This window comes from Bos indicus, chromosome 8, assembly GCF_029378745.1.
Source record: "Bos indicus isolate NIAB-ARS_2022 breed Sahiwal x Tharparkar chromosome 8, NIAB-ARS_B.indTharparkar_mat_pri_1.0, whole genome shotgun sequence".
NCBI lineage: Eukaryota > Metazoa > Chordata > Mammalia > Artiodactyla > Bovidae > Bos > Bos indicus.
This window is the reverse complement of record NC_091767.1, coordinates 68189788-68333966: the sequence shown is the minus strand read 5'-3', so window position 1 is coordinate 68333966 and position 144179 is coordinate 68189788.

The window sequence follows — 144179 nt, the reverse complement described above, 5'->3', positions numbered from 1 at the left end:
ATGTATTTCCTCCCAGTTCTGGAAGTCCAAGATCCAGGATCAGCAGTCTGGTTTCCTCTGGGACCTGTCTTCTTAACTTGTGGACAGCCATTTCTCCTTCCACTGTCCCCACACGGTCTTCCCTCTGTATGTGTGTGCCCTAATCTCTTCTTCTACCAAGAGCATCGATTTTATTGGCCCACCAGAGCTTCCCCAATGGCTCAGCAGGTAAAGAATCCACCTGTAATGCAGGAGACACCAGAGACTCAGGTTTGATCCCTGGGTTGGGAAGATCTCCTGGAGAAGGAAATGGAATGCATGCACGCATGCGAAGTCACTTCAGTCGTGTCCGACTCTAAGCAACCCTATGGACAGCAGCCCACCAGGCTCCTCTGTCCACAGGATTCTCTAGGCAAGAATACTGGAGTGGGTTGCATCCCAGTATTCTTGCTTGAAAAATTCCATGGGCAGAAGAGCTTGGCAGGCTACAACCCAGTGGGTCTCAAAGAGTTGGACATGACTACAAATGACCTCGTTTTAACTCCGTTATCTTTTTAAAGACCTCATCTCTCAATATAGTCACATCTTTAGGGACTGGGGTTAAGACTTCAACATAAGAATCTAGCGGGGACACAGTGCAGCCTGTAACTACTGAATCTGCATAACCACCCAGCTCCTCTGATGTTGTTCTCCCTAATATATTAAAGAGCAAACAAAGCATCTGAAATGCCAAGTGCCCCACCCTGCATCCCACAGTTGGTCAGTGGTAGAAAACAGGTCTGAATCAACTCAGCTTGCCTGAGAAGTCCAAGCTCTTTTTAACATACAATGTTAGGTGTGTTACATACCTGGTGGCTCAGTGGTAAAGAATCTGCCTGCCAATGCCAGAGACCTGGGTTCAATCCCTGGGTCAGGAAGATCCCCTGGAGGAGGAAATGGCAACCCACTCCAATATTCTTGCCTGGGAAATCCCATGGACAGAGGAGCCTGGTGGGCTATGGTCCATGGGGTCACAGAGTCGGACCCGACCGAACGACAACAGCAACAAACCCTGTGCTCTCAGGGCTCTTGCCTTGTCAGAAGTCTGAACTCTTAGTAAGAATCTCTGACTGTTGAACTCTGGTGTCTCTTCTCATCATTTCTGGGAATGTTCCCTGTGTTCAGTCGTGTCCACCTCTTCACGACTCCATGGACTGTAGCCCACCAGGCTCCTCTGTCAATGGGATTCTCCAGGCAAGAATACTGTAGGAGTGGGTTGCCATTTCCCCCTCCAGGGGATCTTCTGGACTCAGGGATCGAACCCGGTCTTCTTCTTTGCAGGCAGATTCTTTATCACTAGCGCCACCTGGGAGGCCAAGCTAATTTTTCACCCATAAAATATTCGGGAGTGTCAGTTACTTCACGCAGGGTGGTTATACAAACTCAGATCATGGTTATAAAATGCTTCATTCAATGTCTGGTTGTTAGGAGTTCTGATAATCAACCATGATTTGCTCTCCTAATACTGGGCTTCCTCCTCTTTTTACTAGTTTGTATGTTCAGCTGATCACACAGAGAAAGAGAGAGACAGACAGAAACAGAGAGACATGCACAGAGAAATATAGAGAGGCAAAGACAGAAAGAGACACACAGAGACAAAAAGAGAGAGAGAGAGAGCGAGAGGGACACCCAGAGAGACACAGAGAGACAGAAAGACAGAAACAGAGACACGCAGAGACACCCAGAGAGACAGAGACAGAGAGAGACACAGGGACACAAAGACAGAGGGGCAGAAACAGAGAGACAGAGTGACACACAGAAACACAGAGACAGACAGAAGCTCAGATACACGAAGAAACAAAGAAGGAGACACCCAGAGAGAGACAGAGAGACAGAGACAGAAAGAGACACTCAGAGAGAGACAGAGAGAGAAAGAGATGCAGGGAGACAGAGAAAGGATGAGGAAAGAATGAGGAGGAGCGAAGGAAAGCCCCCAGGACTGCACTGCCTGCTAGGTCTCTAAGAGCCAATCCGATTGAAGAGAGAGGAATAAAGCCAAGCTGCTAGGGGCTCAGAGTCATTTTCTGGTTGTTAAGCCAAAGGTTTCTCCCTCAAATAATACATTTCACTTGGTATTAAGCACAAATATCAGGAATGGCCCAGTAGTCCAATTTCTGCTCCACTTTTGATGTCACCTCTGACCCACCAATGCTAACAGCTAATATTTGCATTTCCAAAATCACTTTTAAAAGCCAATGAGTGATTTATTTGCAGAGTTAACTTGCAACGTGAAGAACTGGGTTTCATGGACATCTCCACTTTTTACATCAATCCTATTTTCCAGCTGGGAAACCCAGAGCCCTAGGGTTGCCACATGCCTTGCAAATATGGGCATCTCACTGAGGATCCCTGAAATCAGGAGGAGAGGGGGAAGGGAGTGAAGCCGGTTGTCGGGCTCAGGGAGAGTGCACTGAATGGGTCTAAAAGTGGTTCTTGGGTAGTTTCCCACATCTTTTTGCTGCAACTGGGTCATAAGTTCCTTGAGGGCAGGCACCCTGCTGGGGACATCTGCACACCCGGTGGCACTTTTGTGTCATCACACAGAGCACATGACTGCATGTGCGAGTTCGTACTTGCCAGGCTGATCAGAAAGCAGGCAGCCATGGGAGGAACCGAGAGACATCCTCAGCTTGGAGGCTGTGCCTGGGGTCCAGGTGGGCGGTCCGTCAGAGCCCTGTATCTTGAGAATGCTCATCCTTGCTGACCCTGTAACTTGGTCATCACTGCTACATAGAGCAGCGAACAATGGGATGAAGGAACCTAACCTGCTTCCTTCCCCCAGTCAGCTCCCTGCCACATGAGCACTTCCAAGGAGCCCCAGGGAGCTGGTTACAGTTGATTTTTATTTCTTTTAATTTTATGAGCGAGAACCCCTGGGTTGATCAACATGAGAGAAAATGATAATTTGCAAAGCTTCTTTCCCTCCGTGCACTTTTTTGCCAGTTGTTTATGAGAGGAGACAGTGTCTTCCTGGCAAGGTGCATTTTCCATTCAGCATGTCTTCTTCTGTTATTAATTTTGCTTTATTTATTTGTTAACCTCTCTCCTTTAGGGTTTTGTTCTTGGCTCTGAGATTGTGCTCTTCCTTGTCTCTCTATGGATTTGATCTCACTGTAAGTCATTGATTTTAGGGTGGGCTTATATCTGCTGGTAAATGGTGCCTTGCATTTATTTGTTCAGGCTCTGGCTGGAGTCACAAGCCTGACTCTCAAGCCCTCGTTTGTTGCAGATGGTGGTTTGTGTGTCTTCCTTTCCCACCCCAAGCCTGAAGCCTCCTCAATGCCTTGTTCTGTTGACAGTCATGTGTTCTGGAAGGGTGATGCCCTGGTGCCTTGCAGGAGGCCTCCACCTCCTCAGCATCTCCTTAGGAACAGTGCTCCCCTTTCCTTCTGTCCTCATCATCCACCAAGGAAGAGAGAACAAGGGAAATGGGCTTTAGAATCAAGCAAACTTGAGACCCAACTCTGGCCCCAAGGCACCTTCCTGGCCAGACTCTGTGCATTCCTTTGCAAAATAGGACATGCTCTTTGCATGTTGTCATGGAGAAAGAACCAGGGAACATGGCAGACTTTACTAGAACATTGCGTAACATGTCTCAGAAATGTCACTTTTTTGCTCCCAAGCTTAGCATCCCATCCTTGCATCCTCTTTCTTCTCTTTCAGCATTCAGACAGATGATCTCTTTTTTCTTTCCTTGCTTCCACTTGTGACCCAAAATATGGACCAGCTCACAGCAAAAGCACACACCTCGGATGCAGTGCTAAGAATGGCACAACTCAACATGTAGGGAGGACACAGTGTCACCAACTCAATACTGGAGCATCTGAATCCGAAAGATGCCCCCAGAGCACCACAGAACCTTATTCCCATCCCCCTCCTCTCTAATTAAATCCATTTTTGTTAAGCAGTAGCTTTTGAGATGAATCAGAAACACCACTCCTTATTCCATAGTATTGTTTTCGTTTTAATTACTGGTACTGCAACAGTATTTTTCCTGCCTTTTTTCTTTGCATGTTTGTGTTATTTCAGTTACATTGTGGTGTAAATGAGTTTTTGAGTGGGAGCCAGGGAACCTAACCATCATTCTCAATATGGTTTTTCTGGGAAAATATAATATCCACCAAACACCCTCTGAAACATGACACAGGCTGCTTTTGAGTTGAAGCGTGTCTATTTGGCTTTTGTTTTCGCAAAACAACTTCATATTATTTGCTATGTTCCCTTGAACTGATGTATTAGGCTGGCACGGCATTCTTCTGTCCCCCAGAGAGGTTAAGTCAGCTGAAATAGGTCACACAGCAGAGCAGGGCCTGGGTCTTCAGTCTCTTGACTCTTAAGCTATTTGACCAGGGTAGATTAGTCCCACTGGGAAGGACTGTGCACTGTGCACACGAGTACACGCCTGGATTCAGGAGGAGACGGCCGCCTGTGTCTGATTCTAAGCGTGTCTCCTCCCCCAGGTTATCACCACTCCTCTGTTCCATCCACATTTCCTCTTTGGGGGATGTATGCCTGTTGGTCATGCCAAGGGGACCCCAGAGGCTGAAGCCTGTATCTGGTGGACAGAGGTGATTAAACCTACCTCTCCTGCCAGGTCACATTAATGCACATGCCAATGGTCTTGGTTCATTTCTTCCACAAATATTTGCCAAGGGTTTGTCACATTATTTTGCTAGGTGCTGAACAGATGCAACAGGGGGTGAACACAGAAGAGATCCCTCTGGTTTTGCAGAGTTTTAAGTCTGATGAGGAAGACACTTATACAAAACAGCCATAGAAAATGTGGTAAGTGTTTTCACAGGGGAAGACCTGGCTGGTAGTTCAGGAGACCTGAGTTCAATCCCTGGGTGGAGAAGATGCCCTGGAGGAGGGCATGGAAACAAACCCATTCCGGTATTCTTGCCTGGAGAAGCCCATGGACAGAGGAGCCTGGCAGGCTGCAGTCCATGGAGTCGCAAGGAGTTGGACATGACTGAACGACTAAGCACAAGCATACAGTAAAGTTTGGCCACCTGATACACAGAGCTCACTCACTGTAAAGGACCCTGAGGCTGGAAAAGATTGAGAGCAGGAAGAGAAGGGGGCGACAGTGAGTGAAATGGTTGGATAGCGTTACTGAATCAACGGACATGAGTTTGAGTAAACTCCGGGAGGTAGTGAAGGACCCGGAAGCCTGGTGTGTTGCAAAGCCTGGTGTGTTGCAAAGCCTGGTGTGTTGCAGTCCATGAGGTTGCAAAGAGTTGGACACAACTTAGCAACTGAACAGTAACAACAAGGTTAAAGTTGGAATCACTCCTTTTGATTCCATCATAGTTTTCATCTTAAAAATATTAATCAGGAAGACTTTATTTGTCCAGCATGGTGCTAGGCCCTACATTCAGTGAATAAGGTATTGAAGTGGTCACAATTGAGTAAGAAGGACAGTTAACTTTTACTATGTAGCAAACTATGCCAAAACTTTCTGGCTTCAAACAATGAGCATTTGTTATTTTTCACAGTTCTGTGGATTGGCTAGGGGGTTCTTCTGCTCTGGCTTGGCTTGACTCATCTCTGTGGTCAGCTGGGAGTTTGGATGGGACTGCATGATGGAGAATGAGCTCACTCATGTATCAGGCAGGCTGGCTGGTGTAGGGAACTCAGCCAGGCAGCTTGTTGCTGATCTTCATGGACTTCTCAACCCCTAGTATGATAGACTCTTCATAGGGTCATCTCAGTGTCCTGAGGAACAGGAGACACTGCAAACTCCAATATACAAGCATTTTTTAAAACCTCTGCTTACAGAACATCGTGATTGACACATTTGCCAAATCATGTTCCTCGTCCAAGCCCAGAGTCAGGAAGAGTTTGGACCACACTAGGGTGGGTGTGCGTGGAGTATGTGAACATATTGGGGGCAATCCCTCTGTGATCCAGTACTTCTGTAATCTACCTCAAACATATAAATAAAAGCATTAGTATGCTGTGATAAGTGTAAGGGAAATAAACAAAGCCCATTGTTATCAGAGGTAGGAGCAACTAGAACAGGGGAAATTTCTAAGCAGAGGCAGATTTCTGTCTAGTGGAAAAGAGTTTGGTAAAGAGAGAAGAGGAAACGTTGTTGTTGTTTAGTCGCTCAATCCTGTCAAACTGTGACCCCAAGAACTGCAGCATGCCAGGCTTCCCCGTCCTTCACGACTGAGCAACTATGCATACACACAAACATCCTTAAGAAAAAAATGCCTAATAGTCCAAATCAAACATGAGAAAAGACTATGAAGCATTCATAAATTATATATATGTTTTTCTCTTTCTAACTTACTTCACTCTGTATGACAGACTCTAGGTCCATCCACGTCTCTACAAACGACCCCGTTTCATTCCTTTAGCGACTGAACTGAACTGAACTGAACTGAATACTGCGCCACATTTTCTTTACCATTTATCTGTCGCTGAACATTAGGTTGCTTCCATGGCCTGGCTATTGTTAATAGTGCTGCAGTGAACACTGGGGTGCATGTGTCCTCTAGGGTTTCCTCAGGGTATATGCCCAGTAGTGGGATTAATACATCTTTGTGGGATCTAGAGAAATGGCACAGATGAACCCATTTCCAAGGCAAGAACCGAGGCGCAGACATAGAGAACGGACATGTGGACACGCGGGGAAAGGAGAGGGACTAGCTAGGAGGCTAGACACACTGACACGTGTAAAATATAAAGCTAGCATAGCTGCTACAGAGAAGCTGCTGTGTAGTGCAGGGAGCTCAGCTCCATGCTCTGTGGTGACCGAGAGGTGGCGGAATAAGGGGGTGCAGGGGGAAGGAGATCCAAGAGGGAAAGGCTATATGTGTGCATATAGCTGATTTACTTCATTGTTCAGGAGAAACTAACACAACATTGTAAACCAACTTTACTCCCCCCCCCAAAAAAATTGAAGCATTCACATAAAAGGAAATGCAAATATCCCTAAGTATGAAAATATGTTAAATCCTACATATGAAGAGAGAAAACCAAATGAGTTATAAGATGCCTATTGAACTGACAAAAGATAGAAAGCTTGATGACACATATATTGGGTAGGTTTTGAGTAAAGGGAATTCCTAATCATTACAGGTGGGAACTTAATTCATACACTCTCTACCAAAATTCCCTGTGTATGCCCTCTGATTCTTCAGTTCCACTTTTAGGAATTTATCCTGCAACTTCATGTGTTCCTGCATTTGCACTTGCACTTTGGCCTTCATTTGCATATTTTAAAATGTATTTTGCATGTATTAAGGAAAAATACTTGCATCACTTGAATGTCCGTTGATAGATAGGGGTCTAGTTAATAACGGTGATCATCATATAGTGGAATGGTCTGGGTACGTTTAGAGGGATGTGGAAATGCTCAGGGAATGACAAGAGATGAAATACTGAAATACTTCATGAAATACTGAAATATAGTGGGTATAGTATGCCCACCATATGTACGAGGGAACACTATAGCTAATACCTTATGTATTACACACTTTAAAATATGTTGAGAAGATGGACCTCATGTGAATTGTTCTTACCAAAAATTACACAGAAGAACACAAGGAAATTTTTGGAGGTGAAGGATAACTTTAGTGTCTTGGTTATGGTGATGGTATCGTGGGTGTAGGTATATGTCCAAACTCATCAAGCGATGTACATAAAATGGATCTAATTTTGCCTATCAATTATATTTCAATACAGCTAAAAATAGAAAAATTTCCTAATGACATGTTATAAGTTGAAAAAATTAACAGATGACCTTAAGTAAAACAGAAATAGCCATCTAAAACAAAATATAGACCGTACCAGTGGAAAAAAGGAGAAAGTGTATGTACACACTGCAAGAGAGAGAACCTCATTCCTCTTCCTGTGCATGTGTGCATGCTAAGTCACCTTAGTTGTTTGTGTCCAACTCTTTGTGACCCTATGGACCACAGCCCACCAGACTCCTCTGTCCAAGAGATTCTCCATGCAAGAATACTGGAGTGGGTCACCATGCCCTCTTCCAGGGCATCTCCCCTACCCAGGTATCGAATTTATGTCTCTTATGTCTCCTGCCTTGACAGGCAGGTTCTTTACCACCAGCAACACCTGGGAAGCCCATTCCTCTTCCTACAAGCACTGATCTCATCAAAGGGGCCCTATCCTCATTACTTCATCTAACCATAACCACCTCCCAAATACCCCATCTCCAAATGCCATCACACTGGGGGCTTAGGCTTCAGTGCATAAATTTTGGAGGAACACAGACACTCAGTCCATAGGAACATATAATCCTCATAATTACTGTATGAAGCAGCTAGTATTACCAGAATATTTTAGATGAGGAAAATGAGGTGCAGAAAGGCTAATTAAATTGGTCAAGGTCATAGAGCTGGTGTAGCAGCAAAACTGGGACTTGACTATAAGTGAGTTAGCCCACAGGGTTTTGCTCAAACACAGGTTCTCTGCACCACAGCACGTCTCTGCCTGTGTTCTCCCTGACTCACTGCACTTCACCGAACGGATAACTCAGACCCTTCTGGACCACCTGGTAATAGGTCTGGCTAGAGGCAGGGTCTGGTTTCAATAGCAGGAAACTCTAGAACATGGCATTTTTTGGTTCATTTTAATTGCCAACTTGGGGGTCTTGTTGTTAATTCTTGAGAACCAGGAAAATACCTTTTCAAATCTGCGATACATCTTTGTGATGGAGAGGGCATGGCTGGATGTTAAACTCAAAGAACTGTCTCTCTCCGCTTGAGGCAGAAGAGTAAGTCAGCTAGACAAGATTTAGCAAATTCGATTATGCATCCTTCTCTGCTCAGAGATCCTAAATATTCCTTTGCAGGTATTATGAAGTCCACTCTCTTCATCTGGCTTCACCCTACTTTTCCCAAGTACTTCCTGCTTCAGTCCAGTGAGAAGCTCTCAGCCCAGCCCAGCAACTCCACTCAGTCACTTCAAAAATCACCATTTACCTGCTCCTACTTTAAGAATGTAAACTTCCAGTGAGATAATGGATGTGAAACGATTCATGTGGCACCCATTTACTACATTGAAAACAGAAACCACTAACCCAAGTAGAGTGCAGATTCAGTTTACAAAGAATTTTAAATTCCCCCTCATAGCATCCCTCTGAATTAGGAATTACCTGTTCTGGTTCACCATTGAGAATATTGAGACTGGTGTTTCATGGCCTAAGCTGCTTAGCACATTGCCGGGCTGTTGTTAGATCCAGGGCTTGAACAACTCCACATCCTGTGCTCTTTCTCTCTCTCTCTCTCTCTTTTTTTTTAACACATAAGGAAGCATTTATCTGAGGTTTAACATGAAGTCATACAAATAAACTTTGTATAAACACAAAAATGCATTGAGTCACGGCACAGCTAGCAAAAGGCAAAGTAAAAACAAATAAAATTTATTGGTGGCTGTATATAACTGGGAATAGTTGTGTCTTGTACACTGGAAAACCTTTTTCAAAGTTTATCTTGGATCAACAGAAGACCAGTCTCCAAAGGTGTTTTGCAAGATAGGCTGGGGATGGGTGGGCAGTAGTGGATCATGTTCAACTCTGTGAATGTCCCGTTGAATACTCCTGGCTCCTTGGATCTAGATCTAGGTTGGGGAACTTTTGGTGGTGGCGGTTTAGTGGCTAAGTTGTGTGTGACTCTTCCGACCCCATGGACTGTCAGGGGGTCTGCCAGCCTCCTTTGTCCATGGGATTTCCCAGGTAGAATACTGGAGTGCATTGCCATTTCCTTCTCCACGGGGTCTTCCTGACCCAGGGATCAAACTCAGGTGTCCTACATTGCAGGTGGATTCTTTACCAACTGAGCCACCAGGGAAGCCCCTGGGGAATTTTATTTCTACTAATTAACACAGTGAGAAAAAAGCAGGAGGAAGTTGAGGTGCGGGGGTTGGCATCTCTCAAGTTCACAATACAAAGAGGATAAAAGCTTGTCAGACACTTAATCACTGTTTCTAAACAGTTGCCAAACACCTACACCATTAGACTAGGTTTCCTCGGGTCTGACAAGCACAATAAGTGCCACGGCAAACATTCCTTGGACTAATCACTTTACATGGATTAGTTCAATTCATCCTCACGACAATCCCATGAAGCAGGTGTTCATATTAGCTACACTTCACCCAGGGAGAAAAGCTCCCTGCTTTTATCCTTGTCATCGTCCTTTAATCACCCAGGGTCTACCTTTGTGAAAAGAAAGCTGGTTGTGCACATCTGCTCAGATTCAACTCGAGAACAGTGAATTGGGTAATGAAGAGTAATGCAGAGATCACTTCTATTCTGCTTTGGGATGTGGTCCTTCAGTTCAGTTCCTCAGTAGTGTCTGACTCTTTGCGACCCTATGGACTGCAGCACGCTAGGCCTCTCTGTCCATCACCAACCCCCAGAGCTTGCTCAAACTCATGTCCATCGAGCTGGTGAGGCCATCCAACCATCTCATCCTCTGTCGTCCCCTTCTCCTCCTGCCTTCAATCTTTCCCAGCATCAGGGTCTTTTCTAATGAGTCAGTTCTTTGCATCAGGTGGTCCTTGGCCTTGCTCTATGTGACATCTGGGGAATTTCCAGAGCAGTTCCTGGAAGCCGAATGATGAGGCCACCTTGTGATGTTCTGATATCTAAGGGTAAGGGGTCACTAGACTTCTTCCATGGAAGCTTCCCTGCTGAGGATGGTCCCAATTACCTCCAAGTGCCAGCTTCTTCGGGTTTCTTTGGTGACTCAGCTGGTAAAAAACCTGTCTGAGGATCCCCTGGAGATGGGAATGGCAACCCACTCCAGTACTCTTCCCTGGAAAATCCCATGGACAGAGGAGCCTGGTGGGCTATAATCCATGGGGTTGCAAAGAGTCAGACACAACTGAGCGACTTTCACCAACTTCTTTTTTCTCTTCCCTCCCACTTCCCCTTATTCTTATTAATGTTGATAACTATCCAGAAAGCAGAGATTCCTCTGTGTCAGGCTTTGGTTGCACATGAGCCGTGACTTAATCTTCAAAACCACACTCTGTGAGATTTGCGGGTGTCCCAGAGTCGCCTCCCTCCTGCCAGTGCTTGAGAGCTAAATTGTTCCATTTTCAGAAATCCAGGGAGACTGTTGTTAAACAGAGCTGTTCCTAAAAATAAAATGATATAAACTTACAATTAAATAAATTACATTAAAAACAAAGGTAATAAACACACTAAAGTAATTAAACATTTATCAGCACATCCCTGGAAGTACCGTTCTCCCCAACAATAGTGCTGAAGATGACTGAGGTTTGGAAGGAAGCAGCAAAATCTAGAGACAGACATGAGGGGTGGGACACCTCAGAGATATTAGCTCAAGCTGGGTTGCTTTTTTCCCAGAACGAAGCTACATTTTGGCTCCTACAGCTTATGCACTGGAGACGGGGGCATTAAGGGGGGTTCCTTGGTGGCTCAGATTGTAAAGAATCTGCCTGCAGTACAGGAGACTGGGGTTCTATCCCTGGGTTGGGAGAAGGGGATAGCAACCCACTCCAGTATTCCTGCCTGGAGAATTCCATGGACAGAGGAACCTGGTGGGCTAAAACCAATGGGGTCACAAAGTGTTGGACATGACTGAGGGACTAAGACTTGCACTTTCACTGAGCAAGTTTGTAGAAACTACTGCCTGATGGGAGAAAACCCATGACAACAATGAAAGGGGAGCGTGGCCACAGAGGGTCTACGTTCTGTACCTGATGCTATAAAAAATGTGGCTAGATTTGAAAATGTACCTGATGCTATCAACTTCCATGCCAAGAGAGAGCAATGGTCTGGTTCTGTTTAGCATAAGCATCCACTCATTTCCTCTGCTGCCTTTTCCTGGGTAGTAAAATCCCAGAAAGGTATGGGACCATAGAGCCTCATTCCCAGAGAGGAAACTCACCCATGAGGATGAAGGTGCCACACCCCAACTCTCCTATAAAGGACATGAACAAGTGATGACTGTCTTCAGAGGCCATAGACAACAAAGAGTTGGTGCTTCTTCACAGAAAGGCTCACGATCCATAAATATATCCACTGGAATGCAGGACAAAACATAATGTATAAAAGATTGAATAGAAGATATATTATGCTAGTGCATGGCAATCCTGTCGGCAGGAATTTATAGCTTCGATATATTCCCCATTAAAAGTGGTTCAGCTAGCTGGTAGAGAAGCTCAATTCATCTTGCATCTGTTGCAAACCATCAATATTATGGTTTACTCATTTAAACTGGAAATGGGACCAAATATTTGGGCTATTTATAATAAAAAAATATGAAAATCTTTGTATTGGTCTTCATCACCTAACTCCTTCACTTTAATCAGAAGTCTGTTTACATAGGGTTCAGAGAACATTCCTCATCTGTGATGATGCTAGGCTATGAGAGGCAGGAATGAGGAGGAAAATGACCGAATGTCCCTTTTCTCAGAGACAGGCGCAAGCCCTCCCTTATTGAGGCCATCTGCCCACAGGAAAGGCAAAGCGGCACATGCAAAAGTCTGTGCATGGCATGTAAAAAGGGAAGGGGGAGGCTGGAAAGTTGGAAACAGGTAAGAGTATGAAGGTTGCTTGGAGCTTCCCAGATGGTGCTACTGGTAAAGAACCCACCTACCAATGCAGGAGACATAAGAGACAGAGGTTCAGTCCATGGGTCGGAAAGATCCCCTGGAGGAGAGCATGGCAACCCACTCCAGTATTCTTGCCTGGAGAATCGCATGGACAGAGAAGTCTGGCAGGCCACCGTCTGTGGGGTTGAGAGAAGCCTGGCAGGCCACCATCTGTGGGGTCGCAAAGAGTCAGACATATCTGAAGTGACTTAGCACAGAAAGCACAGGATAAGAATCTGAAAAGCCATGGACTTCCCGGTAGTCCAGTGGTTGAGAGTTCGCCTTCCAGTGTTGGGGGAGCAGGTTCTATCCCTGGTTGGGGAGCTAAGATCCCACATGCCTTTTGGCTAAAGAACCAAAACATAAAACAGAAGCAATATTGCAAAAAATTCAATAAAAACTTTTAAAATGATCTACATCAAAAAAAAAAAATCTTAAAAAAAAAAAAAAAAACGAGTATGGACAGCCAGCAAGCATCTAAGGGCAGCCAGTGATGCCTGTGGATGTATCACATGCTGGCTTGTGTTCCCAGGGAAAATGCCAGCCCCAGGCTCTCTGTCAGTGGAGTTGACCTCACTGTCGCGAGGTGTGGTCATTGTATTGCCAGAATGCCCATGGTTTACACTGTGGATCCTCAGAGGAGGCCCTACTCTCCCCTAGGAATAATTTCTAAATGTGTCTGATGGATTTGCTTATGACAAGGCACCCGAAGCTGCAAGGCCAGAGACAGCCCACATAAACAGCGGGGATCACCCCTGGTGATTTCCTCACAATATCTCTCCTCCTTGCTCACACCACCTGCAGCTCTCCATTTCCTCCTCCCCTGCTGTCCCACCTCCAGCCTCAGCCTCAGTCTCTAATATCTGTCTTAGGCTCACCTCCCTGGTTTTGAGTCTCTTTGATGTATCCCATTTGACTCCTGTTCTCAGCTTGAGGGTCCTGACTCTGGGCACTTGGATTCCTGCACACCTACAGTTCCCAGAGAGAATCCTACTCAGCTTGTCTGGGCTTTACGATGGCCCTGAGAGTCCCAGGCCCTGGGAGGGGATGAAAATAAAGGCTAATCTTTTTACTCACTTACGGCTTGGCTTTAATTCCCCAGTGGAAACGCTGCCCTGCCTTGCTCTTTCATCATTCTCCATGTTATTCTGTGTCAAGTCAGTGGGCCTTCTTTCACGGGCGCTGCCCAGGCCCCTCAGTGTCTGTTCATCCAGGGAGATCCCAGACAGGCACTACACCAAGGACCTCTTGTCAGACAAATGTTGGCAGAAGACCACTTTGAGACCTCGAGCTCCACACTGTGGCCTTGGGGTTCCTGCAGCACCAAGGAGGTGGGGGAGGGTCACCCTGGCTCAGCCATCTCCCTCCCCCAGACACTCAGAGTGTCATTCTGCCCTTTCCATGTGTGCCTGGGGCTTTCTGGGCTATTTTTAAAAACCTTTAGCACTTCCTGTCTCTACCACTCATTTGGGCGGTTAATCATGACAGTCTAGAAATGTCACCTCTGGACAGTGTGGTGTGTGTGTGGAGAAGTGTTGCAGTCAAGTGAAGGCACAGGACCGTCAGAGGGCCTGGGTGGAGGGACTCAGGCCATAGGACCAGCACCTGGGACAGCAGGAGGAGCCCGGACTGGCCTGCTCACCCAGCGCCATGACCCGGGATGCACCGTGCGGCGTGGCTGGGAGCGGGGTGTTGTGGCCGGGCAGCTGCGTTTCAGCACCGACTTGGCCAGCATCAGCGTTGGACAAGTGCCACGACTCCTCTGAATATCCCTCTCCACACCTTCAACACAGGGTAGCTGTGCTTTCAGAGCAGAAGCCATTTATCAGCTCTCATGTTCCCTGGGAGGGAGCAGGATTCAAAGCACGCCTTTGATTTTTTTCTGTTTACACTGTCTGTTCCTTGGCTGGTGAGATGAGGATAAAGATTGCTGATTCCTGCTCCTGTGTGACCGACCTTCCTCTTCTGAGTTTAGCTTTCTCAGAAGAGGAGCCCACTTTCATTTCTTAAAAAAAAAATATGTGTTTGTTTATTTTTGGCTGTGCTGGGTCTTTGTTGCTGCATGGGCATTTCTCTAGCTGCAGTGAAGGTGGGGGCTACTCTCCAGTTGTGGTATTCAGGCTTCTCATTGCGGTAGCTTCTTTTGTTGCCGAGCATGAGTTCTAGGGCATGCGGGCTTCAATAGTTTTGGCTCCCGGGCTGTACAGTTCAATCATTGTGATGCATAGCCTTAGTTGCTCTGAGACATCTGGGATCTTGCTGAGTCATGGATAGAACCTATGTCCTTGCATTGGCAGGCAGATTCTTTACCACTGAGCCAACAGGGAAGCCCCACTTTCATTTTTTTTAAACTAATTTATTTTTTATTGAAGGATAATTGCTTTACAGAATTTTGCTGTTTTCTGTCAAACCTCAACATGAATCAGCCATAGGTATACATATATCCCCTCCTTTTGAACCTCCCTCCCGTCTCACTCCCTATCCCATCCCTCTAGGTTGGTACAGAGTCCCTGTTTGCATTTCCTGAGCCATACAGCAAATTCTCATTGGATATCTATTTTACATATGGTAATGTAAGTTTCCATGTTGCTCTTTCCATACATCTCACCCTCTCTTCCCTCTCCCCATGTCCATAAGTCTATTCTCTATGTCTGTTTCTCAACTGTTGCCCTGTAAATAAATTCTTCAGTACCATTTTTCTAGATTCTGTATATGTGTTAGAATACTTAGTTAACTCTGAATAATAGATTCTAGGTTCATCCACCTCATTAGAACTGACTCAAATGTGTTCCTTTTTATGACTAAGTAATATTCCACTGTGTATATGTACCACAACTTCTTTATCCATTTATCTGTTGATGGACATCTAGGTTGCTTCCATGTTCTAGCTATTGTAAATAGTGCTGTGATGAACAATGGGATACATGTGTCTTTTTCAATTTTGTATTCCTCAGGGTATATGCCTAGGAGTGGGATTGCTGGGTCATACGGTGGTTTTATTCCTAGTTTTTTAATGAATCTCCATACTGTCTTCCATAGTGGCTGTATCAATTTACATTCCCACCAACAGTGCAAGAGTGTTCCCTTTTCTCCACACCCTCTCCAGCATTTATTGTTTGTAGACTTTTTGATGATGGCCTTTCTGACCATCGTGAGGTGATATCTCATTGTAGTTTTGATTTGCATTTCTCTAATAATGAGTGATGTTGAGTATCTTTTCATGTGTTTGCTAGTCATCAGTACGTCTTCTTTGGAGAAATATCTGTTTAGGTCTTTTTCCTACTTTTTGTTTGTTTTTCTGGCATTGAGTTGTATGAGCTGCTTGTATATTTTGGAAATTAATCCTTTATCAGTTGTTTCATTTGCTATTATTTTCTCCCAGTCTGAGGGTTGTCTTTTCACCTTGTTTATAGTTTCCTTTGTTGTGCAAAAGCTTTTAAGTTTAATCAGGTCCCACTTGTTTACTTTTGTTTTTATTTCTGTTACTCTAGGAGGTGGGTCATGAGGATCTTGCTTTGATTTATGTCATCAAGTGTTCTGCCTGTTTTCCTCAAAAAGTTTTATAGTTTCTGGTCTTACATTTAGGCTTTAATCCGCTTTGAGTTTATCTTTGTGTATGGTGTTAGGAAGTGTTCTAACTTAGTTCTTTCACATGTAGCTATCCAGTTTTCCCAGCACTTTATTGAAGAGACTGTCTTTGCCCCATTATATACTCTTACCTCCTTTGTCAAAAATAAGGTACCCATAGGTGCATGGGTTTATTTCTGGGCTTTCTATCTTGTTCCATTGGTCTATATTTCTGTTTTTGTGCCAGTACCATACTGTCTTGATGACTGCAGCTTTATGGTATAACCGGAAGTCAGGATGGTTGATTACTCCAGCTCCATTCTTATTTCTCAAGACTGTTTTGGCTATTCGGGATCTTTTGTGTTTCCATATGAATTGTGAAATTTTTTGTTCTAGTTCTGTGAAAGATGTCATTGGTAATTTGATAGGGATTGCATTTGGTAGTATAGTCATTTTCACAATATTGATTCTTCCTACTCAGGAACATGGAATATCTCTCCATTTGTTTATGTCATCTTTGATTTCTTTCATCAGTGTCTTATAATTTTCTATGTGCAGTTCTTTTGTCTCCTCCGGTAAGTTTATTCCTAGATATTTAATTCTTTTTGTTGCAATGGTGAATGGGATTGATTCCTTAATTTCTCTTTCTGACTTTTCATTGTTAGTATATAGAAATGCAAGTGATTTCTGTGTATTGATTTTGTATCCTGCAACTTTGCTTAATTCACTGATTAGCTCTAGTAATTTTCTGATACTATCTTTAGGGTTTTCTGTGTACAGTATCATGTCATCTGCAAATGTGAGAGCTTTACTTCTTTTCTGATCTGGATTCCTTTCTTTTTCTTCTCTGATTGCTGTAGATAGGACTTCCAGAACTATCTTGAATAATAGTGGCAGAAGTGGACAACTTTGTCTTGTTCCTGATCTTAGCGGGAACGCTTTCAGTTTTTCACCATTGACAGTAATGTTTGCTGTAGGTTTATCATATGTGGCCTTTAATATGTTGAAGTAGGTTCCTTCTATGCTCATTTTTTGAAGAGTTTTAATAATAAATAGGTGCTGAATTTTGTTGAAGACTTTTTCTGCATCTATTGAGATGATCATATGGTTTTCATCTTTCAGTTTGTTAATATGGTGTATTTTATATATATATATATATATATATATATATATATATATATATATATGAATCCTTGCATCCCTGAAAGAGACCCAACTTGATCATAGTGTATGAGCTTTTTGATGTGTTGCTGAATTCTGTTTGCTAAAATTTTGTTGAGGATTTTTGCCTCTATGCTCATGAGTGATATTGGCCTATAGTTTTTGTGTGTGAGTTGTCTTTATCTGGTTTTGGTATTAGGGTGATGGTGGCCTCATCGAATGAGTTTGGAAGTGTTCCTGCCTCTGCAATTTTTTGAAAGAGTTTTAGAAGGATAGGCATTAGCTCTTCTCTACATGTTTGATAGAATTCTCTTGTGAAGCCATCTGGTCCTGGGCTTTTGTATTTTGGGAGATTTTTGACAACAGCTTCAATTTCAGTGCTTGTAATTGGGTTGGTCATAATTTCTATTTCTTTCTGGTTCAGTCTTGGGATATTGAACTTTTCTAAGAATCTGACCATTTCTTCCAGGTTATCTATTTTATTGCCATATAGTTGTTCATAATAGTATCTTATAATCCTCTTTATTTCTGCATTGTCTGTTATAACCTCTCCTTTTTCATTTCTAATTTTGTTGATTTGATTCTTCTCTCTTTTTTTCTTGATGCGTCTGGCTAAATGTTTGTCAATTTTGTTTATCTTCTCAAAGAACCAGCTTTTAGTTTTATTAATCTTTACTATTGTTTCTTTCACTTCTTTTTCATTTATCTCTGCTCGAATATTTATGATTTCTTTCCTTCTATTAATTTTGGGTTTTTCTTCTTCTTCTTTTTCCAGTTGCTTTAGGTGTAAAGTTAGGTAGTCTATTTGATGTTTTTCTTGTTTCTTGAGGTAGGATTGTGTTGCTATAAACTTCCCTTTTAGAACTGCTTTTGCTGCCTCCCATATGTTTTGAGTTGTGTTTTCATTGTCATTTGTTTCTATAAATTTTTTTATTTCCCTTTTGATTTATTCAGTAACTTGTTGGTTATTTAGAAACATGTTGTTTAATCTCCATGTGTTTGTGTTTCTTACAGTTTTTTTCTTGTAATTGATATCTACTCTCATAGCATTGTGGTCAGAGAAGATGCTTGATACAATTTCAATTTTCTTAAATTTACTGAGTTTTGATTTGTGACCTAAGACATGGCCTATCCTGGAGAATGTTCCATGTGCACTTGAAAAGAAGGCGTATTCTTCTGCATTTGGATGCAATGTCCTGAAGATACCAATGAGATCCATCTCATCTAATGTATCATTTAAGACCTGTGTTTCCTTATTAATTTTCTGTTTTGATGATCTGTCCATTGGTGTGAGTGGGGTGTTAAAGTCTCCTACTATAACCGTGTTACTGTCAATTTCTCCTTTTATGTTTGTTAGTGTTTGTCTTATGTATTGAAGCGCTCCTATGTTCGGTGCATAGATATTTACAATTGTTATGTCTTCCTCTTGGATTGGTCCCTTGATCACTATGTAGTGTCCTTCCTTATCTCTTGTAATATTCTTTATTTTAAGGTCTATTTTATCTGATATGAGGGTTCCTACTCCAGCTTTCTTTTGCTTCCCATTTGCATGGAATATATTTTTCCATCCTCTCACTTTCAGTCTATATGTTTCTTGAGGTCCAAAGTGGGTTTCTTGTAGACAGCATATGCTGCTGCTGCTAAGTCACTTCAGTATTGTCCGACTCTGTGTGACCCCATAGATGGCAGCCCACCAGGCTCCCCCATCCCTGGGATTCTCCAGGCAAGAACACTGGAGTGGGTTGCCATTTCCTTCTCCAATGCATGAAAGTGAAAAGTGAAAGGGAAGTCACTTAGTCGTGTCCGATTCTTCATGACCCCATGGACTGCAGCCTACCAGGCTCCTCTGTCCATGGGATTTGCCAGGCAAGAGTACTGGAGTGGGGTGCCATCGCCAGGGTATATATGGGTCTTATTTTTGTATCCATTCAGCCAGTCTGTGTCTTTTGGTTGGAGCATTTAATCCATTTACATTTAAAGTAATTATTGATATATAAGTTCCTATTGCCATTTTCTAATTGCTTGGGGTTGATTTTGTAGATTTTTTTTTCTATTGTATTTCTTGACTATATAATATAAGTCCATTTAACATTTGTTGTAAAGCTGCTTTGGTGGTATTGAATTCTCTTAACTTTTGCTTGTCTGAAAAGCTTTTGATTACTCCATCAATTTTGAATGAGATCCTTTCTGGGTACAGTAATCTTGGTTGTAGATTGTTCCCTTTCAGTACTTTAAATATATCCTGCCATTCCCTTGTGGCCTGCAGAATTTCTGCTGAATGATCAGCTGTTAAGTGTATGGAGTTTCCCTTGTATGTTACTTGTTGCTCCTCCCTTGCTGCTTTTGATATTCTTTCTTTGTGTTTAGTCTTTGTTAGTTTGATTAGTATGTGTCTTGGCATGTTTCTCCTTGGGTTTATCCTATATGGGGCTTTTTGTGCCTCTTGGACTTGACTGGCTATTTCCTTTTCCATGCCATTTCAACTAAGTTCCTTTTCAACTATAATCTCTTCAAAAATTTTCTCATACCCTTTCTTTTTCTCTTCTTTTTCTGGGACCCCTATAATTCGAATGTTGATGCATTTGACATGGTCCCAGAGTCCTCTGCAACTGTCCTCGGCTCTTTTTATTCTTTTTGCTTTATCTGCTCTTCAGAAGTTATTTCCACCATTTTATCTTTCAGCTCACTGATTCCTTCTTCTGCTTCAGATATTCTGCTATTGATTCCTTCTAAAGTATTTTTAATTTCAGTAATTGTGTTTTTTGTCTCTGTATGCTTATTCTTTAATTCTTTTAGGTCTTTGTTAACTGATTCTTGCATTTTCTCCATTTTGTTTTCAAGGTTTTTGATCATCTTTACTAGAATTATTCTGAATTCTTTTTCAGGTAATTTTCCTATTTCCTCTTCATTTATTTGGACTTCTGTGTGTCTAGTTTGTTTCTTCATTTGTACCATATTTCTCTGCCTTTTCATTTTTTTTTAAGCTATTGTGTTTGAGATCTCTTTTTCCTAGGCTTCAAGGAAAGTTGAATTATTTCCTTGAAGAAGGTTGAATTCTTTCTTCCTATTGGTTTCTGCCCTCCTAAGGTTGGTTCAGTGGTTAGTGTGAGTTTTGTATACGGTGAGATTTGTGCTGAGTTTTTGTTTGTTGGTTTGTTTTTCCTCTGATGGGCAAGGCTGAGTGAGGTAGTAGTCCTGTCTGCTGATGATTGGGTTTGTATTTTTGTTTTATTTGTTGTTTCAATGAGGCGTCCTGCACAGGGTGCTACTGGTGGTTGGGTGATGCTGGGTCTTGTATTCAAGTGGTTTCCTTTGTGTGAGTTCTCACTATTTGATGCTCTCTAGGGTTAGTTCTCTGGTAGTCTAGGGTCTTGGAGTCAGTGCTTCCACTCCAAAGGCTCAGGGTTTGATCTCTGGTCAGGAACAAAGATTCCACAAGTGGTTTGTTATGGCATTAATGGAGAGTAAAACAAATATCCCAAAATGAGAAACCAAAGATGAACCACAGACAAATGGCAGTTACAAAGTCAGGCAAATAATAATTAGAATAATGGAATATACACATATATATACACACCCATGAGCAAAGTAAAAACAGTCCAACAAAAATAAAGTACAGTAGATCGATCCAGTGAACAAGGAAATCAAAAATTATATTTACCAGTTAAGAACAAAACTAACTTAAGCACAAACTGGAAAAAAACTAAAGCAAGGTACCAAGTGGGGAATAGAGCAATGAAAACAAAACTAGCAAATATGTTAGAGGAAAGCAAAGAAGAAAAAGAAAGAAAGAATAGATATGCAAAGTTAAATAGAGATAGATAAAGAATATTTATATACATTAAAGATTAACTGCAAGGGAAAAGTAACAGTAGGAAAGGCAAACAAAGGAATAAATATAGAAAATATGATAGGTTTAAAAATTAATAATTAAAATTATAAAAAAGAGAAAAGAAAAAAATGGAAGAAGAAAGAGAAAAGGAAAAGAAAAGCAAAAGTTCCAGAACTGCAAAAGCCCAACACAGAGGCAGAGGTTTATAACAACAATAAAAAGTGTGACTGAATATATACATATACATATACACCCATAAGCAAAATCAAAACAGTCCAACAAAAATAAAGTACAACAGATTGACCCAGTGAACAAAGGAAACCAAAAATTGTATTTACCAGAACAAAACTAACTCAAGCACAAACTGGAAAACAAAACTAAAGCAAAGTGTCAATTGAGGAATAAAGCAATGAAAATAAAACTAACAAATATGTTGAGAGGAAAGGAGAGAAAGAAAAGAAAGAAAGAATAGATATGCAAAGTTAAGTAGAGGTAGATAAAGAAGATTTATACATGTTAAAGATTAACTGCAAGGGGAAAAGAACAGTAGGAAAAACAAAGAAATAAATGTAAAAAAAATAATAGGTTTAAACAATTAAAAATTAAAATTAAACAGAGAAAATTTTTTAAAAAGGGGAAACTCCACAGAACTGCAAAAGCCCAACGTAGAGGCAGAGGTTTATAACAACAATAAAAATGTGACTGATACCAAGAATAAAAAAATAAGCTCAAAAGCTTAATTGGATTTCATAGTGCCAGTTTGACAACTACAACAGAGGGGGAAAAAAGGGGAAAAAAATAAAAAAGTCTAAAGAATCTAGAGAACAAGTCAAAACATAAGAAAAATAAATGTTTTTCTTGAGTTACTGCTGTCAGTCCTTTCCCTCCTTGGGAGTCACAGTCCACCTCACCTCCCCAGGATGCCCTCCCACACTGTGCTGATCTACACCCCCGTATTCTTGCCTGGAGAATCCCCCTCCCTGACAGAGAAGGCTGGCAGGCCATAGTCTACAGGCTCACAAAGAGCTGGACAGGACTGAAGCGACTCTGTGCGCATAGATGCAAGACTTTTTTTGCCTGTGACAGCTCTGCCCCAGTGAGAGTTAAGTGTGAAGGTGGCGTAGCTTCTTGGCTTGCTGGGACCCTGGCGGAGCCAAGTGTGCAGGGACAAGGACTGCCTCCACTGCAGGAGTTATGGCCCTATTTGAGTCTTTTTTCAAGCCTCTTGCAGCTGGTGATCAGAAGGCCTCTTTGGCCAGTCTTTCTCTGTAGCTCTGTTCAGGCACTTAGAGGGCTCCCTTGCCTGGGTCCTTTCTGTTGTTTGGGGTGTCAGTCACATAGAGGGGCCCTCTTGCCTGGGGTCCTACTCTGTAGATTGGCACGTCAGGCACTTAAAGGTGTACTCTGGGTGGGGTCCTACTCTATAGTTCAGCACATCAGTCACCTAAAGGAGCACCCTGGGTGGAGTCCTATTCTGTAGTTCAGTGCGTCAGGCATTTGATGGGCCAGCCTCCCTATTGTTCAGCTGACCATGCTGGCATATGGGGAGAGAGAGGCTATGGTGATGGCTCCACCCACTATGCATAACTCAGCTGTATCTCTTTGCTTCCGTGGTGGCCTGGCTTTCCTCCACCATCATTTCCCACCACGATCTCCTCCCTCACATCCCCTCAATCCATCTCTCTGCAGTCAACAGCAGCGCTTGCCCTGGGATTGCTCCACAATCCCTAAACTCCAGCTCCGAGCTGCTGCACCTTCCAGGGTACCAGCGTTCCTGTCTGGGATATGTATGGCTGTGGCAAGGACTGATTCTCATTTTATTTAGGCTGCCACAGATCAGCTATTTCACTCTCAGCCTTAAATGTTTCTCCTCTGACTCAGACAATTGCCCCAATGTAGGGATCAGACCCCTTCTTCAGTTCCCCCACCCGCTGAGGGCAGGTCCAGTCCTACTAACACTCCTGGTTTCCCCCCTAGTTCCGTCATCCTACTGAGTTTTGCATGGTTCTATATATTCTTTTGGAGAAGGTAATGGCAACCCACTCCAGTACTGTTGCCTGGAAAATCCCATGGATGGAGAAGCCTGGTAGGTGGCAGTCCATGGGGTTGCTAGGAGTCAGACACGACTGAATGACTTCACTTTCACTTTTCACTTTCATGTTTTGGAGAAGGAAATGGCAACCCACTCCAGTGTTTTTGCTTGGAGAATCCCAGGGATGGGGGAGCCTGGTGGGCTTCTGTCTATGGGGTCGCACAGAGTCGGACACAACTGAAATGACTTAGCAGCAGCAGCAGCGTATATTCTTTTCCACTGGTCAGGTACTCCTGTCTGCTTTCAGCTGGTTGTTCTGCGTGCATTTCTGTGTCTGAAGGTGTATTCCTGATGTATCCCTGGAGAGAGATGTACTCCACATCCACCTACTACTCCTCAGCCATCTTGTTCTCCCTATTCTGCAACTTTTGACTCTTGAGAGTCCCTTGGACTGCAAGGAGTCCCAACCAGTCCATTCTGAAGGAGATCAGCCCTGGGATTTCTTTGGAAGGACTGATGCTAAAGCTGAAACTCCAGTACTTTGGCCACCTCATGCGAAGAGCTGACTCATTGGAAAAGACTCTGATGCTGGGAGGGATTGCGGACAGGAGGAGAAGGAGACGACAGAGGATGAGATGGCTGGATGGCATCACTGACTCGATGGACGTGAGTCTGAGTGAACTCTGGGAGTTGGTGATGGACAGGGAGGCCTGGCATGCTGCGATTCATGGGGTTGCAAAGAGTCGGACACGACTGAGTGACTGAAATGAACTGAGATGGAAAAGTGTCATACCCTTAAAGAGAGCCTTGAGAATGGGCTGTCCTGTATATTTCAGGCTATAGACAACATTCTTAACTGAAAGCAATAGAGTACAAAAGTTAAACAAAAGAAACAGATCTAATATGGAGTCAGATTTGTTCTTTCCTGTTACAATAAGGCTGACATTCTTTTTTTTGTTGTTGTTGCCTTAAATATATACAATTTTTATTTGTCAATTATACCTCAACAAAACTGGAAAATATGAAAATTAAAAATAATTTTTTAAAGTTTTCATTAGCAGAGAAGTGGTAATGTTAGGAAAAATATTTAGAATGTACAATAAAAGAAAATCTACATCTTGCAAAGGTAATGAAAGGAATTTAACATAGCTTTTTAAAATTAATTTCTTTTTTTTTTCTCTAATTTTATTTTATTTTTAAACTTTACATAATTGTATTAGTTTTGCCAAATATCAAAATGAATCTGCCACAGGTATACATGTGTTCCCCATCCCGAACCCTCCTCCCTCCTCCCTCCCCATACCATCCCTCTGGGCCGTCCCAGTGCAGCAGCCCCAAGCATCCAGCATCATGCATCGAACCTGGACTGGCAACTCGTTTCCTACATGATATTTTACATGTTTCATTGCCATTCTCCCAAATCTTCCCACCCTCTCCCTCTCCCACAGAGTCCATAAGACTGTTCTATACATCAGTGTCTCTTTTGCTGTCTCGTACACCGGGTTATTGTTACCATCTTTCTAAATTCCATATATATGCGTTAGTATACTGTATTTATGTTTTTCCTTCTGGCTTACTTCACTCTGTATAATAGGCTCCAGTTTCATCCACCTCATTAGAACTGATTCAAATGTATTCTTTTTAATGGCTGAGTAATACTCCATTGTGTATATGTACCACAGCTTTCTTATCCATTCATCTGCTGATGGACATCTAGGTTGCTTCCATGTCTTGGCTATTATAAACAGTGCTGCGATGAACATTGGGGTACACGTGTCTCTTTCCCTTTCATGTCCGGGACTTATCTCATGCCTGTTTGGTACGTCATGCTTTTCGGCTTGTAGCTTATGGGCCAGCACTGAATGAAGATCTGACTTTTCCAGCAACTTATTATACTGCAGGATGATCTCCTCGAACGCCTGCCTCTACAGCCGGTCCCGGCGCCTCAGCTCCTCCGAGATGTGGCGCTTCCAACGCGGGAAGACGGCAGTGCGGAGGCCCGACGACATGTCGCCTGCTGCCCCGGCGCCTCAGCGCCGCTGATCCGAGCGCAGACTGGCGGCCGCGGCCCGCACCATGAGGGAACCAGCGGGCGCGGGAAGGCCAGCGGCCCCTGCAATCAGCTCCACGCAGAGGCCGCCCCCGAAGCCATCCCTAAGGCTGACATTCTAATCTGTCATGACTCCTCTCCAGCATGTTCAGAGCCTAAGTCAGTATGAAGCTCAGTACATACCAACCTGGCAAGTGAATGAAACAATTCCTTCATAAGTAGTGTCCGTTATTCAAGCATACAGACTTCAGGGTCCTGTGGTAGTCCCCACTTCCAAAAGGTAGGTGATCCCTGGAGTACCTGTTATCTGAGTTTACGTAGATACCATTCTCTCTCTCTTTTATTTATTTATTTATTTATTTTTGCCTAAATCTGCTTTCTTTACAGGATACACAATTTATTTATTTAGGCTGTGCTGACCTTCATTGTGGGGCACAGGTTTAGCTGCCCCACAGCATGTTCCTTAACCAGGGATTGAACCCACATCCCCTGCATTGGAAAGTGAATTCTTAACCACTGGACCACCAGAGAAGTCCCTACAATTTATTATTTTATACATAATAAATAAGTAGCTTTTACTGAGTGATCATTTCATGCCAGACATTTTCCGGATGATAAAACTGAAACCCAGAGAGGGTATGCCATCAACCTAGAAAGAGGAAGACTTTTCTCAAACCCAGACGAGTAGACCTCAATGTTAACAGTCCTGCTGTCCCACCTACCAAGTCCTGAAGACTCTGAGGTTCAGAGAGATTATTCAAGATGCCCAAAAGGGGCTTCCCAGTGGCTCAGTGGTAAAGAATCCACTTGCAATGCAGGAGACGCAGGAGACTCAGGTTCAACCCATGGGTCAGGAAGATTCCTTGGAGGAAGGAACAGCAATCCACTCCAGTATTCTTGTATTCTTGCCTGAAAAATCCCATGGACAGAGGAGCCTGGCAGGCTACAGTCCCCAGGGTCACAAAGAGCTGGACACAACAGAACATGCGTGCAGCACGTGTGCAAGATCTACAAAGTGATGAATGGTATAGACAGGCTTTGAACTCCAAAGCTTGCCAGTGCCTGGATACAGCCGGCTCCTTCCACCTCGGCCTGTGTCCATCTTGGTCCACAGTACAGGTCTCTCACTTCTGCCTGCCCTGGCACATACCCTGAGGCCTGCTGGGGCTCCTGGCCCCTCTCCTTGGAGACTGTAAGACTCTGCTTTTCTGTACACCAGGACAAAGGAAAGAAGAATGGGTTTTAATTTTTTTAAAACCAACATCTCCCACCCTCCAGCAGTCCCCATACCCTCCTCCTACATGGATGGAAATGAACTAGAAACGCAGTTTCTGGAGACTACAAGCTGCACATTTGTCCCCATAAACTGATTATCAGCACTTTGATCCAGTCAGAGATTAAGTATTTACTGACTTTCTCTTCTGTACCTTCCTTCAAGAAAACCTGCAGTGTAGTCCAATCCCCAGGCTTGGCCAATCTGGGGGCAGTCAAGCAGCTGATGGAGCTGGAGATGCAGGAAACGAAGATGAATAGACTTGTCTACTCTAGCCATGGGGGCTGAGCCGGCAAGGAGGGGTGGGTGCCAAGTCTCCTCACAGCGGCGGGCAGGGGTCTTCAGGGTCGGGTTATCAGCTTTAATAGTCTACAGCTTGTGCAACAAGCCTAGATCAGTGTGCACATGCGTGTGCATCTGAGTACTGACAGTAGAGGTCAGGTCTCACCTCCGAGCGAACGTATCTGTAAACTCAGGGACATATTAAGGGTGGCCGGATCTGTGTACCTGCAAATGTGCAAATATGAGGCATGTGGTTGGATGAATTTGGACTTTACCTCTTCACCTGTCACTGCGGCTATAAAATGCTTGCACGCTGAGCCTTCTGCTGCCTTGAGGAAGCTGGGGTGCGGGATGAGGGTCTGGGGTAGAATCTCTTGGGGGTGGGGGCACAATGTGTAGAGAGGGGCTCAGCCTTGGAGCTCCCTATGTTCTCCTGTTTATTCATCTGTTTTCAGCTCTGCTCCATTGCAAATCACAAAGTGAAAGTGTTAGTCATTCAGTCATATCTGACTCTTTGTGAGCCCATGGACTGTAGCCCATCATCAGGCTCCTCTGTCCATGGAATTCTCCAGCAAGAATACTGGAGTGGGTAGCCATGTCCTTCTCCAGGGGATCTTCTTCACCCAGGAATCAAACCTGTGTCTCCTGCATTGCAAGCAGATTCTTTAACATCTGAGCCACCAGGGAAGCCCAAGGCTCAAAGAATATTTCAGAGGAAATACCTCTCTTCAGGGCATACAGCACATCTACCCTGATCTGACCATTCTCTGACTGTCCATTACAGTTCTTACTGTTCACAGAATGCCACTGGGTTCTGACCCTAGATATGGAAGCTCAGTCATGCTCCCTGCCTTGCTCCTGCCATTTCCCACTACTGGAACTGTTCCTATCCTCAAGGCCATCTCGCAAAAGGAGAAGGGGGCTGCAGAGGATGAGATGGTTAGATAGCATCACTGACTCAATGGGTGAGTTTGAGCAAACTCCAGGAGACAGTGAAGGACAGTGATGCCATCCAGCCATCTCATCCTCTGTTGTCCCCTTCTCCTCCTGCCCCAATCCCTCCCAGCATCAGGGTCTTTTCCAATGAGTCAACTCTTCGCATGAGGTGGCCAAAGAATTAGAGTTTCAGCCTGAGCACCAGTCCTTCCAATGAACACCCAGGACTGATCTCCTTTAGGATGGACTGGTTGGATCTACTTACCATCCAAGGGACTCGCAAGAGTCTTCTCCAGCACCACAGTTCAAAAGCATTAATTGTTTAGTGTTCAGCTTTCTTCACAGTCCAACTCTCACATCCATACATGACCACTGGAGCCCCAGGTTAGCTGAAGTTATCTGGGTGCCCAGCAGCTGGGACTGGGAGGGGTCTGGGAGCCTGAGAGAGTCATGCCCACCTTCACCTTGTAGGACAGGAAAGCAATGGCAAGGCACCATGGCGGGGCAGGGTGGGGGCGGGGAGGGGGAGGAAAACAGCTTCATCTTTAAAGTCAGGCAGATGCTGCTGGAGCTCCTTTTGTGAAATACTGGATGGCTCCCAAAGATCTCAATGCTAACTGGTCATCAGCTGTAACATAGACCAGTGATTTAATAACGGTTTCTTCACTACATGGTCGAGTGGAGAGAAAAAAGATTACAAGGTGGAAAAGCATCCTGTCGAACCATAATGATATGTATTCTCCGTGAATTCCACACGTCTCAGTTTCCTTGCCTGTGAAATGGGGCAATGATATCTCAAATGGGTCTGATGAGAGTTAACCAAGAGATTGCAAAAAAATTTGCCTATACATAGAATGGAAGTGAAAAGCTCAACACGGTGTGCTGTGATGGTGTGGGGTCCACCACAGCCACCTCACCACTTCACGGCACCAGGAGCCCTTCTCGGGGGCAGCCCTCTACTCTCCATGGATGCCCCCTTCCCCACTTTCCTAATGCATAAGAGTCTAGAGAAGGAAATTTGAGGAAGGACAATAGTGGTCTCTTAGCAGAGAAGGGTGGGTGCTGGAAAGTGAAGACACCACTTCTATCTCTTAAAACTCCACATGCTGGATTCCCAGGTGCCCTCAGCTATCTTCCCTTCCCCTGTCCCAGAGGGAGTGTGCAATGACAGTAACACCACAAGTTCCTGAAGAGACACCTGAGCCAGCACCTCATCTAACAGAACGTGACACTGGGACCAGGAAGGAGAGCATCTTGATCATGGTCAGACAGGGATGGTCAGGGCAAAGACCCTCTGACCTTTCAGGCAAAGACCTGACCTCCCATCCAGCACCTTCTCCACTGGGCTGGACCTCTGTCCTCTCCCAGCATGAGACTTGGGTTGAACTGATAGTAATGAGATGTCAAGTGAGTTCTCCCATTGTCCAGGAAACCGTGGCTCAAACCCAGAGCTGAGTGTAAAAGGCACTAAGTCCTTGATTCTGAGTACAGAGAACCCCTAGTGGGCCAGCAGAATCCCCAAAGTTGAGGATGCCATCACCCCCACTTTCCCCATGAATTTAAGGGGAGGACCAGCCTGAAGGAAGCTGGTTTTGGGTGGGGAGGGGAACACTTTCTTGCCTCCAAACCAAGAGAGGAAGCTCCAAGAGTGTCAGTCTTAAGACTGGGGTCTCTGCAAGAGGGGAAGATGGGCATTTTGTTTCCAGTTGGTGCTCTGCCTGTCCAATAGGCTGGCTTATTGCCCCCATGTCATTGTCCTGAAGAGGCAGAAATAGAATGAGAGAGGGACAGTGAAGAGCCAGCACTCTTCCTTTTGATAAGGACAAAGGATTCTTTGCGATTACCCACCTCAGTGCATGTGGTTGGGGATGGGGACCCTGTGGCAGGAAGAAAAAGTCTGATGCTCACCACACAGAGGGCAGCAAAGCCAGGCAGCGATTGCCAGGGAAGCAACGGCAACTGTGGAAAGAGGCCTGGTGCCTATGTAGGTCACCAGGCAAAGGTGCGTCTCCCTTGCAGCTCCCCCTTCTCCTGCCTCACTCTAAAGGAGAGGACAGGTGCCCGAGCCACACCACGTACTCCAGGGCTGCCAGACAAAATACAGCACTCCCAGTTCTGTTAGCATTTCAGATGAACAGCAAATATTTTTCAGGATAAGTATGTCCCAAATATTGCATGGGAAATACTTAGACAGCAGAACAGGAAAGAATAGAGATCTCTTCAAGAAAATTAGAGATACCAAGGGAAAATTTCATGCAAAGATGGGCTCAATAAACGACAGAAATGGTATGGACCTAACAGAAGCAGAAGATATTAAGAAGAGGTGGCAAGAATACACAGAAGGACTGTACAAAAAAATATTCATGACCCAGAAAATCATGATGGTGTGATCACTCACCTAGAGCCAGACATCCTGGAATATGAAGTCAAGTGGGCCTTAGAAAGCATCACTATGAACAAAGCTAGTGGAGGTGATGGAATTCCAGTTGAGCTATTTCAAATCTTAAAAGATGATGCTGTGAAAGTGCTGCACTCAATATGGCAGCAAATTTGGAAAACTCAGCAGTAGCCACAGGACTGGAAAAGGTCAGTTTTCATTCCAATCCCAAAGAAAGGCAATGCCAAAGAATACTCAAAATACTCTTTCACTTACATCAAGAGGCTCTTTAGTTCTTCTTCACTTTCTACCATAAGGGTGGTATCATCTGCATATCTGAGGTTATTGATATTTCTCCCAGCCATCTTGATTCCAGCTTGTGCTTCATCCAGTCCAGTGTTTCTTATGATGTATTCTGCATATAAGTTAAATAAGCAGGGTGACAATATACAGCCTTGACGTACTCCTTTTCCTATTTGGAACCAGTTTGTTGTTCCATGTCCAATTCAAACTGTTGCTTCCTGACCTGCATATAGGTTTCTCAAGAGGCAGGTCAGGTGGTCTGGTATTCCCATCTCTCAAAATTTTCCACAGTTTATTGTGATCCACATATTCAAAGGCTTTGGCATAGTCAATAAAGCAGAAATAGATGTTTTTCTGTAACTCTCTTGCTTTTTCAATGATCCAGTGGATGTTGGCAATTTGATCTCTGGTTCCTCTGCCTTTTCTAAAACCAGCTTGAACATCAGGAAGTTCACAGTTCACATATTGCTGAAGCCTGGCTTGGAGAATTTTGAGCATTACTTTACTAGCATGTGAGATGAGTGCAATTGTTGGACTGCAAGGAGATCCAACGAGTCCATCCTAAAGGAAATCAGTCCTGGGTGTTCATTCAGTTCAGTTCAGTCGCTCAGTCGTGTCCAACTCTTTGCAGTCCCATGAACCACAGCACACCAGTCCTCCCTGTCCACCACAAATTCCCGGAGTCCACTCAAACCCATGTCCAGTGAGTTGATGATGCCATCCAACCATCTTATCCTCTGTCGTCCCCTTTTTCTCCTGCCCTCAATCTTTCCTAGCATCAGGGTCTTTTCAAGTGAGTCAGCTCTTCACATCAGGTGGCCAAAGTATTGGAGTTTCAGCTTCAACATCAGTCCTTCCAATGTACACCCAGGGCTGATCTCCTTTAAGATGGACTGGTTGGACCTCCTTGAAGTCCAAGGGACTCTCAAGAGTCTTCTACAACACCACAGTTGAAAAGCATCAAGTCTTCTGTGCTCAGCTTTCTTTATAGTCTGACTCTCACACCCATACATGACCACGGGAAAAACCATAGCCTGACTAGACGGACCTGTGTTGACAAAGTAATGTCTCTGCTTTTTAATATGCTGTCTAGGTTGGTCATAACTTTTCTTCCAAGGAGTGTCTTTTAATTTCATGGCTGTAATCACCATCTTCAGTGATTTTGGAGCCCCCAAAAATAAAGTCAGCCACTGTGTCCACTGTTTCCCCGTCTATTTGCCATGAAGTGATGAGACTGGATGCCATGATCTTAGTTTTCTGAATGTTGAGCTTTAAGCCAAAATTTTCACTCTCCTCTTTCATTTTTATCAAGAGGCTCTTTAGTTCTTCTTCACGTTCTGCCGTAAGTTTATTGGAAGGACTGATGTTGAAGCTGAAACTTCAATACTTTGGCCACCTGATGTGAAGAGATGACTCATTTGAAAAAACCCTGATATTGGGAAAGATTGAAGACAGGAGGAAAAGGAAATGACAGAGGATGAGATGGTTAGACGGCATCACTGACTCAATGCAGGGAGTTTGAGTAAACTCCAGGAGTTGGTGGTGGACATGGAGGCCTGGTGTGCTGCAGTTCATGGGGTTCCAAAGAGTTGGACACGACTGAGCGACTGAACTGAATACTTAGACTTAAAAATGTATTTACATATTTTCATTCAACATTCAAGATGAATATTCATCTGAAATTCAAATTGAAGCCTATATTTTTCATTTGTTAAATCTGGTGACACAACGCTTTCTATCCCCCACATACCTGCACAGGTACACACACACACACACACACACACCCCTGGCTTTTATAGCCACAGGAGGGAAGCTTTGATCTGAGTTGGAGACTAGGTTTTAAAATGAGCAGGACTAAGACTGAAGGACCAGGATGAAACTGTTGTAATTAATGAAAGTGGCTGGCAAGTGATACAACTGGGTCAAGATGCCATTAAGGAAGCAGCCGCCCAGTGAGAATGCTGGGGGTCTGAGTGAGCTCAGCTGGGGGGCCTTTATTAGAAAGAGCTACTTCCCTAGTTACCCTCCAAAGTGGGGACTGGCTCCCCTCTCCCGGGGTCGATGCTGCTCCTCTCCATACTCATGGCTTTCCTCTGCAGTGCTCTCTCCTCTTCGGATCTGGGGTCTCTCTGTTGTCCTGCCATTCCCGGTTCCCAGAGTCGATGTCCCTTTGAAGGACTGGGGTCTCTATCGGTGGAGAGATAGAGATCCCCAGATCACTGGAGGGAGCAGGAAGGCTCACCCTAGGCCAACCAACAAAAAGGCAAAGTTGCCGGTGGCAGAACATTCTTCCCTGGGAGCAGTCACAGGCTTGGTGGTTTGAACTGAGGATGGTGGCAGGAGAAGTAACAGGTAGCGTCTTGGGGCTCTGATTCAGTCTGGGAGCCACAGTGGGGTTCCAGCTGCAAGGGAATGCCCAGTGCCCAGGGCTGGATCAGATCCTCAAGTTCCCCTGCTCCCCCTGCACAGCTGACATGACCCACACTTACCTTAGAACAGGGGCTGATGCTGCAGAAGAGGGACTGGAGGCTGCTAAAGGCACAGGTGCTTGTCTTGACCATCGTGCTCATGATAAACCTTACTCAAGGTTTAGATAGGAGAAACATGACACTCACATGTGTCTCCTGATCCTAGACCGGAGAATTCAGCTGAGCCTCTTCTTTCTCTTCTCCTCACTCTCCCCTTTGCCTGTTGGTGTCAACCTCTATTTAACACCTGGGCCAGCTCTTCAGCCGGCCCTGCACTCTCTCCACACCCTCACTGACACCACCCCACAGCGTCCTGGTCCCATTACCATCTATGTCCTCCTTGTTCTGCTGGGCTGGCTCTGTCATTGCCGCTGATGCTCTGTTCACCGGTGCCCGAAGAACTGCCCTCTCTACTGGTGCTCCTGTTGGTGTCCCTCCCCATTTCTTCTCACCTTTTTGCCCCAACACATAGGTGCACATTCGTATCTCTGCTTGGCCCTTGGACTTGGAACCACTTCTCAGCCATTCCTTTTGCTGTGCCCTTGGTCACATCAGTGGGACACCAGATGCTGGTGGAATTGACATATAGAAGGACACCCCCTGGGAGGGCAGTAGCCCAGAGCTGGACAGGGAGTTGCTGAGGGGACTGCAGGCTGGCTCCTCCTGGGCTGGAGTGGGTGTGAGCCCAGGGACCAGGGCTGGTAAGGATCTCAGCAGGAAGAGGGATTCCCACACAGAGAGGAGAAGGCGTCTGGGAGGGGCTATGGGTGGCAGTGCATAGCCAGGAAGATTGCAACAGAGGAATAACTGGGTACATATGGAGGATGGAGGGAGCCAGAGAAAGAGGAATAAGCAGAGGGAGGAGAGGGAGAAAACCCAGCTAGAAGAACTTCATTTTCAGAAAGCAGAGGCAATTTAGTCTGGGGCATTTTGAAGGGAGAACATTCTGGAAATGACTCCAGACTGGGCTTGAATGCATGCAGCGCTACTATCAAGCCTGCATGCCTGACTGACTTCCACATCCGGAGCCATCTCAGGGGGCAAGTGCTGTTCGCCTAGCTCTCCATGCCCCAAACCCATCCAGACGGCAGCATATGGACTTCCTGGTGTTCCCTGCCTGATGTTCCGGATGAGGAAGCGCAGAGAATTCTGCTCAGTCCAGCTCTTCCTCATTACTTGTTTTCCCTGGGCCAGTTCTGGGGCTTGAGGCAGATCACCTGCAGGTGCCCTCCCTTCCCCTATTGTGGATTTTGGGCAGGACCAGCAGCACAGTCTGGCAGCCTCGGTGGGCGGAGCAATGAAGGGGCGGGGGGAAGGCAGATGCCAGATCATGAAGGAGAAATTCTCTGTGTGTGTCTGGTGGGGGGCGGGGCACTTGTGGGTGCCGGGGGATGGTGGATTGGCATGATTAATGTGGTGATGCTAATTATCCACCTGCCGACTGCATCCTTTTCCAATGGCGACTGCAGAGCCGACAAAGTGCAACATTCCAAGGAATTACTGAGTTGTTCCTGCTCTGGGGCCGTTTCTCCTCCCAGTCATGGAGTGTCTATAAAAAGTATGTCCATCTCCTCCATTCCCAGCAGTTCAGCTGTCTCCCAGTGCTGGGGACTGAATCCCACTAGGATTCCTTCTAGACTCTTGTGTGGATGTCCATTTTTGGATCAGGAGTCTGTATTGATGGTATAATTATGTATATATAATCACAGGCTTCTTTGGTGGCTCAGATGGTAAAGAATCTGCCTGCCAATGCAGGAGATGCAGGAGACAGGTTCAATCCCTGGTCAGGAAGATCCCCTCGAGAAGGCAATGGCAACCCAACCAGTATTCTTGCCTGGAGAAATCTATGGACAGAGGAGCCTGGTGGGCTACAGTACATGGGGTCACAAAGGGTTGGACACGATTGTGTGACTAAGACTTCATATATATATACTTATACAATGATGATGGTGGTGGTGGTGGTGGTGGTGGGAGTGATGATGAGATCCCATTTGATGAGAACTACTGGGGACTAAGGCTTCCCTGGTGGCTGAGATGGTAAAGCATCTGTCTGCAATGAAGGAGACCCAGGTTCAATCCCTGGGTTAGGAAGATCCCCTGGAGAAGGAAATGGCAGCCCACTCTAGTATTCTTGCCTGGAAAATCCCATGGACGAAGGAGCCTGGTAGGCTACTGTCCATGGGGTCACAAAGAGCCCAGCCTGCCAGGCTCCTCTGTCCATGGGATTTCCCAGGCAAGAATACTGGAGTAGATTGCCATTTTCTTCTCTAGGGCATCTTCCCAATCCAGGGTTCGAACCCAAGTCTCCAGTGTTTCCTGCATTGGCAGGTAGGTTCTTTACCACTTAGCGACCTGGGATGCCTATGAGGGGAGGCAGCTAAATAAAATATCTACATCTTGAACATCCTGGATGGGGCAGAGCATCAGAGACAAACACAAGACACCCTGGTCCTTGTGAGGTTGTAGAGTTGTTGGATTTCTTGCTAACCAAGGTTGTAACATTTCCTCTTGTTTAAATCGGTTGAGGTGTATGACTGTGTTTTGTTGGTAGTGAACTGATCTATAACTAGCTGCTTGATCTCTTTCAAAGAGTCGTCACCCAAGTCCTGGGGAATCCTCAGTGCTCTCTCAGGGCCTGACTTGGGAGGAAGTGGATGGGGAAGGACTGAGCCACCCGCCTGGGATCCTACTATACAGTGTTCACGCATGGAAGCCCCCAACCCATGTCAGACTTTAAAGAGTTCTGCTGCTCAAACAAAGAAACAGCTTGGAAACCAGTGTAGTGGTTCATCCTGGCTTCTCTTGGGAGGCTGAAAAAACAACAAAATCTGTGATTTCCTGAATACAGGTGTCTGTGCCTTCTTGAAAGAGAAATGGCAGACAGGTTTTCTCATGGGAAGGTGCACAGGACTGTTAGCACTCCCAGACTGCAGGGAACTACCCCAGAGGAAATACTCTCCATCTTTCACCAGGATTTGACTCATTACCATCTTCCCAAGGCCACTCAATTTTTCCTTCTTTCTCACCTCCATTCCCTCATCTTAAGCAGGCAGCCCAAGCAAGTCCCTAGGAGTGTGCAGGAGGTATGTGCAGACCCAACCTCTCACCTGGTACTCAGCAATGATGTTGGAGGTTCTCTAGGACCCTGTCTTAAAAACCCCATGCATCTACATCTCTACAAATGGCCCAGTTTTGTTCTCTTTTATGGCTGACTAGTATTCCATTATATATATGTACCACATCTTCTTTATCCATTCCTCTGTCAATGACATTTAGGTTGCTTCCATGTCTTCTATTGTAAACAGTGCTGCGATGAACATTGGGGTGCACTTCCGTGTGTAAAACAGATAGTGGCAACCTGCTGTATAACACAGAGAGCTCAACTCAGTGCTCTGTGATGACCTAGAGGGGCGGGCTGGGAAGGTGGAAGGGAGGTCCAAGAGAGAGGAGATATATGTATACATATAGCTGACTTACCTCATTGTACAGCAGAAACTGGCACAACACTGTAAAGCAGCTAAACCCCAATTAAAAATGAGAAAATCCCCGTGCATTGTAGCACTTGGTGGGTGAGATGACTGGGCAGCTGGGGAGAGTACAGTCAGGTTGCTTCCCCATGGAGAGACCTGTGATCTGTTAGGGATGTGTCAGGCATTCTCCTACAGCCGAGGTAGCTTCCCAGTCTCCTGCTTTACGCGGGAGAGAAGAGGAACTGGAATGTTCTCTGGGGCCTTTTAGTTCAACTTCCCAAAACTTGAATGAGAAAACAGGATCAAAGAGGAAACATTTTTCCAACCACTAGTATAGCCACCCTACACCCTTGCTGGGCAGAACTCACTCTTCCAGACTCAAACCCCCACTGTTGGCTTCCTCATCTCTGTTCTTTCCACATCTGTGAAATGGGTGCTTTGATACTTCCTTAGAAGACTTGCTGTGAAGATGAACTGAGATACATGCCCAGTTCAAAATCCTGTGCTTTGCTGGGTTGGGAAGATCCCTGGAAGAGGGCATGGCAACCCACTCCAGCATTCTCGCCTGGAGAATCCCATGGACAGAGGAACCTGGTGGGCTACAGTTTCAGGTAGCACAAAGTCAGACACAACTGAAGCGATTTAACACACACATATATGCTGCATATTTGACAGTTGCAAAGAGTAAATCTTAAAAATTCTCATAATAAAAAAATAAAATTTGGGGACTGTGTGATGATGGATAGCAACTAAGCTTATGTGGTAATCATTTCATAATATATTCATATTTCATTATGTTGTACACCTAAAACTAATACACTGTTATCTGTCAATTAAATCACTTTAGATAAATAATAAAAAGAATTTCCTTTCTAAAGAAAAAAGCTTGGGACAGGGAAGTTCTGTCTCCAACTTGTCCTGTCCCTCATCTAGACCACTGGACAACCACTGTGTCATTATTAAGTGACTGCTATGTACTCAGGCAGTATTATGGGAACTGTCTAGCAACAGATAAAAAGAAGCAAAGACTTGCATGAGAGGAAGATGGGTGTATACTATCATATCCAGGGTCTGGGGGCATGTGCTGGAGTAGACACAGGTCAATTGCAATAGAGGCAGGCAGAAAGAAGCCTGACATCTGCCCCCTAGATTTTTCTCTTGGGAAGAACAGGGTGAGGGAGTTCAACCTCACCGCTAAGCCTAGCATTCACTGAGAAGTTTGCGTCTAGTTATTGGCCAAGCAAGCAAACTTCTCTGGAGCATCTTTACCAAAGGAGGAAACTTAGAAACACTTTTCTGGGAAGGATGAAGCATAGATAACCAACCTGCAGGCAAATAGGCTCCAATACCCTCCTGAGTTGCCTGCAGGATATAGGGCTCTAGTCACAGAGGGGCTCAGACCTGGACCTCAGAGCTAGGATTAGATGAGGCGCAAGGTACTTGGAGTCTTAAGAATCTGCAGAGACAAGGCAGTGTATTAGAACAGGAACTGGGTACAAGGATTGATGCAGGCATTGATGATCAGGTCTAGGGCATGGTGGGGATGCTGTCAGGTACCAGGAAGGACTTGTCTTTCAGCACTGGAACCTGGCTTTCTCCCAGTAGTGAGAGTGAATGGATGTTCTATGTAAGGTGGAAAAAAGGTGAAAGTCTTAGTCACTCGGTCGTGTCTGACTTTTTGCGACCCCATGGATTATAGCCCGCTAGGCTCCTCTGTCCATGGAATTTCCCAGGTGAGAATTCTGGAGTGGGTTGTCATTCCTCCTCCAGGGGATCTTCCTATCCAGGGATCCAACCTGCATCTCCTGCATTGGCAGGTGGATTCTTTACTGCTGCACAACCTGGGAATCCCAAGGCATGAGGAGGGAGATAAATTAAGAGTTTGGGATTAACAGATACATACTACTTAGTTACCATAAAATTGTTTTCTATGTCTGTGCGTCTGTTTGCCTTGTGATGTTAAGTCTCCTAACCAATAACTTGTGTACGTTTTGTTCCTTTTTTTCCCGACCTCCCATAAATTTTCTTAACTTTCAAAAGTCCATTCAGGCATCACTTCCAGTCATGAGCCTTCCTTGTCTCTCTCAGTAGAGAGTGGCACCCCTGAAAAGTCTTAGTCACTCAGTAGCCCATGGACATGACATAAACTGTGTCCTCTCTGTCTCATGCTCAAGCTGAGGCGTGTCTGTGTGTGACCCCATGGCTGTAGCCCATCTCTGTCCCTGGAATTCTCTAGGCAAAGCTCTCCACTATCAGAGAAACTTACAGCATGGATTATCTCTTTTGTCCTTTGACTGTTTCTCTGCCAGGCTGTGCTATTTATCTCTGCACCTGGGGCCTCACAGTGCCTGGAACTGGGAGGCCCTTAGCCAAAAGCAGATGAGTGAATACATGAGTTCCCTGGGCATGGTTGCATTCTGATGGCTCTGCTTGTCCTTGGAGGGTAAATAGGGAGGAGGATTCCCAGGCCTCTCCCTCAAGGAGAGTCCTAAGTACCAGGCATGCCATCCTTTCCCTGTGCTCCATGTACCGCTACCCTTGGGGAGAAGGCATGGGGAACCTCACGCTGATTCCTCGGCCAGCTCACTCAGAGCACACGCCTCCATCCAGGCTCTGCTTGGGGAAAAGAATGGCTTCTGGTCCCCACCACTGCAGCAGAGGAATGGGGAGGCAGGTCATACAACTCCACAAAGAAAAAAGGTCGGCTTGTTGCTTCCAGATAAGAATTAATAGGTGCAACCCATAATCCTGTCTTGAAGGAGACGAAGGGAGAAAGAAGCAAGGGAGACTCTAATGGTCAGCCCCCTCATCTTGCTGCCTGAGTGCCTCTTCGGTGTTTGAAGTTCAGTGCATAGAGAATGAGCAGGACCGGAGTCTCAGGAGTCAGTGCTCTGGGGGCCTCCAGGTCTAGACTAGCCTACTTGCATATGGATGACCTCGCAGGAAGCACCAACTCACTCTTGCCAGCCAGTACAGGCCCAGCAGATGTTCTCAGCCTTTCTCTCATCTCACTCACTGGGCAGGCTGCCACTTGGGGTATTTTGCATGTTCTGATACCTCTATCCAGAGGAAGCAGAAAGACAGCATTTCAGATCTGGAGGAAAAATACTAGAATGCTGAAGTGCAATCTCCATTTTCATAGATGAAGAACCAGAGGCCAAGAGAGGGGATGTGCTTGTCCTCTGGCGGTCACACAAGGAAGGATTGTCGGGTGGTGGGAGTGGGGTGAGGGAGAGGGACCAGGCATACAACTGAAGCACTCTCCTCCCCATTTCCACAGCCTGAAAGGGACCCCTTCCTGCTCACTACATCCCTGCCAGTGGGTTTGCCCCTCTCTGGGAATGTAGCCAAGACTCTCACCCAGCTCAGTGAAGAGTACCTGAGGCAAGTGTGCTGTGATTCTCACTTAATTAGAGGCTGATTCTGTGGCCCTTTTCCATGAAGGCTTTCCATCTCCCTCCAGCCCAGCAATCAGCCCTCTTGTGCCCAGCATAGGGCTGGCCATGGGGGAAGTGCTCAGTAGGTGAGCATAGATTATGTAGTTTCTGTTGATAATGATAGCTATTGTCACCATTTTTTTGTTATTTACTATAAGCCTTTCCTTTGCGTGGACTTCCCTGGTAGCGCAGACCGTAAAGAATCTGCCTGCAATGCAGGAGATCCCAGTTTGATCCCTGGGTTGGAAGATCCCCTGGAGAAGGGAACGGCTACCCACTCCAGTATTCTGACCTGGAGACTTCCATGGACAGAGGAGCCTGGCAAGCTGCAGTCCATTGGTTCGCAGAGTCAGACAGGACTGAGAGATTTTCACTTCACTTTCCTCTGCATACATCATTTCATTTATTCTTCCCAGCAAATCACAACAGACTCCCACTCTTATATCACAGGGATTACAAAAGTACTTACCTCAGCCAACGTGAAGACCAGAGGAGTTAATTCATGCTGAGTGCTTACACAGTGCCTGACACCTCTCAGATGCTTAGTAAATACCTCTCATCTATTCATCCATTCAACAAAGGCTTAATGTGTACTACCATATGCAAGACACTATCCTAATCTTTGGGGATACGTTAGTAAACACCACAAACTAAAATTGATACCCTCATTGAGATTAATTCAAACAGAGAGAGACAGACAATGAACAAATAATTAAGTTTAAACACATTAAATGGCAATAATGGCCATGAACAGAGGCAAAGTCAAGAAGACAGAGAGGAGTCCCAGGGTCTGGGGTTTAGGAAGGGTCTGGCCGAGAAGGTAACACAGATTGGGGCTATATTTTCCATATGTCTACCTGGGGAAAAGTATTTCCAGGGAGAAGGTACAGCAAATGCAAAGCCTTGAGCCTGGGGTGGTTGTTGTTCTGTCACCCAGTCATGTCCAGCTCTTTGCAACCCCACGGACTGCAGCACACCAGGCTTCCCTGTCTTTCCCCATCTGCTGGAGTTTGTTCAGACTCGTGTTCATTGAGTCGAGGATGCCATCCAACCATCTCATCCTCTGTTGCCCCTTCTTCTTCTCTCAATCTTGCCTAGCATCAGGATCTTTTCCAATGAGACGGCTCTTTGTGTCAGGTGGCCAAAGTATTGGAGCTTCAGCATCAGTCCTTCCAATGAATATTTAGAGTTGACTTTCTTTAAGATTGACTGGTTTGATCTCCTTGCTGTCCAAGGGACTCTCAAGAGTCTTTTCTAGAACCACAGTTTGAAAGCATCAAAAGTGCCTGGTAATTTCCAGGAGCAGCAAGGAAGTTGGTAGATCCCCTCCTCCAGGGGATCTTCCTGACCCAGGGACTGAACTTGAGTCTCTTATGTCTTCTGCATTGGCAGATAGGTTCTTTACCACTAGCACCACCTGGGAAGACCATTGAGCTGGGAGAAGATCCCAATTAGTCCACGTGCCTGACTTTGCCCTGAAACACCATAATCTTAAGACACACTTATTCCACGGAATGTCAGGGGGTGGAGAGAATACCTTTCTGATGCCTGGAGTCTCTCGACTTCTGAGGCCACCAGAGATGCCCCTCTGGTGGACCCAGCATGGATGGGTCCACCCTCGTACGACTGATGGTTTCCTCTTCCAGGAGTCTGAACACTGTAAAGGAATGTCCAGTGGAGTCACCTCCTCAAAGGCCAAGCTCGTGTTCCATGGGATTCTTGGTATGAGTTGAAAGGGAGAGATGCACTCGCATCCGCTTTTCCTAGGAACCTCTGCACCAGCCTCCTGCTGAGGCCTGTTAGTCCCCCCATCACTGCTGCAACCTGGGCCTTGAGCCTGGACCACACCAAGATTCAGATCTCACCAATACGCACTGCATGAGATGTTGCTATTACTCTTTACTGCCTTGGCCTAAGGGGATTAATTTAGGCAGCTGAGGGCAGGTGCTGTGAGGACGGAAGTGGAGAAGCTCCAGAGCAAGGCTAGTGGGGAGAAACTTGACTAAATCCAAGGCTTAGGGCTTACAGGAAACAGGAGCAGCCTGGCCCAATGCTGGGGGGTCTTTGGAGGAAGGACATGTCCTAGGCTCCAGGGAAGGAATATCACAGAAGCTGCCAACAATCACATTTGCACAAACAAATTGTCAGGTCTGACTCCGTGTGTGTGTGTATGTGGAGAGTGGGTTCATGGGTGGGAATGTGTGTGAGTATATGACTGTGTGTGCATGAATGGGTGTGAATGAGTGAGTGTGCACGTGTTTGGAGAACATGGGTGGGAAGACAGGCCAGTCTCCCTACCAGCGCCTTACCAGTGGATCTAGACAATGCTCTTTAGGGATGGATGGGCGGGATATCTGCTATCTCTTCAATCATTTTAAAGATTTGCAGGGGCTTCTCTGGTGGCTCAGTGGTAAAGAACCCACCTGCCAAAGCAGGAGACATAAGAGATGTAAGAGTTTGATCCCTGGGTTGGGAAGATCCCCTGGAGAAGGAAATGGCAACCCACTCCAGTATTGCCTGGGAGAGTCCGTGGACAGAGAAGCCTGGTGGACTACTGTCCATGGGGACACAAACAGTTGGATACAACTTAGTTACTAAACAACAACAAAATGCTGGCAGCCTCACCTCCCTTCCTCAGCCACTTCACTCCACACACCCTGGCAGAGGACTCCTCTGGCCCCAACAATGAAATAAAGACACCACAGAAGGTAAAAGCCTTGTGCAGGGAGATTAAAGCTGCCCTCCTAGCCCAGACCACCCCTCCCTACACCTCACCTCCTGCCAGCCCCTCCCTCCAGGGTCCCTGTCTTTATTCTGATCACTCGCCTTTTCTTCAAAGGCCTCCTTTCTGGAAGAGGGATTGCACACACTTTGTCTCAAACATGCTATATTTTTTTGTTAACAGCAGCACTGCACCAAAAGAAATCAAAAGAGGGGCAAGAAGAAAAGTGAAAAGAAGCCACCTCCCAAATGAATAATGGAGCCCTCAGAAGAGGAGAGGGCATGGAGCTCCTGTTCAGACCCCTCCCTGGTGTCTCTGGACACTGGCTGGATGAACCAGTGAGATTCTCTCTCCATCAGGAAGCCCAACCTTGTCCCCCTGTTATTTCACTGATGCTGTCTCATCTTCTCTGTCATCTAATTGTCAGTTTTTTGTAAGTCTGTTTTGGGATTGCAGAGGGGATAGTGATTAAGAAAGGAAAAGGCATTGCACCCAACCATACTGTCAGACCTGGGTCCCCAGCCTTCAAACCCTGCTGTCTTCACACTCTTGATCCAGTAGAAATTGCATTTTGTTGTTCAGACTAACCTGTCAGATCTTGTTATACTGCTGGGCATGCATTGTTTTCTCCCATCTCTCCTCTGAATTCCCTTAAGTCCTAGAGGCTGAAAGTGGTGTGTCTGGGATGCAGAGTAAAGGCACCAGAAGGGGTGATTTCCAGTTCTTATGCGATGCAGAGCCTGAGCGACTAGGGTTCGTGGGATGTCTGGCTGAAGGAGGACAGGTGACTTGGGCTCTGGAATGGGTCTTTGGAACCATAAGAGGGGGCAGGCTGGAAGGCAGTTGACTTTCCAGTCAGCCCACTGGTCAAGTATGTTAAAGTGAGTCTTATGGTTCCTGTAGCATCTGGATCGTACCAGATCCCCAGAACTGTTGGCTGAGTGAGATGATCAGTGAGGGCAGTGGGAGCAAGCCATCAATCTCCTCTCTTTGGTTGAGCACCTACTGCCTCTAAGGCAGTGTGGAGCTATAGAGACAAGTAGGACAGGCCTGTGCTCTCAGGGCACCATGTTGAAGTCAGGCAGGTGTAATTGGCAGCAGGAAATATGACAAGAAGGGGTTATGGATTCAGTAGAGGGATGGATCCTGGAGTGCAAATAAGGAGAGCCCCAGGGAGGTGGTGTGACTGTATTTGATGTTGAAGCTTGTGGAATTTGAAGGTGTGTGGGTAGGAGGGGAGATTTTTGAAGACAAGTATGAAAACACCAGAGAAGGAACAGGATGAGGAAGATACAAAGTATGGAAGAAGCGGTGAATAGAGAGCTCTGTTTAGAGTGAGGTCCATGAAGAGGAGCCATGGAACCACAAGGCTGGTTACTAGCGCAGATGACACAGATGAATATTACCCAGATGAATGCCCTTCTGGGCATAGGGAATCTATGGGCATTTAGTACTCTGAATTAAGGATACTTGATTTGTTTGTATTCAATATATATATTGTATGCATTCAATACATTGTATGTATTCAGTACATCATCTGTTTCTATTCAACACTTTTGTATTGAAGACTTCCCTGGTGGCTCAGACGGTAAAGCATCTGCCTACAATGCGGGAGACCCGGGTTCAATCCCTGGGCTGGGAAGATCTCCTGGAGAAGGAAATGGCAACCCACTCCAGTATTCTTGCCTGGAAAATCCCATGGATGGAGAAGCCTGTTAGGCTACAGTCTATGAGGTCACAAAGAGTCGGACACGACTGAGTGACTTCACTTTCATTCAATACTAGGGTGTTCAAAACATAGAAGATGGTAAGAGGGAGATACTGAATCCCATGTGAACCCTGTCTCCCCAAGACCCTCATCCTCTCTCAAATGGGAACCTCTTTCACATTTCTTATATGCCTTAGAGAAACTTTGTGGATCTACAAGAACTTATAGACATCTGACAATTTTTCATATTTTGTAAATAAGTGGATAGAACGGGTAGGTTGCTGTGCCTTCCTCCAGGGGATCTTCTCAACTCAGGGATCAAAACCAGGTCTCCCACATTGCAAGCAGATTCTTTACCATATGAGCCACCAGGGAAGCCCAAGAACAGTGGAGTGGGTAGCCTATCCCTTCTCCAGTGGATCTTCCTGACCCAGGAATCGAACTGGGGTCTCCTGCATTTCAGGCAGATTATTTACCAACTGAGCTATCAGGGAAGCCCTGATAGTATGCTAATCATCTTGCTCTGTACCTTGGCTTTAAAATTTTTTTTAAATTAATTTTTATTGAACTAGTGTTGCTTTACAATGTTGTATTAGTTTCTTCTGGACTGAAAAATGAATCAGCCATACATGTACATATATCTTCTCCCTTTTGGACTTCCTTCCCATTCAGGTCACCACAGTGCATTAAGTAGAGTTCCCTATGCCATACATTAGGTTCTCATTGCTGCTGCTACTGCTGCTGCTAAGTCGCTTAGTCATGTCTGACTCTGTGCAACACCATAGATGGCAGCCCACTAGGTTCCCCCGTCCCTGGGATTCTCCAGGCAATAACACTGGAGTGGGTTGCCATTTCCTTCTGCAATGCATTAAAGTGAAAAGTGAAAGTTAAGTCTCTCAGTCATGTCTGACTTTTCGCTACCTCATGGACTGCAGCCTACCAGCCTCCTCTGTCCATGGGATTTTCCAGGCAAGAGTACATCGCCTTCTCCGAGGTTCTCATTAATTAATCTATTTTATACATAGTAGTATATATATATGTGCTGACTTCCCTGGTGGCTCAGACAGTAAAAATGTCTGCCTACAATGCAGGAGACCTGGGTTCAATCCCTGGGTCAGAAAGATCTCCTGGAGAAGGAAATGGCAACCCACTCCAGTATTCCTGCCTGGAAAATCCCATGGACGGAGGAGCCTGGTAGGCTACAGTCCATGAGGTCACAAAGAGTTGGACATGACTGAGAGACTTCACTTCACTTCACTTCATTTCAGTGTATATATGCTAATCCCAGTCTCAATTCCACCTACCCTTGCTTCTCCCCCTGGCATCCATATTTTGTTCTCTATGTCTGTATCTCTATTTCTGCTTTGCAAGTAGGATCATCTCTACCATTTTTCTAGATTCCACATATATACTTAAATACACAGTATTTGTTTTTCTTTTTCTGAGTTACTTCACTCTGTATGACACTCTAAATCCATCCATGTCTCTAAAAATGACCCAATTTCATCCCTTTTTATGGCTGAGTAATAGTCCATTGTATGTAAATACCACATCTTCTTTATTCATTTTTTGTTGATGGACAGCATCTTTGAGTTTATTTTTCATATTAGTATTAGAAAGCTGCCTTATTCTTTTCAATGGCTGCCTATCTTCCACTGTAAATATATGCTATTATTTAATTAACCAGTGGCCCTCTGATTAACATTTATATTTCTTTCCCTATTGCAAAAGATCTGTAATGAATACCTTCTACATACATGTTGACTTTACATGAGCATGGTTATCTGTAGAAAGGTCTTAGTAAATGTATCATTGGTTCAAAGGATATATACATTTTGACTTCAACAAATATATAAAATTGCCCTTCAAAATGTTGTACCAAGGTATACAATGACTCACAATGAGTGGAAATAGATGGTTTCTTATAGTCTTGGCAAAAAGTATTGTTCAATGTTCTATTTATTGGCAGTATGATATGTAAAACAGGATATGTTATTGAGATTCATTCCATCATATTGACATGGAGGCTGACATCTTTTTAAATGTCTGAAGCCATTTGTACTTTTTTCTGTGAATTGATTGCTCATGACCTTTGTTCATTTTTAAATTGACTTTTTGGTCTTTTTCTTACATCCCTATAAGAATTCTTTAGATATTTGTTAGGATAAATATTGAAAATATTTTGTAGTTTTTCTTTAATTTTTATTTGAATTTTTATGATACTTTTATTGTTGAGAAAATAATGGAAATTTCTATAGTAAACTTTATCTTGATAAATGATAAAGGTAATGATGTCTCAAAAATAGACTCTCAAAATTAAAATTATTTTTTTTGGTGGGCATTTATCCTGTTCCTTTATCTGTTGGGTATTCCTCTGTCTCTTCATCCAGCAATCCCACTGCTGGGCATACACACTGAGGAAACCAGAATTGAAAGAGACACGTGTACCCCAGTGTTCATTGCAGCACTGTTTATAATAGCCAGGACATGGAAGCAACCTAGATGTCCATCAGCAGATGAATGGATAAGAAAGCTGTGGTACATATACGCAATGGAGTATTACTCAGCCATTAAAAAGAATACATTTGAACCAGTACTAATGAGGTGGATGAAAATGGAGCCTATTATACAGAGTGAAGTAAGCCAGAAAGAAAAACACCAGTACAGTATACTAACACATATATATGGAATTTAGAAAGATGGTAACAATAACCCTGTATACGAGGCAGCAAAAGAGACACTGATGTATAGAACAGTCTTTTGGACTCTGTGGGAGAGGGAGAGGGTAGGATGATATGGGAGAATGGCATTGAAATACGTATAATATCATATATGAAAGGAGTCGCTAGTCCAGGTTCGATGCATGATACTGGATGCTTGGGGCTGGTGCACTGGAACGACCCAGAGGGATGGTATGGGGAGGGAGGAGGGAGGAGGGTTCAGGATGGGGAACACATGTAAACCTGTGGCAGATTCATTTTGATGTTTGGCAAAACCAATACAATATTGTAAAGTTTAAAAATAAAATAAAATTTAAAAAATTAAAATTATTAATACAAAAAAACTCATGTTTTCTTCTAGTACATTAGTGTTTTCATGTTATATATTTAAGGAGTCAATTAACTATACAGTAGAAGGTACACATTCTAATTTCAAATTTCTCTTGATAGCTATCCTATTGGCACAATTTATTGAATATCATGCTTTTTCCACTGATACACAAAACCGTATTTATCACCCACTAAATTTTATGTAGTAAATTTTTATATACTATATTTTTCTGTAGTATTTGTTGTATTTCTGGGTAATCCACTCCATTTCATTGACATACTTACTCTTGATTCAGTATCATACTCTATTAATTACTATATCCTTGGGCTTCCCTGATAGCTCAGTTGGTAAAGAATCTGCCTGAAATACAGGAGACCCTGGTTCAATTCCTGGGTTGGGAAGATCCCCTGGAGAGGGGATAGGCTACCCACTCCAGTATTCTGGCCTAGAGAATTCCATGAACTGTATAGTCCATGGGGTCGCAGAGTCGGACACGACTGAGCAACTTTATTTATATTTGTAATATGTTCTAGTATCTGACAAAGTTCAGTTCAGTCTCTCAGCCGTGTTCGAATCTTTGAGACCCCATGAACTGCAGCACACCAGGCCTCCCTGTCCATCACCAACTCCCAGAGTCCACCCAAACCCATGTCCATTGAGTCGGTGATGCCATCCAACCATCTCATCCTCTGTCGTCCCCTTCTCCTCCTGCCCTCAATCCCTCCCAGCATCAGGGTCTTCTCAAATGAATCAGCTCTTTGCATCAGGTGGTCAAAGTATTGGAGTTTCAGCTTCAACATCAGTCCTTCCAATGAACACCCAGGACTGATCTCCTTTAGGATGGACTGGTTGGATTTCCTTGCAATCATGTACATATAATTTGATTAAAAGATATATATATATATATATATATGTATTTAAACAAACTTTTTTCTTTGGTAATTAATCTGTTCAAGTTGTCAATCTCTACTATGGTCAATTTTGGTAATTTACATTTTCCTAGAAAATTAGGTATTTTTTTCAGATTTTCAAATATATACGATTGAGCAAAATTATATAAGTTTTTTCATTTCTTGTGTATGAGTTTTTCATAAAAGTAACTTTATGGAATATTTTAAATGATTAATTAGGGACATGTTTTGTGCAAAAAAGAAGAAAAGCTAGAATATGGGGTATTTGGGGATCAAAAAGTCTGTGATTACAAAATGAAAGACATTGGATAGATCAGTGATACCACTTTGGGCAGGTTTGTGGGAGTCCATCAGGTTGAAGAAAGAGAGTAAGGGGCAATGGTCTGTTTTGCTATTTTAGGAAAATTCACATTGCCTTCAGGTTACCTCATTCTCCTTCTGTAGATGATCAGGGAGTTAAATAAGGAAGTATTACTCCTTATTTTGAGAGTTACTTATCCCTATGCCCAGTCGAGATTCTACCCAGTCCTTTATGGCTTTGGCCTAGTTATCCAGTCCTTCAAACTCACTCCCAGGTATGAATATAAGAAATCCTATTCATAGGCTCTTTTTTTCTCCCCACTGTTGCCCAGTGACTCCAAGATTACTAGGTATATCCGTATCAAAGAGCTTCCATTCTGCTTCCAGCAAGGGAAGAGAAATGTGAAATGGCAGAGAATTCTCTTGTTCTTAGAATATACTTAGAATATACTCACTGTGAATTTTCTGAGCGGGGAGGCATTTCCTTCCCTGGCAGATTCATCTTCTCATGCCATCAGGGAAAACGCACAGAATGTTGTCCTGAATTCAAGCATTTTGCCTGTGAGCTCCCAGGCAGACAGGACCAGGCTTTCTACCTCTGTGGCTTGGCATAGTGAATTGAATATAATTGTGTATGTTCTAATGTTTGGGCAGTCCTATGTGTAAATATAATTTTTGTGTGGTGAGGAGTACATGCCGAAGACAGAAAGTGACAGTTTCCAGGGAAATGAAACCTTCTCTTACCTATACATCATGAGTACATGATTATAATAAATAGTCTTAATAATAGCAATTGAGCCCTTATTACATGCCAGACATTATCCAAGGTGCTTTACCACTTACTGTTAGGTGTCCCTGACGTGAAAACATATGAAGACTGTGAAGAGATCATTCATCTAGGAAGAGATGACAATTAGAGATCAGAAGAGTTTTAGGAAACTGGGGGTGGTTCCCAGACTGAAGCACTCTGGAGAAGGGCATGAGAGGCTGAAAAGGCATCATTCGCAACACTAGGTACTGTATCTATTCAGGGTCCTTAGTTTCCTTCATCCTTAGAGACTAAAGCAAGCAATGTTTCTAAAGCACTCAAGGGGCTTGGGTAGGCATTGGGTTAAAGTCCAAACATTGCAAATAACACAATGGGTATAAGACTTCTCCAGATTCAGTTGGTGGCTAGAAAATAAGAGTTGTCACCACTCCCACCATATAGGTATATACTAGAAATATACAGGAGAAAGTATAATGTATCTCAAGCCAGGGTTTCCCCTCAGATTTCATAATGGTTCCCCCAGTTCTATCCTTTGAGATTGCTATATGGTGGAAACTTTTTTGATTCCTTATCCTTTCTCTCCTCATTGAGGTGGTCATGCCCTCACTCAACTCTTACAAGCATTTGGCAAATGACCTCTGTTCTAGTGCCTACCCCAAGCTAGGCACAGAGTAGAGAGTAAAAGTTTGTTCAAGAAATGAATTAAATGATTTCACAAATAATTCTACATCTTTACACAGCTCTACCTGCAGGACTATCTCAGTGGTTTGGGCCACATCTTCAACACGGAGCCCATTCGCAGAAATGTGATAAGTTCATAAAGGGTTAGCATTGCCTCTGTCTGTCCTACTTTCCTAGGATATGTCGGAGATCTCTGATAAAAACAGATGTGCCTGGCAGCTTCACCTCGTGCTTTATTAGGGAAGCTGCTATGTGAATCGGCTTGCAGATCAGGGAGTTTATTTTATGCATGTCCAGGAGCTCTAGTCAGTTGCCTGGAATCCTTAATCAGGCTACAGGGAGAGAGATGGAGTGAGCGAGGCACACCCTGAGCAGGTGATTCCAATTTGTAAATTAGATGAGCAACGTGGGTTTAATTGTTTCAACATTCTCCGTCAGATATTTCCTTTTCTTCTAAGCTCTGGACACACCTCCCTGGCTTTTGTTTTACAGCTGATGAAAACTCTCTTTTAAATATGTTACGCCCCAAAAGACAAGAGCTGAGATGCTACAAACCTCAGAATTTATGACCTTCCTACAAGCCACTGGACTCATGTAGACCACCCAGTAGATTTACAGTTTCTATTAGGTTATTATGCCGAGGTTGTGTATGTATGTGTGGGGTCTTATCATGGTTTCTCTGTGGCTCCTCACACGGCAAAGAGATCTCTGACTTTCTGTACTCACTGACCCAGCTCTCCCTTCACTGGAGGAGTGGAGGAAGGCATCTCAATCATGACTTTCTCTAGAACACAACGACCAGTGACAAACAACCAGTGGGAAGATGGATGAGGCAAAGTAACCGGGCTCGGGCACACACTGATTATGAGAGCTGTTCCCATAGGCATTCAACGGGGCAAGGTGCTTGTCAAAATCAGTGAGCAGAGCTAGAGTGATGGGGACATTTAAAGAGCAGTGTGTGCATCGGGATGATCATGAACACAACATACTGAGCAGCGGTACACTTGCATATGTCTTGGGGTATAGTTCAGTTCAGTTCAGTCCCTCAGTCATGTCTGACTCTTTTCCACCCCATGGGTCACAGCAGGCCAGGCCTCCCAGTCCATCACTAACTCCTGGAGCTTATTCAAACTCATCTCCATTGAGTTGGTGATGCCATCCAGACATCTCATCATCGGTCATCCTCTTCTCCTCCTGCCTTCAATCTTTCCCAGCATCATGGTCTTTTCCAATGAGTCAGTTCTTCACATCAGGTGGTCAAAGTATTGGAGTTTCAGCTTCAACATCAGTCCTTCTAATGAACACCCAGGACTGATCTCCTTTAGGATGGACTAGTTGGATCTCCTTGCAGTCCAAGGGACTCTCAAGAGTCTTCTCCAACATCACAGTTCAAAAGCATCAATTCTTCAGTGCTCAGCTTTCTTTATAGTCCAACTCTCACATCCATGCATGACCACTGGAAAAACCATAGCCTTGACTAGCAGACCTTTGTTGGCAAAGTAATGCCTCTGCTTTTTAATATGCTGTCTAAGTTGGTCATAGCTTTTCTTCCAAAGAGCAAGCATCTTTTATTTCATGACTGCACTCACCATCTGCAGTGATTTTGGAGCCTCCCCAAAATAAAGTCAGCCACTGTTTTCACTGTTTCCCCATCTACTTGCCATGAAGTGATGGGACCGGCTTATTTAAGCAGCAGTTAGAACTGGACATGGAACAACAGACTGGTTCCAAATAGGAAAAGGAGTCTGTCAAGGCTGTATATTGTCATCCTGCTTATTTAACTTCTATGCAGAGTACATCATGAGAAACGCTGGGCTGGAATAAGCACAAGCTGGAATCAAGATTGCTGGGAGAAATATCAATAAACTCAGAAGTGCAGATGACACCACCCTTATGGCAGAAAGTGAAGAGGAACTAACAGGCCTCTTGATGAAAGTGAAAGACGAGAGTGAAAAAGTTGGCTTAAAGCTCAACATTCAGAAAACTAAGATCATGGCATCTGGTTCCATCACTTCATGGGAAATAGATGGGGAAACAGTGGGAACAGTGTCAGACTTTATTTTTCTGGGCTCCAAAATCACTGCAGATGGTGATTGCAGCCATGAAATTAAAAGACGTTTACTCCTTGGAAGGATATGACCAACCTAGATAGCATATTAAAAAGCAGAGACATTACTTTGACAACAAAGGTCCATCTAGTCAAGGCTATGGTTTTTCCAGTGGTCATGTATGGATGTGAGAGTTGGACTGTGAAGAAAGCTGAGCACTGAAGAATTGATGCTTTTGAACTGTGATGTTGGAGAAGGCTCTTGAGAGTCCACTGGAGATCCAACCAGTCCATCCTAAAGGAGATCAGTTCTGGGTGTTCATTGGAAGGACTGATGCTAAAGCTGAAACTCCAGTACTTTGGCCACCTCATGCGAAGAGTTCTCATTGGAAAAGACTCTGATGCTGGGAGGGATTAGGGGCAGGAGGAGAAGAGGACGACAGAGGATGAGATGGCTGGATGTTATCACCGACTCAATGGACATGAGTTTGAGTGAACTCCAGGGGTTGGTGATGGACAGGGAGGCTTGGCGTGCTGCAATTCCTGGGGTCACAAAGAGTAGGACACGACTGAGCGACTGAACTGAACTGAACTGATGGGACCGGATGCCATGATCTTAGTTTTCTAAATGTTGAACTTTAAGCCATCTTTTTCACTCTCCTCTTTCACTTTCATCAAGAGGCTCTTTAGTTCTTCTTCACTTTCTGCCATAAGGGTGGTGTCATCTGCATATCTGAGGTGATTGATATTTCTTCCGGCAATCTTGATTCTCGCTTGTGCTTCTTCCAGCCCAGTGTTTCTCATGATGTACTCTGCTGCTGCTGCTAAGTCGCTTCAGTCGTGTCCAACTCTGTGTGACCCCGTAGACGGCAGCCCACCAGGCTCCCCCATCCCTGGGATTCTCCAGGCAAGAACACTGGAGTGGGCTGCCACCTCCTTCTCCAATGCATGAAAGTGAAAAGGGAAAGTGAAGTCGCTCAGTCATGTCCGACTCTTTGAGACCCCTTGGACTGCAGCCTATCAGCCTCCTCTGTGCATGGGATTTTCCAGGCAAGAGTACTTGAGTGGGGTGCCATCGCCTTCTCCTGATGTACTTTGGATGTAAATTAAATAAACAGGGTGACAATATACAGCCTTGACGTACACCTTTTCCTATTTGTAACCAGTCTGTTGTTCCATGTCCAGTTCTAACTCTTTCTTCCTGACCTACATACATGTTTCTCAAGAGGCAGGTCAGGTGGTCTGGTATTCCCATCTGTTTCAGAATTTTCCACAGTTTATTGTGATCCACACAGTCAAAGGCTTTGGCATAGTCAATAAAGCAGAAATAGATGTTTTTTCTGGAACTCTTTTGCTTTTCCATGATTCAGCAGATGTTGGCAATTTGATCTCTGGTTCCTCTTCCTTTTCTAAAACCAACCTGAACATCTGGAAGTTCACAATTTACGTATTGCTGAAGCCTGGCTTGGAGAATTTTGAGCATTACTTTACTAGCGTGTGAGATGAGTGCAATTGTGCAGTAGTTTGAGCATCCTTAGGCATTGCCTTTCTTTGGGGTTGGAATGAAAACTGACCTTTTCCAGTCCTGTGGCCACTGCTGAGTTTTCCAAATTTGCTGCTATAATGAGTGCAGCACTTTCACAGCATCATCTTTTAGGATTTGAAATAGCTCAACTGGAATTCCATCACCTCCACTAGCATTGTTCATAGTGATGCCTCCTAAGGCCCACTTGACTTCATATTCCACAATGTTTGACTCTAGGTCAGTGATCACATCTTTGTGATTATTTGGGTCATAAAGATTTTTTTTGTACAGTTCTTCTGTGTATTCTTGTCACCTCTTCTTAATATCTTCTGCTTCTGTTAGGTCCAAACCATTTCTGTCCTTTATTGAGCCCATCTTTGCATAAAATGTTCCCTTGGTATCTCTAATTGTCTTGAAGAGATCTCTAGTCTTTGCCATTCTGTTGTTTTCCTCTATTTCTTTGCACTGATCACTGAGGAAGGCTTTATTATCTCTTCTTGCTGTTCTTTGGAACTCTGCATTCAAATGGGTGTATCTTTCCTTTTTCCTTTGCTTTTAACTTCTCTTCTTTTCACAGCAATTTGTAAGGCCTCCTCAGACAGCCATTTTTCTCTTTTGCATTTGTTTTCCATGGGGATGGTCTTGATCTCTGTCTCCTGTACAATGTCATGAACCTTGTCCATAGTTCTTCAGGCACTCTGTCTATCAGATCTAGTCCCTTAAATCTATTTCTCACTTCCACTGAATAGTCATAAGGGATTTGATTTAGGTCATACCTGAATGGTCTAGTGGTTCTCCCTACTTTCTTCAATATAAGTCTGCATTTCACAATAAGGAGTTGATGATCTGAGCCACAGTCAGCTCCCGGTCTTATTTTTGCTGACTGTATAGAACTTCTCCATCTTTGGCTGCAAAGTATATGATCAATCTGATTTCGATGTTGGCTATCTGATGACATCCATGTGTAGAGTCTTCTCTTGTGTTGTTGGAAGAGGGTGTTTGCTAGACCAGTGCGTTCTCTTGGCAGAACTCTATTAGTCTTTGCCCTGCTTAATTCTGTATTCCAAGGCCAAATTTGCCTGTTACTCCAGGTATTTCTTGACTTCCTACTTTTGCATTCCAGTCCCCTATAGTGAAAAGGACATCTTTTTTGGGTTTTAGTTCTAAAAGGTCTTGTAGGTCTTCATAGACCCATTCAAATTCAGCATTACTGGTCAGGGCATAGACTTGAATTACCGTGATATTGAATGGTTTGCCTTGGAAATGAACAGAATCATTCTGTCATTTTTGAGATTGCATCCAAGTACTTCATTTCAGACTCTTTTGTTGACTATGATGGCTACTCTTATTCTTCTAAGGGATTCTTGCCCACAGTAGTAGATATAATAGTCATCTGAGTTAAATTCACCTATTCCATGTTAGTTCTCTGATTCCTAAAATGTCGACATTCACTCCAGCTGTCTCCTATTTGACCACTTCCAATTTCCCTTGATTCATGGACCTAACATTCCAGGTTCCTATTCAATATTGCTCTTTACAATATCGGACCTGGCTTCTGTCACCAGTCCCATGCACACCTGGGTGTTGTTTCTGCTTTAGCTCCGTCTCTTTCTAGAGTTATTTCTCCACTGATCTCCAGCAGCATATTGGGCACCTACCGACCTGGGGAGTTCATCTTTCAATGTTCTATCTTTTTCCCTTTTCATACTGTTCATGGGGTTCTCCAGGCAAGAATACTGAGGTGGTTTGCCATTCCCTTCTCCAGTGGACCACGTTTTGTCAGAAATCTCCACCATGATCCATCCATCTTGGGTGGCCCTACATGGCATGGCTTAGTTTCATTGAGTTAGACAAGGCTGTGGTCCATGTGAATAGATTGGTTAGTTTTCTGTGATTGTGATTTCAGTCTGTCTGCCCTCTGGTGCTAGTAACTTAATTGTGGGTGAAAATTTCCAAGATGGGAATGCAAGTATATGTTATCCTTATTATGTATGGAGGCTCGGAGGAAGCAGGAGGCTGGAAAAACAAAGACCCATCTCTGCCTAAATAAACAAGAGGTCTCTGAAAGGACTCTCAGAATCTTATTAGTAGAAATCTGAAAAGGGATGTGAAGAGGTGTCTTTGTCTAGTCTTCTTGCTCTAAGGAGATTATTGGTAAAAGGGCTGAAGCCCAACAGAAATCAATAAAGAAAAGCTTCAAACGTGGGCACTAATGACCCAACAGCCAAGGTTCTTGCTCATACTGGTAGAAGGAGTGAGTAACACTTTCTGAGAAACTCTGCCCAATGGACAGAGACCCCTGGTTTTACTCTCTTTATGTTCTCCTTCTTCTCAAAGTTAGAACAGCTGCAGGAAAACACCTTGGTAAATCCTCACAATGTCAGGCTGCAAACCAAAGGTCTGGATGTGGGAAGCACAGATGTCAGCCTCTCCCAAGCTTAGAAACTCTCTGTGGTGAAAATTCTATCATTCATTATTAGGTAAATGACTTGTTCTCTGGGGATAGTTCCCTTGATTATTTTGAGAAAATTTTATATTCAGTAGGCACATTGCTCCATGTAGCACCCATGTTTTCTTTCACGTGCTGTGCTGTGCTTAGTTGCTCAGTCATGTCAAACTCTTTGCGACCCCATGGACTGTAGCCCTCCAGGCTCCTCTGTCCATGGGGATTATCCAGGCAAGAATACAGGAGTGGGTTGCCCGCCCTCCTCCAGGGGATCTTCCCAACCCAGGGATCCAACCCAAGTCTCCTGCAGTTCAGGTGGATTCTTTACCATCTGAGCCATCATGGAAGCCCAAGACTACTGGAGTGGGTAGCCTATCCCTTCTCCAGGGGAGCTCCCTGACCCAGGAATCAAACTGGAGTCTCCAGCATTGCAGGCAGATTCTTTACCTGCTGAGCTACTAGGGAAGCCTATTCTTTTATATATATAATCACACACCCCAGTGTTTCAGTGGTAAAGAATCCACCTGCCAATGCAGGAAACAGAAGAGATGTGGGCTCTGTCCCAGAGTTGGGAAGATCCCCTGGAGGAGGGCATGGAAACCCACTGCAGTATTCTTGCCTGGAGAATCCCATGGACAGAGGAGCCTTGTGGGCTATAGTTCATAGGGTTGCAAAGAGTCAGACACAACTGAAGTGACTGAGCACACACACATGTCTGACTTTCCAAGATGGTGCCCCAGTTTTATGCCTGTCAGTCTGGAATCCTCTCCAAGGCAGCACTACCTTTCACTCTTAAAATTATTTCCATTTAGATGCTAATTATATGGTCCCCCCACCTACAGAGAGATGAAGGGGAAAATGAGGGTGAGTGATGTAGTTCTTTAACAAAACTCTCCTGGAGAAAGATTCAGCCTTGGGATCTAGCAGTGATGATCAGTATCACCTTGGGCTAAAGATGTAGTAACAACTTTCTTTTAAAAATAAAGATGACTGAATTACAACCCAGTTGACTGCCTGAGGCCCTCAAACCCTTCTTCCTTTCCCTGGGCCAGGTGTACCCACCCCAGAGGTGGCCAGTGTGGGTCTGGAGAGCACTGGCTGAGGACTCCCTGGGCATGTGATGTGCCAACAGCACTCACCAGCACGCTTTTCCAGGCCAAGGCAGACCCTACCAGGTGGCCATGCATAGCAGCCATGGCTATTACCACCATGCACCTCTGTTGCCCTCCATCTCCTGCTAGGACACATCAGGAACCAAATGAAAGGCAAGGTGAAATGAGACCAACAGTTAGATGATTTGTATGTGGCTCTGAATCTTTGTGACCCTATGGACTATAGCGTGCCAGGCTCCTCTGTCCATGGGATTCTCTGGGCAAGAATACTGGAGTGGGTTGCCATTTCTTCTTCCAGGGGAACTTTATGACCCAGGGACTGAACTCGAGTCTCCTGCATCTCCTGTATTGGAGGTGGATTCTTTACTGCTGAGCCACTTCGGAAGCCCTCTAGGTTATTTGGTCTCCTGCTGTTAGGGAAAGTCATTTACCTCCTAAAGACCTCAGCTTCCTTCTCATCAATAAAATGGGATAATGTTACTAGTCCAGGTAATTTTGCCAGTTGTTTGTAATGTTCATGAAATTTTCTTGTTCAGTAGTCATGTACCTTTAAGAGTTAAGGGCTTGTTGTGGCTGGGTTTCTACTAGGAGGCTTGGCAAATCCTGCTATGGTCTTGGGTGGTTGCTAATCACCTCCTTCCCTGCTTCAGGTCAGCTTGGGAAAAGTATTCTATCAACAACCTCCCATGGGGCTGGGGCGGTCCTCTGCTTAGAAGTTGGGCTGACACCAGGCAGATTGGGAAAAGCCTGAAGCTCAAGCCTCTAGCCTCAGTCTCAAAGCAGACCTGAGCAACACCAGCGTTTACTTTACTTGCTTTTATTTTCTGTTGTTTTATGTTTTAGGCTAGTATTTATTGTCCATGTCCACACACCAGACTGTGCTAAGAACTTGGCATGGCTTAGTGCATGCCTTCCTCCTGTTTTTATCCCTAATTTACAGATGAAGGGCCACACCTCTAATGAGTGAAGCCAGGGTTCCAGCCCAGGTCCATCTGCTTAGCAAACTGGCCTGCTTTTGAGGCCAGATAGTATTTTCAGGGGCATTTCTGGAGCATGGGCTCCCTTCCTGGTTTTTTATGAACTTGCTGCCCTTTCAAGCCCTGCGTCTCATCATTATGGGTAATTTTCCCCACATGGTCCGGGGGTCACCAGAGACACACACACAAGTGGAAGATTCGGTTGCTGGTCCCAGGGTCTAAATTCAGCTTGGAAAACCAGAAATGTAGCCTAAGGCAGTGCTAAACTGAAGCAATTTAGCACGCACGAGGAAGATGCTGAAGGTCCTAGTGATGGTGATGGGTCCTCACTCTCCTGCCTAGAACACTGCAGGCTGACCTTTCATCTGTGTAAGCTTAACTGTTTACTGTAGTAAACTTCAGTTTAGCCTACCACCATGTATATAGTCATGATTGTTCCATGAGTCCCTTACTCCCCCACCTGTCTGTCAAATCTTTCTCATCCTTCAGATGTGAGTGACCCAACGCCCACCTCTCTGGGAGGCCAGTCCAAAGTGTGCTTGTCAGCTCTATCAGCATGGTGAATTTTCTTTTAGATTACAGTCATTTGTGTCACCATGTAGAAGGAAAGCCCTTATTAGAAGGAATCTGTGTCATATATATATATATATATATATATATATATATATATACACATCTTAACATTTTAGTTATTTTGAGGGTTATTCTTTGCCAAGTACTGGGATGAAGGTTTTACATGCATATCTCACCTAATCCACACAGCAACACTCAAATCCAGGTTGTTAGAATCTCCTTTCCAGTGATGAAGAAACTGAGGCACAGTGGTTGACATAAGCCAGGGGTCACAGAGCTGGGGCCATCTGTACAGCTCCACAGGTTGCTACAGTACACAGTTAAGCTCACACAGATGAAATGTCAGCCTTCAGTGTTCCAGGCAGGAGAGTGAGGACCCATCACCATCACTAGGTGGTGATCTAGTAGATCAGCATCTTCCTCGTGCGCGCTAAATTGCTTCAGTCGTGTCCGACTGTTTGAGACCCTATGGGCCATACCCCCAGGCTCCTCTTTCTGTGCATGAGATTCTTCTGAAAAGACTACTGGAGTTTGTTGCCATGCCCTCCTCCAGGTAATCTTCCCAACCCAGGGATCAAACCCGCATCTCTTATGTCTCCTGCATTGGCAGGCAGGTTCTTTACTACTAGCGCCATCTGGGAAGCCCACATCTCCTTCAAAATATCTAGGGAGTCACTAACCACCTTTGGTTGAATCACCTAGAGGTGATCCCTATAATTATTTCAACCCTGGGAGAAAGCCTGTTCAAAAGACCAAGACTCTGATCCATTCAGTTTGAGACAGAAAAGTAGGGGCTATTTTGAAATTCAAAGGAATTCTAGGGAAAGAGGAACTTTCTCAAACCCTGAAAATTCAGGTATTAAGTCAGACTGAGTCCTGATTTGTCTTAACCTCTCCCACCATATTCTTTTACTTTTTAAAATTTGTATGGGGCTATGGTTGCTTTACAATGTTGTGTTAGTTTCTGCTGTATAGCAAAGTGAATCAATTATATACATATCCCCTCTTTTTTGGATTTCCTTTCCATTTGGGTCACCATAGAGCACTGAATCGAGTTCCTGTACCCTACAGTCAGTTCTCATTGGTTATCTAACTTATATATAGTAGTGTATATATATCAATCCCAGTCTCCCAATTTATCCCATCCCCTTTGCCCCTTGGTATCCATAAGTTTGTTCTCTACATCTGTATCTCTATTTCTGTTTTGCAAATAAGTTCATCTGTACCATAATTCTTGCTTCTTCTCTACATACCAATTCCAGTCTCACCATTCACAGCCCGGGTTCGGCTTCCAGCAGGTCTGTGTCTTGCAGCCTCCTTGATTTCAGAGATGCTCTTCTTCCTCCTTCCCGCTCTTCACCATATCTTGGCTTTCCTTCAAGCCTCACTGCAGAGCTCCATTTCCTTTAAGTAGTGAAACTGACTCTGCTCCCCATGATTACCCCCACCTCATCGCTCCTCTCTTGGTGCTTGGCATCCGGAACTGTAACTTTCTCCTTTGTTAACCTGGGAGTTCTGCAAGGTGGATTGTGCCCACGTGTTTTGCTCAGGGTCTGGCAGCCGCTGGGTGCTGAGTCCATATCTGAAAGTGTATGGTTTCCTCCAAGGCCCCCACCCCACTGATTCCCCCAGGAGTACCCGCACTGCTATGGTACAAAGAGTTTTACTTCTCTTGGAAATACCTGCTTTTTTCAAGAAGAAAACGAGGGAGAGAGACCAAAGTGACACAGAAGTTGTATTACAAAAACAAATCTAATGGCGGCATTTTGGAAAATAATACAGGAAGGGAATGGGTTGGGAGTTTGAAGGGCTCTGGAGTGACAGGCGGCCCACTGGATGAAGGATCCCTGCTCTGAACCTCTGACCCTTCATGGACCAGGCCCATGGCAAACCCACCTCCGTCCTGTATGCCCGTCTCCCGTTCTGCAGATGAGGACATGGAGCTTCACTGTGCAGAGAGCTGAGGCTCGTCCTGTGGGCACGGCGTGGGTCTCAGGCTCCTCCTCCCACACTCTCCCTGGGAGCCCATTTTTGCCCAGCTGGGACTCCTGCCTGTACTCTGCGTCCAGCCCTCCAGCCTCCTGCCTGCTTGCTTTGTCGTTGTTGTTTAGTCACTCAGTTGTGTCCTACTATTTGGTGATCCCATGGATTGTATCCCTCAAGTCTCCTCTGTCCATGGTATTTCCCAGGCAAGAATACTTGAGTGGGTTGCCATTTCCTTCTCCAGGGGATCTTCCTGACCAAGGGATCAAATCCACATCTCTTGCATTGGCAGGCAGATTCTTTACCATCAAGCCACCTGGGAAGCCTGCCTGCTTGCCCCCTTTTTGTTTATCCTTCCTTCCTCTTGCTCTCTCCCTGTCCTCTGAGGTTTAATTTCCATTTTGGGGGTAGGGATGGGGAAGAGTTTAGTGAAGAAAGTGGGCCTGAATAAGGGGTATCTCCTTACTTGTGAGCCCAGCTTCACCCCCTGAAACTCCGACTGCCACTGTCTTGCTGCTGTACCTCCAGGGCTGCCTGCTCCCCTGGGAGCCAGTGTGTCTCCTGCTGATGGCTGATTAGGTGGCGTGAGCCAACCCTGCACCACTGAGCCACTCCTTAAATCAGATGCTCACTTAGCACAATCACCTTATTATGAGATGTTTAGTGCTATTGTAGTTTTACATACACTTTTACAATTGATTTTAGGTAGAGAATAATTCAATTGTTGTGGGGTTGAGCTTGCATGCATATTCCATTTTTAGAAAATCAATTGCCAGCCATGGAGGCATTTATGAAGCCGGAGCTCTAATAAAAAAAACCCACAGTTCGTTCAGCAAGGTGGGAGGTTATGGAGGAGCAGAAGAGAGAGATTGGAGAAAGCACTAGAAAAGGAGTCCCCCTATTCCCCTTCTGTTTATATCCCTGGGGTCTGATGCAAGGTTCCTAAGTATGGGAAAGAATATTACAGTTTTCATATGTCCCCATTTTACAGATGAGGCCAGGGAGGCTGAGCAAGTGGTGCTCAACTCTGCCAGGAAGTTATTTTCTCAAAATACATGGAGGCTGACCCTTCCTGGATGAATTTCCTGGTTCCTATTACTAGTATTTCTCTGGCAGGGATCTGCCTGGTGACAAGACCATGTTGACTTGCTACAGTAATAGATTTTAGAGCTGAGGACTAAGCCACACTCAGCATGATCTTTCCTTTCCTCTCAGCACTTGCTCATGTTTTTGATGGGAGCTAAGTTGTATCCCACCTGGCTAGGCTCCATCACCACCACATCAGTCCGTGCCCTATACAGGCAGCTGTCATTGACTCTCTTGGCCCATTTTTCCAATATCAGCCCCTGAGAAATGTTACCCACTGATTTTTACCTAGCACTGCTATTTCTTTGCAGGGCTCATCCCCCCGTCTGTCTCAGCCTGCCTTTCTGAGACCTCCTCCAGTTCCTCCCCTTCTCCTACTATCCCCACCATTTACATTTTACCCACTTCAGGGAACTAAGAAGTTTTACATACTATCCTAACTTTCAGATGCATGGTAACTGGGGCAACCTTCTAATTTAAGTGGCTGTGAGGTTTCTGGAGGGCTTCCCAAGTGGTGCTAGTGGTAAAGAATCAGCCTGCCAGTGCAGGAGAAACAAGACATGTAGTTTTGATCCCTGGGTTGGGAAGATCCCCTGGAGAAGAGAATGGCAACCCACTGCAGTATTCTTGTCTGGACAATTCCATGGACAGAGGAGCCGGGTGGGTCGCAAAGAGTTGGAGACAACCGAGGCGACTTAGCACACACATGCATGAGGTTTCTGGAAGGCCAAGGACATGATAACAACAGCACATTGTGATACCAGAAGAAAGGGTACATTTTCTTTTAGGATCTTATCATCCAACCAAACAAAACTTCTTTCATGACCTCAGATGGAACCTACTGGTTCTTGTCATGATTCTACAAATGCAGATCGTGAGTGTTTGCAAGGGTTTTTGGGGAGGAGGAATGAAAGGGGTGGTGGAAAACACCCCTGATACTGTAGGAAAACAACTTCAAAGCTATGGCAGGGTAGCAGCAAAATCTTGTGGTTACAGTTGGCTGCAAGGGATGGTAGACTCTATGGGGTTCTAGGATTATAGAAGACTGATCACTTTTAGTCCCATTCCTTCAGGGATCAAAGGGATAAATGTACATAAAGAGGATAGATTGGATGGAATAGTGTATATTAAGTGCTCAGTTCTGTCCAACTCTTTGTGATCCCATGGACTGTAGCCTGCCAGGCTCCTCTGTCCCTGGAATTCTCCAGGCAAGAATACTGGAGTAGACATTGATGGAGTAGATGTCATCCCAAAGTGGGTCTCACATGATAGATTATTGTTATGGATTGAATTGTATTCCCCCAAAAGATATATTGAAATCCTCATCTCTAGTGCCTCAGAAAATAAACTTATTTGGAAATAGGGCCATTGCAGAAATAATTTGTTAAGATGAAGTTATAGTGGAGTACTGTGCTGTGCTTGGTTGCTCAGTCATGTACGACTCCTTGCAACCCCATAGACTGTAACCCTCCAGGCTCCTCTGTCCATGGAGATTTTTTCAGGCAAGAATACTGGAGTGGGTTTCCATGCCCTTCTGCAGGGGATCTTCCAATCCAGGGATTGGATTGAATCCCTTGGATCTTCAATCCAGGGATTGAACCCAGGTCTCCCACACTGCAGGTGGATTCTTTGCCATCTGAGCCACTAGGGAATCCCAAGAATACTAGAATGGTTAGCCGATCCCTTTTCCAGGGGATCTTCTTGACCCAGGAATTGAACCAGGATCTCCCACATTGCAGGCAAATTTTTTTACCAGCTGAGCTACCAGGGAAGTCCTAAAATGGAGCAGGATGGCCTTTTCATCCAACGTGATTACAATGTGTCCTTCTAAGAGGAGAGAAACAACAGTTAAAATACATGAAGATGAGACAGAGATTGAAGTGATGGACCTAAAAGCCAAGGGACAATGCCAAGAATCTGCCAGCCAATCACTAAAGCTAAGAGGGAGGCCTAGGGCAGATTTTTCTTCAGGGCACTCAGAAAAAAGCAACATGCTGACTCCTTGATTTCAGGCTTCCAGCTTCCAGAACTGTGAAAGAATACGTTCCTATCGTCTGAAACCATCCAGTCTGCAGTGTTTTGTTATGGCAGACCTAGAAAACTACATAGTTATCAAAGGGGATTTAGATCTTGTAAATCAGCACATCTTTCCCCACCCCCCAACATTAAGGGAAGCCAGAAACATGAGGCAATGAATGAGACTGAAGACTGTGTCCAAACAAGGCAGCTGTCAACCAAATGCCAGTTCTCATTCTGGTGCCAAACCATATCGCCAGCATCACTGTCTCTGCTAAAACCTGAATAATAACCATAATAACCACCATGTGGAGAGTATGTTGCAAAGATAAAGGAAAATACCAGAATAAGTTGGTCTTCCCTGCCTCATTTCCTCTTGTATTGGTAAATAGAGATTTACAGTTGATGCCACTTTATGAAGTAAACACACACAATATAGTTTACCTCCAATCAGATTCTATAAGTTCCCTATTTTAAATTTTCAAACATATTTTTTAGAATATTACTTTAAAATTGCTAGTAATGCTTTCTTAGAAAGGACTGTTTTTTCCTCTGAAACAGTCTCTCTTAATATTTAATTTTTATGTGTTTATTGATCCTTGAAATTCACACCTGGGGATTGCCATGTATATTCTTATCTGGACATTTTGAAATCTACCTTCTATTTGCAACCTTCCCTGAGATCCCCAAACAGTGATTCTCAGTGTGGGGTGACTGTGCCCTTCAGGGGATATTTGGTAATGTTGTAACCACTTGGGGAGGAGGCTGTATTGACATATAGTGGATAGAGGTCAGGGATGCTTGTAACGTCATCCTGCAACATACAGGACAGATTATCCCAAACAAAGAATTGTTAATGTTGTTGTTTAGTCCCTTAGTTGTGTCTGACTTTGTGACCCCATGGACTGTAGCCCACCAGGCTCCTCTTTCCATGTGATTCTCCAGGCAAGAATATTGGAGTGGGTAGCCATTTCCTTCTCCAGGGTATTTCCCAACTCAGGGATTGAACCTGTGCCTCCTGCATTGGCAGGTGGATTCTTTACTACCAAGCCACCTGGGAGTTATCCAGCCTCAAATGTCAGTGGTGCCAAGTTTGAGAAACCCTGCTCCAGACCAATCTTTCTCCCTTACGGTATTTCCAGCATTTTCTGTGTGTTCTAATTCTGGACATGTACTTATCTTGCATCTGGTTTTGTATTGTTCTCTTGATTGTTTCCATCGCTGAGCAAATGTGAATTCTGATCCCAGGTCTTTCATTTTTCCAGTTGTATAATTTTGGTTAAGTCACTAAACTATTCTATGCTTCAACATCCCTATCTGTAACATGAGATAATAATATTTAATTTAGGGTTGGTTTTAATGATCAAAGCCAATGCACATAGATAATGCTAGTTGAAATTTACTCAGTGTTTGCTGCAGGCCAAGGACTGTGCTAAATGCTTTAGGTTTTTTATTTTTCACTTCTTCTTCAAAGTAACTCTGTAAGATTAGCGTAGCTATTACCTTTTTTCATTTCATATACATTTGGTAAACTCTAGCCATCTCTGTAATTACTGTTTCTTCCAGGTGGGGTGCTCTGTGCTGGGCTGAGGGTAGAAGGAAGACTATCCTCTAGACCAGGGGGTCCAAAACCCCCGGGCCACTGACTAGTACCAGTCCATGGCCTGTTAGGAACCAAGCCACACAGCAGAAGGTGAGCAATGAGCAAGCGAAGCTTCATCTATATTTAAAGTTGCCCCACATTGTTCTCATTACCTCTTGTCAGAGCAGCAGGAGCATTAGATTCTCATAGGAGCATGGACCTGAACCCTAAAGTGAAGGTGGAATATCCTGAGATTGCCACAAAATAGAAATAAAGTGTAAAATAAGTGTAATGCATTTGAATTATCTCAAAATCATAACCCATCCTGCAAGCCCGTCCCCACAACCCCATCCAAGGAAAAATTGTCTTCTATGAAACTGGTCCCTGGTGCCAAAAAGTTGATGATTGCTTCTCTAGACTCTTGACCATGGGCATGTCAAGAGTCAAGACATGTCAAGAGTCAAGAGTCTTGCATGCCATGATTTGCCTGTCTTGGCCCATGTCCCTGTCTAGTTATCAGGGAACTGGCTCCACTCTATGTGTCTCCTTTACCTCCTAGAACCATCAAACTTGCCTAGGCATGTCTTTCTCATGAAGCAAGAGAACCAGCTTTTTTGGGTAAGTGCATTTAAAGCCTTTGCTTGCCTCCAGTCTGCTAACATCTCATTGGCCAAAGCAAGTCATGTGGTCAAGTACTGAGTCAAGGTGTGGCAAAAGAGATGCCACCTGAGGTGGGAGCCCACTGCAGAGAGAGATGGCAAAGGGAAGGGTGAAACCTCCAGGTCATCCTTGCAGTCTACTGCAGCTTTGCAATATAAACCATTCTACCAGTCCCACTTGGAAGGAGCCCTGGGGCTCTAACCCCACTGGAAAAATTGGTGTCAGCTTTGCAAGAAGTTCTCTTTCCCTCCTTCCTTCCATGTGCCACACACTCCGGGATATCAGATGGCAAAGGTTCCCCACCAGGGCCTGGTGGTGCCGTCCTGCTCATGGGTTCCTGGCTGCGGGAGGCAGGCCTTCCAAGTGTTTTCTGGGGAGCCAGAAAAAGAAGGACAGTGCAGGTTTCCCCCTCACCCCCAACTATTAAAGCATATGTAGACATAGCAAGAGACGTTATACCAGGAGTGGGGGAAAAGAGGCCACTTTGAAAAGCCTTTAGAAAGCCTTCTCTCCCATCTGTTCAGCTCGTGGGAAGGCTCTGTTTCCCGTACTTAAAGGATTTGTAAATTCATTACCAACAAGTAAAATGTACAAAGCACACACAGAGACATCGAGGTCTGATTCACCATCTGCTGGGGAGTTGCATCCATGCAAACAGAGCGGGGCTGTTCTCAGCCGGGCCCCAGAGCCTCCATCGGGCAGGATGGGGCCCTTCCATGTACATCATTGGACCTGGGGAAGGGGTGCACTCCTGTAGGCCCTGGAGCAACCCTCTTGTCCCCTCATTTAACCCTCTGGAGCTGGAGAAAACCAAAGGTTTGCCGTAAAATGTAGAAAAACCTCATCATGGTTTTCCCAGACTCTTAGCAGAGATGGAGCAGAAAGTGAAAGTGTTAGTTGCTCAGTCATGTCCAACTCTTTGCAGTCTCAAGGACTGTAACCCTCCAGGCTCCTCTGTCCATGGGATTCTCTAGGCATGAGTACTGAAGTGGATAGCCATTCCATTCTCCAGGGCATCTTCCTGACCCAAGGATTGAACCCAGGTCTCCTGCATTGCAGGTGGATTCTTTACTGTTTGAGCCACCAGGGAAGCCCAAGAGATGGAGCAGAGTTCAGGTGAAAACCACTGTATTTCCCTGGCCTCCCTGGGGCCAGCTTGGCTGGATGTCAGTGGGAAGAGCCATTGGCATGGCTCTCTCTCTTGCTGAAGAGATCTTCCAAAGCCTTACCCCATCCTCTGTTCTTGCTAGTTCCAGTGAAGTCTATTCAGGGCTGGCCTTGGCAAAAGTGTGAAGGATTGGAGTCTGTGCCTGGCTGTCTCCTAGCTCCCTGCACCCCAGTGCTGCCTCCTAGCATCCACAGCTGTGACCTCATGACTACTTCATACAGGCTCCTACTTCCTTTCCCTCTGAGCCCAACAGGGGCTTCATGCTAAGCCCTCTTTTCTCTTTACCCTCCTCCCACCCCCCACCATCATGTCCCAGCTCAAACACCCCAACTGCCCCATCCATGTAATTATACCAACTGCACCCCATGCAGATGGAGTTTTCTGCACTGCTGCTCTGCTGGGCGCCCCTGTTTCTTCAGGGTCAACCTCGACTCTCTCACCAGTCCTCCCAGGGAGGGAGTGCTGACCCTAAGTCCACGCTAGCCTCTCATGCACAGCTACCACCCCTGACATGGCCTGTTGACCTCAGTCTTCCTCCTTGCCACCTTCCTCCCCTGTCAATAAGAAAGTCCTGTTAACCAGGATATGCCTTCTGACCACTTGTCTGGACTCCACAATGATCCTGTCTTCTTCATTGTAAGGCACTTTGCTAAGCTTGCCCCCTTGGGCTCCCGCATACTGCCTGTAGGTGGACTATCCTCAGACACCTTTTCTACCCCCAGGTGTGCCGCAGGTCTCAGGGCCCACCATCCTGCTATCCACTGGCTGCCTAGGTTTCCTCTCTGTGATGCATTTCCCAGGCATCCCCCTGTGGGAGTGCTCTGAATGTTCTGTGCCTGAGCAAAGATGGAAGACAGGGCTTAGGACCCCATAAATGCCCCAGCCCAATCACTTACTAGCTGAGTCACCATTCACTCATTCCACAAATATTTGTTGAGCACAGCACCAAGCATATTTTAAACTGCTGGCTAAGTGAGCTAGGCAGGGTTCCTGCCATCTGGGAATTTATAATGAAATTGAAGGGAGACAGATGATAAAATCCAAATAAGAAAAAAATCCAAGTTGCAGTAAGTAGTTATATAAAGAGAAGGATGCAATAACCACATAGTGAGTCATTGAAATGGGGTGGTGTTGACAGGGGAACAAAGAGAATCTTGGTGAATTCTATCTAAAGAGGTGCTTCTCACCAGGGACCTGTGTCAGATGGAGCCAAGAACCTAGTAAGGAGGGAAAAGAGAGTTCCAGGCAGAGGGAACAGCATGTGCAAATGTCCTGAGGCAAGAACGAGCCTGATATGTCCCAGGAACAGGAAAGAAGACCAAGGTGAGTGTAGCCTAGTGAATAGCATGGGGAGTGATGCCTGGAGGGTGGAGAGGTAGGGAGTGTCCAGACCACTGGGACATTAGGCCATGGTGGATTTTATACCAAATGCAATGATAAATGTGTATGAGGTTTTAGGCAGGAGAGAACTACAATCTGATTTACATTTTAGAGGAATGTTCTGGCTGCTGCAGGGAAAGTGGGAGAGAGATGCTGGCGACTTGGGCTCCAGCAATAGCTGTGCAGATGGTGAGAGATGGTCTGCTTGGGGATACACTTGGAAGTGGAGACAAGAGGATTCACTGACATATTAGATGTGAGTTAATGGAAGGAAGTATCAAAGCTAAACATGAGAAAGTCTCCTCCCTGCGATGAACTCTGGTGTCCTCCCTACAAAAAGACTACATATTTCAATGGGCATTAAATAGTAGATGGACTGTTCGGTTAAATGTGAACCTGACTTTACCTGAGATCTTATTTTGGCAACAAACAAAATAAGCAGAAGCATACCACAGTGCCCTAGCCTGCCAAGGCCGGTACTTTGGTGGAGATTGTTGGACTCACCATGTTCCTCTTCTCCTTTTCTCCTCTGCAAGTGCAACCCTGGGACATCATTGTCCTTCTCATCCTCCTTGAGCTGGCTCACTCCTTACTGGTCCTTCAGGTCCCAGCTAGCCCTGGATGATCAGGACTTCTCAGACAAGACTGAGTTTTCCTCTCATCCTGCTACTGATACTGCTGGGCTGTTAGTCTATTTCTCTTCTTAGTTAATAGCTCTTTCACGACTGATCTAAATCCCCACTGTCTAGCAGAGTTTACAGCTGGCGGTTACCCCAGTTTGTCGACTTAGTCGAGAAGTTTCTTCCCTCCATTCTCCAACCTCCTAGCCACCTTGCTGTTGTCTCTTGGGACTGAGCTGTTGAAGTTTCCGTCTCAGTCCTCTCTGCCTGCTCAAATCCCAATCAACCTTCAAGACCCAGTGCAACCGCCTTCTGCTCCATTGAGATGCCCAGCTCATGTTCATGTTTCTCTCCCTGGAACTGCTCATGTTTCCTTACTGCTCTGTACAGATGAGTTGACAGAGTAGATCTGATGCTGCTATCCTTGGAAAAGCCTGCTTGCAAGGTTGGCCCTTGGCTGGTAAGCAGGTCTCTACAGTCATAGGACCTTCCCCAAATGGTATGAGAGGCTTACTGTGTCTAGACTGTTCATGCTGAGTATGTGTTTTCCTTCCAGAAGACTCGCGAATTGGTCTAGGCACATGCATAGACATGTGCCTATGTGACCAGCCCCCATAGTAATCTCAGGCACTGTGTTTCTGATGGGTTTCTCCGGGCAGAATGGTCACACATGTGTTGTTGCAATTTTATTGCTGAGGGAAAAGTATGTGCTGTGTATTTAGTCTTAGGAAGGAGAGAGCAAGAGGAAGCCTGCACATGGGTTCCCCCAGAAGCCCACTGAGCCCTTTTGCCTTATGATCCAGCTGCATGTCATTACTGTGTATGTGTGCTAACCTGCTTCAGTTGTGTCTGACTCTTTGTGACCCCATGGGCTGTAGCCCACCAGGTTCCTCTGTCCATGGGATTATCCAGAGAAGAATACTTGAGTGGGTTGCTGTGCCCTCCTCCAGGGGATCTTCCAGACCCAGGGTTTGAACCTGCATCTCTTGTTTCTCCTGCATTGGCAGGTGGGTTCTTTACCAGTAGCGCCACCATCATTGTAATAAACATTAGCAGTGAGTACAATTATATGCTGTGTCTTGTAACTCCCTCTAGTGAACATCCAAACATAGTCCTGTGGGCCCCTGGCACCTACTCATTTGGAATCTCAGCATTACTATATCATTATGTGACTGCTTTTTGTTGTGACATAATGAATTCTTTGTATGTAGGCCTTGTATCCCCTCCCACAAGATCCTGAAAGACAGAAATATGCCTTATATGTACTTCTATCTTATAGAAATCATTGCACAAAACACCCAGCAGAAACCCAAGAAATATCTGCTGAGACAATGAATGCATAAGTGAAAGAAGCATCAAGGCCACTGGTGGTTGGGAACACAGCTTCGTGGCAGACTGTGGGCAGGTAGCAGAGATGCTTTAATGCAGGTAGTGCTCAGTGTCCTAACTCCTGGGGCCAAAGAAGACTGAATTGATTTGACTCCAGTAGAGTTTCCAAGTAATTCCTGGAATCACAAGGCAGCCAAGGAAGGCTCTGCTATAATTCCAGGGAGCTACAGACTGCTCAGCACAGATGCAAGAGGAAATATCGATGCAGACCCAGAGCTGTTTGCAAACTGTATATCTAGAGTCCAGAGACTCACGTCCTCAGCATTGTTCCTTGTACCAAGTGGTTTCAGAGCAGCTGTTTGTTTGTGTATTTGTAGCCCCAGAAGTATAGGGAGGTGGTCATGTTTGCATGTAAACATAGATGTGTGTTCAAGCATGCGTGCTAAGTCGCTTCAGCCGTGTCTGACTCTGTGACCCTATGGTCTATGGTACACCAGGCTCCTCTATCCAAGGGATTCTCCAGGCAAGAATACTGGAGCGGGTTACCATGCCTTCCTCCAGGGGACCTTCCCGAGCCAGGGATCAAACCCAGGTCTCTTATGCCTCCTGCACTGGCAGGCGGTTTTTTGTTTTGTTTTGTTTTGTTTTAACCACTAGTGTCACCTGGGAAGCCCTGTAAACGTAGACACTTCACCACATTTATTTGCAAAATTACGTGAGTGGGCATATATGCTTCTATATGCATGAAAAGACATGTTTCACATATGCCTGTGTGTGTGTGTGAGCTCAAATGAATTTGCAGATGCTTGCAAGCATAATGACATGAGTTCATGCACTTGGAGTATGTGGGCATGTGTTTTTGCATGCACCCGGGCACGCTGGAGTGAGTCTGTGCACATGTGTGCACGTGCATACTGATCTTTTCTTATCTTTAATAACAGCTGCTTTAATAACATCTGCAGCTGAGCGACCGCACTAACTGCTGAGGCCCCACCGTGCTATCAGGATTGCTTCAGCCCTTTCAGGATTACCAGCGCTCAGTGCAGTTTAAATATATCTCCAGGCTTAATCCCTAAACAAAGATGCAATGATTTCTGCTAAATGTGTTGGATTATTTATTAAGATAAAGTCAAGGATACGAGAAGCCACATCTAGTGGGATGGTGATTACCATTGGAGATGGGAGGTCATCAAACAAGATGTACCCCATCCTACCCCACCCCCCACCCAGGGAGGGAGGGAAGGAGAGAGAGAGGGTGGGAGGAGGCAAAAAGAAAGAAAAAGTCAGTGAATGATTCAAATAACCTGATTGCTGGAGGCAGAGGGGTCATCACCCCGGGTGACAGCAGGTCATGCACACACAAGCACCGGCACCCTCAGTAGCAGTGGGATAAGGCTCAGGCCACTCAGCAAGGGCCATGAGCCAGGACTGAACCCTGAGTGAGAATCCACTGTGAGTGTACAAAGGGCAATTAAGCAGTTTCTACTTTCAAGGGATTTCCAGTTGAGTGGTGGGCCAGGGGAATAGAGAGAGAGTCATCGCTAACCCAGAGGAAATTTCTGGGCAAATTGGAAAGGTGCTCCTCCCACCCCCATCCTCCAGGTGCACACGGTCATGGACCGTGAAGCATAGCTGGGTGGGTAATCTGGGGGGATTTCAGCTCATCAGGTACCCTTGTATACTGAGCCTGAATGAGTCAGATATAGCACTTTGAGCCCATGGAGAGAAGGCCAGAGGAATGAATGTGGATGAAGCCTGGCTTGCTCCAGGGAGCTGGTGGGCCAAAGGAAGGATGATCAAAGAAATTGCTTCTTACCTTGATTATGCCACATCTGGAGTCAGAGTGCTCGCTTATCCTCTGACCCATATCCTCAGTCTTCCTGCTGCTTTCCACAGGGAGCTCTTGGTATATAGAAACAGCTCAGACTTGGAATCTGGAAATGGAATTAAAGTCGGAAATAGCCATAGCTTTCTGCATGAGCTTGGCTGAGTAACTGAACTTCACACTTCAATCTCTTCAGTAAAATGGGATGACAGGCTTTTTTTTTTTTTTTAATGTGTTGAGGTCCAACTGAGACAGAAATTATTCCACAAGCCAATGTGTGTAACCCATGTTAGATGCCATAGGGTGAAATGAGAAGTCATAGTCCTAACCTGAATGGAAAGGCAATTTGTGTGTTTATTGATATGGTTGGATTAAATCTGTCATTCTATTTTTTCTACTTACCTTCTCTGTTCTTTTTATAATTTCTTTTGTATGACTAATTTTTAAAAAATTGTATCCCCCCTTTCTCTTTTGGTAATCATTAGTTCGTTTTCTGTCAGTGCATCCATTTCTGCTTTGCTAAAAAGTTCATTTGCATCATTTTTTAGATTCCACATATAAGTGATATCACATGATATTTATCTCTAACTTACTTCACTTAGTATGATAATCTCTGGGTCCATCTATTTTGTTTTGTTTTAACCACTAGTGTCACCTGGGAAGCCCTGTAAATGTAGACACTTCACCACATTTATTTGCAAAATTACGTGAGTGGGCATATATGCTTCTATATTTCATTTCATTCTTTTTAACGGCTTAGTAGTATTCCATCACATATATGTACCATTTCTTCTTTATCCATCTGTTGATGGACACTTAACGTTGTTTCCGTATCTTGTCTATTGTAAATAGTGTTGCTATGAACATTGGAGTGCATGTAGTTTTTCAAATTATAATTTTCATCTTCACCAGATGTATGTTCAGGAGTGGAATTGCTAGGTTGTATTGTAACTCTATTGTTAATTTTGTAAGGAACCTCTATGCTGTTCTCCATAGTGGCTGAACTAATTTACATTCCCAACAGTGTAGAAGGATTCCCTTTTTCTTCACATCCTCTCCAACATTCATTATTTGTAGACTTTTCAGTGATGGCCATTCTGACCGGTGTGAAATGATACCTTATTGTAGTTGTACTGATGAGTTTTTATTACACTATTTTATCCCTTTTATTTACTTATTAACTATAATTCTTTGTTGTATTATTTTGATAATTGTTTTCAAGATTATAGGACACATTTTAACTTATCAGTCTACCTTCAAAGAATATTATGCCACTTCATATATAGTATAAGAACCTTACAATGGTATATGTCCACTTGTTCTTTGTTCAATTGTTGTCAGATAATTTCCTTCTATACATATGATAGAAACAACACTACATTTTTCTTTAAACAATGAATTATCTTTTAAAGTGATTTAAATAAAAAAGAAAAAAAAATATATACATGTACTTACTCACATAGTTACCATTTTCTATACTGTTCACTCCTGGATATTGATATGTATTTCTATTTAGTTTCACTTTCTTTTTGCGTTTCTTGTAATGAGAGTTTGCTGGTGCCTAATTCTTTCAGATTTTGCATGTCTTCATTTTGCTTTCATTTTAAAAGATATTTTTACTTGGTATAGAATGGGAGGTTGGGAGTGTTAATCTTTCAGTAATTAAAAGATGTTTTCCTACTGTCTTCTTACTTACATTGTTTCTGTTATCTTTTTTCAGAACTATGCTGTTATCTTTATTCCTCTGTACATAATGTGTCTTTTTCCCTGGTTATCTTAAAGGTAGGATTTTAACATTTATCACTCATTTTAAACAACTATGAAAATGTTTTATTTGACAAAATCCAATGTACATTACTGAGAAAATCTTTTAGCAAGTTAAGAATAACAGAAAACTTTTTAAACCTGATAATGTTAATCCACAAAATCGTACAGCTAACACTGTACTTAATGATTTTCCCTAAGATCAAGAATGTCCACCCAACTACTTCTGTTCAATATTGTGCTGGAGATGATAGCCAGTGCAATAAAATATGATAAAGAAAAAAATAAGTGAGATGTCTTTATACCCAAACAATGTAAGTGTCTATATCAACATGAATATCTTTGTAGAAAATTCTATGAGATATTATATAAATAAAATATATAATATATGGTTTGGTTTTGTAGTGGTTTAGTCGCTAAGTCGTACCCGACTCTTTGCAACCTCATGAACTGTAGTCTGCCAGGCTCCTCTGTCCATGGGATTCTTCAGGCAAGAATAGTAGAGTGGCTTGCCATTTCCTTCTCCATATTATTTGCACCAGAGCTAGTGAGTTTGACAAATTGCAAGATAAGATCTACGTATAAAATTCAATTTCATATCTATATATTACCAAGTAAGAATCAAAAATTGAAATTTTAAAAATAGCATTTATAATATCTTTAAAGATAGAAAATACTTGACAAAAGATTTCTTTTTTTTTTTAATTTTATTTTATTTTTAAACTTTACAATATTGTATTAGTTTTGCCAAATGACAAAAGATTTCTTATACACTGAAAACTAAAAAAAAACATTGCTGAAAAACTATATAAGTCCTAAATAAACGAGAGTTAAACACCGTGTCAGTAAATTGACAGATTAATGTTGTTAAGATGACAAATCTTCCCAAATGGATCTATAGATTCAATGCAATCCCAATAAAAATCTTAATAAGATTTTAGGTAGAAATTGAAAAGGCAATTTAAAGACTCACATGGACATACAGAGGATCTAGACTCCACAAAATAAGTTTAAAAAAAGGTGAAGAACTAACACGGCCTAACTTAAAAACAATATAAAGCTGCAATAATCAACACAGTATGATTTTGGTATAAAGTTAGACAAAGAATTCAATTGTATAGAATTGAGAGTCCAGAAATAAACCCACACAAATATGGACTACTAATTTTTTGCAAAATTGCAGAGGACATTTTGTGTAAAAAGAATTAAAAAAAATTTCTGGAACAGTTGAATATCCATATGCAAGAAAATAAACTTCGATCTATATTCCTCACCATATTAATAAAGTAATTCAAATTGGATCATAGACCTAAGTGTAAAGCTCTAATAAACTTCTAGGAAAAATCCTTTTGACTTAGGGTTGAGCAAAGATTTCTTAGATATGACACCAAAAACTTGTTCCATTAAAAAACAAACAAACAAAATAAAGGATCAATTGGACTTCATAAAAACAAAAGCTTCTGTTCTTTTCAAGTCTCTATTCAAGTAATGAAAAGATAAACCATACCCTGGGAGAAAATATTTGCAAAGTATATATCTCACAAAGGATTTGTATTCAGATTATATTAAGTAATTCTCCAAACTCAATAGTAAGAAAACAAATAGCCAAATTTTAAAAACTGGGCAAGAGATTTGAACAGACACCTTACCAAAGAGATATACACATGGCAAAATAAAAAGGCAACTAAAAAGCTGTTTAGCAATATTAGCTTTTGCTTTAATGCAAATTAAAGCAATAAGAAGCCACTGCATATCTACTGAAATGGCTAAAATGAAAAAGATTGACATGATGATGAACTGGAGGGGCTTATGGCAAAGCTGGAACTCTCATAACTTTTGTTGGGATTGAAAGTGTTACAACCACTTGGGAAAACATTTGAATGTTTTTTATATTTAAAAATAGAGATTTCCCTTGTGGGCCAGTGGTTGATAATTCACTTTCCAATACAAGGGCCATAGGTTCAATCCCTGATAGGGGAACTAAGCCTGATGCCGTGAAGCAACTAAGCCTGAACACCATCAGCACTGAGCCCATGTACTCTAGAGCCCATGTGCCACAGCAAGACAAGGCTGAACCACAACTAAAGAAAGCCTGTGTACGGCCACGAAAAGAGCCTGCATGCCACAGCAAAGACCCGGTGCAGCCAAAAATAAAATAAAATATATTAAAAAAATTATAAAAACAGAAAAAAGAAAATTTTTTTAAATTAAAAAAATTAAAATGTACATGTCGTATGATCTAGTCATTTTATTCCTAGGTATGTAATCTATGAGAAAGGAAAGCTTAAGTCCATACAGAGGTTGTACTTCAGTGTTCCTAGCAGCTCTATTTGTAATACCCCAAAACTAGCAACTATATAAATGTCCATCAACAGGTGAAGGTATAATTCAACTGTGGCATATCCATACAGTGGGATATACCAGGATATAAAAAGGAATAATTTCTTGACATTTTTCCATATATGTTGACATTTATCAACACGGATAAATCTGAAAATAATTATGTTGAATGAAACTTTAAAAAACAGACCAAAAAAGAATACATTCTCTCCAGTCCCATCTATACAAGTTCATAGATTACACAATCACAATCGAGTGTATAATGACAGATCATGAATTTCTTGGCAAGAGTAGGGTGGAGTGAGGAGAGCAGGAAGGAGGAAAAGTGGCAGGAGGAAAATTTGGGTGATGGAGCTTTATATTCTTTATCTTGATTATGGCGATGTTTTCATGGGTATACCAGATGTCAAAACTTACCAACTGGTTCCCTTAAGTATGTATAGTATACTTTTCAACTGTCTTCATCCAATTCATCCTTCTAAGATAAAGAAATACTAAAGATATCAATACAACATGGTAAATATAATTAACACTGCTGTATATTATATATGCAAGTTAGAGTAAATCCTGTGTTCCCATCACAAGGATATTTTTGTTCCATTTCTTTAATTGTATATCTATATGAGATGATGGATATTCACTAAATTTATTGTGATAATCACTTCAAGAGGTATGTAAGTCAAATTATTCTGCTATATCTATTAAACTTACACAGTGCTACATGTCAATCATATCTGAAAAAAAACACAAAAAACCTGGAAGAAAAAATATGGGTGGTTTATGGTATGTTGAAGAAATTCAAAATAAAATAATAGACAGGTTTTGATTAATTGATGACAAAGATGGGGACTTTATAATGGATATCTGGAGAGATATGCCATTCAGGTAAATCCATATTTGTTGATTCACTCCATATGATATTTATATAATTTTCATTAAGCATGTAACAATAGCCTGATGCTAAAAAAAATTCATTGATCTGAACCATAGAGTGGATGCATTTATTGTCCATAATTCAAACATCTTGTGGGGGGAAAAAGCCAACCAGAAAGCTTTTAAGGAGATACAAGGATAACCGGAGCCATGGATGCTCATTGTAAATCTAAGTAGATTTGACACATTGAAGACTTGGAAAAAATGATAAATTTACTCTTTGAAGAGACATCAAATACCTGTTCCAGATACTCCTCTGCATTGAGCAAGGGCTGAACCCTGCCTTGCTCTATCTGAACGGTCTATTATTCACAAGATAGACACAGGGAAACATGCATAATGAAAGGGCTATGCAGATCCACCTTTGTTGACAAAGGTCCATCTAGTCAAAGCTATGGTTTTTCCAGTAGCCATGTATAGACGTGAGAGTTGGACCATAAAGAAAGCTGAGGACCAAAGAACTGATCCTTTCAAAGTGTGGTACTGGAGAAGACTCTTGAGAGTCCCCTGGACAGCAAGGAGATCAAACCAGTCCATCCTAAAGGAAATCAGTCCTGAATATTCATTGGAAGGATTGAAGCTCCAATAATTGGCCACCTGATGTGAACAGCTGACTCACTGGAAAAGACTGATGCTGGGTAAGGTTGAGGGCAGGAGGAGAAGGGGATGACAGAGGATGAGATGGTTGGATGGCATCACTGACTTGATGCACATGAGTTTGAGCAAATTCTGGGAGATAGTGAAGGACAGGGAAGCCTGGTGTGTTGCAGTCCATGGGGTCACAGAGTCGGATATGACTTAGCGACTGAACAGCAACAACAATCACACCATTTGCCCACTCCACTGGTTTTTCCAGGATCTCCAAGGTTTGGCTCTGGTCACCACTACATCTCACTTCTTGGTCCTTCTCTAGCAATTCTAGTCTAAGCATGAATAATTCCCCTTTATTTTGGTTTATTGTATAGAATTTTGGGGGTTTTGAGAAGGAACTTTACTAAACGATGCAGAGAAAAATAGAATAAGCCAGACAGGAAAAATGTGAACAAAAAGAAATGATGAAATAACAGAGCAAAGAGCTTTTCCTTATTATAGTCAGACTGGCTACTGTACTTTAATGGGCACTCAGGGTTCAACTCCTTGGTTCAATTGCACTGAAGCCCAAGGCCAGACCCAGCTTCTTAAACTCCAGACACAAGGCCAGTTTCTATTGGTGGTGACTCTGAGTCTGGAGTGACCTCTTGAGATGTGAGCCCAGCGGCATCTCTATGAGCCCGAGGCTGAGGATAATGTTTTTTTTTTTTTTAAGTGAATTTTATTTTATTTATTTATTTATTTTTATTTTACAATATTGTTTTGGTTTTGCATTCCTCTCCAAAGGGCCTCCTAGAATTTTAGTGCATGTGAGCTAAGTCACGTCAGTTGTGTCTGACCCTTTGCAACCCCATGGCCTACAGCCTCCCAGGCTCTCTGTCCGTGGAATTCTCTAGGCAAGAATACTGGAGTGGGTTGCTGTGCCCTCCTCCAGGGGATCTTCCTGACCCAAGGACTGAAGCCAAGTCTCTTTCGTCTCCTGCATTGGCAGGTGGGCTCTTTACCACTAGCTCCATCTGGGAAGCCCCCTAGACTTCTAGACACTTCTCTATTCTACCCTAGCTCTCCAAGGCATAAATCACGTCTGTCCTGTCTGCAGCTCTGTTCCCAGCGCACAGCACAGCATTCAGCATCAGTAGGTTTAAGCATCTGTTAAATGAAAGTGTATTCTCTGGCCTTTAGCTACCTTCACTGACCCAGTCAGTCTGCCTGTTCACTTCTCTTGTAGTTATTAACAATTCTGGATACAAGAATATCTGGCCTGACCTATTTGCTACATTTTTTGAAACCTGCTTTCAAAAATTGGTCAGAAGTCCACTTTGGATTCCAGTTCTGTCGTGTTGTGACCTGGTCACTGAGGTCAATTTACCTGCTATTTGTTGTTGTTCAGTTGCTCAGTCATGTCCGACTCTTAGCAAACCATGGACTGTAGCTCTCCAGGCTTCCTGTCCGTCACCATCTCCTGGAGCTTGCTCAAAATCATGCCCCTTGAGTTGGCAATGCCATTCAACCATCTCATCCTCTGTCATCCCCTTCTCCTCCTGCCTTCAATCTTTCCCAGCATCAGGGTCTTTTCCAATGAGTCTACTCTTCACATCAGGCGGCCAAGGTATTGGAGCTTCAGCTTCAGCATCAGTCCTGCCAATGAATATTCATGACTTATTTCCTTTAGGATGGACTGGTTTGATCTCCTTGTTGTCCAATGGACTCTCAAGAGTCTTCTTCAACACCACAGTTCAAAAGCATCAATTCTTCAGTGCTCAGCTTTCTTTATGGTCCAACTCTCACATCCACACATGACTACTGGAAAAACCATAGCTTTGACTATATGGACTGCTATTTAGAACCCCATTTTTCTCATTGATAAAGCAGGTATGAAAATCATCATCTGGACCATGTGGAGGATTGCTATAATTAACTGTCTTCAGAATGGGCTGCAATATTTTAATCTGTAGAGGACACATGCATGTTGGGTGTTGGGGGACTGGATGCCTACTCCCTACATGTCCCTACTGTCTGCTCCAGGTGCAGACTCTTCCTCTGGGAGAGCACTCTGGGCCTCTGTCCCTATACTCTGACTGCTCTGATTAGTGAGTTTGAGAGAAAGAATAGAGACCACGTATGTCCTTACTTTCCTCTTGTTTCCCTCCATCTCTAGCCAGCCTGCCTGTAGCAAGGACATATTTTCAGCTCATCCTTTCAGTGTGTCTACAGGGGCAGGTCTGATTTCCAGAGCTCTCTGAGGCTTGGAGGATAATCCATACCAAGTGTGTGTAAGTCGCTCGGTTGTGTCCAACTCTGTGACCCCATGGACTGTAGCCCACCAGACTCCTCTGTCCATGGGATTCTCCAGGCAAGAATATTGGAGTGGGTTGCCATTCCCTTCTCCAGGGAATCTTCCTGACTCAGGGATCGGACCATATCCCCTGCATTGCAGACAGATTCTTTACCATCTGAGCCACCAGGGAAGCCCCAGTCAACATTAAGGGTAGAGTTATATCAAGCCAATTGGTCTGACCCAATTAAGATACAGTCTCCATCTTGGTCTTTATTGGTAATAACATCACTGCTTTGATATATCTGTCTGATAGGGCTTCCTTAGTGGCTCAGCTGTAAAGAATCTGCCTGCTATGCTGGAGACACAGGAGACATAGGTTTGATCTCAGGGTGTCTCGTCTCAGGGTTCAACCACTGTCATCTCTCTCAATCCAACATTACCCCTCCTTTCTCCTGCTCTCACCACATTGCAGACCTTGAGTTTAAGCTTGTCTTTAAATCTCCCGCAAGGAACCTTCCCTTTCTCCTGGCAACTGGTGATTGACTCTCTGGGTAAAATGCACAGTGTCGATGTGTATGAAGGACATTCTGGAGAAATAAATTTTGCAGAAGATGAGCGAAGGCTTGGAGAAGAAACGCTGGCTCTGGCAAAAGACAGGAAATCTGGAGGCTGTGCCACCCCCTCTGTGAGTGATGGACCTGTTCAGTCTGAGTTACTGCCATATGCCAGATTATCGTTTTGAATTGTTCAATATGGCTGCAGGAGGAGCAGGCAGGAACTCACTGCAGCCATTTTAATCATCACTGGGGTTCGATTTTGACACAGGGTGCTTGCTGGCATATAGATACCAGGAGACAGTTTTTTGAACCTGGGTTTCAGAAGTCCACAACGTTTAGTAAAATTAATTATGTCTTGAGCCTGTTTGAGACCTTGTCAATTGAGAGACCAAGGAGAAGCAGAGAAAGAAGGTCTACAGGTCTGAAAGAGCCCCCCTTTAGGAACCCAGACCTGATAACCAGTTAATGGAAAGCTGATTAGATGCTAGATTTACAAGTCTAGATTTATGCTAGACTCACTTTGCCAGTGGAAAAACACATTCAGAGGCAGAATGTTGTGGAAATAAGCCCATTAAGTGGTCAGAGGACTGGTTTAAAATCCTGGATTAGCTCCTAAATAGCTGATTGACCCAAAGTAAGTTACCAGGCCTCCCTGAATCTAGATTTTAATATCTATGAAATGAAAGAAAATTGTACCTGCTTTCTCTTAACCCATAGTAGCATTATGAGAATCAACAGGAAGAGTGCATTTCAGATGACTTTATAAGCTATAATACCATTTAACTAACATGAGACACTATTGGCCTCTGTTTCTTACTTCCCTTTCCTCATCTCCTGTCTCTTCAGCTCTTACTTCCTAAATCCTTCCTGCAGCTACTAAAGTTCTCCCAGCATGCCTTATAGAGGAGTCCTCTATACTCTGCTCATATCTTCTGTGCCCAAATTCAAATATTTCTATTCTGTTAATTTCCCAAGGGGCTGCAGTGTCCTCAGTCATCCAAAGTAGAGATTGTCTCAGGGTATGGCAGTAATAACATAATAGTCATCATTGGAGGAAATGGATCTCTAGCATGGGCATTTCAGGCAGGCAGCCTAAGGTCACTACTCCTCAAGCCCTCTAAGCCTGCAGGTCAGGTTAGCTAAAGGGAACAAATGGATGAAGAGTCCACAAAGCTCACCTGTGCTGAAGCCTGTCTCCCAGCACTGGCCCACTGTGGAGATCCAAGGGAGTTGCCATGTGCATAATGCATTTTGATCCAGGAGCATAGTCTTAGAGCAGCCTTCTAAATATTGCATTCAGGTTTGGTCTGCTTTTGAACTTGCTAGTGTTTCTTCTTACCTGGAATGTCAAACTGAAGGCTCAGAGCACAGTGCTAAAGCCCAAACTGCAGCTTCTTTTACATGCCCTGAGCGGAAGTGCCTACAACAAAAACTAGTCAAATTCTATAGTTAACTGGTGCATCATTCATACTTTAGTAGGTGTTGTGGATCGATCAGAACAGACAGGCTCTGGGGAAGCTCAGCCTGGACAGGAAAAAATGGCTTGGAATGCAAGAGAATCCCTCAAAGACAAGCAAGAATTCCATCTTTTATTAATCTCTTTAATCATTGATCGATTGAATCATTCATCCCTCACCAAAATACATTATGGTTTTCAGTGTTCTAGGCATATCCTAGCTGGGGGGAATCCAACGTGTTTTCAAAGAAGAGGATGAAATACTTGAATGAGTCTGAAAGGAACAAAAATATCTCAGTAGGGAGAGATGGGGAAGATAACACACACAATGTGGTTACAAGATCACCACTAGTAAAGGCTAAGGAAATTGATGGGGTGGTAAGTTAGTTGTAGGGAAGAAGTGAGGGATGAGACCAGAACTGTGGATAGAGTCAGAATTCAATGGACCAGATATAATGCATCAAGGAATCTAGACATCATGCTGAAGGCAATGAGGATCCACATGGTTTTTTATAACAAAAGACGTGCCCTGGAGAGGGGCTTCCCAGGTGGTGCTAGTCAAGAACTCATCTGTCAGTGCAGGTAGACTTAAGAGATGTGGGTTCCATCTCTGTGTTGGGAAGATCCCCTGGAGGAGGGCACGGCAACCCACTCCAATATTCTTGCCTGGGAAATTCCATGGATGGAGGAGCCTGGTGGGCTACAGTCCACATAGAGTCAGACATGACTTAGCAACTAAACTATACCCTGGAGAAGGAAATGGTAACCCACTCCAGTGCTCTTGCCTGGAAAATCCCATGGACAGATGAGCCTGGCAGGCTATAGTCCATGGGGTCGCAAAGAGTTGGACCCAATTTAGTGACTAAACAAGAACAAAATGACTTGACAGTACTTCTGACATTAGGAAGCCTACCCTAGCCATAGCATCAAAGAAGTGGTAAGGGTGGTAGAGATGAGGATGAGGATGAATACAGGGAGAACAGTTAAGCGATAACTGTCATAGACATAACAAGGGACCAAAACGGGCAATGATAGCAGGAGTAAAAACAACGGAATAAAATCAAGAAAAGCTCTGGAGGTAAGATTACTGCCAGATTAACCTGGCAGCAACTTGGATTTGGGACTTGAGGTAGAGAGTGGGGACCAGCTTGATTAACTAGAAGGATGGAAGTGAGAAAAAGCACACAGGAGCAGGAGCAGTGATGGGAAAGAAGATGGGCTCCATTATGGCAGTGGTGAGCTTGATGCTTAATCCTATGAGATATTCAAGGGAAGCTACCAGAGTAGGCAGTTGGATAGACAAGCTCGGATCCCAGAAGGGTAGCAAGGCTTCAGGATATATGTGTGCATCAAATATACAGTTGGATGATGCTCAAGTTTTCTATCAATAACTGAAAACTGCAAGGTGTGAGGAAAAGAGAAGGACCAATTTCTTCCTTCTTTCTTTTCCTTTTCCTATTTGGCTTTTTCCTGCTGCATGCCAGTGTCTCCTTACTCTGATCAACCATGCCCATGCTGCTCACCCAATTCCATCTATCTCCCTATCTTGGTGGAGTAAAAGATGAGAGGGAATGAGTTGGTTCAGTGGCCACGAGTTAGGAAGAAACTCTAAGGTAGGGGAGAAGAGAGAAAGACGATTCCTTACAGAAAACTGGCTGTGACTGAATGCAGACAGAATCCTATCAATTAGTACCTATTGCAGATTACTTATATCATGGTTCCATGTGGGATTATGGACTGTAAATCTCTCGATTTTTTATTGTTGTTCCCAGTTCAACAACTTTCTGCTCCCCCTAAAAATCATGTGTTTCCCACCCCTGGGTCCAGAGACTGACTTGCCCTGGCCACCTCTGCACTTTGCTAATGGTATCTGTCTCATGGCACTTCCTCTTTCTCCCTGTTACTTACATAAGTCTTATCTTCTTTAGGAGTTAAGCCAAAGCCCTGACTTCTCCAAGCCACCATACCCAGTTATTTCAGCCCACTCATTTGCTCACCCTTCTTTATTGGATGAATAGCACACACATTTGAGGACTTAATTATATATCTCCAGTATCATTTCTTGATGATTTCAATAAATGGCAGTCTCCTTGCTGGAGAGCATGGGCTTCCCTGGTGGCTCAAATGATACGGAATCTGCCCGCAGTGCGGGAGACCTGGGTTTGATCCCTGGGTCTCGAAGATCCTCTGGAGAAGGGAATGGCTACCAACTCCAGCATTCTTACCTGGAGAATCCTATGGAGAGAGGAGCCCCGAGGGCTACAGTCCATGGGGTTGCAAAGAGTCGGACACAACTGAGTGACTAACACTTTTACTTTCGGGAGAGCATAGTCCTAACCAGAGTTGAGAGCTGTAGAAGCTCTCAGAGACCATTGGCGATTGTTTCTGAGTGGCCACAGTTCTCCCCTTGCCTCTGTGCCACCAGGTCTGTCCTTCTAGGGGTTAATCTAGGTAACTGATAGAAAGAAGGATGACCAATCTTAGAAAGCTCAACATTTTTTTCTTTAGAAAAGACAAAGTGCTATTTGAGACAGAGAAAGAAGAAAAAATAGCTCCAGAAATGCGGAGAAAAGGATGAGAGAACCAGAACAGCCTGGGTTCACTTTGGTCAGAGGTTTAGGAAATTTGGGAAAACACATCTGGTGAGTGACTGCTGTCCTGTGATGAGAAGGACTGGGGTGAAGAATGGGTTGAGACGACTTGGATATTTTTGTTTGTCATAAGATGCAAAGTGTTGGGGGATCTTAAACTATATAAACTGTTTTCTTTCTTTCCTTGTAATTACAAAGGAAATCAGTTTTAATTCTACTGCAATTAATAAAACATGAAAGAAGTTGCAAATATCTGTGTGTCAAGAATATCTTAAAATCTTGTTGCCTTTGAGAACAGTGAACATCCCCTGGAAAATTTTAGGAAAAATGTATCAATAAAACTTTTGATCAACATGGATTGTGTGCCTGCCTTGCTTATGCTATGTGCTATGGGCAATTTCAAAAAACAAATCACTAAAGTATTATTTAAATTATTGGTTAAAAATTAGGGACATTTGAGAATATACAAAAGTACAAGGAAGAAGGTGACAGTCATCCATATGCCAACCCCTAAAGGTAATGCGTTAACATTTTCCCAAATTAAAATACACGCATACAGATGGTCAGCTGGCACACAATGAGATGATCAGTATCACTAATCATTAGGGAAATGAAAATCAAAACCACAATGAGATATCACCTCACACCTATGGGAATGGCTATTATCAAAAATAACAAATACCAAGAGTTGGTGAGATGTGGGGAAAAAAGAACTCTCCCTCACTGTTGTGGGAAGGTAAATTGGTACAGCCACTATGGAAAACCGTATAGAGATTCTTCAAAAAATTAAAAATAGAACTACCATGTGATCTAGCTCTTCTACTCCTGAGTATTTAACCAAAGAAAACAAAAAGACTAATTAAAAAGATAAGTGCACCCCTATATTCAATGTGGGGCTTCCCTGGTAGCTCAGTTGGTAAAGAATCTGCCTGCAGTGCAGGAGACCCAGGTTCAAACCCTGGGTCGGGAAAGATCCTCTGAAAAAGGAAATGGCAAACCACTCCAGTTTCTTTGCCTGGAAAATCCCATGGACAGAGGAGCCTGGTGGGCTGCAGTCCATGGAGTCGCAAAGAGTCAGGCACGATTGAGAGACTAACACACACATATTCACTGCAGTATTATTTACAAAAGCTAAGAAAATACCCTAAGTGCTCATCAATAGATGAATGGATATAGTATATATATAATGGAATATTAGCCATAAGAATTAAATAAAATCTTGTCATTTGCAACAACATAGGTAGACCTAGAGCTTATTATGCTTAGTGAAATATGACAGAGAAAGACAAATGCTGTATGATTTCATGTAAATGTGGAATCTAAAAAACAAAGCAAATGAGCAGACAAAACAAAACAGAGACAGAGTCATAGATACAGAGGACAAAGAGATGATTGCTAGAGGGGTAGGGGATGGGAGGGTTAGAGAAATAGGGGAGGGAGACTAAGAGATACAAACTTCTGATTGCAAAATAAATGTCACAAGTATGAAATGTACAATGTGGAGAATATTGTCAATAATTATGTAATATCTTTGTATGGTGACAGATGGTAACTAGACTCATCATGGTAATCCGTTTGTGATGTATAGAAATATCCGATCACTATGTTTTATAAAAGGAATGAACATAGTGTTGTAGGTCAATTATACTTCAAAAAACAAGCAAGCAAGCAAGCAAGCAAACTCGTAGACAAAGAGATTAGATTTGTAGTTACTGAAGGCAGAGAGGGGAGGTAGGGTGGAGATAGGGACAGCTGAATGTAGTCAGTCAAAAGGTAGAACTGCTAAGTCGCTTCAGTTGTGTCCGACTCTGTGCGACCCCATAGACGGCAGCCCACTAGGCTCCCCCATCCCTGGGACTCTCCAGGCAAGAATACTGGAGTGGGTTGCCATTTCCTTCTCCAATGCATGAAAGTGAAAAGTGAAAGTGAAGTTGCTCAGTCCTGTCCAACTCATAGACTGCAGCCTACCAGGCTCCTCCATCCATGGGATTTTCCAGGCAAGAGTACTGGAGTGGGGTGCCATTGCCTTCTCCGCAAAAGGTACAAAGTTCCAGCTATAAGATACTTAAGAACTAGGGATGTAGTGTACAACATGAATAAAATAATTAACACTGCTTTCTATGTTCTGTGGGCTTCCTTTGTGGCTCAGCTGGTAAAGAATCTGCCTGCAATGTGGGAGACCTGGGTTCGATCCCTGGGTTGGGAAGATTCCCTGGAGAAGGAAAAGGCTACCCACTCCAGTATTCTGGCCTGGAGAATTCCATGGACTGTATAGTCCATGGGGTCGTAAAGAGGAGGACATGACTGAACGACTTTCACCTCACCTCATCTCACCTCTATGTTCTGTATGGAGATTGTCAAGATAGCAAATCTAAAGAGTTCTCTTCACGAAGAAAAAAAGTATTTCTTTTCTATTTCTTTAATTTTGTACCTACATGAGATGGTGACTGTTATTAGACTTATTGTAATAATTTCATGATGTATGTAAGTCAAATCATTGTGCTTCACATCTTAAACGTATGCAGTGTACTATGTAAATTATATATCAATAAAACTGAAGGAAAAGAACATAACAGTTTAGCTATTGGCCTTGATTTTTTTAAAGGAAAAATCTCTTTTTGTAAAAAAAGAATGAATTATTTAACTTTTGAAAACAAATTGAAGAAAAACAAAGATGACAGTAAAACATCACTACAAATCATACCATCCAGAAATGATCATTATTATAACTAGGTGAACATCATTCTGAACATGTTTTTCTGCAAATATACAGTTGAAAGGGGGGATATTAAGGATATTAGGGAAATAGTTACATAATAGATCCTATTTTTAAATAAATGTAATTAATTTAATATTACTTGAAGAAGACAAACCTGATGTTAAATTGTAAGACTCTCTCAACTTCAAATACCTCTGTCATCACAGGTGGGACTTTTCCTAAGATTCCTTTTTACTTTAAAAAAGGAGATTTAAAAACACTAAGAGGTGAGAGTTATGCTTTTTAGGTGACATTTGCCCTCTGTCTCTCTTTTTAAAATTTAATTAAATTTTTTGTCCTTAATATTCACAATGATTAGGCTACTTTTCTACAGCAGTAATTCGGTTTCCTACTTCTCAGTGGATTTATTGGTTACAAGTCATGTTTCTGTACCAGCTTATTTCTTTTCATTAGGGCTTCAGTCTCACTTTCCATGCCATTTTGTGCTTTTATTGTCTAATTCACAAGTTCTTGTTTCATTGACAATATCTTATTAGGTTATTCTATAACAGAGGTTGGTAAATTTGTTATGGTTGTAGCAAGACAGTAAGTATATTAGGTTTTGCAGGCCATAGTTTAATTGCCCAACTTTTCATTTAACATGAAGGCAGCCTCAGAGAATGCATCATTGAAAGGGTATGACTGTGTGCTAATAAAACTTTATTTACAAAAGCATGTGATGGGCCAATTATGTGTCTGGTGTCTGCTAGCAAGGGCTTCCTTGGAGAAGGGATAGTCTACCCACTCCAGGATTCTTGGGCTTCCCTGGTGGCTCAGCTGGTAAAGAATCTGCCTGTAATGTGGGAGACTGGGGTGTGAATTCCATGGACTGCAATGTGAGAAACCTGGAGAATTCCATGGACTGTATAGTCCATGGGGTCACAAAGAGTCAGAGATGACTGAGCAACTTTCACTTTCATTTTTCAATGTGGGCAAAGGGAAGACAAGTTAAATATTAGTTTTTCAGTCATGTCTGACTCTTTGTGAACCTGTGGGCTGTAGCCCACCATGCTCCTTTATCCATGGGATTCTCCAGGAAGGAAAACTGGAGTAGGTAGCCATTCCTTTCTCCAGGGGATCTTCCAAACCCAGGGATCAAACCTGGACCTCCTGCATTGCAGTTAGATTCTCTACTGTCTGACCCAAGGGGCAGTAAGTCTTTTTTAAAAAGTGATTTTGTTGCATAGTAGGTGAGAGAAATTCTTGCAGTTTCCAGTGGTGATCTTAACTTAAAAATTTTTTAAATATTTTTCTGTTCTCTTGGGACATTAGTCTTGTGCTTCTACACATGTCTTGGTGCTGAGACTGGCCTTAGGGCAGACCAACTTTACCTGGGTTTCAAGTAGATGTGAAGACTTTGGCTCAGAGAAGTGAATCATCTTGCCCAAGGACACATAAACCACTAGTCTTAGAAATAAAACTCAAAATAGGGGAATTTCTGGGTATCTAGTGGCTAGGGTTCTGGACTTTCACTGCCATGCCTGGGTTCAATCACTAACCAGGGAACTGAGATCCTCCGAGCCTCACAGTGCAGTGACAACAACAAAGACAGAAACTTGAACAGAAATCTTTACATTTTTTTCTAAAGTTTTTATTGAGGTAAAGTTCATAAAATAAAACATTCTGCATTTTGAAGTGAAAAATTCAGTGGCATTTAGTGCATTCATAATGTACAATCACCACCTCTATCTACCTCTAAAGCATTTTTATCACCCCAAAAGGAAGCTATGTATTCATCGAGCAGTCACTTCTCAGTCTCCTCCGACTCCAGCCTTGACAACCAGCAATCTGCTTCCAGTTTCTGTGGATTTACCTGGTCTAGATATTTCATATAAATTGAATCACACTGTATATAATCTTTAGTGTCTGACTTCTTTTATTAAGCATCCCGTTTTGACATTCATCCACGTTGTAGCATGCATCAATACTTCATTCCTCTGTATAGCTGAAAAATAGTTCACTCTTTGAATGTAACAGTTTATCCATTCAACGACTAATGGGCTTTCGGGATGTTTCCACCTTTTAGCTATTATTGCTGCTATGAATATGCATGTAGATGTATTTATTTGAGTCCCTGTTTTCAGTTCTTTCAGGTATATCCTAGGTGTGGATTTGTTGAATTACATAGATATAATTCTATTTTTAACTTGAAGAATTGCCAAACTTTCCCCTAGAAGCTGCCATTTTATATTTCTACCAACAAAGTATATGGGTTCCAGTATCTCCTCATCCTTGTCAACACTTACTATTTTCCACTTTCTTGTGAACACTGAATTTTGACTTTCAGTGTTCTCATCATAGGCGCTCACAGAATTTCTCTTACATTTTAACTTGTTTTATTTTTCTAATTATGGGACTTCTCTGGTGACTCAGCGGTAAAGAATCTGCCTGCCAATGCAGAGACGTAAGAGAGATGGGTTCAATCCCTGGATTGGGAAGATCCCCTGGAAAAGAAAATGGCAACCCATTCCAGTATTCTTGCCTGGGAAATCGTATGGAAGGAGGAGCCTGGTGGGCTATAGTCCACGGGATCACAAAGAGTCGGACACAACTTAGTGACTAAACAACAATGGTACCTAATGATGATATATAACCTGTATCATTAAACACTTAATTGATATATTTTCTCCTGAAAGTCTGAATTCCCATGGAATGTTCATTGATCCTAATGACAACATTTTGAAATATTGTTTAAGCAAAGTGAACTGTGATTTACTTTAATGCTTGAGAAGTGCAGTAGAGATAACAGCTGAACCTCTTTGTGGCTGTCCTGCTAGGAGCATGAGGAAGGCCTGAGTGCCCATCTGCTAGGGTTGCTGTTGAGGTATTTACTTCCTTGGATAAGATTTTGGAAGCAAATACTTGCTAACACCCTTTAGCAAAAATCCTCACTAACATCCTTTCCAACTATATTTTTAAAATTAGAATCTGAATATTTATGGAGGTCTTTCTGAGAATGTACAAAACCCTGAGAGTATTATAATGCATAGTTTAAAAAACGCACTTTGTTATCTTGCCACGTATAGAGTAGCATGGGAACTGGTGTCCAAATATCCCACCTAGTTGGGATGTTGCAAGTCAAAATGCTAAGGATCACTACTCTGTGCAGAGTTAGCAGAATGGAGAGGGTAAGTGACTCTCCCAGCTTGACTCCCCAGATCTGTAGTAGCCTTCCAGAGGATCTCTGGACTCTGGCTGCTGTTAGCTGGCCCATCTTCTTAAAATCTGCAACCTCGTAAATTTGCCAGCAAAACTGAACAAGCACATGTTGCCCAATCCTGACTTTACCATCGGCAAGGAGAGGCATAAATCCCTTTACATCTGTGCCTGCAGCTCTTTTGCACTTGGATCCTTTCTGAAAGTCACTATTGGCTCTTTGAAAGAAAATATCTTTTCTCCATGGTCTTCTCCATCTTTAATAGACATGTCATCCCATGCACTAGTGAAGATATTTTAGAAAAGAACCTTCTTCTTTGAGGTTGGCATTACCTCAGGGAAAAGGGGTCTTCTTAGATGATGTGACTATAGAAAAATTCCTATGTAAAACGCGGCTGGTACCTACCTCTCCTGATGAACAATGCTGCAAATCAGGCAGGGCTTTTGCAATATATACATATGGAATGAGGTTTATTTATGAGTGGGAAGAAACCTATAAAGAAGAGTTATTAAGTCCAGGAGGAACTGATTTATGTCATAGTAAAATTCAGACTATAGTTCAGCCAAAGGAATGACAGTCTCTGACAGGTGTCCATGAATAAATTCACCTTCTTCTAAAGCATTCTCTTCTCTTTGCTAGCCACTGGCCAAGTTCTTTAGTTGACTTGAGGACTTTTCCCTTCCTGCCCTTCTCCTCATTTTCCTCTTCTCCGTGATCTTTATAGCTCCAGGAGGTAAGAGGAAGAGGGTCACCTGACCAGCACCCTTGAGAAAGCCTTGGGTTTTTCATCACTCCAGGCAGATTTTCAGAGCCTGAAAACCAAGCTGTTTTCTCTTCAGGAATAGTGAAGTCTGGCTAGGAGATCTGAAGACGCCCAGGGCAGGTGTCAGCATGGACACCTGGCTTCTGTCAATAAACACATGGGATCAGAGCATTCCCTGGGGCTGCTGGGGATAGAGTCCTGCCTTTTAAGACTCTGTGGGTAAGGACTGTTTAATGAGATCCTGGCCTCCCAGTGGCCGTTGCCTCTAAAAAAGCTCAGCATGCTCAGATCTTTGGCCAAGGGTTCTCTGTACCTGAGGGCGTAACAGTGGCTGTCTGGCCTTTGTGGATGCAGGTGACTGGGGCTCCTTTGGACACCAGACCCCATCTGCATTCAGGTGGGACATGGTGTCCTTCCGGCATCCACTGCAGAGGTTTGTGTCTGCATGTGTAATTGTTCAGAAAGCACAGGCTGGCTTCTGTTAAATGGGGTTGGGATGCTGAATGCATAAATATAGCAAGGAGTCATCTGTAGACCATCTCTATCTATTTATCTATCTCTATCCATAAGGCACTTATTTACCTTTATACCAGTACCATTTGTCTAACTTTCTATTTGTCTGTTAACTTGCATAGAAATATAGAGTCCATGCCCAAAATCTCATTACAAAATCTGATCAAATAGAAACAGTATGATGAACTACTTTTTCTCTTTTCTTAAAACAACTTCATGCAGGAATGCTCATGAGTAAAAGCAGGGATGAATATTATACCTATAGACACCCCTTGAGGGGTTTTATCTCAATGTGATATCAGCCATCTAAAGCTACCCATCAGCAATCCCAAAGTAAGAGGTTAAAAACACTTTCCTCCCATTATACACTTGGGTCTCCAAGGATTTCGAGGGCATGGATGAGAAGTGGCCCCCAGGACTCTGAGCTTCTCATCTCAGTACTTTCAGTCATCTGTCAAACAAAGCCCATACTTTCCACCCTGCTTTCTGATGTCTGGGGAGAGGAATACAGATCCCAGGAGCCTGTCTTGACCATGGTAAAGTGAAGTGCAGTCGCTCAGTTGTGTCCGACTCTTTGCGACCCCATGAGCTGTAGCCTACCAGGCTCCTCTGTCCATAGGATTTTCCAGGCAATAGTCCTGGAGTGGATTGCCATTTCCTTCTCCAGGGGATCTTCCCAACCCAGGGATCGAACCCGGGTCTCCCGCATTGTAGACAGACGCTTTACCGTCTGAGCCACCAGGGAAGTCCCCTTGGCCATGGTAGGGCACCTCTAAGATTCAACCATCTACAGTCTCTTTTCCTCAATTCGAGGAATCTGAAAAAAAATCACTATGAACACTGTTACTGCTGCCGTTAAGTCACTTCAGTTGTGTCCGACTCTGTGCAACCCCATAGACGGCAGCCCACCAGTCTCCCCCGTCCCTGGGATTCTACAGGCAAGAACACTGGAGTGGGTTGCCATTTCCTTCTCCAATGCATGAAAGTGAGAAGTGAAAGGGAAGTCGCTCAGTCGTGTCTGACCCTCAGCGACCCCATGGACTCCAGCCTTCCCGGCTCCCCCATCCATGGGATTTTCAAGGCAAGAGTACTGGAGTGGGGTGCAATTGCCGGAGCCTTATTGTGTTCTCAGCTATAAGCTTGGCACTGGAGCAGAAAATGTTTGTGGTTTCCCTGTGAGACATTCTTGCCTGAGGAGAGAGCAAGAGAGGGCCAGATCCCCTGCATAAAATACAATGGACGGAGTGTCAGAATTCCACCAGTTTCAAGTGTTACCTAGCTACTTGGTGTCCTCTTTCCAATACATGAAGTGGAGTAATATCAAGCAAAATACACCTGATCTCATTAGAACATTCTAGATAACTCTTTGCCTCCCTAAATCTGAACCATATTTGGATCAAGTTAAGTTATCATTCTCCCATAAATCCCTTGCTGATCTCCAGGGCAAAACTGAACTCTTCTATTCTTCAGTGTCTATATCACTCATTATCGATTCTAGAACGTATCATATATATTTTGTGTTTTTCTGTTGAAATTTCATATGTTTAAGTCTTAATACTCCAGCACAGTTGAGAGCAGACCCTTCATTGTATATATGCTTATCTTTAGAGCTTCCCTGGTAGCTCAGATGGTAAAGAAACTCCCTGCAATTCAGGAGACACAGGTTTAATCCTTGGGTCAGGAAGATACCCTGGAGAAGACACTCCAGTATTCTTCCCTGGAGAATCCCATGGACAGAGGAGGCTAGTGGGCAACAGTCCAAGGGGTCACAAAGAGTCAGACATGACTAAGACACACACATGCTTATCTTAGAGTCCCCCAGGAATCCTAACTCAGTGCTGAGTGTGGAATTAATGAGAACTCCAGAAACACATTCTGGCCATCATGGATCCTCTTCCTACTTCAGATTGTAAGATGTCTGAAATTTATCAACTTGGACCTGTCATTCTCATGAAGGCCCTGAATTTGTGGTGTCAAGTCTCCCCACAAAGAAGGGATTAGCACAGATGTGTTTGCCCTGACACAGACTCAGCACAGCAAAGGTCTGTGCCTCACTCACATCCGAGTCCTGTGCAGGTGGAGTGGCTCCCTTTCTCATGTCTCTTGCAAGGAGTGACTGGGAATCTAATTCTCTCATTTGTGACCTGTTGCCTCTGAAGATACCATAGGATGGGGATGAAGAGCAGGAGTATCGTGTGGGATTTTTAAAGGGTTGAGACTACTCAGGACTTAGAAATTCTGCTTACGTTCCTTCTTCAGAACAGTTTCACAGCTCTCCATCTAATATACACACGGTTGGGAAAGGTCATCTTCCTATGTACCCAAGAGATGGGAACCACGTGAAAAGCCTGTAGCATCAGTTTTGCCATGGCCCCTGAGACAGGCTCTTATTCTAGTGATATCAAACAGGCCAGTGGGGCTGGAGAGCCAAGAATGAGGGAGTTTCCAGACCTGGTTGGAGGGCTTGGGATTGGATTCTAAGTGGCTGAAAGCCCCTGGAAGCTTTTGAGCAGAGAAGTGACCTGATCAGACTTAGATTTTGAAAAAGACTCAGATGCTGTTCCCTTTGGCCCTTCCAGCCTCTCTGGCTCTGACTGGTCCATGGAGGGCAGCTGTCCCTTCACCCTACAGTCCTTGTCCTCTAATTCTTCTGACATTGCAGTGAGTGGTCCACCCGCTACCAAAATGATGCTCAGTGCCTAGGTCAGTCCCCGAAAGACCAGTGACTCAGTATTTTTTCTGTCTCATTTTTTGTTTGTTGCTTTTTTTTTGATCAGGGCTCACCCATCCCTTCAAAGATTCAATGTCCTTGAACAGTTTTGGATGACTTCCTTTAGAAAGGTAAGATGTGATAAATTCATCCACATTCTATTACCAGAGACAACACATTTCACCTGCTAGATAGATGGAAGGTAGGATGGTGTGTGAGTATGTTTGTGTATGTGTGTGTGTGTGCGCGCTCATGCACGCAAAGTCGCTTCAGTCACATCCAACTCTGTGATCCTATGGACTATAGTCTGCCAGGCTCCTCTGTCCATGAGATTCTCCAGGCAAGAATACTGGAGTAGTGGGTTGTCATTTTCAGATTTTACCAGTGGATGCTTGGAGAGGGCAGAAAAGAGTATCGGGAAATTTATCGTATAAGGAGCTCCAAGCAGCATCAGTGGTATTGCAGTTACACCTTCTGGTCCAGGGACACTAAGGGGAGCTGAGAATGCTTGACATAAGCTTTTCAGCTCCAGGAAGGTGGACCACGAACAGACCTCCCCACCAGCCCCAACAAGAGTGCTTCTGTGCCTGACGCCACTGCTCTCCACTCACATCACTCGATAACCCGGTGGCCTGGCAATCTCTACCCTTCAGCACTGGCAGGAACAACATTCTTCAGAGGTGAAAGTATAGTTTAATTTCTAGGTTCACCCAGGCGTGGACTGGGCTGCATAGGAGGCCGATAATGAAATATTGGTGGCGCATATTTGATAATATGCTGGGTGTACCTGGCACACAGCTCAGGATGAATGAACACCTTCCTCTGGGGGTTCTGCACCCTTTCTGCCCAGAGTGGGCAGTGCTCAGAAAAGCCAAGACTTTGTTTCCTTGTGTTCTTCATATCCACTTCACAGTTCCTCCTCTAAGCAGGAGACCTATGCTCCTTCCCCGGCCCCCTCCCCTGAACAAAGGTGGAGGGAGGGGAAGAAGAGAAAGAAAGAAAAAGCACTACTTCTCCCCTGACTTGCTCTGCTCTAAACTGAGATCCGACAGAGAATGGTATTTCTCTCACTGCAGTTTCCCAGTGACAATGGGGTCAAAGAAAGCATTTTTCAAAAAGAGCTTCTTTTCTCAATTTATGGCAGAGCATCCAGTAGCAAGCAGCAAAATGAAATAGGTCTCTGTTATCTCTCCCCCAGAAAGAGACAACCATTACAAGGGAAGGAGATAATTCCCGTCTGGCTTTTATATTCTTCATAAAACGCATTGTGCAGGCATGTAAAATATATGGAACTGGGCAGACATATGAGGTGGGGAAAGGTACAGCCTCTGACTCTTCATGCTTTTGGAGGCTGGAGGACAGCAAAGCAGAAAGCTTTCTTTCTCCTCCTTTTTTTTCCCCCTGAGAATAAGGACAACAATAACTGAGAAGTCCCCCCAGTGTAGCCTCTTTATTGACCATTCCCATGGCAGATGACAGCATAGAGGTTAAAGTTGTAATGATAACAATAGTAGAAATGATATTTTAAAGCCTGCTTTTCTCACTTTGCCCATCTGTGACTCAGCTTTCAACTTGCTGGAATACAGGTTACAACTTCTTGAGTTCTTAGGAGATGGGGTAACTTTAGAGTTTTACGATGTTTGGTCAGTCCAACCATGTATCTGCTCACAATATTTAGCTCAAGTCATATATGCCAATCTGTACATATATGTGCACATATGTAATGTCCTTCCAGTCTGAATCCTCCAGGAACTGATGGATGCTTTGGCTGGAAGGTGACCTCAGGAACATTTATGCCGTGTACCAGGAGGGAGAATGTAGTGGTGTGTTGCAGGTACCTGGCTCCACGTTAGATGCCCTTTCCTTAGAGTGTTTTCCACCACGTCTCTCCTCAACTTTTCGGTCAAAAGTCATTAAGGCAACTTAAATGGAGACACATGCCAAATTATCCCTGAGCTTCAGCTGAGAAGCACCTTGTGGACTAAGCACTGGAGGAACAAGATAATCTGTTCTCAGAAGACAAGATAATTTGGAATTTGGGACTGAAATATGGTCCACTGCAAAATTAGAGTCTGGCTATGAGGATGTATGGGTGTGTGAGTCAATGGAATAGTGAGTGGAGGAGATAAAGGAGAGAGAATCCTCCCTTCTTTTCCTCTCTTTCTTTTCTGCTTCCTCTATCCTTCCACAAAGACTATGAGAAATTCATATGCACAGAATACTATGCTAAGGTTTCAAGGCAGCATAGTCCAAGCTTCCTAGGATTCAATGGTCATTAATTCTCTAAACCAGTGGCTCCCAAAGGTAGGGGACTTTTAACAGCACAGATGTACATGCCCTACCCCAGACCAACAGAATCAGAACAGAAAAGGGGCAGAGTTGAGAACTCTGTGTTTTAAAGTTGAAAGGACACTCTCATGAGCAGCCAGAGAGGACCCCTGCTTTCCTCCCAGGAAGGAATCAAGTGGCCTGATCCAATATTACAAAAGGCTGCAGAGCTTGGTTCCACTCTGTCACTATAATTTGCTCCTTGTGGGTTTTCTCAGACCTTAGGCTTTTTACCTCTAAAATGAAAGTTATGGGGAATTCCTCAGTGGTCCAGTGGTTAGAACTCCATGCCAAAGGCCTGGGTTTCAATTCCTGGTTGGGGAATTAAGGTCTCACAAGCTGCACAGCACAGCCAAAATAATAATAATAATAAAATAAAAAGAGTCCATTGTAGTTTTTTAAAAAGTAAAATGTAGGTTTTGGTAGCACAACGTACAGGGTTTTGGTGGGACTAAATATGGTGATGTAGGTGAACATGCTTTCCAATCCATAAAGGACTGTGCAATATGACCCCCTCCTTTGCTTTCCAAGAGTCTTTCTTCATCTTATTTCCCTCAAGCCCTGGGGAGGAGCTGCCCTACCCCTTGTACTTCATCTGTTCTGGTCCTGCCACTGCTCCATATCTCCCCTCTCTTCTACTCTCTGTGTCCCCACCCATCCCTTCCCTAGCTACACACATGCTTCTATCATTTCGTCTTTAAACTCTTTTTTATTTGGTAGTGCTATTCTCTTAAGCTACAGTTTTATCTCCTTCCTTTCATTCTTCAACGGACTTGAAAATACAGGATACTCTCTCTTCCTATTTTCTCTCTACACTTCTACACCACTCATTAATGGTTAAAAACATCATGTCTACACCCTTGCTGCTCAATGAAAACTGTGCCTCCAAAGCTAACAAGTGGCTGCCAATTCTTTTTTACCATCTAGTTTCAAATATCACCTCTATACAGATGTCCTCAGCTCTGTTATATCTTGAGCTCCAGTTCTTCATTAATATTAATAACTGCTCATTGCGTATACCTGTCCTGTAGCTATGGAAGAACCTCAAATCAGCAGGCCAAGTTGGGAATATCATGTCCCTTTGCATATCAGTTAGGATGGCCTTGGCTGTAGATAGTAGAAGCCTGAGCTAAAAACAGGTTAAAGGATAATTAAATTTTACTGTCTTACATGTTGATAAGTATGGGAACATGATAGTTCTAGGATTGCTTGATTCTGTGGCATCGACAGATCAGGTTCTTTTCATTTGTTCATTTTTCCATCCTCAGTGTCTTGGCTTGGTTTTTTGAACTGGTTCCCCTTTGGGTCTCCAGATAACCACAGCAGTTTCAGATGATGTATGAGTATGCAAAATCAAAAGGCAGGAAAAGGGACTGTTTCTAATAGAACATCTCTTTTAAAGAGCCATAAAAATCCATTCTAGTGGACCTCCAGAATAACTCATGTCTCATTGAGTAGGATCACATTACATGTTCTGTCTAAGCCACTTGTGGGAAAGAGAGATGGGAAGACTGTGGTTCCCTGAGCTTTGCCTAAATCACATGGAAGCTCTATAACTTTAGTGAGAATGAAACAGAAGAGAGGGATGGCTGTTGGATGGTCAAGCAACGGTGCTGCTCATTATTACCACATCCTTAAACAATAACGCCCAATTTACTCACATGCATTATTGGTACCCATACAACCCCACTCCAACCACACCTGCTTACCATCTTTCTCTATTTCAACCATGCCAAACTACTCCCCCATTCCCTAATCTCAACACACATTATTATTCCTCTGGGCTCCTTTTCTTAAGTTGTTATATAAACCTAGAATCTGGTTACTGGTTATCTGTTGACATTTTATCAGAGACCTGAGCTGGGTGCTGGGGAGGAGAGCATACTGGTTTTTTCAACCTGATTTGTATCTAGTCATCCTTCTAGCATGGCTCCATTGCAGTTCTTACTGTGCTCTATGTTTCTTTGTTTTCTTTCTTTTTTTGTGTTTTCACTACCCTTTATAAGGCCAGGACTTAGCCCAGAGTCAGCACATTGTAGGTTTCAATAAGCTTATGTTGGATCAAGAATTAAGTAAGCAGGTTGAGTTATAGGTGGTTGTTGTTTGGTTACTAAGTCATGTCCAACTTTTTTGTGACCCCAGGGATTTTAGGCCACCAGGGTCCTCTGTCCATGTGATTTTCAAGGTAAGAATATAAGAGTGGTTTGCCATTTTGTCCTCCAGGGGATCTTCCTGACCCAGGGATCGAACCTGTGTCTCCTGCATTGGCAGGTGGATTCTTTACCGCTGAGTCACCTGGGAAGCCCATGAATTATAGGTAGCTGTACCTGACTAGATAAGGCCTCCTCTCCTGCAATTCATCTTCTCCATCTTTCAATACATGCACAGAATTCTCCACTGATGCTTCAAATGTTGTTCAGACCACATGGACCCAGGGAAGATGCCCAGGTATTCCAATGACTGTCTCAGGAACGAGATAGTATTTGGACCAGATAGTGTTTGGAAGGAAGCTATAAAAGAAAGATAGGGCAAAAAATGGCTTTGCTGTTGTTCAGTCACTAAGTTATGTCTGACTCTTGGCGACCCCATGGACTGTAGCATGCCAGGCTTCTCTATCCTTCATCATCTCCCAGAGCTTGCTCAAACTCATGTCTGTTAAGTCAGTGATGCCATCCAACCATCTCATCCACTGTCATCCCCTTGTCCTCCTGCCTTCAATCTTTCCAAGCATCAGGGTATTTTCCAATGAGTTGGCTCTTCTTATCAGGTGGCCAAAGTATTGGAGCTTCAGCTTCAGCATCAGTCCTTCAAATGTATATTCAGGGTTGGCCTAAGCAAGGCTATTTCCACACTGCCCCAAATGAAACACCAATATTCTCTGAGGTCAGAATCTTTGAGAAAATTCTACCAAATGCTACAGTTTGTTGATGTACCCCATGGAATATTTAACCAATAAGGGAACTTATGAGAATAAATGAGTTTTTTTTTTCCTAAGCAGCATTCATAATACAATGGTGATACTTGAGGGGAGGTGCTGCCTTGATGGGGGGCTGGATGCTGTCCAAGTTCCTGGGAAAGGCGGCCTTCTGTGTACACACATATCTATGTGGCTCATTGCCACCTGGAGGCTGAGCCCCTAAGTGGAATATGAGCATTGTGTTCCAGACAGGGATGCACCGGAATATAAAGCAGCAAAGGAAGTTATTCAGTAAGCTCAGCAGGAACCCTGGTAGTTATTCACCCAGAGAGACCAGAGTTCCTGCAGGTCAGGCTAAAGGCACCTGGGAGGAACCCCTCTACCCTTATGTGCCTATCTTCAGCTAGCCTCCTGTCCCCTGGCCAGCCAGCCACAGCAGTTACTGTGACAGAGCAGTTTGTACTAATAAAGCACACTGCAAAAGCCATCACAGCTTATAGAAAGGGGACAACTGTTGAGACCCTGTTTCCTTTAAAGTTAGTTGTGCCTTTGGTGGGGCACTTGAGGGTTTCCAGCACACGCTTCTTCCCTCAGCTTTCCTGGTGCCTGTGCCTGGCTAAGGGCTTCCCTGATGGCTCAGATGGTAAAGAATCTGCTTGAAATGTGGGAAACCCGGGTTATATCCCTCGGTCGGGAAGATCCCCTGGAGGAGGGAATGGTTACCCACTCCAGTATTTTTGCCTGGAGAATCCCATGGACAGAGGACCCTGGTAGGCCAGAGTCCATGGGGATGACAAAAGAGTCTGATACAACTGTGTGACTAACACTGCCTGGCTAATATGGTTTGGAAAATCTGAGAACCAGTCAGGCAGGAACAAAACAAATCGATAGACAGGGAATTATGTCATCAAATGCCCTGTGCACACCTGCCACTTTGGTACTCTTTCCATCTCTTGAAACTCTGTCTCTCCTCTCCCTCCCTAGGCACCCAGATTTCTGTCCCTACACAGAGCTTTCAGGAAAAGATCTGATCTTTGTCATTTACAATGGAACACAAATTTAAGCCCCTCTACTACATCTCCTGGTCTTCCCAGGTGCGCTAGTGGTAAAGAATTTACCTCCCAATACAGGAAACAACGGAGAAGTGGGGTTGATCCCTAGGTGGGGAAAATACCCTGGAGGAGGGCATGGCAACTCACTCTAGTATTCTTGCCTGGAAAATCCCATGGACAGAGCAGTCTGGTGGATACAGTCCATGGGGTCGCATGAAGTTGGACACGACTGAAGCGACTTAGCAGGCACGCACATATTACATCTCCCAGGAATACTTCCAGTGAAATCAGCTACTACCTGTAGAATGAAAGAAGTTCTCTGTTTGTTTCAAGCCTCCCTGATTAGATGTGCTGTATGAGCACACACAGAGGCACATGTCTGCGGCATTTAAATGCCAGTATTTCACGGCCTTTGATCCCTACAACAGTCAAATGAGATAGAAGAGATATTCTCGGCATCTTCATTGACTAGAAAAAGAAACTGTAGTTGTGACTGAGCAGATAAGATCCCATTGGCAAAAGAGTCCCATGGCTGTTGGGTAGCAAATGGTCCCAGAGCTCCATCCTGAAGCCAGGATCCTCTAAGTCAGAGGTCCCCAACCTCTGATATCTAATGCCTGATGATCTGATGTGAAGCTGATGCAATAGAAATAGAGTGCCTAATAAAAGTAATGTGCTTGAATCCTCTTGAAACCCTCCTCCGCCCGGGTCCATGGAAAAATGGTCTTCCACGAGACCGATCCCTGATGCCACAAAGGTTGGAGACGACTGCTCTAAGTGACAAAGCCTCATGTGACCTTACCCTCCTCTGTGCCAGGTCCTGGTAGCTAGGTGCCCAGGGCACCATATCATACCATATTCTGTGTACCAGGACACCTGACTAGCTCAGATACCACAGAGGAGACTAGCAATACTGTGAGTTACAGTTCAGTTCATTTTAAATGAGTGTTTCCCCGAAAGTAGTCGATCTCTTACCAGTGCTTTTGGGCTCATGGCTTTCCCTTGCTCCTCTATGATCCTTGAGTTCCTCCACATCAGATTTGATGTTCCCACTTGCTCCCAGCTTAAAAGACCCTCTTCCCCATCTTTGTTTTCTTTGTGTGGTCTTCCCAGACCCTAGGTGAGAGGGCTGTGGACCAGGGTGTCTCTCATCATCACTGGGCGTGAATAATTTGTGTCTGCAAATTGCTGAAGATGAACTGGGGAAGGCAAAGAAAAAAGTCCTTTTGGAGGCAGAGGCGACCACAGAAATACTGTGCTCCGTGAAATAGATAAGCAGAAGAGCTGTTTATTCCCTTGGTGGCGTGAGGCCCGGCTTTGAGGCAGATAAATCTTTGCTGGTAATACAGTACTTAAACCAGAACTGACACCTTTTTATATCAACTGCAGAGAATTGCTTTGTGAGGCTCGGATACAAAGGCTGCCGCTGCTCTTTCTTGCATATCAATTCCAAGGCAGCCTGTTGCTTATCTCATACCTGCCCTTTGGGTAGCTGCCTCTGGTCTCAATGTAGCATCAAGGTCTGAGAAGGGCAGAGGAGAGGAGAGATGACCCTGAAATGAAAGGGACAATGAGACAAAGCGGGGAGACACTGGATGGAGTTAGGGGATGTCCTCTCTGCCCCTCCCACCTCCTGATTCCTAAGCAAGAGCCACTGGCACCAGCTGGCTGGGGGCACAGCAGATGGGCATTCACTGTGCACACAGCCTTGGCCAGGCACTGTGGTCCCAGGGCAAATGGGCTCAAATTATTTTTAACTCTGTTCTTTAACAGACAATGAAAACATAATTCTGAATACAAATTGGAAAATACTGATAAGCAAAGAGAAGAAATGTATTATACATATATATTTTGTTATGTATGCTTCCAAGGGTAAATATACATATATATAGTAATGTATTTATGTATGTGTATATATATGTGTGTGTGTGTGTAAATACATGTATGTAAGTATATATGCACGCATGCTCAGTCACTTCAGTAGTGTCTGACTCTCTGTGACCCCATGGACTGTAGCCTGCCAGGTTCCTTTGTCCATGAGATTCTCCAGGCAAGGGTATTGGAGTGAACTGCCATGCCCTCCTCCAGGGGATGTTCCCAACCCAGGGATCAAACCTTGTCTCCTGGGTCTCCTGCACTGCAGGCCGATTCTTTACCCACTGAGCCATCTGGGAAGCCACCTGGGGCTGCAGTGCCTGGCCAACCAACCTGTAATGGACCAAATGTCTATGCCCCCTTCCGTTCATATTGGAGATGGGTCTTTAAGGAGGTCATTAAGGTTAAATGAGGTCACAAGGGTGGGTTTTCATCCAGTAGGATTGGTGATCTTGTAAGAAGGCATATCAGAGAACTTCCTCTTTCTTTGTCAAATGAGGACATAGCAAGATGTGGTCAGGCATCTGCAAGCTGGGAAGAGAATCTCACCAGAAACTGAAAAGGCTGGGACCTTGATCTGGGACCTCCAGCCTCTAGAACTGTGAGAAATAATTTTCTGTTGCTCCAGCCACTAAGTCTATGGCAGCACTAGCAGACCAAGACACATGCTCTACATAGAATTTTGCCTCCGTGTTCATACTGAATGCATCAGGCACATCTCTCTAGCACACATACTCCCATGACCTCATGAAAGGAGCTAAGTTTGTCACTCTATTCTCACACTCAGGAACCTCTGTGGCTCTTAATCACCTTTTCATTTCTCTGTTCGGCTGCGGGACTTCCTTCATCTTGCCCTTTCCACCCAACTCAACTCTTTCCAATGGAGATAAGGTGGAATCTGTAGACATGATTTTGGCATAAACAATTATAGTTATACGACTTTTCCCAGTGAATCTCTAACCCCCAAATCAGTGTGTTTTCTTATAAAGCAAGCTAATAATTTTGGCATCTTATGAATAAGGCGAGAACTAAGTTGGAAAATACTTATCAGCATGGTGGCTGGTAAATAGCAGATGCTCAACTCAAGCAAAACTGGGTGTTTGTGCACACTAGTGTCTTCAGTGTCCTGTGGTTTCCTTCTCAGGGAGCATCTCCTGGGGCCTTGACTGGTTAGGTGTCCAGTCCAGCTCATTTCTCCTTCCCAGCTGGAGGTGGGTTTGGGTGCACCTTTCTTTGTTCTACTTACCTTGATTCTTCTCAGCTGTCCCTGTCCCCTCTGATCTCAAAAGTTCTTCAACTTCCAAGACTGTGCAACAGGAAGGAGCTCTGGTCCTATGAATAGTTTACAGTTCCCTAAGTATATTCGAGGGCTGCCCAGGTGGCTCAGCAGTAAAGAATCTGCCTGCCAATGTGGAAGACTCAGGTTCAGTCCCTGGGTGGGGAAGATCCCCTGGAGAAGGAAATGGCAACCCACACCAGTATTCTTGTCTGGGAAATCCCATGGATAGGGGACCTTGGGAGGCTACAGCCCATGGGGTCACAAAAGAGTCAGACATGACTTGGTGACTGAACAACAACAGTAAAACAAATTCACAGGCCCCTTTTGATGTGGAGGGTTCCATAGTTTGCCTTGAGATACTGGCAGTGGATGATAGATAACATACTAAGGAAGTCACTTTGCACTCTAAGTCATGGGTCTAGGATGGACCAGACCAAGGTCCTTACCTGGCCCTGTTTCATGACAGTCCTTAGAAAAGATCACTTTGGCAATTGTCCCAGGAATCGATATTACTCTTTCCAAGCCCAGTCATGGGGCATGAATTGCACACCTTCCAAAGCACTAGCTCCCTGCAGGGCCAGCACATCGCTTATGGCACAGAACCTGTACTTGTGGGCACTTGGCAGAGCTGGAAGCTCAGGTCCCCTGCCAATCCGTAGCTTCCTTCCCAAGCAGCTGCCACCGCACAATGGAATTAACATAAAACACAACTCGTCAGAGGCACATTTAATTTACAGTGATTATACTATCTATTATACAACACAGTTTTAAGTACTACAAGCTCCCTGGAGAACAGGGGGAAAAAATGCTTGTGAAAAGAACCCAACCCTCTCCAAAATCACATAATAACAGAAGAATCTCGGTAACAAAATACAATTCATGGCACAATAAATAGTGCATTTTAAAGTACTTAACATTTCTCAAGTCTCTATTTCATTCCCATCAGGATCTCAGTTTATATCTAGTGGAGAAAAAATAAGTATATCAACAATTTAGAATTCTGAGAGACAATTAGAACTGAATGTGGTGGTTTTTTTTTTTTTTTTTTTAAACAGGAGAATGAGTGTTCCAGGGTGAATGTTGGGTAGGTTTCCAATTGGATGGAGCAACTCTCCTCTGTTGGTGCACCCCAGCCAGCCCTGGGATCCCACACCACGTCCTTGCCCTGGGGAAACTCTAAGCCTTCCATGCAGATGGTCTACAGGGATGGCACAAGGATAAGAACTCTGATGTCTCTAGTCTTGATTCCACCATTCTCTAGTCATGTGACCACTCTGATCCTCAGTTATCTCATCTGTAAAAGGGGGATAATACCAGCCCAATCAGATATATCATGAGAATTAGATAAGATTTCATAGTTAGCCAAGTGCCTGACTTATAGCAGGAGCTCAGTAATCCTTTATTCCTTTCTTGCTATATCTCCACCTCCTACTCCCTTTCCTCTTGGAGTAACTGGAGAGGTCATGCTTTTCCTAAAGGAATGAGTCATGAAAAGTGAGCTTCAAGGTGACCCTGGGGAGATCTCAGAGACCAGAGTGTGTTCAACAGCTTTCAAGCAGCTTCCGCATCTTGCCGGTGTGCATCAGCCTAGAGGCATGTGCAGGTATGAACCCCGTCTGAAGCAGAGGGCTGGACTGGGTGGGCTGTGATCCGAAACAGTCCTGTTCTGGCTCCTCAAACCACTAGAGTCTAAGGAGTGCTCTGTGTGTGTAAACAGTGCAGAACAGCCCTAAGTTGACGGGTGGACGAATGTGGTGAGGGCATCGAGAAAGGAGTCAAACGCCCTCCCTGTCTGCCCAGTGGAAAGGAGTTACGGACAGCCACAGCTGAATTCACTGCCCCTGGCTCACATCTGCCCTGGATGACAGTTGCTCCCATTCTTCAGGGAAAGAGGAGGAATCTCAGCCTCTCTTCATAGCTTGGTTAGTAAACTTTATTTTGCTAAGTCAAGATGGCTTTTACATCACTCAATGCAACGTTTGTGCCCTGGATCCCTGTGCTGTGTTGGATGCCAGGCCAGACACAGAGTCAATACAAAGATGAACAAGATTGTCATCTTTATTTTGGGGCATAACATATATAGACTACTCTATATAAAATATCTTCCCTGGTGGCTCAGATGGTAAAGAATCTGCCTGCAATGTGGGAGACCAAAGTTCGATCCCTGGGATGGGAAGATCCCCTGGAGAAGGGAATGGCAACCCACTCCTGTAGTCTTGCCTGGAGATTCCCCTGAACAGAGGACCCTGGTAGGTTATAGTGCATGGGGTCACAAAAAGTTGGACACGACTGAGCAACTGACATATATAAAATAAACAAGAGGGACCTACTGTATAACATAGGGAACTATATTAAAGATTTTTAAATAACCTATATTGGAAAAGAACCTGAAAAAGAATATTTTATATATATAAAGAATTAATATGCTATATGTAGAATTAAGACTATTATATGTATTATTATATATTCTATAATATATATATATTATATTCCGAATCACTTTGCTGTAAACACCTGAAACTAACACAGCATTGTAAATCAATTATACTTCAGTAAAAAGGACCATTATCCTGCTTTGTGGAGGACACATTTCAGACAGTATGCTGTGCTGTGCTGTGCTTAGTTGCTCAGTTGTTTCCGACTCTTTGTGACCCCGTGGACTGCAGCCCACCAGGCTCTGTCCATGGAGATTCTCCAGGCAAGAATACTGGAGTGGGTTGCCATGCCTTCCTCCAGGGGATCTTCTCAACCCAGGGATCAAACCTAGGTCTCTTGCATTGCATGTGGATTCTTTACCATCTGAGCCACCAGGAAAGCCCAAGAATACTGGAGTGGGTAGCCTATCCCTTCTCCAGGGGAACTTCCCAACCCAGAAATCTAACTGGGGTCTCCTGCATTGCAGGTGGATCCTTTACCAGTTGAGCCACCTGGAAAGCCTTTCAGACAACATACAGGAGACTGAAACACTGCATGGTAAGGTGTGTACCCTCACGGAGCTAAAACAAACTGAGATACAAGCATTCAAAAGTTCAAGGTAGGGTGCCTCTTCTGAAGTGGAGGAAGATTTCAGCTAAATGGGACAGGTCACGTTTGGGTCTGCTGAAGACAGTAGTACTGCTGCTGCTGCTGCTAAGTCGCTTCAGTCGTGTCCGACTCTGTGCGACCCCACAGACGGCAGCCCACCAGGCTCCCCCATCCCTGGGATTCTCCAGGCAAGAACACTGGAGTGGGTTGCCATTTCCTTCTCCAATGCATGACAGTGAAGAGTGAAAGTGAAGTCGCTCAGTCGTGTCTGACTCTTAGAGACCCCATGGACTGCAGCCCACCAGCCTCCTCCGTCCATGGGATTTTCCAGGCAAGAGCACTGGAGTGGGGTGCCATCACCCAGCCTTAATCCTCATGCTGTTCTTTACACTGGTTTTCTTAGATCCACATTCCTGGAGGGGAATGTGATATGACCTTCATAAACTAGAAACAGTTACTTAATCCATAATCATTCTTTTCTGTATTAAGTGAGAGAAGTAGATATCAGTCAGTCCACACATACTTACTTTGCAACTTAATACATGCCCAGTAGCTGGAGAGTTGAGCTCTGTGGGGGATATAAAGCAATAACCAATGTGAATAATATTTAACAGTTCACAGAGCACTTTATCATATATTCTGTAACTCTCACAACAAACCTGTGCCATCAAGAAAAATACAGATATAAATATGGAAATAGAAAAGTGAAAGTATTAGTCACTCAGATGTGTCTGACTCTTTGCGACCCTATGGACTATAGCTTGCCAGGCTCCTCTGTCCATGGAATTATCCAGGCAAGAATACTGGAGTGGATTCCCATTCCCTTTTCCAGGGGATCTTCCTGATCCAGGGATTGAACTCGAGTCTCCTGGGTCTCCCTCATGGCAGGCTGATTCTTTATCATCTGAGCCACCTGGGAAGCCCAGATATGAATATTTTGTTATTTTAATCTTCATTATTATGATCTTCATCTTACAGAGAGAACCCCGAGGCACAGAAACATTGTGTTCTGCTCCAGTTTGCACAGCTAATACGTACTGAAGTCCGGAAGCCAGGTCTCCGGATTCTAAATCCTCTGTGCTCTTTACACAGTTCCTTGCTGCCTCTTACAAATACATGCTAGCAGAAGTATGGTGTTTGAAGATTATTGCTGAAATATCCAGAACTGTATGCAATATGAATTCCAGAAATCTTGCTGACCCTCGGGTTGCATATATACATGAAAGGAGAAATAAATCATCCATTCTGCTCGGAAAGCTCCCAAGTCCAAATGTTTCTTCATCCTAATGAAGTGCCAACATGGTCTCATAGATTAGCTGTTGCATTGGCCAAACTTCACCCTTCTTTCTGGCTCTTCTGTTCCTGTTGCTTCACTGAGTTAATAGCCTTTACATAAAAGTAAAAACTAGCCTCTTCTTTCAGATTTCTCTTAGTCCTACTTGACCTCTTTCTAAGCCACCAAATGCTGCCCTCATACTCCTTATGAAGTTCCCATCAGCCCCTAGGGTATGTCTGGGGACAGGTCCAAAGATACTTATATTATAACCCACATTGTCTCTGTTGTTGCTATAGGCTGGAATAGATTGCATTTAAGATTATACCATTCAGCTTTGCATAATTATTAATACAAATACTTTTTATGGATTTTTCTTCAAAATAAAAAATACAAATAACCACGTATCATTTAGGTCATGTTCATTGGGCACAAATAAGTCTTACCTTGTTAGAGTCTAGAACTCAGCCACTGGCTTTGACCATCAGGGCAATGCTGGGATTTGGAGCCAAAAGAAATCTGTTCATGGATTAGAGATAAGTTTGTTTGGTGCAAGTGAGGCTGAAGAAGTTCAGAACATTAGGAGGATTTCAAATGGAAAAAAAAAAAAATATTGTAGTCTAGCTTGTTGACTATTTCCATCTAGGAGGAAAGGAAAAAAAAAAAAAAGACTTGAACAAGTAAAGCCAACCCACGATGTCAGAATCACTTACCGAATAGCTGGAAAATAAGCCAATTTAGCAAAAAGATAGGAAGTTCAGAGGTGAAGTAGATCTGCCTTCATTTCATTGTTTTCTATTTCATACCTGTATGTGCATGGTATAGTTTAGGGATTTATTGGAAGGGAAAAGGGTGGGAAGAAAGAAGGGAGGGAGGGAAGAATGTAGGAAGGCGGGATCATCATCAAGACTTGGAGATCTTGCGTTAGAGTAAAATCAGGAAGACATCAGCTAAAATGGTTTCAAAGAGAAAGAAAGCCCCACAGACAAGGATGCCTTCACCCCATTTTTCTTTTGCACAAGTGCATAAAGGGATATAAGAGTAAAAGACCGGATGTCTGTGGCTTTCTTGAAGCCGGGTCTTTACAGAAGAATTGCAAAAGCAGAGAAGAGAATGGAGAGGGAGGAGACGGATACTAAAAGAAGGAAAGAGAGGGATACTGAAAGAAGAAAAGAGAAGATAGAAGAAAGGAGAGGAGGGAGGGTGTTGTTAGGAAAGAGAAAGAAATAGAGAAATTAGGAACAATAAAGAGAATGTTTTAAAAGGATGTAATTTAGGGAAGAAGGAAAAAAAAGAAGCACAAAGATAAAATGTGATTCCATTCTAAGGATGTTGTCACTGTGGGTACATGGGTGTTTTGGGGGAAGAAGAGGGAGCCCAGGCCATTGTGCAACTATTATTATATAATTAAATCTAATAACTGTAATTCACTGGGAGAGGTCACTGCCTGCATTCTGGATAGACTCTGATTTGATGAGACTGATGTTTCTTGTATTCATGTTGCCTGATGAAGGGCCAGGATGGTGGGAGGGCTCAGTTAGGAGGAATGAAAGGAATAGAGGATGAGTTGACTTGTTCCCCCTCCAGCTTTCCTGAATAGAGGCTGCTCCAGACTCAATCACATTTGATTATTCTCATTTATAATTCTCCCAGTCATAGCCTTGTCTCTCCATTAATTATGGCGATTAGTTTGAACTATTGTTGACACTAATTAGACTGTGAGCAACGTATTTGGGCTGCCCATTGGTTGGCATTCAGAAAGGAGAGAGACGGTGGGTAAAAAGTGGAGAAAGGGCCAGGGCTTACTCTGTCTAGACTTGGGCAGGCGCAGAGAAACGAGTGGTGCTAGCTCAGCCACAGCAAGAATAAGGGTCACTGGATTTGACCCCACCTTCCTCAGGCTACTCTTCTGCGCCTACCCAACCTTTGCTTGCTGCTTGCTCTCATGCCCTAGTGTTTCCACATAGACATTGTGCACATCCCTGTCTGAACATATGTCCATGCTGTCTCCTCCCCCTGAAATGCTTGCCTCCTGTCTTTCTATCAAATCAAAACCCAAAGATCTTCAGGATCCAGCTGATGACCCCGTATTCTCCACAAAATCTTCCCTGACTATTATAATTCCAATTACTTTCATTCTGTTTTGAATTCTGTTGCTATTACCGTAGGGTAGCTTCATTAAGAACATGAGATTTGGAGTTAGCAAAACTTGCCTTTGAGTCCCAGTTCTAATATTATTAAGACATATACAAGTTACTTAGCTTTAGTTACTTAACCAAAAATAATTTTGGAGGTGGGAGGAAATTGGAATACAAAAAAATATATATATATATATATAAGCAATGCAAGAGGGGAATTGCTATTTAGAAATCCAAGAGTTGCTCCTCCATTAAGACTATCATCAACATCTACCCAAGAGAAAAGAGTGATTCAGTACTTAGAATAAGTTGTGTTGGAACCAGAAAGTTTTACTCAAGGTTGACCTTTGGTAGCCCCAAAGCTGTTAGATTCTTGCTGCTTTTTGGACTCTGAGTTTATTGTTGGGAAGAAAGAAAAGGATTATAAGAGAAAGAGAAGCTTACCTACACCTATGATGGGGAAAGGAAGATAAGCACTAAAATGATTATATTTAGGAGTTATGATTCATAGAACATTTATGTATCTATTAACAGTACTGTGATAGACTCTATGGAGGAAGCTTGAGAAGGACAGGTTGGCTTGATCTCCATCCTGGGTTTATTTTTGTTGTTCTCATTCAGTTCATTTGACAGACAACACCCACAGACAGTCAGTGGGTGTTGACTATGCACCATTTGCTGGACTTGAAAGGTTCAAAGTCACACAAGAATTCCTCCCTGTCCTCATGGGCTCAAAATCTACAGAGAGATTGGGTTCCCCTCACTGAGGTCTGCATGGGCAGGGAGCAAACTCTCTGGTGACTAAGAAGGAGATCTATTTGCAAGGCAGTAATAGAGATTCAGATGTAGTGAACGAACTTGTGAATATGTGGAAGAGGAGGAGATGGTGGGAGAAATTGAGAGAATAGCATTGACATATACACATTATCATGTGTAAAATAGATATCTAGTGGGAAGCTGCTATGTAGCACAAGGAGCTCAACTCAGTGCTCTGTGATGACACAGAAGGGTGAGATGTGGGGGGTGGGAGGGAGGGAGGCCCATGAGGGAGGGAGTATATGTATACATATAGCTGATTCACATTGTTGTACAGCAGAAACTAACACAACATTGTAAAGCAAGTATATTGCAATAAAAATATATTTATAAATGTAATTAAAAAGAAGACTGGGAAAGTTGTTCCCTAGCCAGACCTGGTCCCAGGCTGATGAGAGATTTGTAGACAATTCTGAAGGATTTTGCTCAACTGTAGAGTCAGGTCATTACAAGACAATAGCAGAGTCAGCTCTGCTGCTTGACAAGCAAATTGGGGAGCACAGAAGTCACAGTTTTCCTTGGTTCTTGCCCTTCTTCCTCAAGGAACACTGTTCATTCTCTGCATCTGAGGTTTTTTTCTACTTTTTCTGGAAAGTGCTAGAGGAAAAGGAAAAGCAAAATCTTTCCTTGAGTTGGACAGAGCACCAGAGTAATTAGCACATTAAGACAACTTACAGTGTGAGAGAAGCATAAATATTAAGCTGCAGCTGTTGGTGCTGGACAATAATGGATTTGGAAGAGGAAATCCTGGCCTTCAATGTATATGGAAAAAAGGGCTTTGAGAATGGAAAAGCATCCACCTAGCGTTATTGTTCTTGTTGATGGTGTTGATGTTGACTGAGCCAAGACAGCCTGCACCACAACAGGAATCCGGGCAGCAAAGAAACCCTAGACATCTTTGCTTCTCAAGACCTCTTCCAGTAATCAGATTTCTTCCTTTCTTTGATGTCTGGCTGGACCAAAGCAGGTGTGAAATGACATGCCAGTGCCAGAGACCACACTCCCAGAAGTACGAATAGTACACAGGGACTGGAGGAAGGAATAGACAGAGTGAAATGCAAGCAGAGTGTCTTACCTGTCTGAAATGAGTCCAGTGGCTGAGCAAATCCAGTACACCAGTCTGTCTTCATACAACATCTTTCTTATTAATAATGTAAACATGATGGAGGCTGTTATTGATCTTCGATACCTAAATCTTACTTCTCTATGAATAAAAAATGCAGTAAGATCTCAGAAATAACCTAAAGACCATAGCCTGGGTCTAAATGACAGGGATAAATTACAGTACGCTGCACAAAACTGAGAACTGTTAATGGCTAGCAGTCCCAGTTTGCTTACTAACTGGTTTACAGAAGCTCAAAACTGGAGCTGCTGGGGATCCAGCCAAGAAGATCTCTGACCCCAGCCCCTCTGTGGCCTGCAGGACAGCACCAGATCCATCACTGTCAAAGGCCCTGCACTGATAAGAGCCATGCTTCTTTGGTCTGATATACTTTCATGCTTCCACTTTTATTGATGTGTATGTGGGGGGTGGGGGGAGGGGATTTAGCTTTTCTTCCTTCAGTGGGATTTAAGATGTTGTATAACATTAAGCATGATATAAAATGGGAAAATTAAACTGTAAAATATCAGTGGATTTGGAGAAGGGAATGGCAATCCACTCCAGCATTCTTGCCTGGGAAATCCCATGGACAGAGGGACCTAGTGGGGTTGCAAAGTCTATGGGGTTCCAAAGAGTTGGACATGACTTAGTAACTAAAAAACAACAACAACAAATACCTAAGATAAGTTATCTACTCTAGCTGGAGTGAGTTTAGTTCTGTGTTTCATTGCATGTACACACACACACACACACACACACACACACACACACATATATATATATATATATACTTCCCAGGAGGCTCAGTCGTAAAGAATTTACTTGCCAATGCTGGAGACTTGGGTCCAATCCCTGGGTTGGGACAATCTGCTGGAGAAGGAAATGTCAACCTATTCCAGTATTCTTGCCTGGGAGAGCCCATGGACAGAGGAGCCTGGTGGGCTATAGACTATGGGGTTGCAAAAGAGTCAGACATGACTTAGCTACTAAACAACAACAAACAACTATATATATATATATATATATATATATATATATATATATAAATGAAATTTGCTCAGTCATGTCTGACTCTTTGCAACCCCATGGACTATACAGTTCATGGAATTCTCCAGGCCAGAATACTGGAGTGGGTAGCCTTTCCCTTCTCTAGGGGATCTTCCCAACCCAGGGATCAAACCCAGGTCTCCCGCATTGCAGGTGGATTCTTTACCAGCTGAGCCACAAGGAAAGCCCATAAATATATATTCTACTGAAGGCACTTTCTCTATTTTGGCCCTATTTTCACTCTGATCACTTACATAGAACTTGCCTTCTTTCAATGTCCCACTGTGGTGCAGTCCACAGGATTTAGGTGTATTGCTTGACTTTGATGCCAGAAGGATTTTTAGGATATCTGCTGCATGCAATGGAGAAATGAAGTGAAGGTAATGAAGCATCTCTATCAACTCAACTCTGTTTGAGACCTCTCAGTGGTACCTCTGCTTCTACAAGAAGTGGCCTTTTCTAGATACAGCCTGTTTTCATGTTCCTTTCCTGTCTTCCAATTCTAGCAAACAACTGTTTAGCCTCCATTTTCATCTTGGATAAATGAGTTCTTTGGAGCCTTTTGATTTTTTGTCTCTGATCTAAAGTCTAGAAGACATGAACATCCCACATATTCATTCTGTCTCTCTCTCTGTTTCTCATATTGCTTTACCCAACTCCTTCAGAGATCCATGTCTATTGGATACCCTTTTTAATAGCTCTTTGTTGCTGCTTCTTTCTTTCCACTGGATGATTCCATCTGCTTCTTTTCTGTAGGCTTCATTCCTTCACTTCAGGTCTTGCTATAGATACAAACAACACTGAAGCAGGAGGCAGGCTCTGTGGTCTGTTAACAACCTTGATGAGTCATTTCCCTGACCTCCTGGACATTAACAGAAGACTTTGAACTAGATGATCTTCCCAGAGCTCAGAAATAGTTTTCCCCCTTAAGCATTTCCATGAAATTGTTCTTTTAAAGGTTAAAATTATTTTCTAATTGCAAATCTGATAACTTTTCTCAGTGATCAACCTACTTGACCTTTGGGGCAACATTTAATTATTGATTTAGTTTTCCTTCCTGGAACTTGCTGCTTCTTCTCCTTTCAGTGCCCTCGGCTCTCGTTTACTTAAGATTTCTCATCTGACACTCTTCACATATCCTCAGTTTTCTCTTCCACATCACCAAATATCAAAAAATCATAGAACGTCTCCAGAATATTAAAACCAAGAACAAAACATAAGAAAAAATGGAGCCCTAAGAATCTCATATCCTCAGGAGTTAGCATTCACATATGAAAGTCAGAAAAGTTTATTTTTAGATGTGGTTCAGAAATGTAACCACCAGTTTATCTCTTATGAATTAAAACTACACAGAGAATTGAAGATATAATGAATAATAATGATGGAAATGAATGAAACAATTAAAATGATAGCTGTTTAAAATAGAATTACTAATGATCAATAAAACTAAGTAAATATAGAATTATCAAATTAATTGTTATAGTTGTAAAATGTAATGCAAATGTCAAAAAGTATATTTTTACAAGAGAAGACACATAATATGAATAATAATTTTGTGAGGAAAGAAACAATTAGGAGCAGGCTAAACTTTAAATGTAAGTGAAAATGTTAGTCACTCAGTCATGTCCACTCTTAGGGACCTCATGGACTTTAGTCTACCAGGCTCCTCTGTCCATGGAATTCTCCAGACAAGAATACTGGAGTGAGTTGCCATGCCCTTATCTAGGGGATCTTCTCCATCCAAGGATCGAACCAGGGTCTCCCTCATTGCAGGCAGATTTTTTACTATCTGATCCACCAGGTCTAAATTTTAAATAATCAAAGTTATTAGAATTAGTTTCTTCATTACCATTGATAACTAGGAAAATAGAGTCAATTATTTTACAGACTAAAATTGTATAGCCTAAATGTAATGTGAATATAGCTAAATCATAAGAGGAGAAAAAAGGAGGAAAATATTTTTAAAAAAGGAATAAAGCACAAAGTAAGATGATAGTAGATAGCAAAATATATCAGTCTTTAAAATAAATACCCAAAATCACAAATTTACACATAAGGCACAAAATCTTAAAACTGCTAGAGTAAAACATAGGAGACAATCTTCAAGAATTAGGCCTAGGTAAATTCTTTAACAGTACACAAAAAATTTCCATTAAAAATGGACAAATTAGACCTCTTCAAATAAAAAGCTTTTGCTCCATGAAATGCCTTGTTAAGAGGATAAAAATAGCAAACTACAGATTGGGAGAAAATATTATCAAATTACTCACCTGACAATGGAGTTCTATCTACAATATATATAAAGAACCCTCAAAACTCAATAGTTGAAAACCAACAACTGAAAAAACACGAAAGAAGAGGTGAATGGCAAATAAGTACTTGAAAAGATGTTCAATATTATAAGCCATTAGAGAAATACAGATGAAAACCACAATGATATATCACTATGTACCCAGTAGAATGGCTAAAACTTTTTTAAAGATAAGATAAAATGCTGAAAAGGATGTGGAAAAGGTAGATCTGGTGTGAACTGCTGATGGAAATATAACATGATACAACTACTCTGGCCTATAGCTGGGTAGTTGCTTATAAAACCAAACATGCACTTTTAATGACTCTGGTAATTAAATTTTTGGACATTTATCCCAGAGAAATGAAGACTTGTGCTCACAAAAACCTGTACGTGAATATACACAGCAGCTTTATCTGCAATAGTCCCAAACTGGAAACAATCCAATATCTTTTGGTGGGTTAATGGTTAAACAAACCCTGGTATATCTTTGCCATAGAATACTACACAGCAACAAACAGGAAATAAGTAGATCATGAATACAACTTGGAAAGCTCTTAAAGGTGTGATGCTTAGTGAAAAAGCCAATCTGAAAAGGTTAACATTGCATGATTCTAAATACAACATCCTCAAAACGACAAAATCATGTAAATAGAGGACAGATCAGGGGCTGCGCTGAAACAAGGACGAGGTTGGGGGCATGGTGGTGGCTATGACTATAATCGGATACTACAAGGGAGTCGCTGTGGGTGAGAAAACAGGTCTGTATCTTGATTGTGGTGGTGGTTCTACAAGCCTACATACAGGATCAAACTGCACAGAATTGTATATACATGCACATGAGTCCTTGTAATATACTGGTAAAATCTGAATACAGTTTGTAGTCTACTTAGTCACAGATTAGCTTGTATTATAGTTACAGATGTTGACAGTTATAGAGGTTGAAGCAAGCTGGGCAAAGAATTCAAGGGACTCTAGATGCTGTTTTTGCAACTTCCTGTGAATCTATAATTATTTCAGAATTTAAGTTAAAAATAAATAAATGATATATATTTCCTTTTTCGTCTGATTAGAGGGTCTAGAATCCAGTTCTTGGATTTTAATAGCATGCTCCAGTAAAAAGAAGCAGGGCTCCTTAAGAAATGGTTGATTTTAGGACTAGGGCATGAAATGTATAAGATGAGTCTGGAGTATCTTTTTTGTAAAGGAAGACTTAGAAAGTCAATTTTTCTTAAAAAGATTAAACATTGACTGCAAAACTAATTCAATTCACTTTAATAATATAAATGGTATTTATATATTTATAACTGACAAACACTTCACATGTATAAAAAGCATAAATAGAATAAATGTATATTAAATACTTATATGACTGTTTGAAATAGTACCAGTTCAATGGTTTATTTTATTTCTTTATTTGCTCTAGATTTGTTTTAAACTCTCTTAAAACTATCATTAGGGCTTCCTAGGTAGCTCAGTGGTAAAGAATCCAACTGCCAATGAAGGAGATGCAGGAGATTCAGGTTCAATCCCTGGGTCATGAAGATCTCCTGGAGAAGGAAATGGCAACCCACTCCAGTATTCTTGCCTGGAGAATTCCATGGACAGAGGAGCCTGGAGGGTTACAGTCCATGGGGTTGCAAAGAGCACATACACACACAGAAATATGGTAATTCTTATTCTGACCAACAAGTTCTCTTATCAAACTGAAAAAAAAATAGTTATGATCAAGTAGTTTAAAAAGTTCAAATTTATGATCAATTAGTTTTTGGTCAGAGCATTTTAATTAGTTACATTTTATGAAGTGATTCAAATTTGAGCTGTTGGTCATCAGGGTAATCCCATTTTTGTTGAAAAATGTAGCTGTCCTATCTATGGACTTTTAGATCCATGCTTTTTACATAGTAGCCACATGAATGAGAAGAATTTCAGAAGTTAGGGGAGCAAAACTAGATGAGGGATTTACAAAAAAATGAATTATAGGATCTGATTTATGTCACAAGCATCTTAATATATCTGAAAGTGAGTAAGTGCTAAAGTAACAAACAAAATAGTAATAGCAGTTTGTCAAAGGGACACACGAACCATCTGCAAGAACTCTAAACAGACAAAAGTGAAAAGATTACAGTAACAAAATAAACATGATACTATTGAATTTAATGTGCATTATAAAATAATCTGAGTCCATACCAACATGAAAAAAAAAAGCTGAATAAATAAAGGGTTGAGAAGAACCAAGTCACCTGTTCTGAATTCCAAATAATTTAGGTAAATATTCCACTCTTAAGGGAGTGGAGCATACCTGATCCCTCTTAAGACTAGGCTGCACATAGAGACTAACTTCCAAAGACTACAATACTGAGGGGATTCCCTAGTGGCCCAGTGGCGAAGACTCTGGGCTCCCAGTGCAGAGGGCCCAATTTCAATCCTTGGTGAGAGAGCTAGATCCTACAAGTTGCAACTGAGAGTTTTCATGCCTCAACTAAAGATCTCACATACTGCAACTAAGACTTGACAGCCAAATTAAATATATATATATATATATATATATATATATATATATATATTTATATAAAACAAGACAAAGAGTACAGTACTAAAAAGGAAGTCAAAGAGTAACTTTACGGTGGAGAAAGCTGACAAATCAGATAAAGTTCATATCAACAATGATAAGCCAAGTTAATAGTATGAAACCTTGACATAACGTGATGAGAATGGGATTTTAACTTTGTGCCCTTTCTCCCTAAAGCTCATACTTTCAGGAAAAAAAAACAAAAACATCAAACAAATCCCAACTGAGAAGCACTCTGCTGTATATTTGACCAGTAGTCCTCAAAATGATCAGTGCCAACAAAAACTGGGAAAGTCTGAGACACTGTCACAACCAAGAAGAGCTTAAGAAGACATGACAATTTAATATAATATGATGTCCTAGATGAGATCTAGAACAGAAAAAAAAAAGTCAGGACATAAAACAAAGAAAAATTCAACGTAATTTAACAATGATGTACCAATATTGGTTAATTAGCTATGTGTTATACTAATGAAAGGGCTTCCCTGGTGGTTCAGCTGGTAAAGAATCCACCTGCAATAGGAGACCTGGGTTTGATCCCTGGGTGGGGAAGATCCCTTGGAGAAGGGAAAGGAAATCCACTCCAGTGTTCTTGCCTGGGAAATCCCATGCACAGAGGAGCCTGGCGGGCTACAGTCTATGGGGTCACAAAGAGTCAGACATGACTGAGCAACTAACACTTCACTTCATACGAATGTAAGATGTAAATAATAGGGAAACTGAGTAGGAAAAGTGAAAATTTGTACTGTCTTCACAATGTTCCTATAAGTCTGAAATTGTCTCAAAATAAAAATACTATTTAAAGACTTCAGTAATGCTAAACATCCACATTAAAATGCCAGGGTTTATAGACTGTGTTAAAACACCACAAAAAAACAAAACTGTAGAGCCCAATGAAATAGTCTTAGTTACATAAAAGTACAGCAAAATTACATAAAACTTTGAAAACAAAAGAATGTATAATGATTTATCATGTAGATACAAATGAGGAAGAGATGGTCCTATAAATTCAAGACAAAAAGCTGTTCAAAAGAGAATGAGGTCATTCTTCATAACAAAGATATAATAATCATTAATATTTATGTTTAAATATCATACTAATTGAAATAAAGTGGACAGAGAAAGACAAGGAACATATGATATTACTTATGTGTGGACTCTAATAAAGAATGATACAAATGAGCTTATTTATAAAATAGAAAGAGACTCACAGATCTCAAAATAAATTTATGGTTACTAAAGGGGAAATGTGATAAATTATGAGGGAAGGGAAGTGATAAATTAGGAGATTTAAATTAGCATATACAGCTATTTATAAAATAGATAACTAACAAGGCTTACTGTATAGCACAGGTAACTGTAGTCAATATTTTTAAAATAACCTATATGGGAAAATAATCTGAAAAATAATGGAGATTATATATATATATATAAACACACACACAAAATTGATTCATTTTGCTGTATACCTGAAAATAACACAGCATTGTAAATCAACTATATGCCAATAAAAACTTTTTTAAATGACTTTGACATTCATGAATAATTGCATCACACAAAAAGGGAGACTTTAGCATAGCTCTCTCAGTCTTTACTAGATTAAATTGACTAGAACAAATGGAGGTAGAGAGGATTGAATACTGTAACAAGTAAGGTTAATTTTATAGATGAATATCAAAATGTGTAACTTGAGAGAATATATTTTTCCCAGGTAACCATGACATGTTTATAAAAAATTCATTATGCCCTAGATCACAATGAAAACTAAAAGTTCCTGAAAGAAGCAGTTTCTGTTCATGTTTCCTAATTGCCAAATAATAAAGGTAAATTAAAATCTCATGGTTTTTAATAAATAAAAAGAATCATTTAAAAAAATTAAGTATTTAAGAAATTAGAAAAAATAATCAAAACAATAGGAAAAAAACAGAAATTATAAAAAATGACAAACAGGAATTCTGTTGTTATTGTTTAGTCTCTAAGTAATGAATTAGAAATTGAAAAAGCAATAGAAATTTGAAATAAAAATCCAAAAGCCTTTTAAAACTTATCTGATAAATAGTTGGCAAGTATAATAAACAAGAAAAAGTGAGATTAAACACAAAAGGCTTAAGATACAGCATGAAATCCTAAGAATATTTCTTGAAACTCAAAAAGATACACTTTTCAACTCTGCATTATCCAGTTAGAAAATCTTACTAAAATGGATGATTTTCTAATAAAATGCAACGACCTAGCTGAACTCAGATAAAACAACTCAACCTTCTATTTTGATTAAAACAAATGAAAGAAATTTAAATTGCTTTTCAAAATCATCTTACAGTCTCACTATAAATGGGCCAAATTCTTTTTGTTTCTGTTTCTTTTCATTTATCTCTTTCTGAACCTACAGGAATTCCATCTGGATGGATACATTCTCCAGCAGCTGAAGCTTGGGCAATCTTCCAGAACTAACACATCTCTTTCAGCATTTCCACAGCTGTATTATTCTAAAAGTCTTTGGTGTGCCCAAAGTTTTAAAGTCATTACAACCTAAAATTATAACTCTAGAACACTTAAAAAACACAAGTGGAGAGGAATCTTGAACTCTGCCAGAGTCCAAAATGATATTTTTATCCAATGAGTGAGTCTCATTCCCTATCTGGAATTTATACTTTCTAAATAAATCACTGCTGACAGTGATTGCAGGCATGAAATTCAAAGACCCTTGCTCCTTGAAAGGAAAGCTATGACTAATCTAGACAATATAGTAAAAAGCAGAGATATCACTTTCCTGACAAAGATCCATCTAGTCAAAGCTATCGTTTTTCCAGTAGTCCTGTATGGATTTGAGAGCTGGACCATAAAGAAGGCTGAGTGCTGAAGAATTGATGCTTCTGAACTGTGGTGCTGGAGAAGATTCTTGAGAGTCCCTTGGACTGCAAGGAGACCCAACCAGTCAATCTTAAAAGAAATCAACTCTGAATATTCATTGGAAGGACAGATGCTGAAACTGAAGCTCCAATACTTTGGCCACCTGATATGAAGAGCAAACTCATTGGAAAAGATGCTGATGCTACGAAATACGGAGAAGGCAATGGCAACCCACTCCAGTACTCTTGCCTGGAAGGTTCCATGGACAGAGGAGCCTGGTAGGCTGCGGTCCATGGGGTCGTTGGGAGTCGCATGCAACTAAGCGACTTCGATTTCACTTCACTTTCATGCACTGGAGAAGGAAATGGTAACCTACTCCAGTGTTCTTGACTGGAGACTCCCAGGGACTGGGGAGCCTGCTGGACTGCCACCTATGGGGTCACACAGAGTTGGACACGACTGAAGCGACTTAGCAGCAGCAGCAGCAGCAGCTGGGAAATACTGAAGGCAAAAGGAGAAGGGGGTGGCAGAGGGCAAGATGATTAGATAGCATCACCCACTCGATGGACATGAATTTGAGCAAACTCCACAAGATAACGGAGGACAGAGGAGCCTGGCGTACTGCAGTCCATGGGGTGGCAAAGAGTTGGACATGACTGAGTGACTGAGCACACACACAAAATGTACATATAGTTCTTATTGAAGAGTATGGGTTTAATCATTTTTTAACAAACACTTTATGAACTCCTTAAGATTCAGGGAGGGCCTAAAGCAAAGCTTTCCAGATATTATTATTGATAATGATCTTGGCAAGGTTTATCTCCTATGAGAACTGCTGTCATAATATAGACTCAGAATGGGATCTAAATCATTTTGTACTAAGCCAATGAGATTCCAGAGTTTGTTACTATAGGAAGCTTACCTAGCCTATTTTGACTAAGGCATTTTCCTTCCAGTCTGGCCATCACAACAATATCATTTGTCATTGAAAATACATACTTCTGCTTTTTAAACAACACACTGTTATCCCAGAAAATATAGAACTTCTATTATTCCATATTTGTCTTTCTATATGTCTTATATCTCTCTATATACTGTTATCCTGAACAATAATTCCAATAAAACATGATTATTTGGGAGTTGTGCTTAGTCACTCAGTCATTACTGACTCTTGCAACTCCATGACTGTAGCCTGCCAGGCTCCCCTGTCCATGAGATTTCTCAGGCAAGAATACTAGAGTGGATTGCCATTTCCTTCTCCAGGGTATCTTTCCAACCCAGGGATCAAACCCAGGTGTCCTGCATTGCAGGCAGACTCTTTACAGACTGAGCTACATGGGAAGCCCACCCAAGATATTATTCCCGCAGATATCTGCAAATCCCTCTTGTCCCACTCCATTATTTATTTTTTTCAGAACAAGTTGTACTGTCTTATATACTATGTAATTTACTAATTTATATCTGTTCTTGTCTGTCTTCTCTCCTTCGCTTCCTTCATTGTAAATCCCACTGAGGGCAAGCCATTTCAGATTTTGTTCGTTGTTAAAACAGTATCTAAGACATGGCAGAAAATTTATAAATATCTATTGAATAAAAAATATATTCATTTAGAGCAAGACAAGATGCCAGTTGCTGTAAGATGCCATTTCACATTTGGACTTGATGAACTTAAAACTTAGAAGGAGAAATCTAGGAAGTACAGACAACATTAAACATAAAAAGTAGTGTGTGCAAGACATGATAAGATTATTTCTAGTTCGATTGAAGACTGTGTGTGTGTGTGTGCACACACATGTGCAGAGTGGTTATAGACTATAAAGTTTTTAAAGCAATCTCTTTCTTAAATTTGCCCTACTTCTTTTTACCTTGTTAAATTTATGGACATGGGCCATAATTAAATGTATGGATTGTCCATTATCTTAAGTTTAACAAAATAAGAATACTCCGAAACAATTGAAAATATGTGTATATTACACAGCACTGTGACAATCATGGTTGAGTCTACACAAAGAAGCTCCTCAAGGATACTGTTTATTACATTATAATATGTCTGTCCCCTGAGGACTCTAGGGAGACTCTAGGGAGACTGAGGACTCTAGTATTTCTTAGAGATCTGGAATAGTTTAGTATCTGCTGAACAATTCATCTGTTTTTGTCATAAGGATACTGTAAATTGTGTAATTAATCAGATTGTCCTTTTCAAATTTGTGTGAAAGCTTGCGGCCAAACTAGTGGTTCATCTATTGCAAAGGTAAGGTCTTTTATGGCTTGTATTTTAAGAGTATTTTCCTCTTTTCTTGGTCCAGCTTTATGACTCTTGCCTTGTTTTGCTTTTTCTTTGTTGCCTTCTTTTTAAGCTTGTTTATTTATTTAGTTTATATCCTTATAAGCCATTTAAAATTCTTTCATAGAGAAGTTAGGTAAAATACAAAGAAAACAGTTGTTATGTACCTATTACAGGCACATCACTGTGCTAGGTCTATGGAAAGGAAGATAAAGGAAGGAAGGAGGCAGGCAAGTAGACAAGAAAGGAAAAAAAGTGAAACAGAAGGAAAATAAAAAGATGACATAGCCCCTGTCCTCAAGGACCATGAGTAGTGATGACCCAGAGCTCTGGGCACAGCTTCAGTGCACATTGATTTCTCCCCTTTCTGAACTCTAACAACACTTAGATTCAATAACACCCAATTTAGCACTTGATGATATACTGCCTGGTGTTGTCTGCTTATTGTTTTATGTGGCTAAGTGTTGCCTTTTGAGTAGGGACCTTGTATTAACGCCTCATGTCTTCTCACAGTGAGTATTGTGGTTGCTGCACAGATTGATTGACTGAGAAGCCATCCTTACCAGGAGGATGGTGCAGACTCTTTCTAATATACAGGCTGGTATAGCTGACCCCCTTAGACCTGCTAGTCACACAGCAGTATTGACGATCTGATTTCGCCTTGCCGCCTGCAAGGATCTCTGAGGAAATGGACCCTTGCGTATAGTTCTCTGAGTTTGGTTTGTGTCTAAATGTGTTATTGTGAGGGGAAAATGAAATGGTTTAATAATAATTAATTCTTGCATTCAGCAGAGATTTGCTGAGTGCTTACTCTGTGCCAGGCATTGTTTCATGCTTTGATAATGAATCCGTAAAGAAAGCAAAGCCCCAGGGACTTCCCTGGCGGTCCAGTGGCTAAGACTCCATGTTCCCAGTGCAGAGAGCCTGGGTTCAAATCCTGATCAAGAAATTAGATCACACATGCCACAACTAAGAATTTGCATGCTGCAACTGAAGATCCATCACGCTGCAAGGAAGATCAAAGAACCCGCATGCTGCAACTAAGACCCAGCACAACCATGTAAGTAACTAAATAAATATTAAAAAAAAAAAAAAAAGACCCGTCTCCTGATGGTGTTTATAGGCAAGCAGGCTGTGGAGAGAGGGGAGGAAGGCAAATATTAAACACTAGATACAGATCTTTCTGACCCCACGGACTGTAGCCCACAGGCTCCTCTGTCCACGGAATTCTTCAGGCAAGAATACTGGAGTGGGTTGTCATTCCTTTCTGCTAGTGATCTTCTCAACCCAGGGACTGAACCCAGGTCTCCTTCATTGCAGGCAGATTCTTTACTCTCCAAGCCACCAGGGAAGCCCCATTAAAAAGTAGGTAAATTATATAGCATATTAAAAGAGAGAAGTGGTATAGAAAATTTTTAAAAGGTAAACATGAGTCAGGGCCATTGGAAGTCTTGCATGAGGGTGGAGTGTTGTGTTTGGAATTAAGGTGGTTGAGGAATGTCTCAGAAGCAGGAATATTTGAGCAAAGACTGAAAGGAACTGAGGGAGTTAGATATGCTCACGTCTGTTCTAGGTGGAGCCAGTGCAAAGGTCCTGAAGCAGAAATGTACTGGGTGAACTCAAATAGCAGCAAGAAGTTGAGGTGATTGGCATGGAGAGAAGCGGGAGAGGATGGGAAGAAATGAGCTAAGAGTGCAACAGGAATCCAGATCACATAAGACTCTAGAGAATATTTTAGGACTTTTTAATCCTGGTAGGATGGGAAGCCAGAGGAAACTGAGCAGAAGACTGACATGGACTAATTAGTTTTTAAGAGTTTTCTCCTGTTGCTTTGTTGAGATTAGACAGAAGAGGGGGTGAAAGCTACAAGACAAGCTAGGAGCCAATGGCAATAATCTGAGTGAGAGGTGGTGGTGACTTAGGGCTGTAGCTTTATTTATAAACGGTGACAAGTGTCCAGATTCGAGAAATATTTTTAAAGGTGGCCGTATAGTTTTTCCTGATGATTTTGATATATGATATAAATGAATGAGTGAAATCAAGGATTTTGACAAAAGTTCTGACCTGAGTAAATTAAAGGATGGAGTTGCCATTTACTGAGCTGAAGAAGACTCCAGGAAGTACAGGGATCTGGTGTTGGACATGATACTTTTAATGTTTCTATCAGAGTTCCAAGTGGAACTTGATGATGCTAGCCTGTTAGTGGGATGGTAATTTATAAGAGAGATCTGGAATAGAAATATAAACTTGAGGGCTAATGGGATACAGATGTTATTTAAGGCTGTAAGACTGAAGGCCACAAGAGATGAGAGTAGATAGAGGTGAGAGGGCTCAAGGAATGAGCCTTGTGATCCTCTATTAAGTAGAAGCAAGGAGAAAGGGCCAGCAAAGGAGCCTTAGGTGTGGCCAGTGAGGCAGACAGAAAATCAGGAGAGAGTGGTGGTCTGAAAGCCACGCTCAGAAAATGTATCAATGAGGAGAGTGTTATCAACCGGGTCAGAGCTACTAAAGGGTCAGCTGAATGAAGACAAGTCCAGCAATGCAGAGGTCATCAATGACCATGATAAGATCAGTTTTAGTGGTCTAATGTGGCCAAAGTATTGATTGAATTGTGTTTAGGAGAGAATGTAAAAGGGAAATTGAAGAAAGTGAATAGAGATAATTCTTTCAAGGATTTTGTTGCAAGGGGAGCCACCAGGTTAGTGGCTGGTAGGGAACTGAGGATCACAAGAAGGGTCTTTTTAAGATGAGAAAAGTAGGAATAAAGCAATATTTCATATGCTGATGGAGCTATTTCAGCAGAAAATGAAAAAAATCGTAATACAAGGGAGAGAATGGGGAAGAAGTGCTGAAATAATGTCTTTGAATATGCAAGATGCTACTTCTCTAGAGGATATCTGTGGTCTCTTGGGAATGGATCTCTGGGAGAATCACTGAGCCCCTCCTCAGAGGCCATCGGATTCCAGCAGAAGCCATGAATAAAACAGGAATCAAGAGGCTGCAGTCAGTACATTTTGTCACTTCTTTCTTTCTGTCTAAATGCAGTTTCAAGTAACCATAAAATGGTAGTCCAAGGGAAAACTCTCCCTCAAGAATGCCACTAACATTTAATATTCCTCTCCACAAAAGGAGGAAATAGGAACTTGTCTAGAACTCACTGATTAGATCAGAGAAGGTGATAGACAGACGTAGAGGGAGATCTAGCACAGTCTCCAACACTAAGCCCTGTGATCTGTATGCCAGACCTGAGTGCAGTACTGGAGCTGAGTACACTGCTTTCTGTCCCCTGTATCACCTTATATGGGTAGTTTGTCCTTCCCATAGAAGATCTGAAGATGCCTAAAACTGGAGACCATCTAGTCCAGCCTCCCACCCGGTGGGGAATGCTCTCACAAATGACCCTGCCAGATCCCTCTTGGACAGCTTCATTGATGGGGATCTCACTATGTAATTGCTTCTCTGGTGGCTCAGATGGTAAAGAATCTGCCTGCAATGTGAGAGACCCAGCTTCAATCCCTGGGTCAGGAAGATCCATCCCCTGGAGAAGGGATCTACTTCAGTCTTTTTGTATAAAGAATCCCATGGACAGAGCAGCCTGGCAGGCTATAGTCCATGGAGTCCCATAGAATCAGACATGACTGAGAAACTGACATTTTTACTTTTGCTTTTCTGTGTTATTGGACAGGTGGCTCCGTTGTAGTGGACAGCTACAATTGTTTGAGTTTTGCCTTAAATATTGCTAGAATCCACTTTCTTTCATCCCTCTGCCCCAGCTACAGTAATGTAGTTATACCTGCTTGCTTTCCTGATTAGACCGTTTATCCTAAGCAACTTCAGTGGAGGCAGAGAAGATTTACTTCTATAAACTTATGGAAACAAACTTGGTGGTTGCAAGAGTGGAAGCAGCAGGAGCTGAGGAGCCTGCTTTACAGAATACCAGGTGGTGATACTTTTTGTTCCAGTGAGGCAGAGAAAGACCAGATTTGGTGTATCCTGGACTCTACTCTGTGCTCTGTCACTTGGACCCCTTGGTTTCCCTCTTTCACTGGAATCTGCTCTGCTATGATTCTCCTAGCAATGCTGGTCTGGTAGAGAGTAAGCGAAAGAGTCTCCCCAGCCCCACTCCTCTCCCTTAGATCACCCTGATTTATCTGAGCAGTTTTTGCTCATAACGAGCCATCCTTGAGGGAGCCCTAGTGATATCACTCATCAGAGCAAGCACATAGCTTGAGAGAGAAGCCGTCACATCTGAAATGCCATATTTCTCTCAGAAAGAAGGAAATCCGTGAGATGCCAGGGGCAATGGTGGTGAATGGTACAGATCTGGGTCCTAAGATGCTTCAGTCGTGTCTCACTCTTTGTGACCGCATGGACTGTAGCCGGCTAGGCTCCTCTGTCCATGGGGATTCTCCAGGCAAGAATATTTGAGAGGGGTGCCATGCCCTCCTCCAGGGTATCTTCCCAACCCAGGGATTAAACTCGCATCTCTTATGTCTCCTGCATTGGCGGCAGGTTCTTCATCTCTAGCGCCACCATTCCTACCTGTTGCAGAGCAGAGGAGGGAAAACCATTCTCTAAAGGTCTGCAGAAGTGGGTGCCACACCCAGGTCCGGGTGTCCTGGGAGGACGGTTTGTTACACTGAGGTGAAAAGGTAACATGCTTCCCCCCCCCTTTTTTTTTACAATAATTTCTAAACTGCTTCTATACACTATATTTTATTCTTTCTAGGGACAGCTCTGTGAATACTTTGTGAATTAACAGAACACTCTGTTTAAGGCCCATTCAGGGTGAACATCGAGTCCTGCCTTTGGAGGGGTACAGGATGGTGAGTGAAATTCAAGTTCTGCCCAGCTGCCTGCCCATTTGCCTGTTTCTGCAGCTTCAGCCCACTCTGCAGCAGAGAAGTATCAAGACAGAGGGAGGTCCCGAGAAACTACATGGAGCTGGACTGCCAGCATCTGGAGCGTGGTCAATCTGATTCCAGAACTTAGAGAAAAGGGTCAGATGGGTGGACATGGAGCTGGGGAAGAAGTATTTTCTTTAAGGCCCATGGTGCTATCATGAATTAAAACATTTTGAGGTTGGTGAATCCTTTTGTACTTCTGGAAAGATGCAAGTAGCTATTCATCACCTTTGACTCCTCTGCACAACATGGGACAGCCATCAGTGATGTGTGGAGTTCTTCCTTTGGTGACCAGTCACAAGCAAGAAAACACAAAATGCAGCAAGCACCCACCACAACCAGAGACAGTGCTAAGAGCTCTCACACATGCTACCACATTCAATCCTCCACTCAGTTAGAAGCAAGATGTTATGAAATCTTACAAAAAAGGAAACCAAGGCTTGGAAAAGTTATATAAACAGACAGTTCTCCAAAGAAGACATACAGATGGCTAACAAACACATGAAAAGATGCTCAATATCACTCATTATCAGAGAAATGCAAATCAAAACCACAATGAGGTATTATCTCACGCCAGTCAGAATGGGTGCGATCCAAAAATCTACAAACAATAAATGCTCGAGAGGGTGTGGAGAAAAAGGAACCGTCTTACACTGTTGGTGGAAATGCAAACTAGTACAGCCACTACAGAGAACAGTATGGAGATTCCTTTAAAAACTGGAAATAGAACTGCCATATGACCCACTGCTGGGCATACACACCGAGAAAACCAGAATTGAAAGAGACACGTGTACCCCAATGTTCATCGCAGCACTGTTTATAATAGCCAGGACATGGAAGCAACCTAGATGTCCATCAGCAGACGAATGGATAAGAAAGCTGTGGTACATATACACAATGGAATATTACTCAGCCATTAAAAAGAATACATTTGAATCAGTTCTAATGAGGTGGATGAAACTGGAACCTATTATACAGAATGAATTAAGCCAGAAAGAAAAACACCAATACAGTATACTAACACATATATATGGAATTTAGAAAGATGGTAACGATAACCTTATATGCGAGACAGAAAAAGAGACACAGATGTATAGAACCGTCTTTTGGACTCTGTGGGAGAAGGCGAGGGTGGGATGACCTGAGAGAATAGCACTGAAACATGTATATCATCATATGTGAAACAGATCACCAGCCCAGGTTTGATGCATGAGACAGGGTGCTCAGGGCTGGTGCACTGGGATGACCCAGAGGGATGGGATGGGGAGGGAGGTGGGAGAGGGGTTCAGGATAGGAAACACATGTAAACCCATGGCTGATTCATATCAATGTATGGCAAAAACCACTACAATGTTGTAAAGTAATTAGCCTCCAATTAAAATAAATAAATTAAAAACAAAACAAAACAGTACAGGGCTGAGCTCTCGTTAATTTCAAGTTTATTGCACATTATGCTAGATTCCATGATGTGTTTTCACCATGTACACCAATCCCATTATGATAAATTTTGGAGAATTGTCTTGATTCCCCTCTGGATTTTGATTGAGTCTTGAATTGTTTGAAATAGGTGGAAATTGAATTGCTTTATGTTTATCAGGGACTTGGCACCTATAATTGGTTTTAGGAGTTACAGGATAGTATCAGTGCCAACTTTTGGAGGGCTCATGTAGAAGGTGCCAATAAATGCTGGTTTGAGAGAAAAAGCACATCCAAACTTTGCTTACAATTCAGTATAGTGAGGATGTATTAGGCACCTGTTGTGGTAGAGTTATCTATTAGACATCATGGGAGACCAAGTGGAAATATTTGTAAATTGTTTGAAAAGACATAGGACACAGCTGTACAACTACATCTAAAATGCAGGTAAATTGTAACAAATATGCTCAAATATGCAATGAAGACAGTAAAAACTCCAGGAGGTCAAAGGCCAGAGGAGTGAGAGATGGAGGAGTTACAGTATTCAGTGCAGGAAGGAAGCTTGGTCTGGGGTCAAAAGAGTGTAGAATTTGCCTGAGAAGAAAGAAATGGAGAACTTCTAAATGGGAGGAGGAGGGACTACTTAAGTGTGGAGGTGAGAACGCCTACAGTTTCAGGGGGAAGGATGAAGTACTCATGTTGGTAGGAGGTACACAGGGAACAGTTGAAGATTTGATAAGAAAGGTCATTGGTCTGAATTTTGACCTCACATGTAAACCTTATTGCAGTGACCATGAAGAGCCATAGCAATTTCTTGAGCAGAGGAAGGCTCTAAGAAAAGGAGTTTTCAAGTTTGAGATTGTAGGAAGTGAGCTCACAATGCCTTTGAAAGTTGAATCTTGGGCAAATCATTTCCATATATTATAAAAAGAATTACTTTAGACTTGTTGTTCAGTCGTTAAGCTGAAATTTTCTTGTTAAGTTGAACTTTTCTTGTTAAGCTGACTTTTCTTGAAGTTTGGGCAAATTACTTATTGATGAATGGATATGTCTAGTTAAAAATGAGTTTTCCTTATTAACTTGTGAGTCCTTTTAACAACAGTTGGTCAAGTTTCAATATTAGTATGTTATTATGTTCAGGATTGGTATTTGGTTTCAAAGTAAAATGCATTTCTTTTAAAAAATGGAAAAGGAGTTTTCAGAAACTGGATGTAGGTGTAGCATGCAGGTGAACTGGTGGAGCAAATTCTGAGGGGAAGGGAGACCGTTTGGAAAGTTATTGTTATGGTCAAGGAGTGAGGTCATGGGCAGTTAACCAAGGTGAAGGTGGGAAAGCAAAGAAGGGCTGCTGCTGCTGTCACTTCAGTCGTGTCCGACTCTGTGTGACCCCATAGATGGCAGCCCACCAGGCTCCCCCGTCCCTGGGATTCTCCAGGCAAGAACACTGGAGTGGGTTGCCATTTCCTTCTCCAATGCATGAAAGTGAAAAGTGAAAGTGAAAGTGAAGTCGTGTCTGACTCTCAGCAACCCCATGGACTGCAGCCTACTAGGCTCCTCCATCCATGGGATTTTCTAGGCAAAGTACTGGAGTGGGGTGCCATTGCCTTCTCCCAAAGAAGGGCTGAATGGGGCTTAATTCGGGAAATAGTGCCTGAGTGTGCACAGAGGGTAACAGGAAGTGGGAGGAAGAATTAAGGATGATTAAATGGTTTATGGGGCCTCCCAGCTGGCTCAGTGGTAACTAATCCACCTGCCAAGCGGGAGACTCTGGTTGGATCCCTGGGTTGGGAAGATCCCCTGGAGAAGGAAATGGCAACCCACTCCAGTCTTCTTGCCTGGGAAATCCCATGGACAGAGGAGCCTGGTGAGCTAGAGTCCATGGGGTCACAAAAAGTCGGACACGATCAAGCAACTAAAAAATAACTATGGTTTAAACCTAAGTAAAGTGAGGGTGTCATCCTCTTTCGGATGAGGCTCTAGGTGAAGGACTTTGCTGTGGGGATGAAGCAGTGACCTAGGGGTCTAGAAGTGTTGCCCTGAAGTTTTATGTTCTTATTTGTTTTAGCCAAGTCACCCCTGCTCCACCTCCAGGCTTGAAGGCTGATAAAATGTGCTTGGAGGTCCATTCTAGGACCTTCACGCAAAACAGTCTATGAAGAAGGCCTGGAAAATGTTCATCTGTCTGCTTCCCCTGCTCCATTGCCCCATACCTAGCTTGAACTTCTCTCCAAAAGATTGGAGCCTCCAGGGGCCCCACTTCCACAAGCAAGAGTCACTGTACACCATTGCACACAATCCTGGGCCTCCTGAGCCTTTGTGCTCGGGGACATTGAAATTAGCTAACATTCAGAGGGTAGACTGAGCTGAGCGAGCCAACCTCATTAGCTGTGTGGTTGGGTCACGGTGCCCGCCCCGAGGATTTAAATAGCAGCATTGTCAAGATGAGACAAAGCAACTGTCCCCCTGCATTAAGAGCCCATCAATCCCTACAGCTGCATGCACAGTCCCCTCGGCCAGCTGAAGGCTTCTTGGTGAGATGGTATGCAGAGGAGGCAGCTGCCTGTGGACAAGGGACCATAAGCTGTGCTGTTCCGGGCTTCTACTGATCAAAAGAGCAGAACAGACTGAAGAATGGGCTTCACCCCCTGACAGGATCGGGCACTGCCCATGTTGTGAGCATAAATAAACAAGCAACAAAAGGGACTCCAGATGGAACCTCATTTCTGCAGCTCTGAGCAGCCTCTTTTGTCATCTTAAGGGACAGAGTGACTGCGGGGAAGCAACAGGCAGGATGGGTCCCAATACATATGGAGATGATTGGCTAATATCATGGTGGTAAGATTTCAAGGCAACAGTAAGTAGCAGTTTAACAACCTGCTAAAATATAAATCCTCTCTGTTCTGAAGTGGAGCTTAAAATTCCCACCACCACACATTCATTGTGCTGAGAAATTGCAGTTTTGGTCACCAGGTGATAGGTGACCTCTTTTCAAGTTCCTCCAGGTGAGATAACACATTAAAGCATTTAAAGGATCCTGCCTATATTTTTTGTTTGTTATTAGTTTAAAATATCATTTAATACTCATACCATCCTTCACATACACATGATAATTTTAATTAAAATATCCCAAGTGATATCAATAATTGCCTCGTTATAAAAAACAAAGCAATAAAATGTTAAATATCATATTTTATTTCAAGTGGAAAAATACTTGCTTGCACACATTAAAATTCATAAATCAAATGTATCTTATAATTGTTATTTATGTTACCTGTAATGTAGTTTCTCTCCTGTCTTAAAGGAAAATGGTTATTGAATGGTTAATAACATTTTACAGTCTGAACAAGCTAGCTCACCTGCAATGCCTGGCAAGTGTACACTTTGACTAACCCTTGTTGATGAAATGGGAAAAAAAGAAAGTTTCAGAGTGTGGAGTGCTATGGAGTGGAGGTAATAACAAGCCAAGGACTAGAGTCAATGACCCAAGCTGCAGTTTGAAGACTCTTGGCCCCTTGAAAGGATTCTTGGCCCCTTGAGAGTGGGGATAGAAAATACAAAAAGACATCTGAGTTTGCCAACAGTAAGCCCATGCATGTTTTTGTGATTGGGCCTTTATATGCATTACTTTATATGTATTTTGTGAAACATTTTATCCATCTTCTTTTTTTATTTGATTTTTAAAAATTATTTATAGTTTCTTCTTTGGCCATACCTCATGGCATAGAGAACTTTCCCAACCAGGCATCAAACCTATGCCCCCTGCAGTGGAAGCATAGAGTCTTAACTATTGGATAGCCAAGGAAGCCCCTTTTTCCATCTTCTGTTTGATGTGAAGACCTCCATCATCTACCTAGTAGTATCTTTGACTGATTATACTTTACAATAGCTTATGTTGACATTTCTCAAAGGCATTTGACCACCAAGCACTTATTAACTGGTGTAACATCAACAGGAGCACAAGATATAATTTGCACATTTTCTTTGTATTTCCCTTCTGTGAAAACTCAGTGTGAGGCTTGTTGGAGTTGGATCCTAATTCTATCACTTGCATTATGTGTGCTCTAGATAAATAATGTTAACCTCCTTGGTTCCTCTCTTGTCTCCTGCTCTAACTAAAACTTGGCTGACTTTTATCAAATGGAGATCTTTTGTCTTAAATTCATTGTAATCCTGCATTGGGATATTTGGTAACCCTTCTCTTTGCCTCCCACAGCCACTACCAAACGGTTCCTCCATCCCTTTTGTAAAAGCCCTTAGCCTTTGAGGCTCAAATCCCATGACCACACCACTTTCTCCCCTTTCTCTAATAATCATTTGAGGCGTTCTTCATCATGCTTCTTTATTTGTTAAGATTTAACACTTGATTCACCATCTACTTTTCAACACTTGCCCTTCTTTGTCTTAGGCAAAGTTAACAACCACACGGACCACACGTTAGACATCAGGTTTCTTGATTTCTTTGTTCGGTGACCTTCTTACTGAGCCATTTGCTCCAGTACCAGATGGTGGGACACATTAGCACCGCAAACTTTGCCTCCAAAATACATGAACTTGAACATTCACCTTTATATTAAAATCTGCTATCCTTCTACCCCAGACCTTCTCAGGTGGCTCAGTGGTAAAGAATGCGCCTACCAATGCAAGACACTCAGGGATCAAACCTGGAAGATCCCATGGAGAAGGAAATGGCAACCCCCTCCAGTATTCTTGCTTGGGAAATCCTATGGACAGAGGAGCCTGTCCATGGGGTCACAAAGAGTCAGACACAACTTAGCAACTAAACAACATCCTTCTACCCTAGTTACTCAAATACTTCCATGCGTAGGTACTCTGATCTCAAACTTTCATGTCTCTGAACCCCGTTTTTATCCATCAGTCCCTCTTCATCTGAAAAGAAGCAACCTACCTCCTCTGTGCTCACATATGAGTGACTGAGCATAGTAGGGGAAAATTACAGAAGTGGGTAGATTGATAATCATGAAATGATGAACACTATCTTAGGTCAAGTTCCCTGGAAATTGATTCTGAGATGGAGATTCACGTTCGCCAAGTTTCTCATTTCCTCAGGAAACCTATTTTCTCCCCACTTTATATATACTTTAGATTTTTCTAACCCTGAGCCAGGACCTTTGCTGGTCTATGAGACTTACAGACTGGAGTGACCCATTCATTTATCCTTGGGGGATTTAAACTTATGGTCATCAAACCCTTTTGGGGCTGTAACTGGAGCACATGTCCATTTGTAGTCAAATGGGTAGAAAAGTGTCAAGAGAAACTCCTGTGGATCACTGAAGTAACAAATATATTTCTCTTTGCTTTCATTGTATAGCAAGTGACCCTATCTCCTCTTGGTGGTTAGTGTTAATTAACTTCTTGAGATGATGACCGCTTTCTCTGCCTGCTGCTTTCATGGTTAAAAGCCCAAAGAGGTCACAAAGCAGCAATAGAATAAGTTTTAATGAAAGCTTGCTCAAAGTGTCACTTCCAGTGATGTTAAGCAAGGCTATTCCAATGACCATTCTTCAGTTTCTGTACCCATTTCTACAATATTTTTATATATAGAGATTATATATAAATATATAATGGATATTGATTTAGGCAATAGAAAAGTATATTGTGCCATGGAAAATAGTCCCCATAAGTTCAGATTATCATCATAAAGCTGGCACCTCACCTGTGTCCTCAAAAGACTATATTCTTGCCCTATAAAGTTGGCAGTTCTGAAGTATAATAATAGGCTGAGTAAGTCTCATGGTCTTGTGTCCCTGCCTTCCCTTGTTGGCCATAAAGTGGATGTGTTGTTCTGATAAGATATTTTGGAGGATCCCATGTCAGTGGATTAAACACTGATCCATTGTGCTGGCTAAGGGCCTCTGGTCAGGGAAGGCACACTCATAACCAGAATATTTGTTAATGCCGTCAAGATAAATCTGCTCCTTCCAGGGCAGAAGACCTCAGTTCATTTCAGTTCAGTTCAGTCTCTCAGTCATGTCCGACTCTTTGCGACCCCATGAATCGCAGTACGCCAGGCCTCCCTGTCCATCACCAACTACCGAAGTTCACTCAAACTCATGTCCATCGAGTCAGTGATGCCATCCAGCCATCTCATCCTCTGTTGTCTCCTTCTCTTCCTGCCCCCAATCCCTCCCAGCATCAGAGTCTTTTCCAATGAGTCAACTTTCACATGAGGTGGCCAAAGTACTGGAGTTCCGGCTTTAGCATCAGTCCTTCCACAGAACACCCAGGACTGATCTCCTTCAGAATGAACTGGTTGGATCTCCTTGCAGTCCAAGGGACTCTCAAGAGTCTTCTCCAACACTACAGTTCAAAAGCATCAATTCTTTGGCATTCAGCTTTCTTCAGAGTCCAACTCTCACATCCATACATGACCACTGGAAAAACCATAACCTTGACTAGATGGACCTTTGTTGACAAAGTAACGTCTCTGCTTTTTAATATGCTATCTAGGTTGATCATCGCAGAAGGCAATGGCACCCCACTCCAGTACTCTTGTCTGGAAAATCCCATGGATGGAGGAGCCTGGTAGGCTGCAGTCCGTGGGGTCGCTAAGAGTCAGACACATCTGAGCGACTTCACTTTCACTTTTCACTTGCACGAACTGGAGAAGGAAATGGCAACCCACTCCATTGTTCTTACCTAGAGAATCCCAGGGACAAGGGAGTCTGGTGGGCTGCCGTCTATGGGGTCGCATAGAGTCGGACACGACTGAAGTGACTTAGCAGCAGCAGCAGCAGGTTGGTCATAACTTTCCTTCCAAGGAGTAAGTGTCTTTTAATTCCATGTCTACAATCACCATCTGCAGTGATTTTGGAGCCCCCAAAAATAAAGTCTGACACTGTTTCCCCACCTATTTCCCATAACCAATTTACCACCAAGTGTCAAGTTGGGTTCCTCTAGGACTGATGCCATATTGCAGGCCCAGCATTTGTCTCTGTTGTAAACAGAGTAGACATTTGGCAGCTTCAAGAATTAATTTAGCCTTGGTAAGTGGGAGCCCATGCTGTTGAGCCCATGTATGGTATCCATTCCGGTCATGGTTACTGTGTTTATGAACCCAGTGTGCAAGTTAGGGTGTCATGAACAAAGTCTGAGTGAAGTTATTGTTGGCTTTATTATTTTGGTCTCTCTGAAGAATATTGCCATATAACATAATAATCTTCACATTTCAGGCCACTCATTTAGGTCATTCTACAAATTCCTCCTCATTTTTTCTTGTTTCAATCTTCCAATTTCTCTGTGTGTGTGTGTGTGTGTGTGTGTGTGTGTGTGTGTTTACAATCCGTTGACCAACTGGCCAAGCCTTTCATTATTGCCCACGAGACCACATGTAGTCTTATTTCAGGCCACTTTTCTTTCCACTCAAGGTAAATATCCAGGTGGATTACTCAAAGATCTTTCCTGCTGGTAGTATTTCTCTTCAAGGCCATCTTCCAGGACCACCTCTGAATGGGGCTATACTCCAGCAAAAGTTTGTTTTCAGTTTCCAGTCACACACCCAACCAATCTATCCATGATCAAGTTCAATCTTCTTTCTCCTTTATCAGCTGATCATTATGCCAGTGTGAGCTGAAAGGGAGCTCACACTGCCATACACTGCCATAAGTGTGAACTTACAGAGAGATGCTGTATTACAATGGTGAGAAACAGGGCTGTGATTGATCTGTTCTGCCTCCTGGCTCTGCTCGTGCCTGACTTGGAGCTATTTCGACCTTGTAATGGATTGTTGCTGAATCTGCCTACAGTTACTACTTGGGGGACCTGGTAGAATTCAGCTTATGAAAGGTAGTTCTCCTGCATAGCCACTTGATGCCCCACAGACAGATGTTCAATTTCTATCAGTGTCCTTTGTCCAAGCTAGTAGCTGGTTTTTGAATAGTTGTTGTTGTTCAGCTGCTCAGTGTGTCTGACTCTTTGCAACCCCATGGACTGGAGCATGCCAGGCTTCCCTGTTCTTCACCACTTCCTGGGTTTGCTCAAACTCATGTCTGCTGAGTTGGTGATGCCATCCAATCATCTCGTCCTCAGTCACCCACTTCTCCTCCTGCCCTCAACCTTTCCCAACATCAGGGTCTTTTCAAATGAGTCAGTTCTTCTCATCAGGTGGCGAAAGTATTAGAGTTTCAGCTTCAGCATCAGTCCTTCCAATGAAGATTCAGGTTTGATTTTCTTTAGAATTGACTGCTTTGATCTCCTTGCTGTCCAAGGGACTCTCAAGAATCTTCTCTAACATCACAGTTTGAAAGAATCAATTCTTTGGTGATCAGCCTTTTTTATTGTTCAGCTCTCACATCTGTACATGACTACTGGAAAAACCATAGCTTTGACTACAAGGAACCTTTGTAGGCAAAGTAATGTCTCTGCTTTTTAATACATTGTCTATGTTGGTCATACCTTTTCTTCCAAGGAGTAAATTTAATTTCATGGCTACAGTCACCATCCATAGCAAGTTGGGAGTCCAGAAAAATAAAATCTATTACTGTTTCCATTGTTTCTCCTTTTATTTGCCATGAAGTGATGTGACCGGATGCCATGATCTTTGTTTTTTGAATATCGAGTTTTAAGCCAGCTTTTTCACTCTCGTCTTTCACCTTCATCAAGAGGCTCTTAATTCCTCCTCACTTTCTGCCATTAGGGTGGTTTTTGAACAGTAGTATTAGCTTTCCTGGTGTTTCAGACAGTAAAGAATCTGCCTGCAATACAGGAGACCTGAGTTTGATCTCTGAGTTGGGAAAATACCCTGGAGAAGGGAATGGCTACCCACTCCAGTATTCTTGCCTGGAGAATTCCATGGACTGAGGAGCCTGGCAGGCTACAGTGCAGGGGGTTGCAAAGAGTCGGATATGAGTGAATGCCTTTCACTACCACTACTACTACTACTATCAGTTTCTGCTGCAGGTGGCCTTGCCTTGATACATTTTGATTCTTCCATGAGGACTTACTATAAATGCCACCTGGTGTCTTTTCTCTCTGCAGATGCCCATAGTACCACAGGGTGTGCAAGGTCTGTGGCACACTCTTTAAGGCTGCTTGCACAGCAGTGTGACCTGCTACAGAGCCTTTTCCTGCTCTATGCCCCATTCAAAGCTGGAAGCCTTCCATTTCAGCCATGACATGGATTGGCACCGTATTCACCAGTGTAGCATATGCTTCCTCTAGCACAGAAGAGGCCAATAAAGCATTGTGCTTCCTTCTTATTGTTGCAATATGGGCAACACAATCATTTGCTCTTTATATTGAAGGGAATATCCTGGCATGCCCCAGACACTGGCCTCAAAAAGATTTTACTAATATGACAAGTCCCTTAATCTTCACAGCATTCTGCAGGTCAGACCTCTACCTGGCTGCCACACTGACCTTGTCAATCATTATGACATTGTACTCCCCTTACTTTGGATGGTTAAATGCCACTCCTTGGCCTCTATTATTTCATGACTCTGTCATCTCTGTTCCTACTAGGGAGTTCAGTTCCATAACATACTCTTCTCTTTGCAGCTCCAGTCTGCAAAGATCAGCCAAGCCTTGAACTTTTCAAGAATTTTAGTATCTTTCTCTGTTAGTAACCTCCAGGAGGCCATAACAAAATACCATTGACTGGGTGCTTAAAAAGAAATTTATTTTTCATAGGTCTCAAGGTTAGAAATCCAAGACCAAGGTTCTAGCCAATTCAGTTTCTGGTGAGAGCTTTCTGTCTGGCTTGCAGATGGCCACCTTTTTACTATGTCCCACATTTTATTGTGCCTTTTGCCAGTGTATGCCCCATGGGGATAGGGAGAGAGAGAATTTGCTTTCTAATCTTATAACCTTAGAGTCCCAACCTTATGACTTTAGTTAGCCTAAATTACTTCCAAAGACCTGACCTCCAAAATACAGACTCAGTGGACAAGAGTTTGAGCAAATTCCAGGAGACAGTGAAGGACAGGGAAGCCTGGCATGCTACAGTCCATGGGGTTGCAAACAGTCAGACATGACTGAGTGACAGAACAACAAGTGTTTAGGGCATCAATATACAAATTTTGGAGGGACACCTATGTTCTCACCTGCATATTCCTTACTGCTTTGATGAATAAAGTGTCCTTTAGGCTCTCACATGGAACCCTGTCAGCTGAGAGTATCATGCTTTTCATAGTGTATTCATTCTAGCATGACCACTTCTCAGAATTTTTTCCATCATCTGCCACTACAGTTTTGGCATTTCTTCTTCATTTAGCATGGGTCACTCTAGCATGTGTCCTGGAAGGATCTACCCATATGAATAAGCTCCCTTTTATCACACTTTATGATCCACTATCCTTGACCTAAAACTCTCAGGAACCAGTCCCATCTCTTGCTGCTACACATAGATAGATCTTACAGCCCCTTTGACATGCGACCCCCTTTCTCCCTTGGTGGGCCCAGAACCTCCCGGTTATCTTATACTGAGACATGACCTTAACTATGGGTCTTGCACCAAGAAAGCCAGGTAGGGTTATATCCTCAAGGAAGAGTGTGTTTGACAAATAAGAGGCCTTTGCAACACTTTTAAGCAAGAGGAGGGAGAGAGTCATCTTCTAATAGGTAAGAGTGGGCCATTTCTAGAATTCTGGAGAATATGGGGTTTCCAGGTTGAGTTTGTCAACACCAATGTCCCCATCCTAACACCTAGGTTTCCACTGTTTCTCAGTCATATTTCTGAACTTGGTGGGGCAGACTTGTTGAGACTCAGAATTCAAACTTCTCTAATGTCTTGCTATCCTTATAATTTTTCCAGTGTCATGTGTGGATGTGAGTGTTGGATCATAAAGAAGGCTGAGCACCGAAGAATTGATGCTTTCTAATTGTGGTGCTGGAAAAGACTCCTGAGAGTCCCTTGGACCACAAGATCAAACCAGTCAATCCTAAAGAAATCAACCCTGACTAGTCACTGGAAGGACTGATGCTGAAACTGAAGTTCCAATATTTGGTCCATGAGATGCGAAGAGCTGGCTCATTGAAAAAGACCTTGATGCTGGGAAGGATTGAAGGCAAAAGGAGAAGGGTGTGGCAGAAGAGGAGATTATTAGATAGCATCACTGACTCAATGGACAGGAATTTGAGCAAACTCCGAGAGATAGTGGAGGACAGGGAAAACTGGCATGCTGCAGTCCATGGGGTTGCAAAACATTGGAGACAACTTCGCAATTCAACAACAAGTCTTTATAATTAAGCTTGTGACCTGATTTTTGACTTTTTCTGCCTGCTTCTGCAGGAGAGGGCCCTCTGTATATACTGCTAAGGAGGCCCTCTGACTTTTACACTTTGCCTTAAATTGGTGATTAATCACCCTCAGTCTTCACTGTCTCTCTCCAAGGCATTAATAGCACTCAGCAACAGCCGTTCAATCCCATAGGCTTGAAAGTGACTGCTTTCTGATACTTCTCAAATCCTTGAGATATTTCAACCTCCGGTGCTTCCCCTCCCACTGGTATCTTATCCCAGTTTACCACCTGGTAAAAACTGTAATAACTCTTACTACAGCACATTAGGGGCTATTTGGACTCCAGCTACCTCCAGTGGCAGGCCTCATTTACAGCTAGATCTACCCAGATATACTATTCCAAAATCCCATTTTAGAGTCTGCTTCTTGGCTCCCCTGGTGGTCCAGTAGCTAAGAATCCATCTCGCAATGTAGGGGTGTGTACTGAGATTAAGTCACTCAGTCGTGTCCAACTCTTTGCGACCCCATGGGCTGTAGCCAGCCAGGTGTGAAAAGTCACCACAATGAGGAGCCAGTGCGTAGTAACTAGAAAGCAGCTCCTGCTCAATGCAACCAGAGGAAGTCCATGCACAGCAATGAAGATCCAACACAACCAAAGATTAAATACATAAATAATTTAAAAAAATTAAGTCTGCTTCTTGATACCAACTGTCTTAGTTCAGGCTCCTTGAAAGCAGACTTTTAGATGGAGATTTGTGTGCAGGAGGTTTATGGGGAGTACTCTCAGGAATCACTCCTCAAAAGGAGTAAAGGATGCAGGACTGGGCAGAGGGGGAAGGCAATCATGATGTGGCAATAGCAGAAGTCTCAGCCAGCCCACAGGAAGCTTGGAGCTGGGAGGACCCTTCAGAGTTGTCCCAAATTAATTTTGTAGTAATATCCATCAGTTTTTCCCCTTCTGGTTTTGGGGCCTTTGGGATTACAGTTAAGTAATCATCCCAAACCCAAAGCAACAAATTTATTTTCCAACTTTTTTTTTCTATTTGTTTATATGTTTGCTTTTCTCAGCTCCTAATGGGTAAACTTATTATAAATAAATAAATTATGACCAAAGTTTGAGTGATTTAAACATATGTAAACTTCCTGGACTCAGCACCTTAAACATCACAACTGTCTAACTCACATTTCTGAGGTTGCTGGGATCTTTGAGGAAATCTTCAAGAACAGAATTGTTAGGAGACCAGAGAATCAGTGTCAGGACAATTTTCAAAAAAGGAATGAGAAAACAAAACAAAACAAAATTGCAAAATTGGTTATAGAAAAGCAAAGTTTAAGAATATCCAGAAAAGGAAAGAGAGAATTCTACATTCCAGAGTGAGTTCTCACAGAGCACATCATGTCAGACTTAACTTTTTTTTTTTTTGGTCTAAGTAAAGCTTTTAGATTAGTAGATCTGGAAAATGCCTTTCTGGATTTCATTAGGACATTTTGAAAAAGAAAATTACATCGCATTACATTCTATCTATCCTATCCTGCCTTAGTCTAGCCTAGCCTAAGAAATACAAAGAAAGGATAAAAGGATTTTAGACATAATACCTTAGTGAAGAATGCAAAAATTCACATTGGTGATAAACTAGAGAGAGGTTTTCAGTGACCTTTCTCAGGTTCTCTGACTTACCTCAATGCTAGTCAAAATCTTAATCTGTGACTTCTATGAAGACGGAAGCAATAGTCATCAAATTTGTGGATGACACAAATTTGGGATGGTTAGTGAATATGCTGGATGACAGAATCAAGTTCCCAAAGTTCTTGATAAGCTGAAAAGAATGAAATTAATCTAAACTGATGAAATTTAACCAAGGAGAATGTAATATCCTATATTAAGCTTAGGATTGGAGTTTAACAACTCCACAATCACAGGATGGCATGACTATAACACTGCTGGTGTTGTTCAGTGGCTTTGTCTGACTTTTTGCAACTCCATGGACTGTAGCATCCCAGGCTCCTCTGTCCTCCACTGTCTCCTGGAGTTTGCTCCAGTTTGTGTTCTTTGAGTCAGTGATGCTATCTAACCATCTCATCTTCTGCTGCCTCTTCTCCTCTTGCCTTCAATCTTTCCCAGATTCAGGGTCTTTTCCAATGAGTAGTCAGCTCTTCACATCAAGGGGCCAAAGTATTGGAGCTTCAGCTTCAGCAATGTAGTAGTTGTAAAGGAAAACAAACAATGCCTGGGATTTAGTTGAGAGTAAATTCATTGAGGTCACCTAAAAGCAAACACACTCTTGACTACTGGAACAAAACTGCCCTGCTTAAAGTAAGAGGTAACCATTTTGTTACATCCGTAAGTGAAGCCACAGGTGGAGGAATGTTTTCTAGGCGCCATATTTTGCTAGACCAAGTCTGGAGGAGAGGACCCAGAAGGGCGGAGATCCACAAAGCCTTACATGTAGGCAATTATCTTGGAAACTGGTGCTGTCTAGTCTGAAAAGATTAGGCTGAGAGAAATACACTGGCCCTGGCTGCAAATATTTGAAAGAATCTCATGGAGGGGAAAGGATTAGCATTTTCTTTTCCTTCCAAGTGTTAGAAATGTAGCTTTCAACAAGTTGCAAGCTACCAAACACATAGATTTAATACAAGGAAGAACTTCAATTCAGAGTTACCTTAATGAGTGTCCCGTCATGACATGACTTGTAAAGCACAGATTTGATGATGACACAGAGTGTATGTTTTAGGAAAGATTCAAGCATCCATTGAGTTAAGGTTCCTTTCAACCCTCAGGTCCTGTTCCCCTAAACCAAAGGGCAGAATTTCTGTTGATTTTGAGCAGATCACTATTGGAACGTGGTCTCTTGCTCAGGGCACAGAAAAGTTAGACAGGTCAAGAGTGATCTTTTTAAAGAAGGCCTCTTTTGAAGGAATTTAAACTATTTATGTTCTGGGGCTCTGTGTCCATAAATATTTCTGAAACAGAAGCAAGAGAGCAGAACCATCCAGTTTAAGCCATCCCTTCTTTGTCCTCTCTAAGCTGTCAAAATCTGCTTTTATGCCTTTTCCTCAAGTTCAATCATACAAGACTAAAAACCATTCAAAGTCTTCTCTCTCTAAGGAAATAAGGTTCTTCAGGGGTTAATAA